We start from the raw sequence: 106,327 nt of genomic DNA on the forward strand, positions 1-106,327 counted from the left end.
CCGAAAGCGGCTGCCTACGAGAAACATTAAGAATCGCTTGCCCATCATCTCTGATGGGGCCCCGATTCTGACAGGGCCACTAGTCTGAGTGTGACAACCATGCTATGTAGGGGACTAACACAATAGCATTTTTCCTATGACCGCCGTGTGCGAAAGGCAGGGATCAGGTATGACACCCATCCTCATGAAGGCAGGGGCCCAGGCTTTGGTGACTAACGAGGGCTCAGGCTCTGGGTGAACCTCCCTTCCTAGCCCCCCGCAGCGAGGGGTTGAACCCTCAAATTTCCGCCGAAGCCGTCAGGCGGAGGGCGGAGCATCCGGGGGCGGGGCTGCGGGGGCGGAGCTAGACCGCCACCCGCGGGCAGGAGAAAGGGAAGGCGGCGTGCCGGGCGGGTCAGAGTGTCTGCCAGTCCTGCCTCAGCCTGTACGCGGCCGGTTCCCGCGGCGTGTGCGTGGTGAGTCCGCCCACCCCCCTGGGCTCGCCTTGACCCTGCGTTCCCCTCCGGGGGTCCGCGCCAAGCTCAGTGTGGTGTCGGTTAGATCCTTTGCGGTGGCGGGGCGCCTGCGCCTTGGTGGAGGCGGGATCGGGGCGCCGGCCGCCCGGTGCCTCCGCGGAGCTGCGGGCCAGGCACGGGAGGGCTTGGGGCGCGCGCTCGGTCCTGGTCCGCTGGCGGGCAGGCCTCCTGGTACATCCGGGACCCCGGGTCGTGCCGCACTCTGCAGGTGCGCCCTGCGCGCGGAAGACGGGCCCAAGGCCCCCGCTGCGCTCGGCTAGGCGTGAGCTCTGCCGTGGCCACCCTCAAAGATGAACAAGGGACGACTACAACCCACCAACGGGCCCCGCGATAGACACGGAAGAACCCCATCCCGGACACATCTTGGACTCCAGCGAAGGGCACCTTCCTTTACACCTGTGGGTGCCACAGAGCCCATAGCACATACTCGTGCCTAAACAGGGAAAGTGGCTGCCCCCTGCAGCATCTCCAGAACCCGAAATGGTTTTACAATATGGGCGGAGAATGGCTGCTGGTGTTTTTAAAAAGTTTGTTGAGTGGTTGGCCAAATAATCGTAGGAATTTAGAAGAAATAAGCTGCTGTCAGCCACCAAGTGGCGGGGCCCACAAGGATTCACTCATTCATTCATTTATATCCTCAACAAATGAGTGTGTACCAGGGGCGGGTCAGGATGGAGCTGGTGTACGTGAAGCGAGGTCGGCGATTCTAGAATGGGATTGGCCCTCATCCGATAAACCGTAGGTGAGCAATGAAGAACAGGCTGAGGACCCAGCACAGGCCTCCCCTTCCCAGGCTACTGCCTGATGCCAGGCCAGACTTGTGTGCCCTTCCTGGAAGACTGCCGTGAGATCAGATCCAGGGTGACCTAACTGTGGAAGAGAGTTGGGGGGAACGTCAAGAATGACGTGGATTTTCCACATTCCATCCCCACCCAGCCACGACACTTCCAAGCTTTGGGCAGCGCTCTCCTGGACAAACCATGGCCCTCAGCTTAGACTATTCCCTCAGGGGAGTCGGGTCTGGTGCTGGCGCAACATTCCAGAGGCGTCAACCCCTGAGTGGGCTGAGCTCTTGGGAAGTTTGTAGGAAGGGAGAATTGTGTGTATCCTCGCCTCTGCTGGCCCTTTTACCTGGAAAAAAAATGGCAGTGGGGTTGGCTTGTCACAGCTGGGGTTAGCAGGCATTTCCACCCACTGGGGGCGGGTTCCTGAGGAGCAAGGTGCTACCGCCAGGCTACTGTGGTGTGTCGTGTTGGGTACTGGTTTTTGTGATGGCCGATGCAGAGAGCCGCCTGGATGTGGCATTCACTCTGTTCTGAAGAGATTTGGGCAGGTCTGAGGTTCCTGGGATGAGTTGAGGGTGTGCTTGAAAAGGGGCTGATTATGCTGGGGGAGGGGAGGCGATAGTCACAGCTTGAGGTCACCTGGTTCCTCTTATTTGCAAGTAAGAATAGCCTACCCAAGGGCTCAACCACGCTGGGTGCCTGGACTCCGGAAGGAAGGGAGGCTTGATGACACAGCCTTTTAGACCTTCTGAAGGGCAGTGCATGCTTTCCAGCTGCCCCTTTCCTCTGCAGCGAGAGGTTGAGGATTGGGGAGCTACCTCTAGGCTGTGTTCCAGGCCACACAGCCATTCTCATGAGGGATGCCACGAATCTGGTGGTTCCCTGGATGTGAGCTTGAGACTGCTAGTCTGTAAGAAACTCCTGATGTGGGTCTGTGGTCACTGGACGTTTGTTCTGTGGCTGCACCTCTGGCCACCATTTGCCAGGCTGTGGCCGTAGAGGGCAGCTAATGTTTCTGGTTCTGGCCGCTCTGCCACAGTTGCAAGCCTGAAGAAGACAGTTGAATTGAAGCTGCAGGGTGGAGGGTGGCAGCGATCAAACACCATCCAGAGCTTTCGGTGCCTCCTAAGCTCATGGGGAGCGCTTTGGTTTTCTTCACTTTTTTGTTTGTTTGTTTTTCAGGACAGGGTTTCTCTGTGTAGCTTTGGCTGGTCCTCAAGCTTGAACTCACAGAGAGCTGCCTGCCTTTGCTTCCCATGTGTGCACCCGGCTACAAGTTTATTTTTTAAGGCAATAGGCTGCCAAGACTAATATCCAGCTCCTACTCAAGAATATTTCCTTGCTGGACAGTGGTGGCACACGCCTTTAATCCCAGCCCTTAGGAAGCAGAGGCAGGTGGATCTCTGAGCTCCAGCTAGGGCTATACAGAGAAATCCTGTTTGAACAACAAACAAGCAAACAAAAAAGACTTTTCCTGCCTCAGCCTCCTAAGTCCTGGGACTGTAGTGTGCACCTTTTATATCCATTAGCTCATTTCATATTCTGGTGGTTAGAGACTAGATTATTACTTCTTTCTTCAGATAGGTCAGCTGGGCAGAGAGAAGCTAATTAACTTGCCCAGGGTCTCAAAGTCAGATTCGGAACTCTCAGTTCTAACTGGATTCATGCTTTCCCAAGCCATGCTCCACTTCCCAAGGGAGGTGCATCCATGGGGCCTGATAGCCCTTAAGGGGTGGGAACAGAGAGAATGGCCGTAGACTGGTTTGTTTTTCAGGACTAGGGACAAACCCAGGCCGTGGTAAGTGTTAGTTGTGCCACTCTGCCACCGAGGCAGACACGTTCCTTTCCTGTGGACTCCTCTTCCCTCCTAGCAGCTGGAAGGAGGCAGGGCAGCTACCGATACAATGGAGAAACTGAAGCTTTAGTGCCAGGAACCTTTATGGCGGGTTTTCCCCCAAGAACCATCCTGGCAGATGTCCACAATTTCTCTACCCACAGTTCAGTGTTTCTTACTGTCTTACTCTTCTCTTTGTGATTTCGTTGGCCCAAACAGGAGGACTATGTCAGACTAAAGGGCAGTAGTAGCTGTCTGAATGAGCTGAAAAGAGGTGCTGCCATCTTGAAAATTGAGTTCTTAGCTGGCTTTATGGGTGCTTGTCCTCACGGACATTGCCAGCCACAAAAAAGAAAGAAAGCAAGAAAGAACCAAAAGAATAGCCAAAATCAAACAGAAAAAAGGAAATGTATTTGTTTTGTGTGTGTGTGTGTGTGTGATATGTATATATTCATTATGGGTCATATCAGGTAAGTGGACATATGTTCTTCGTGTGTGTGTGTGTGTGTGTGTGTGTGTGTGTGTGTGTGTGTAGAGATCGGTGTCAAGTGCCTTCCTCAGTTGTTCGCGGCCTTTTGTGTGTGTGTGTGTGTGTGTGTGTGTGTGTGTATGACACTTTACCTGGAACTCGGCAGTTCACTGATCACCGTCCAGTCAGTGAGCTGTCGGGATATTCAGGTCTCTGTCTCCCCGGCACTCAGATTACCGGGCACACCATTACACCTGGCTTTTGCATGGTACTAGTGATCCAGACTCAGACCCGTATGCTTATGTAGGCATGCAGTGTACTGACCGAGCCATTTCCCAGCCCCGGTTTGCTTTAAATTACCCTTCTACCTCAGTAATGAAAACAGAGGTTAGTCAGTGCCGAGGAGTGTTTCGCATCTGGCTCCTAGACCAGCCTTAGGAAGAGGCAGTGTGCTTTTTGGCATTATGCCTGGAAGGGTGTGGAGGGCTCTGGCGTCAGCCCTGTCCCAGTACTGGGCTTTGTAAAAGTGAAGCAGCCAAACGGAGGGAGGTTGACAGCTGTGTTTCTCGGTGCACACCCAGCTCACAGTATAGGTAGATACCCTTCTGCAAAACTTCCTGCTTGTTTTCTCTGACCTGGAGGGATCTGGCCCAGTGAGTCTATTCCCACCCAAGATGGCCACCACAATGACTTAGACTGGTGTGGACTGCCTTAGGCTAGGGTTATCTCCTTCAGAGGTGAACCTTCTTTGTTTTGTTTTTGTTTCCTGACACAAGGTCTCCTGTATCCCAGTTTGGTTTTTCCACTTACTGTGTGGCTGAGAATCACCTCAAACTCATGATTGATCTCCCCCAGTGCTGGGATTATGGGCATGCACTACCACACATGTTTTAAACCTTTCTTTAGAGGCAGTGAGATAGAGCTGAAGCCCAGGCGGGTGCAGGCTGATCCTGGGAGGATATTGAGAGAGTCCAGTTTGTCTGATCAAGAGCGTTGGCTGCCGGCCTTTACCTCAGTCAGCGGTAATGGTCCTGTGTCTTGACTATGTATGGTCTAGTTCATACATACATGCTTCTCCTGTAACAGGGCTATCCCCGGTAAGCCTATTATAGCGTGAAAAAGATTCCAAGTTAAAAAAGGCTTTTAGCAGGGCTGGAGAGATGGCTCAGCAGTTAAGAGCACTGACTGCTCTTCCAGAGAACCCAGGTTCAATTCCCAGCACCCACATGGCAGCTCACAACTGTCTTTAACTCCTGTTCCAGGGGATCTGTGACCTCACACCAATGCATATAAAATGAAGTTAAATCACAAAAAACAAAACAAAAAAAAGGCATTTAACACACCTAAGTACACTATGTTACCTTAGCCCACCTTATGTGTCCTAGCCTTCCAAGGGGTGTGCGTACCTCATGGAGACAAAGGGACCAACACGATGCTCCCACCAAAGCAGCCCTGCTCTAAGTGAGGACATAGGAAACCTTTACCTGGGCTTCTGTGGGGACTTTTCCTTACCCACCTTAGAAAGGTTGGTTGGGGCTAGCTGACAGCGTCCGGAAGAAGCCTCCAGAGCCCACCATGTCTCCTCAGTCTGGCATGTTGTCATGCTCTCTTATACCATAGACCTAGCTTTCCTTGTTCCAGACAGGGCTGGGCAAGTTTCTGGCCAAGACCGGCCTTGTTCTTCCTTGCCTATCTTCTAGATACCAGGGAGACTTCACTCCAAAGTCCTTACTGGGCTGACTGTAGGAGCAGGAGCCTATCTCAGTCGGCAAGGAGACTGTGCTGGCGCTGTCCCTGTTGTCCCTGTTGTCTATCCGTTCTCCCTGGTGTAGGTAGGCTGTTGTCCCCTTAACAAGAGACGAAAGGTGGCTTTCTTCTAGGGTGCGGGAAACAGGAAACTGCTATTGCCCCGTTGCAGGCCCGCTGACAGCTTGGGCCCTTGACTGTGGGGCAAGCGTCCAGTCATCTTTTCATTGTATTCTCTGCTGGGCTAGGTACCTCCACCCTTCCCTCCATGACTGAGCCCAACAACAACAACAACAACAACAACAAAGAGTAAAGCCTGGGAGTGGGGGGCAGACACTGCAGAGTAGCCTCTGGGACTTCCGCCTGCGCCCCCTCCCCCACTGACTCACCCTTAGGACAGCCTTTCTAGCCATCTGGCCCCACCCAGTGCTTAGAGCTTTCAGAAGCCCAGGTCCTGGGCAGGGAGGGAAAGCAAGGGACTTGTCTCAGAGGCTTCAAGCATCCAGGATGGCAACTTCTAAGGGCCTCGTGGAGCCACGAGTGATGGGACACAGGCCCCTCTCATGCCACCCTTCAGTTATATGTACTTTGTGTGTGTGTGTGTGTGACCATGCTAGTGGTTAAGTGCATCTTTTGCCTGCTAAACAGTGATTCTACCACTGAGCTACACCCCCTTTTTTTGTTTTAATATTTTTTAATGTACATTGGGCTTTGCCTGCATGTATGTCTGTATGAAGGTGTCGGATCCCCTGGAACTGGAGTTACAGACAGTTGTGCCTTGTGGATGCTGGGAACTGAACCCAGGTCCTTTGGAAGAGCATCCAAGTGTTCTTAGAACCTCTGAGCCATCTCTCCAGCCCTCTTCTTCCTCTTCCTCCTTCTCTTCTTCTTTTTTTTTTTCTTTTGAGACAGGGTTTTTCTATGTAGCTTTGGAACCTGTCCTGGAACTTGCCCTGTAGACCAGGCTGGCCTCGAACTCACAAGTTCCCAAGTGCTAGGGTTAAAGGCATGCACCAGTACCGCCTGGCCACTCTTGTTCTTCCTCTTTTTTTTTTTTTTTTTTTTTTTTTTTAGACAGGATTTCTCTGTAGCTTGTCCTGGAACTAGCTCTTGTAGACCAGGCTAACCTTGAACTCACAGAGATCCACCTGCCTCTGCCTTCCTAGTGCTGGGATTAAAGGCATGCACCACCACAGCCCGACCCACTCCTGTTCTTAAAACCATTGTTTTGCTGGTGTGATGGCTCATGTCTGTAATGCCAGTAAGTGGGAATCCAAGGTAGGAAGCTGAGAACAAGTTCCAAAGCAAGCCTAAACTTGTCTCAAAAAGCCCAAATAAGGGACTAAAGTTATCATACAACTGGCAGAGTATTTAGTTCAATCCCCAGCACAGCATAAACCAAGTGGTACACATCTGTAATCCCAGCACTTGGGCAGCGGAGGTGGGAGGATCAGAAGTTAAGATCATTCTTTGCCTGCCTGTCCATTCCAGGCCAACTGAGGTCCATGCTAGGCAAGACGAGCTGAGCTCTATGTCCCCAGTCTATGGCCATTGGTGTTCTGCCTCCATGCCTGATGCCCATGGAGGCCAGAAGAGGTTGTCAGATCCCCTGGAACTGGAGTTAACAGACCACTGTGAGCTGCCATATGGGCTCTGGGAATCAAACCCAGGTCGTCTGGAAGAACAGTTAGTGCTTTTAATAGTTGAGCCATCTCTCAGGCCCGTGCTTTTTTGTTAAACATATTTGTGTTGTTAGGGACACACCACAGCGTGCGTATGGCGATCAGATGAGAGCTCACTGAAGTCTTTCCACTGCGTGCGTCCTGAGGATTAGATTCAGCTCCACAGGCTTGGTACTCAGACCTTTAGCTGTCCAGTCGTCTCACCGGACACTTCCAGATTCTGCTACCTGTCTCTTGTCAAATGCTTTGTAAAAGTTTTCTCCCTAATTTCACTTTGAAACCACTGTGCAAATCTAGCTATCCTCAAACTTGAGGCAGTCCTCCTGTTTTAGCTTCCTGAGTGTTGAGGTTACACTTTATCGTCTCACAGATTTTATCTTCCTAGTAGTATCTTTGAATCATAAAAGGTTCCAATTTGGAGATTTATAAGAATTTGTCTTTTGTTTCTTGCCTCTGGGCTGTGTCTAAGATATTGTCTGGTACAAGGGAATTGAGATTTCTTCCCATGTTCTCTTCTTAGTTTTTAAATTTTATTTTAAAGATTATGTGTGTGGGCGTTTTGACTGCATGTTTGTCTGTATACCATCTGTGTGTCCTCTGACCTCAGAGTCCAGAAAGGGGCATCGGATCCCAGAGACTGGAGTTACAGCTGTGAGCCACCGTGAGGATACTGTGAATTAAACCCAGGTCCTCTGGAAGAGTAGCCAGCACTCCTAACTAGTGAGCCACCTCTCCAGTCCCCTGTGTTCTCTTTAAAGTGTTAGAGGTTAGTTAGCTCTTACACTTAGGCCTATCTTTTTTTTTTTCTTTTCCTTTAAGAATTTGTTACTTGAGGTCAGGTGTGGTAGTGCACAATCCCCACACTCAGGAGGCCGATCTCTATTGGAGGCCTGTTCTCCATAATAAGTTTGAGGACAGCCAGAGCTACATAGTGAGGCCGTCTTTAAAAAAAAACAAAAAACTGTTATTTGGGTTGGAGATATGACGGTCCAGTGGTTAAGAGCACTGGCTGCTCTTTCAGAAGGACTTGGGTATAATTCCTGGCGTCCACATGGTGACTCACCGTCTTCCATAACTCCGGTTCCAGGGAATCTGATGTGGTTTCTCTCTGACTTTCATGAACACTGGACGCTTGTGTACGTGTGCACAGAGATACATGCAAGCAAAACACCATATACGCAAAATAAAAAAAAAGATAGTCTGTTATCATTAGTGAAACTTTCTGTGTAGCTTCAAGTCATCTGGTGCCTCCAACCCCGAGCCATTTCAGTTCTTCTGAATGACAGACTGCTTAGGGAGTGTCTGGATATCAGAGGAGCCCGACCGTGCCATCTCATGATGGGAGAAGCAGCTGCAGCCTTGTTTGTGGCATCGCTTGCCCGCGTCTGCTCACTGACAGTTGGGCTCAGTTCCTCTTAGGTGACTCATACCAACTTTGTCAGAGTGACCTGGCTTTGTCTGCGGAAGTAGATCCTCCGGTGATGCCCTGATCCCATGTGTCCTGTGCTTGCTGATGCTGCCACAGCACCCTGACTTTTTCATTTTCCCCATACTAGACAGTGTATCTATGGCCAGTGTATGTCTGATGGGAAAGACCTCTATCATCTATGTTTTAAAATTTATTTTACATGTGTGTTTCTCCTACATGCATGCTTGTGTATCACATGGGTGCCTGGTGCCTGTGGAAACCAGAAGGTGTCAGATCCCCAGGAACTGGTATTGAAGACAGCTGTGAGCCACCATGTGGGTGCTGGGAATCAAACCCGGGTCCTCTGGAAGAGCTGCCAGTGCTCTTAACCACTGAGCCATCCCTCCAGCTCCCCCCTCCCCCCCCAGCATCCATTTGAGATCATTCATATGACATCAGGCAGAGGTACCAATTCATGCCTTTGCTAGTGGCTGTCCCGGGGTCGTTGATTAAAACACCACTCTTTTCCCTGGCGGTGGCTCCGCTATCATCGATGGATGGATGGTCTTGGGGTTGCTCACTGTTCTCTTTTTGTCCAGGCCCACACTGTCATGACTCTCTAGTGTTATAGTAACTTCTGAAATCAGGGAGTAAAAGTCTGTCTACTTTTCAAGATTAGCTATTTTTGAAAATATCCTCTGCCTTCCCTTATGAATTTAGGAATTGCTTGTCGCTGTCTATAGAAAAACCAGCCAGAGTTTCTAGAGAAGCTGCTCCGAATCTGCCAGTTGTGTTGGGGGCACCGTAGTCTTACAGCGTGGTGTCTTTGCACCCGTGACAGGGGCTAGCCTTTCTTTTTTTCTTCTCAACAATGTTTGTAGTTTTCATTTAGTGTTCAGGCCTGACACTTGTATTACATTTATTCCTAAGTATTTTAAATGTTTTGTGTATATGTATTAATTTTTTCCACAGTACTGGGATTGAGCTCAGGCTCTTGCTAACATGTGTTCTACTGAGGAGCTACAGGCCCAGGTCTTAGTATTTTCTATTTCTTGGTGTCATAACAGTCATTTTATTTTCTTTTGGATTATCAGTGGTGTTTAGAAAAACAGCCCTGTGGGTGCTTTCTTCTCTGATGCCTTGCTTTCCTAGAGAATTAGTTCTGGTAGCTTCGTTAGTGGATTCCTTGGGTAATGGTGTATGTGTCAGGTTATGTCAGACTGGTACATCCAAGGGCATCCTGGCAGATTCCAGGATGCAGCCAGGCTTGAAAATTACCTACCGAGCTGGGCACTGCACACCTGCCTGACATCCTGGTGCCTGGGAGGTAGAGGCAGGGATGGAACTTGCTGACCAGTGTGCTTGGGATTTGGGCAGTTGAAGTGGTCCCCTTGTTGGCACGGCAAAGATTCAATTTCATGGTCTTAGCATTTGTTCATCGTTCTGAGTTGGTGACACACCTGTTGAGAGAGAGCAGCTGCTGCGGGACAGCTTTCTCGTGTGTCCTCAGTCTCTTGAGCTCAGAGGAACTCAGTTTTGTGTCCAGTGGGAAGAACAGCATTTGTTATCTGGACCTGTGAGTTTGGGCCTCTCTCTCTCTCTCTCCCTCCTGCGCCCCCACCCTGCGTGTGTGTGTGTGTGTGTGTGTGTGTGTGTGTGTGTGTGTGTGTGTGTATGCGTGCGTTATTTATTTTTTGTAAACTTGACACAAGCTAGACGTGTAGAAAGAGAGAAACCCCAGCTGAGAAGATGCTTCCATCAGATTGGCCTGTAAGGAAGCCTAAGGGGCATTTTTTTTTTTGATTGATGATTGATGTGAGCATGCCCAGCTTACTGTAGGCAGTGCCACTCCTGAGGAGATGGTCCTGCGTGGTGTCAGAAAGCCGCCGAACATACCAGTAAGCAGCACTCCCCTGTGGTCTCTGCATCAGCTCCTGTCTCTAGGTGGGAACTTTGAGTTCCTGCCCTGACTCCCCTCAGTGATGGGTGTGGCCTGAGAGTCTAAGCTGAAATATGCACTTTCCCCAAGTTGTTTTTTGTCATGTGGTTTATTACAGTAGAAAGTAAACTAAAACACACCTTCCTCCCCACCCCTACGATGAACCGTGGTACTGGGATTAAACCCAGGGCCTTGTGCATTCTAGGCAGCCTTGGTTTATATTTATTGTAAGACAAGGTCTCATTAAGTAGCCCAGATCAGTCTTGAACTTGTGATCCTCCTGCCTCAGCCTTTGGAGTAGCTGCAGTCGTGGTTTGTGCCACTGTGTTTGTTCGTGACCTAAGCTGAAGCTGCTGCTGCACCTGTCTGCCGTGGAGAAGGCCATTAGGTAAAGTCTTTCAAATGAGCCCTGAGCTTCTCTCCCTTCTGAGGCTGGCGCTGGAGACAGACCGCCAAACCCACCAGCTTCAGGTGGATTCTGGGCATCCAGACTCAGACTCTTACTTGTATGGCAAGGGCATAGCCACTGAGACATCTTCCTAGTTCCTGAAACTTAATTTATTTCTTTTTTAAAACCGGGTCTCACTATGTGACTTTGTCCTGAAACAAACAACAGCAACAAAACCAAACCAAACCAAACCAAAAAACCACTTCTGCTCATTGTTGTTTGAGACGGGGCCTCTCTATGTTGCTTTGGCTGATCTGAACTCACTCTGTAGACCAGACTGCCTCAAACTTACATATATCCACCTGCCTTTAACACCCGAGTGCTGGGATTAAATGTATGAACCACCACACCTGGCTCCTGAAAAATATTTAAACAATTTATGTATTTTTATTTTATTTGTTTATGGCCAGGTATGGTGGTACACACATTTAATCCCAGAGTTCAGGAGGCAGAGACAGGTAGATCTCTGTGAGTGAGAGGCCAGATTGATCTAGCTAGCCAGATCCAGGCTAGCTAAGGCCTCAAGAAAATTTTTTTTGATAATTTCATACATACACACATATAAAATGTCTTGTAATTAGAGGCTGCTTATTTGTTCCTGGCCACACAGACCCAAATAATCACACAGAAACTGTATTAATTAAAACTCTATTTGGCCAATGGCTTAGGCATATTCTAGCTAACTCTTACATCTTAAATTAACCCATTTCTATTAATCTGTGTATTGCCATGAGGGTGTGGCTTACCGGTAGGTTCTGGTGTCCTCCTTTGGCAGCTACATGGCATCTCTCCTTGACTCCGCCTACTCTTTCTATATATCTCTGTTTGGGTTTCTCTCCTGACTTTACTCTGCTAAGCCATTGGCCAAAACAGTTTTATTCATTCACCAATAAAAGCAACACTTAACTTGAGGAATATCTCACATCAATGTCTTTTGATCATTTGCTGTGTTTTCTTACTTAATGGGAGGATTCTCAGGGTGTCTCTTATGTTTTGCCCCGCTGTGTTCCCCTTGCTGGTCTAACTCTGGAGCTCAAGTGATCCTCCTGCCTCAGTCTCCCCAGTCTCCACACCACTGTAGCAGGCTTATGGAGTCAGTTATGCCTCACTGATTCTTTGAAAAGGGTCTCTCTAGGATTTCCTGGACCTAAAAGTGACGTCTCAGTGGGTAAAAATGTTTGCCTGGCAAGCCTCGTGACCTGCAGTTTGATCCTTTGAGCTTATATAGAAATATAAAGAGATTACTGACTCCACAGAATTGGCCTCTGACCTCCACACATGCTGCGACACATGTCACCCCATCATGTTCACCTGTGAGCTCTTGCAGGAAGTGCGTGTGTGTGTGTGTGCGTGCGTGCGTGCACACACATGCACCAATAATACATTTTAAAGTGATTTTTTTTCTAGTTTGCATCAGAATTTGAAAAGAAAGTGGAGTCCAGAAGTTGGGAAATGAATTTTATTGTTGTGGTTTATAATGCCCATGTCTGAAGGGACTGTGAACTGGTTCAGTGCCAGCCTGGCCTGCTGCTGGCGTGACTGCCTCTCAAGGGCTCCTCTCTACTCCCATGTACCCTGCCTGATCACAGTGACTCTGGATAGCAGAGTGACTTTTGCTGCTGTGTTGATTGACTTTTAGTCAGTGAGAGAATAGGGGATGGGGGAGGGGGGTGGGAGGGACAGAACAAAGCTCACTGCTTATGAAACAACCAAGGTTTGTGTCATTAATGGATAACCAAGTCTGCTCTCGGGTGGATGCCTGAGGTCCTGTTTTAATCAGCTGTCCTGCAGCCTCATGCTTCTGACAACACTTGATGTTTATTGTCTTCTAAAATTAGACCCTAGATTTAGGGGGAAAAACAACGTTATTTACTTATTTATATTTTGCCTGTTGAGAATGGAATTCCCAGGGCCTTGTTCACGTAGGCAGATGTTCTACCATCGAGCATTGTTCCCAGCCCTTTTGGGGGTCTTTATGTCTAAAGCTATGTTGGGTGACCCTAGAAAATCTCAAATTTGGCTGTTTGTCTGCTAAAAAGAAAAAGAAGGGAGGGCTGGAGAGATGAATTCTGGGAACTGAACCCAGGTCTTCTGATGGGGCAGCCAGAGTATTTAACATTGAGCCATTTCTTAAGCCCCCTTTATTGTGTGTGTGTCTGTATATGTGTGTGTATTTGTCTGTGTATATCTGTGCCTGTGTCTGTATATACATATATGTGTATATGTCTGTGTTTGTGTGTGCATTGCCCATGGAGGCCAGAACAGGACATCAGATCCTTCTGGAGCTGGAGTTACAGGTGGTTCTGAACCACCTGACATGGGTCCTCTGGAAGAGCAAGAGGCACTCCTAACGGCCAAATCATCTCTCCAGTTTCCAGCCAGTCCCTTCAAACATAGTTTGTTTTCAGGTTGTAAGGGTCAATCCCAGGCCCACAGGCATGCTAGGCACTGTTGAATCTCTGACTACATACCCATAGTTGGGCATTTTAACCGTCATACCCTTTATGCTATTGCAACTCTGTAGACTGTAGATGTTAATGCAGGTATTTTCCACAGACCTGCATAGGAACTTCGTCCAGGGGAATGCAGCTGTTGCCTTTCAGCTACTGGCAGTCTTGCAGGTGGCTACAAGTTCTTCTATTTCCCACCATCTGTGCATGCTGTTCTTTGACTCTTGGATAATTTTTATTTGTTTGTTTGTTTGGAGACAAGGTATCATGTAGCCTAGCCTGGTCTAGCTGCGGTGTAGCAGAGGATGACCTTGAACTTCTTCTTTTTAAATATTTATTTTATGTGCATTGGCATTTTGCCTACATGTGTGCCTATGTGAGGGTGTCAGATCTTGGAGTTACAGACAGCTGTGAACTGCCATGTGAGTGCTGGAAATTGAATCTGGGTCCTCTGGGAGAGCAATCCAAGCTCCTAACTGCTGAGCCATCTCTCCAGCCCCAGCCCTGACCTTGAACGTCTGCCGTCTCCTGCTCTACTTCCTGAGTGCTGGGGTTGCAGGTGTGTGCCATCACACGGGGTAACCCAGGACCTCATGCACATGAGGGACCACTCTACCAACCGAGCTGCATCTCCCGCCTTGAGCAGTTTTAACATGGCACTGTGTTGTTGTTTCTATTAATGAGTTACATATTTAACATTTCTTCATTTAAAAAGATGGAAAACTCGGGGCTGGAGAGATGACTTAGTGGTTAAGAGCACTGACTGCTTTTCCAGGGGACCCAACACCTGTGACAAAATACCAATGCATATAAAAGAAAAGAATTTTTAAAAGGTGGGAGCGCATTATGTTCTTCTGGTTATTTCTTGGGCATTCATCAGCCCTAAGTCTGAGTGACTTTTTCTTCTCTAGCTCTTGTCTTGCTGGCATTCTGTATTCTGCTGTGTTGCCCATGGCACCTTGGACACTTGGTGAGCGAGTGGGTGATTACAGTAGGATGTGACTTTCTCCTTGGTGTTGGTTAGTGTCGGTTAGTTGTGTAGATAAACGTCAGCAGGGGGCACGTGGGACATAAGGACACCTTGCTCTGTGGTAACCGCACTGAAGTGCCTCGCCTTCTTCCCGCTTGGAGTGTGGAAGTAGGGGCTTTTGTGAAGTTCAGGGTGCTCAGCTACTTCAGGACATTTGGCTTCCATGGGACAAGAGAAACCCTTGGGGCCCCAGAAAAGTGAGGTGGTGGCTGAGCAGACCCGTGTGAGTGGTTGTCTTGTTCATCTCACTCGTAACACATCTGGCCCAGAAACACAGCTCTCCTGTCCACAGCTCTCCGGCTGGTGGCTTCTGAAGGAAGTGGCCTCCGCTATGACAGTGACGACAGCCATGACCACCATGAGGTCTTGCCGAATGCTTTCACACCTGTGTCTAATACTGCTGGATGTGACGGGAAATGTCAAACAAGGTGGTTTCTTAAAATAAATTGTTCGTTTATTGTTTTGTGTATGTGGTGGGGGGCGGGACACATGGGCGTGGAGGTCAGAGGAGCCTGGAATTGTCCTCCTCCCACCTTTCCCGTCATTCCAGGCTGCTGGCAAGCGCATTCTGGCCTGCTCCAGGTTCTAGCTTTTTGAGGACCCTCCACACTGCTTTCCATAGTAGCCAAACTCATGTGCATTTTTCAGAAACAGTGTATACCGTGAGCAGACAGACTTTTATTAACATTTTAAACAGAGGTTCAGCTATTACCGAAACTTTGTTTTTTTGTTTTTTGGGGTGTGTGTGTGTGTGTGTGTGTGTGTGTGTTTGAGACACGATTCCTCTGTGTAGCCCTGGTTGTCCAGGAACTAGCTTTGTAGACTAAATTGGCCTAAAACTTGGATCCACCTATCTCTGCCTCCCGAGTGCTGGGATTAAAGGCGTGCGCCATCATTGCCTGGCTGGACATACCAAGTGCCAGGATTAAAGGCGTGCGCCACCATTGCCCAGCTGGACATACTTCTTAAATTCGGTTCTTCAGTGACTTGGATTCGGTCAGTGTATAGTTGATCAGAAGGCTTGAGTGACAGGCACATCTTACCAGCCAAGCTGTCTAGCCAGCTCAAAATAATCCTCTAATCCTCCAAACTATATTTTTCTTCCCATTAAGTTGGAATGCACACTGCTCTGCCTCATTGTGTGGGTGTTGGGAGGCCCTGACCCAGTAATGTCGATGCCCTGCAATCTTACAGGTGTGTGTGACGGGTTGGGAAACTCACTATAGGAATTTGTGTGAGACGTGCTGGTTGGCCTGATCAGTCTTCCTGAGTGTGGGTAGCAAAGCTGAACTCTGGGGAACTGGCTGGGGTGCCCAGTAGAGCACCCGCTGAGGGTACAAGACTGCAGACCTGACTGACCGGATTGCTGCTCTGTTTCTGTGTGGAAGGCAAACAAAGGAGCCCAGGCTGAGAGCCAGTGATGATGGGTGGGTGTGACCTCAGCTGCAGGTGTGGTAGCATCCTGCCACCTGATGGGGCCCCACAGGGGCATTGCTTCAGGCAACAGCCACCTACACCATCTGTATGTCCTCTTTCAGGTGTTTCCCGGACTCTGAGTCAGCAGTGATTGGAGCTGTACAGCTTGTGCCATGGACTCTCAGGTTAGATTCTGACATCTTTTCTTTTTGTTCTTCCTGGACGTCCCTGTGAAGGATGCCGCCTGGTCCTCGTTTGACAGGTCTGCAGAGATGCGCCTCATATCCAGCAGAACTGGTCTCCATTGGCTCCCGCTAGCGGCTTGGTGGGGGAAGGGGATGGATGGAGTGGCTTGCCTGTCAGACTGGTAGACCTGGCAAGGACAGCCCAGACTAGTTGTGTGAGCAGAAGAGACCTGGGCTCCCACTTGCCCAGTCAGGGACTGAGCTGGCTGTGGGCAGAAGTGTCTGAGTCTCCCCTTCCAGTCAGCCACAGTCTGCAAGTCAGGGCTGTTGTCTCCTGCAGTCCTGCCCTGCTGTCCTGCAGGGCTCTAGAGAGTGGCTCCCTGCTGTGGCCCTCCTCCCCTGGGGCAAGGGTAGGTGTGGTCTTCCTGCTGTCATCACTTCCTGTTTACTTTTGGGTAGGAAGGCTGAGACACAGAAGTAAGTAGCTTGCCTGGTGCCCACAGGTTGAGGCCATAATGAAATGTTGACATTTTCTCTTTATCTTGATATTTGACCTCCCCAAAATACAATAAAAGAACTTGTATTTTATTGTAGATGTTTCTGACCTTTTTGGATTTCTGTATTCCAGCTTTTTATAGTAAAATAGCATTAAGTTAGCATTTAGTACATCTATTAAATGCACATTGAGGGATGTTAAGTGACCTAAGTTTCATTTCTAAGCTTTCTTGTATTACAGGGCCTCATGGTACAGGCATTGCTATCTCAGTGCTCCTCACCAGTGCTTCTCCCCAATGCTCCTCCCTAGTGCTCCTCCCTCTTCTCAGTGCTCCTCCCCAGTGCTCTTCCCAGTGCTCCTCTCCAGTGCTGCTTCCCAATGCTCTTTCCAGTGCTCCTCCCCAGTGCTGCTTTTGGACACTATAGGGCTGCAGTGAAGAGCAGAGAGGTCTGTGAGCAAGACCCTCTCTGCCCGTTCTGGGGTTCTCTGGTTATGCACGCATTCCCGTGAAGTGGAACAGGCTAGGGCAAAGGCAGGGTCTGACCTGGGTCAGCACTCCCTAGAGTTTATTGAGCATCCTCTGCCTGCCAGGACCATCCTGGGCTCATGAAGGGGATGATGGAGAAGTGCTTGCCACTGGGGACAGAGCCAGCGCAATCAGGCTCAGTTCTGTATGTAAACATGGTCAGAACTGCAATGATGACATTCGCCTGGCTTCCCTGAGAGAGTGTACAGGCCTTACCTTGGAAGCTGCTTCCTCAGCAGGGTTTTTTCAGGAGGACTTCTGCAGAAGGGGCTCAATCGCCCTTGGTGTCTACAGGTGACGCTAGTTGGAGAGGGTGCGGCAGAATATGCCTCTGCCCGTAGGCCTCCTGCTCGAGCTTTTGGATTCTCAGAGTTATTGGTTCCTAGAGGCAGTGAGCCTCAGGTCCACTTGTGTCCTGACCCCGGCTTCCATGAGCCTTCCTGATTCCCTTTTCATCTTAGGTTAGCAATGGCTCAGGCCTGAAGGCTGATCACATCACAGACCTGCTGGTGTTTGGCTTTCTCCAAAACTCTAAGTATAATTTTGGTCAAGAACTGGAGGCACTAAGTCAGGAACTGCCCGTGCAAGTTTACCTGGATGCAGACTTTGAGGATGAGCTGCAGACTGATGGCAGCCGAGCCAGCCGCTCCTTCTACCACGGAAGAATACAGCCAGGTAGGCCCCGGCCTTGCTCCCTTCTGCTAGGAATATGGTGCCCGTTAGGACCTTGGCGAGTGAAGCCACAGATGAGAGACAAATACGCCATGCAGGCAGAAGTTGAGTGTGGAGTTTATGAGAAAAGGGTACAGGGGAGGGAAGAGAGAGACAGAGAGGAAGAGGCCTGCTTGCCTCTTCAGAAGACCTGTGGGAAGAGTGAGAGTAAGTGGGGCTTGTCTCTTAAAGGGACCTTTGCATCTGCATGCAGTCAGGGAACTGCTTGCCTTGAGCAGAGGGGTGAGGTGTGGCACACTGTGCCAGGTTCCCAACGGGCAGGGCCAAGATGTGCCTCAATTCTAACATTACTCCCTTCTTTTTTATTAAAAGGTGAGGAGTTAGGCATGGCAGGTTAAGGGAATGAGGGCATCAAGTTGTTGAGACTGCTTCCTGCTAACCTGGGGGACGTCAACTATCTTTGGGGGAACCTGAGAAAGCTGGGGTGTTGCCACGTCATGGGGTAGCTGGTTGTTTCACTACTGTTCAGGCGCTATGGAACTCTCTGGTGCCTCTTAGACCTGGCAAGATGTTGGCAGAGCAGAGGACAAGATTAAGTTTAGGGAAAAAAATTTTTTTTTCCTTCGGCCTGATAGCTGAAGGAGGGGTGCATCTGACCTGCTCAAGGTGAATCCTCCAAGTCGACTCCCTGGAGCTTACAAGAATTCTCTGAGTTTGTGAAAACATAAGTTTTAGACACATTAGCATTTTCACTGTTTATAATCTGTACTGAAATTTACATTGTACAGATGGCATGTGTATATATATATATATATATATATGTCAGAAATGATGGTGACAGGTGTGTTTTTTGCATAATGAAAAGCACCTTTTAAGTCTATAGTTAGAAAATGTCCAAAGGGATTTTAAAATCTTAAGCTTGTGGCTATGATGATGGTGGTATAGTATGGTGTTTAGCACTCTGTCAGAGTTGTAGTAACAGCTCATTAGAACTTTATTGATTAATATTAAAACTATGAACAGTAGCATAATGAGAGAGAAATCTGATAACTTGCATTTGTCCACCTTAAAACACTCTTATGCTGGGCAGTGGTGGCACACACTTTTAATCCCAGCACTCAGGGGGCAGAGATAGGCAGACGCATTTCTGTAAGTTTAAGGCCAGCCTGGTCTACAAGAGATAGTTCCAGGACAGCTAGGACTGTTACACAGAGAAACCCTGCCTCGAAAACCAAAACAACCAAACCAAAACAAACCACTTTCTTATACCCTGAAGCACTCGCAGATCCTCATGTCTTATGTCTTTTTATAAATAAACCTTAAAGCCCCTGTCCTTTCCCCATCGTTATGACATCACCTAACACTCAAGAGAAACACTGTTTTGTGAGTTTGTCCCTTTTAAACTGGCAAACCAGCCATCGAACTGCATCAGAGTTCTTGAGAAGGATAACATTTTACCTTAGTTAATACTTTAAAAAAAAATTGTAATATGAGGGCCGGTTTGTTGGGGTTTTTGTCCCGCCCAGTACCCCACAGCCAGCAAGTCCCAAAGAAAATCACACACAGGATTCCATAAGATTATAAACTGATTGGCCCATTATCTTGTTAACTCTTATAGTTTATACTAACCCATTATTCTGATCTATGTTAGCCATATGGCTTGGTACCTTTTTCAGCTGTCAGCTCACATGTTGCTTCTTCGGTGATCTGGGCAGGAATGGTGGAGAGAGCTTCCTGCTTCCCAGAATTCTCCTGTTCTCATTGCATCACCTCTACTTCCTGTCTGGTTTTCCCACCTATACTTCCTGCTTGGCCAATCAGCATTTATTTAAAATATGATTGACAGATTACAGACAATTCTCCCACACCAAAAAATGACAGAGACTTGATTAGTACCTAGACAGCCATTCCCCAGGATCCTCCATAGTTGTTGAGGGCTGGGGCTTCAGGGCATCATCCATCTTAGAGCGGGCAGCACGGTCCTGCCAGGCTTCAGAAGATCCTGTGGGTTAAGAGTTTGTAGGAAGACCAGCTTACCTTGTCCTGGGCAATGAGGCAGTCAATTTCAGTGTCCCATCATCCACAGTCTGCAGAGGTCTTTTCACCAGTTGAGATGAAAGGCAGTTTTGTTCAGTGGCTAATGCTTTCAGTTGTGAAGCAAATTTCAGGTGGAGGGTCTTCTGTGCCCACCCATCTTCTTTGGAGGAAATGGGGGTGGGGGAGTGGAGGTAATGGGGGTTTGTACCAGGAACCAGCCTGTCTCTCTGTTTTTAATTAAACATTTAAATGCCATATTTCCAAGTTCTCTGAACATTGAGAGCTGTCTATTGGGTATTTCTGAGTTATGACTACAGTATAGGATCTGACTGGAGAGCTGGATCCAAGCTGAGAGGTTGTGAAGTGATGTTTTATCCAGAGTCCTCCAGCTTGACTGTAACTGGTTTTAACTTAACAGGTCAGATTTAGACTTGTGAAGGACAAAGAAAGAAAAAAATTTGCAATAGAAGCTTAACAGTAAAAACTGGCACTAGTGAAGAGCAGCTTACAGGAAAGGCTGGGAAGTGTACATCTCCAGCTTTTGTTAATCTGAAGTAGGTCTTTATAACCTTCAGTTTTTATCACCATGTAGAATATATTTTAAAGCAGGGTTGAATCCTATAGTTACAGATCAAATCATATACTTTTATCATCATTTAAAATTATATACCAATTTAAAATGTTTGAGACTTTTTTTTTTTGTCTAGAAGGAGATACAGTGAATAGAGCTCGTTGGGACTGTGTAAGAGACCATTGTGGCTGTTTAAAGCATCTCCTAACATGTAGCTGAATGTACACATATAGCAGTTGAATTTGAGTTGCATACACACATGTATACAAACATACAGAGTTAAAGATAGCTTATACTCACATATAGGGTTTTTTTGTTTTGTTTTGTTTTAGTTTTTTGGTTTTTCGAGACAGGGTTTCTCGATAGCTTTGGGGCCTGTCCTGGAACTTGCTCTGTAGACCAGGCTGGCCTTGAACTCACAGAGATCTGCCTGCCTGTGCCTCCTGAGTGCTGGGATTAAAGGCATGTACCACCACTGCCCGACTCACATAAAGTTAAATCAAAAGTCAAATGTATACTGAGCAAGAGAGCTAGCAGGCAGCAGATGTATAGCTGGGGTCCCTGTGTCAAATGAACACTTCAACAGGCCCTGTCAAGGTGTACCATCACACAAACACACCACATAGTCATTGTAACAGGAAATAGAGACAGAGATATACGTAAAAGGTAAGATGAGACAAAGCTTAAAGGCGGCTGGTGATAGGTCATGTAACTGCTCTCCTGGGGGTGGAGGGGATGTGGGACAGGCTGTTGCAGCCACTACTTAGTTGGGGCAGAGCCGCATAAGTCTGTGACTCCTCCCTGTCCCAGTTGCCACCAGCCCTGGGTGGCACAGGGATGTGGTCACATGGCTATCCTTAGTAAAGATGGCGGTTAAGATATCTGGCCTGCCCTTAGCCAAGAGCACCTGTCCATGAGTTGTAACCCCTCCCACTTCCCTGTCTGCTCTCAGAAGTTAGAAAGGTGGGAGTAGGAAGGACTTGTCTCTTAAAGGGACCTTTGTACCTGTGTACAGTCAGGGTACGGTCTGCCATGCGCAGAGGGGTGACTGCATTGTGCCAGGTTCCCAAGGGGCAGGGCCTAGGTGTGCCTGGATTCTAACCCCTTCACCCCACATCTAAGTTTATTGATCTCCACAAAGGTTACAGGGGGCTTTGGGGCTCAGCCTCTAACCCTGCATTGTCAGGTTCTTGTATGTGTGCATGTCATGTGACTCGTCCTGTGATCTGTGCTTGATTGCGCCCACTCATGTCCAACTCATTACCCCCTGTTTAGAGACTAATTAGAAAGTTTCTCCTTCTGATGAGTCCTGAGTTCTCTTCAGGAGTCTCCTCTCTGAATCAACAAATCAACAATGGGACCTGTTTTTTGTTTTTTTTGTTTTGTTTTGTTTTTTGTTTTTTTTTTTACTACAGGTACAGTGTAGCCAAAGACTGGAAGCTGGTGGAGATTTTGTAAGCCAAAGGTGCCACTAGTTTCAGTTTGTGGAATTTCAAAGTCATTCCTCCTGCCATTCAGATCTGGGACATCGCTAGTCTGGTCCCAGCCTCCAAACCATTCCAACACAGCCCCACAAGACCTTGTGTTGGCTAGCTGAACTCTCAGTCCAGCAAAAACTCCTGCCTTTATGGTCATTTTTGCATCCTTTATGAAACCTTAACATATGTGATAGATGACCTTAAAGACCGGAGCACTGAGGTATTCTGGCCCTCATTTCCAGATAAGGAAACCAAGGCACAGCAGACTAAGCAGCCTCAGATCAAACTGCCCAGGCTTCAGGAGCAGGACTCAGCCCAGCTGTCACCCCCTGCTGAACCCGTGTCACTCGGACCACATCTAGACTTTGTCTTTCCCTGACCTGAGCCCTGGGCTCTCTTCCCAGCCTCTGTTTTAACTCCTCTCCCTTCTGCTGCTGTGTTTTCAGCAGGGGAGGGGACTTTGCTAGGGCTGGGATGTGTCATGTGCTCAGAGCACTTGTGAGGCCTTATGTGAGTTCTTCAAAATGTGCAGGTCTGGGGCTCTGCTCGACCAGTGTGTTCCTGGGCTGGAGACTGCTGGGTGATTTGTTTTTTGGTTTTTTAATTCATGTCTGTCTGGGTATGGGGGTGTGCACATGCCCTAGCATACAGGTAGAGTCAGAGTTGGCTCATTCCTTCCACTGTGTGTGTCCCGGGGTTTGAACTCAGGTTGTCAGGTTTGGCAGCAAGTGCCTTTGAGCCAACTCACTGCCCCTCAGCTGATTTTTGATCCTTGTTGGACTCACTGCTCTGTAGGCCTCCCAGGACCTCCAAACCCTAGACTGGGGCTTTCCCACCCTGCAGGCCAGGGGCTGGAGATGTAGGTCAGAGGTAGAGAGTGCCTAACCTTTCGAAGGCTCTGGGTTTGTCACTGGCAAGCTAGCAGTCAAGCAAACGAAAGGTAGCCAACCTCTCATGCTACACTTGGTACCTGTTGCTAAGCCCAGCTTCCCCGATCTTAGGCACAGAGGCTTGTGCTGCCCTTGAGTGGTTGTGAGGAGACTAGCAGCTGGTTTAGCCTCTCCCTCCCCTGCCTTCATTAATTGTTTGAGACTGGGTCTCACTATGTTACCCTAGCTAGCCTGAAGTCTTTCCCCTGCTTCTTTCTAGCTCAGCCCTCACCTTCCAACGTCAAAGCCTGGCTAAGCCCAAAGGGTGTCAGCGAAAGTGACGCTGGGGCTAACAGTTGGTCTCACCAAGGCTTTGGAAGAGAGGCAGGGTAGGAGCTTCAGCAAGTGAGCAGGAGGAATAGTGACATTAAGTCACAGGGAACCGGATGCAAAGTAGTGACATGTGACTTAAGCCGAAGTGAGCACTGGAAAGGCCTTGGGAGAGCTGTGTGCTAGTCATTTGACAAGCATCGGCTGAGCAAGGGCCAGGCATGTGCTGAATGCTAGAGTGATTGCCTCGCGTATATGAGGCTGAGTCTCCCCCGCGAGAGCAGCCGCGAGAACACAGGACGAACACTGGACGAATGGGAGCCGTCTTTCCCTCACTCCCAATGTTGAGTACCTTGGGCCTCTGGCCAGTTCCTTAGAGTGAGTCCCCTTAGGACCCAGCTTACTGTAGCCAGTTCCTGGTTCTGAGATACAGGGTGAGTCTGCATTGTGAGCTTCAGTTGGGCAGCTGACTGAGAGGGAGCATGTCCCTGTCATAATAAATAAGCCAGGTGGGGTTCAAACAAAAATTACAGTAATTTAAGAGCTACATACAAGTTTGTCATTTATTTATCCATTCACGAAATTGCTTACTGGGCACCAACCATACACCACTCATGCATCGTTCTTAGTGTTGGGTGTCAGACAGTAAACCAAAAGATTTACCTTTTCAGGACTCAGAGAGGTGACTTGTAATTAAGAGCACTTGTTATGGGCTGGGGAGATGGCTCAGAGGTTAAGAGCACTGGTTACTCTTCCAAGGGTCCTAAGTTTAATTCCCAGAAACCACATGGTGGCTCACAACCATCTATAATGAGATCTGGTGCCCTCTTCCACCATGCTGGTACACATGCAGGCAGAACATTGTATGCATAATAAATAAATAAATCTAAAAAACAAATCAATAAATAAAGCACTTGTTACTCTTGCAGAGGACCCAGGTTCAGTTCCTTCCTGCACATGGTGCCTCACAACTCTAGTTCCAGGGGATCCAGTACCCTCGTCTGTAAACAGAGACCCTTGTTTGTTTCCTGGCCACTGAGACTCATACAGAAACTATATTAATTACAACACTGTTTGGTCTATTAGCTCAGGCTTCTTACTAACTAACTCTTATGTCTTAAATTAGCCTGTTTCTATTAATCAATGTATCACCACGAGGCTATGGCCTACTGGTAAGGTTCCAGGGTCTGTCTCCTTCAGCAGCGACTTGGCATCTCTCTGACTCCGCCTACTCTCTCTATACACCTCTGTTCAGATTTCCCGCCTGGTTTTACTCTGCTAAGCCCTTGCCTGAAACAGCTTCTTTATTAACCAATGGTAATAAAACATAGTCACAGCATCCAGAGGGGCATCCCACATCACTCATCTAACCTCCGTGGATACCAGGCATATAGGTGGTACACAGACATACACGCAGGCAAAACCCTCATACACAAATAAATTAATCTGAGCAGAATTGTAGTTTTTCAGAAGCTTATATATAAGCAGTTGTGTTCAACGATAAAACTATAAAGAAGTACATAGTGAAAAAGGGAGCAGCCTGGGCAGAGACCACACAATAGGACTGGGCAGGGGAGAGGCAGGGCAGCATGGGGAAGCTGCAGAAGGGGCAGCTTGAGAGGAGGCAGGGCAGGACAGACACAGTAGCCCTCGGCGTTTACAGTGGGAAATGACACTCCTGCTCTGTGGGGATGTCTGGAGGATGCTTGGTCTCTGGGCAGTGTGCAGCAGAGTCGAGGCTCAGAGCCCCTTCCCTAGTGCCAGGCTGGTGCTAGGCTCATTTCTGGTCCCCACCAGGGCACATGTGGAGGTAGGAAGTGACATGAAGCTGTTGACCAGGACCCTTACTGAGTCTTGTTTGTGTTTGCTGCCTGAATGTTCAGATTCTGAAAGTCAGGAGGCAGTCATCCAGAACATTGCCCGACGTCTTGCTCAAGTAGGAGATGAGATGGACCACAGAATCCAGCCCACACTGGTGAGACGGCTGGCAGCGCAGTTCAGGAACGCCAGCCTGTCAGAGGAGGTACGTATGTGACTCTGGCCTCCAGCTCGTCTAGGGCACTGGGGAGTGCAGGACGCTTCCTGTGCAGAGCCAGTCTCTCAGGAAGTGAGTCCTGTCCTTGACAGCCACCAGCATGGTCTCTAAGGATCAGTCAGTAGATTTAGAAGCCTGTCCATCAGAGTCCAGAACTTAGGGGGGAAGCCTCCAGAAAGAGGGTCAAAGTGCCCGGTCCCTACTCCGTCTTCGCTTTGGAGAGTCAGATGAAGACGCCAATGGAGATCTTGATGTCGTTTTCCCCAGGGTGACAGTGCAGCCTGCTCCTCTGCTTCACTCCTCTGCTGTTCTAATTAGCACACAGAAACTGACAAGATTTCGACTCTTGCTCAGTACTGTGAAGGACCCAAAGCTGGATCCTTGGCACTGTCCTTCCCAAAGAAAGAGAATACCAAACCCCAGGACTGAAATACCCGCCTCTGGAAGGAATAGAGGGGGGAGCTTCTGTTCTTCACCTTCACCAGCTGAAATCTTGGGTGCCCTCACCGTCTGTGTTCATTGTGCCTCTAAGCAGCCTGTCTTTGTGGTGGGCACTCCCTCTACTGCCCTCACTCTCCGGCGGCTGTCACCCAGCATAGACACATCTGTGAACAGCCTTGGAACTCCAAGGGTAGATTTTGAATGTGAGCCACAGAACTTGAAGATCTCTGCCCCACAGTGCTTTTTTGTTTTGTTTTGTTTTTTAAAGACAGGGTTTCTCTGTGGTAGCCCTGGCTCTCCTGGAACTCACTCTGTAGACCAGGCTGGCCTCTTTGAACTCAGAGATCCACCTGCCTCTGCCTCCCTAGTGCTGGAGTTAAAGATGTGTGCCACCACCTGGCCACCTTTTAAAAAAATTGGAAGTTGATTCTGTGTCTGCATGAGCCTTGTGTGTGAGTACATGCACATGCTTGCAGGTGCACGCAGAGGTATCAGGTCCTCGAGCTGGAGTTGCAGGCCAGCGTGAGCCACTGCATATGGGTGCTGGGAACTGAACTGGGCCCTCCAGAAGAGCAGTGCATGCTCCTTTACCTCTGAGCCGGCTCTTCAGGTCTCGTGGTCTATTGTCTGCCTTTCCCACTTGAAGGAAAGATAACACGTAGCCCCTAAAGCCGAGCACAGCAGTTAAGATGAGCCTCAGACAGCCTCCTGAACAGCAGGACTGACTTCTCTCTGCCATTGTGGGGACCATTCCCTCTGCCCTGTGCTCTTAGCTATTTAACCAGTGCTGCCCTCTGAAAGGCTTGTCTCCTGTTGCCTGGTCTGTTCCCTCTGAGGAAAGAACATCTGTCAACTGTCTTCTTTCACGTGCAGGACAGACGCAACTGCCTGGCCAAAGCCCTGGATGAGATGAAGACGGCTTTCCCTAGAGACATGGAGAATGAAAAGGCCATGCTGATAATGACCTTGCTATTGGCCAGAAATGTGGCCAATCATGCACCATCCTTACTCCATGATGTCTTCCGCACTACAGTGACCTTTATTAACCAGAATTTATTCACCTATGTGAGGAACTTGCTTAGAAATGTAAGGATCAGTGACACCAGCCCCTGGCTTCTCATGGAGTCCCGTGGTCCCTCCCTGCTTGCCCACCCTCTTCTCTCGACTGTTGGGAATCCAGCAGAGCCAGAGCCCCTGCTAAAGTCCCTCTCGCCCCCGCCATCCCCATACCCCAACTGCAGACTGTCTGTTGGGATGAGAGGCAAAGGCTGGTTCACACTACTGGTGGGACGCAAGCAGGGTGGGGAAATATGGAGTGAGAGGGAAGATGGCCAAGGGCTCCAGCTCCCTTGGACTGCTCTTTATTGTCACAAACCTAAGCTTAAGTATGTATGTGGTGTGCGCATGAGCGTGAACTTGGGGAGGGTGCCTGTTGAAACCAGAGGTCGTTATCTGGTGTCTCCTTTTGTCTTGCTCTACCTATCTTTTTGAGGCAGGGTCTCAGTGAAGCCGAAGGAGGAGGTTGTTTATTTATTGGGGGGGGGCAGAACCCACCTCTATCTGAAGATGATCCGGAATACAAGGTCCTCTTCCTACCTCAGCTTCCTGAATGCTGGGACTACAGTGCACCGCCACATGTGGTCAGTGGTGCCGGGGATGGAGCCCAGGTCTCTGCCTGCGAGGCCAGCGATTTGCTGAGCCACAGCCAGAGTCTGGTGCTCGTGTGACTGACTGCTGCTGCTCTCTCCTTAGGAGATGGACTGAAGGCTGCCTGCAGAAGCGCAGCTGGCTGACGCCCATAATGGCGGACCAGTGAAGCTGACTCCAGAGGAAACACACGCTGGAGTGAAGACAGGCCCCAGATAACTGCCTCCCTATTCTCAGGACAGTGTTTTAGGCTGGTGACTCAGTTTCTCCATTGAGCCAGTGTGCGCATATCTGAAGGGCTTGTGCCAGCTCCTGCATCCACTCCATGTTCCTTCATCTAATCAGCTGTACGGGTTCCCACTTGAAAATTAAATTTAAAAGCAGGTTGTAAGGCAGAAAAGACTTACTTATACTGTGGAGTTACTGTTCGTGAGAGGCTAGCCTGGGACACTGTTTTCTGTTTCAGGACAGTGCTAGCAGGGGTGCACTGGCCCCAGAGTGAGAACTCCATCCAGTGCAGGGGACATCTCAATGCACAGACGGCCACAGCCTTCCTTTGTAAAAGCTGAATGGCAATGAGGCTTGAGTCTATGTCTCTGTTCTCTAACCACCCCTCCCCGCCCCACCCATAAGCAAGGGTTTAGCTGTTTCAAGGGACAGTTTTTCTAAAGATTTCTATCCCAGTGGGAACAAACTGAGTTGTGCACACAAACTCAGTCACTACAATCAGGTTCGCTAGGAAACATTTACACAAGAAACAACTGAAATACCAGAGTCAACCGGAATGAACAGGAGAGATCTAAAACAGCAGTCAGTAATCCAATAGTAACATCGTCACCTCCCACTGTACCTGCGGTGTAGTGGCCACCATCTTAGTTAGATTCACAGAGGTAATTTCCAGTCACATCTGATGGACATTCTTGGTTGTAAAGCAAAACTGCCATTTGTTCTCACCGGGCCATCTTTAGAAAGATTCCATGTATCAAAGCCAAATGTTCCCTCCTTTGTATTTCAGAGATAAGGTCTTACTGTGTGTCCTCAGACACAGGTGATTCTCCTGCTAACTTTCCTAATGCTGGAATTGCAGGCATGAGCCACCACTACCTGCTAAGTGTTCCAATCTTCAATTCATTGCAGCCATGCCGGCCTGGTGTATCATGGAAATTGGTGGATATTTTTCTTTAGTAACATGATCCTTGTGTGGGTATAATTGTGAGATGATTTTAATTCAGAGAATATTTTTCATTCTGCTCTAAAATGATGTGAATTGATACGAGTGATGGAAATTTGTTTCTTCAAAATAAAAGGCTTTCTTCTCTAAAGGATGCTTAGCAACATCTCCTAGGTGATCTAGTGCATCAGAAGGTCACAGCATTCCCAGTGACCTTCAGGACCCAGCATAAGCACAGGTGTTTGGGGTCACAGCGACTTGACTGGCTGTGCCAACTGGGAACTCAGGTGTGGTTTTGAATGGCAGGATCATGCTTCAGGACAAAGGCAAATCAAGAATGCGTGCACTACAAAACACTGTCTGAAGTAATCCCCCTGCGCCAACAGTAGCGGACAAAACCATGAGTCACCAGTTATCAGAAAAGCTCGTTTTATTGTCACCTCCAGGGTATTTCCCCAAGAAGTTGCTACTACCTGGAAGCACAGTTTGTAGACCTGAATTTTGTCACTTCCTGATATAAAAGAAGCTTGGGCACAAAGTAGACAACAGCATGGGAAAGGAGCCAAAACAATTCGCAGTAATGAATTGCAAGTCAGAGCTGATAAGCACACTGGAAATGGTGCTGCCTGAATCAAATGCTTATGCTAATCTTTATTTATTTTTGGTTTTTTGTTGTTTTCTGAGACAGGGTTCCTCTGTATAACAGCCCTGGCTGTCCTGAACTAATTCTGTAGACCAGGCTGGCCTCGAACTCACAAAGATCCACCTGCCTCTGCCTCCCAAGTACTGGAATTTAAAGGCATGCATCACCACAACCCAATACTAATTTTTTTTTTAAAGATAGGATCCCATATATTAAAGGCTGAACTTTAACTCTTTGCCACGTATGGCCTTGAACACTGTCTGCCTTCCTTCCCCTGAGTGCTGGGATTACAGGTATGTATGTATTCCATGCCCAGTTCATGTGGTGCTGGAATGGAACCCAGGACTTCATCCACACTGGATAGACATAACAGCTATGTCTGCCTGATTCTGCTGTGTTAATAATTACCATTCCAGTACTTTGGGGAGGGGGGCAAGAACTAGAGCCAGTAACAAACTGAGCTTAATCAAGGGGTTAGGAGAAAGAGGCACTTTTAATATGAAGAAAGAAAAACAGATTACAAGAGCAGGGAAAATACAAGTTCAGGAAAAAAAAATGTTTCTTATCCTTTTGTGCTGGCAAACAAATGGTCCATGTACACAGGGTACCAGACAGACCTTTTTAGACCTCACTAACGGAAGGTGTAGTTCACCATCCTGGGAAAGGCCTCCACAAACCTGTCATCTCAAAATGACAAAACGTGGCCCTGGCAAGATAGCCATGGGTAAAGGTGCCTTCCACCAAGTGTGCGGACCCCCATGGGGAAAGGAGAGGACTGTGACATGCATCCACACACATACATAGACAAATTAATAGCTTTTCATGTCAAAGTGTTTGCTGGAGGAATATATCCAGAAGCAGGGTCTAACACCCTCTTAGAGGAGAAAACGGGAGGATCCCGAGCTGGCCTGGCCAAGTGTCCCTGAGACAGTTCTGCCCTGAGCGGCACGGAAGCAGCTGAGGGCTGGGGCTTCGTGTAAACATGAGCGTGGGGAGGGTGAACTGGGACATGGCGAGCCAGGCTGGGGCTCAGGGAGGGCTGTGTGAAGACGACAGTGTGTTCACCTTTTAACAGCTTCCAGCTCTCCAGCAGCGCTATTTAAAGGTTACATGGCTGTAAAACCAGAGTCAGTTCTCATGGACGCAGCAAGGTTCTGTGGCAGGATTTCACTGGGAAGCACTCTTGTCAGATGAGCAAGATGGAAGACTGTTTGGTCATTCCTGAGTCTGAGTGTCAAGAATCCAAAATCCTCTAGGTGTCCCCATATCCCTCAATATGCCCACCCTGGACTGATGGCCACCACAGGGGAAAAGGACCAGAGGGATCAAAAACTGCCAAAAATGGGGGAGAGAGGTGTCACGTGGCTGCCTTCATCTGTCACACTGCATGCCTGGTGATGACAGCTATGCCCAACAGTCCAGCTTTGTCTATGAAAACACATTAAAAATGGCTACTGAACATCAAAAACCGCCACAGGGTGATCCCAGGGCACTCACGCAGTGGCTAAAGGGACGCTGCACTAGGCCTGGAGTCAGGAATTTTCACTCGCTGCTTTGCCTCTGATAAGCTAGGCCACGAGATGAACCAGGAGTTCTGGGTGGGTTTCTACTCAACATGGGAAGTCTAGAGTGAGCGGCTCCCAGGACCTGAAGATGTGAAAGTCCCCTAGCCTCTGGTGTGTATTAAGTGCTCAATCAATATCAGCAAAAGGGACAGCCCACACAAAGCTCACTTAGAAGGTATACTACCATGGCAGGCCACAGCCATCTCACAAATAAAGGTTCTCAGTGCTGTCCTGCTGCTAAGATCGTGTGTGTGTGTGTGAGAGAGAGAGAGAGACAGACAGGCAGGCAGGCAGACAGAGACAGAGACTGACCATGGCTGATCATACTACTGAGCAGAGAGCTCATGGAGAACTCATGAAGACCTAAAATAAGAGTAAGGAAAGGACTTTTCCTTAGCTATAAAGCGTAGTTTCTATAAAGTAGCTCTTAAAAGGTCAATGCCCACATCTCCCCTTCAGAGCAAAAGGCAGTGCAGACACTGTGTTCTCTGACTGGGGAGCTTAGCACAGAGGCTAAGACAAGCAGTGGCAGCTGTGGTTCCAAGAACCAGGCTCAGAGAACTTCACTCTCCCTAGGACAAATGATACCTAAAGGGACTGGACACAGGCAGGAGGGGCCAGGGATGCTCTGGGTGAGGTATACGTGAACCAGACCAAACAGGCATATTTTTCTAGAGCAGTGGTTCTCAACCTTCCTAATGCTGTGACACTGTAATGCGAGTTGTGGTGAGGAGACTTCCAACCATAAAATTATTCCGCTGCTACTTCATAACTGATTTTACTACTGATAGAAATTGTAAATCCCTGGCAAGCAGGACAGCTGACACACAACACCCCCTCCCCAAGGGGTCTCGGCCCACTGGTTGAGAACCACTGATCTGGACCATCTTCTAGAGGCAGTGATGATCATGCAAGGCCCTCCTGCTAAGACACTCGACTCAGATTTGCCATGTCAGTACAGAAGATTAAGTTGGTATTCTTTAGTCCTGGTGTGTCTGTCAGGAAAATCTCACTGATTTTGGCTAAGTGAGCACCAATCGTTTCACAGAATGGAGCTGCTAAGAATTCTAGTAAGGGCTGAGGTGCAGGAGGGATCGAGCACTTGCCTGGTGTGAGATGCACACACAGGCGACAATCTCCAGAACTAGTAAAACTTCTCTGGTTCACAAGCAACAGTGGAGCTGAGGTATCTCGATTCTGATGCTGTGCACTCCCCAGTCAGGTTGAATGTATTCTGAATCTTCAGTCCAGGGGCAAGAACAGCCTCCTGTCAGTCCTCAGAAGGACTTGAGAACGAATTTTAATGTGACAGAAAGACCAGGTGTGGTGACACATGCTTATAATCTCAGTCCTGAGGCTGGACTACAAGTTCAAGACCAGCCTAAGCTACATAGGTAGACTGCCAATTTATTTTTATCCATTTAAAGCAACGGCAAACCTAGGAAGTGCAGCAAAAGAACCACCCTTGTGGTGGCTACTCTGTCCATTGCCAAGCAGAGGGCAATGAGATACAACATGCCTATCTCCCAGGAAAAAGATTCTGTGTGGAGAGAACCAATGGGAAGTCACCTACTTACCATCACCCAGAAAAAGAGTTGGGTAAACCAGGTTAGTGTTCATGGGGTAGTAAAATACAGCAACAAGCAGTTAGCACAGTATCAGGTCTTCCCTGTCCCTGCCTTGGTGAAGAGGCATCTATATAATAGATGATATAATAGTCATCCTATAATAAACTTCTTAGCCACTCCCACCTGAATGTGACAGTTAGCCCTTAAATGGGATACACCAGTGAGAACCCAAAGTTCCAAAGGGTTAACGCTGGAAGAAAACTCTTTAAAAAAAAAAAAAATCAAGGCAAGGCAACCCACCAGTCTCTGAGCTGTGAGAACCAGGACATACTCCCACCACCTCCAGTCACACTAGAGCCCTTACACCCACGGGACAGCAACGAGGCATCACAGTGCGACACAGCGACAGGACACAAACATGCTCAAATCTCTTCCTGATCAGCTCTTTCAAGTACTTTTTAAGGGACAGTTTCTTTACAAAATAATTTTTAAAAATCAAGCATATTTAAAACATCAGCTCTTGGTGATCAGAGTAGTTAAAATTATTTTTATTATAAATTTCAGGATCTAAGAAGTGTAATGTTACATGACTAAGTCAAATCTGAGAAGACTTCTTACCAAGCACGTGAGCCTTGCAGGTGGCACTGTGGCCCCCAGGCATGAGAGGGTCAGGTTCCACCCCTCCTTGAGGGATGGGGTCAGCCAAATGACAGAAGACCCTGCTGAGTCCCACTAGGTACAGGTGAATGAGTGCACAGAGGCCTCTTGGTCTGTCACCCTGGCATTGGGCTGACCAGAGTTCAGGCCAAGAGGTCTCCTCTTGAACTCTGAAGACCAAACCAGTACCTTGAGAGCAGCAGTCTTGGTCTTAAATTCAAGTTTCTGTCCCACTTTTCATTAAGTGATACCTAATAGTAAATGATAAAATTTTATCACTTATTTCAATGACTTACATTGAATAAGGGTTATGCTCCAACTTTCTGTAGCCAAACGATGACACTGCTTCCTACATGGCAGGAGACCCACAGGGAAGCCGATGATGTCCCAAAGACCAAGGTCAGGTACTGGGAAACACTAACCCAGGGTCCTAGATGATGCAAATGCCATCAGAGGTGTCATGGGCACGTGCAGTGGCTGGCCACACGTGTAAGAAGTCCAGCAGACCTGGACAGGCTGTGTAGACTGCCTTCCTGCCTCTAAGAACAATGACCGCAGGCAAATGCCGCCTGGAACCTGCAGTGGCAATCAGACTAGGAAACCTTAAGTCTCCTACACAGCTCTAACACATTATCTTGGGACAAGGTTTCAGCATGCAATCCTGGCTGGTCTCAAACTCAGTATGTACACCAGGCTGGCTTTGAATTTGTGATAAATATCCTTGCCTCTACTTCCTATATACTGGGATTACAGATGGTGCCACCAAACCTGGCCTGGGTATTTATCTTTTAAGCAGTTCCTAAAGGCAGCATCTTTGAAAGATAGAGCCATGGGAGGCTTCGGGGTTTGCTGGGTGGGAAGGATGCAGGGTGGGCCACACTGTGCTGCAGTTCCTGAGAGGTGGTGCAATGGAAGAGCACCTCACGCTACAGAATGGGAAACCAGCAAAAACGCAGCTGCAGAGCACAGCGAGTTCACCTGTTAGGGAAACTGCAACAGGATGAGCAGCTGGCTGTCCCCAGCTGCAGCTTCCTCCCCCAGATTCTCTTAATTGAACCCTATCCCTTAAAGCGGTGGCCCTCAACAGGGTGACTTTGTCCACAGTGGACATTTGGCAATGTAGGAGACATTTTTGGCTGTCCTTAAAGGAGGGGGGTGCCACTGGCGTCTAGATGGAAGCCAGGGCTGTTTCAGATCATTATGCGATGCACAGGGCAGCCTCCTACAGAGAATTACTGAACGGTCAAGGGTGCTCAGGCCTGTCCTAGACGGGAACTGCACTCTTACCCTGCCGAATCTGGTGTGCGCCAAGGCCCTCAGGATGACAACCAGGCCAGTGTGAACACTCTGTGTCAAGCCAGCTCCCCCAGTGTCCTGCCAATGTCCAGTCAGCTGCTGGCAGTCTATGTTCCAGTGAATACAACTAAAGCCTCAGGTCCTTTTGTCTGCTTTCTCTGAAAAGCTGTTACTTTTTCCTTAGAGCCAATGCAACTCCAACTGCCACCGCTAGGATGGCCACTGCAGCAGCCCCTCCAAATAGCAGTACAGCCTTGCCCTCAATGGGCATGGCACTCTTGGCTACCCCAGCAGCAGTGGTCTCCCCAGTGTGGCTCTCTTTCCTGCCCCCAGTCCCCTCTGCGCTCAGCTGGACAGCCGGCTCCGCCCCCTCCAAGGCAGCAGGTCTTGCTGCCGCTGCTGCTTCCAGCTCCTCCTCACCAAACTCCACAAACACAGATGGAGTGGGGCTGGCTTTCTCAACTCTCATTTCGGAGGCTTCCTTGGTGGTGGTCTGTGGGAGCAAGGGAGCGGCGGCTTCTGGGAACGCCTCCTCGGGCACCTCCTCCTTCTCCACGTGCACGATGTCGGAGTTAGAGGAGTTGTTCTCGCTCTTCTCCCCAGCCCCGCTGCTGTCCAAGCTCTTCACTTCTTCCGGGTCCATGGCAATCTGCTGCCAGGACTCGGGCCCGAGAGAGACCGGCAGGCTTTCTGTGTGCCAACTCTGGCTAGCAGACAGCGAGACAGGTAGGCTCTCAGACTGCCAAGATGTGGTCACCGTTGGGGACTCCGGGGGACTGACCTGTCCGGAGTTGTCACTAGGCAGGATATAAATGTCATTACTATCTTCTGCAATGATTCCCGGGTATTCTTCCTCCTCAGACTCGAGACTAAAGACAGTGCCCTAAAAAACAAAAGGGAGAATCCACACAAGCAGACTCATTAATATTAAAAACTGTCAACCTAGGGAAAATAACTGTCTACCATCAAGTTTCAGGAGTAAATACACCCCCACCTATACAGCTTCTGAACAGAATGTACTCATCCGAGCATAAATACAAAGGAGCTTTTCTCCCTCCCCCCGCCGCCCATTTTTGAAAAAGAAGCACTTCTACCCCAGCTTCTTCCCCCACCCAAAACACATTTTTGTTTTAATTTTTAATTGAAAAAAAAGTTCCCGTACACTGGACTATGATCACACCTTTCCCTTCTCCCATAGTCTAAAAGCTTTCTTAGTGGCTTCTTTCAGCCTCCTGGGTGTTGGCCTAACACACCTGCACCTGCATCCCATACCTTGCTAAAAGGGAGAGCTTTTGTTTTGTTTTTTCAAGACAGGGTTTCTCTGTGTAGCCATGGCTGTCATAAAACTCACTCTGTAGACCAGGCTGGCCTCGAACTCAGAGACTCGCCTGCCTCTACCTCTAAGTGCTAGGATTAAAGACGCATGTGCACTGTCTTGCTAACAGGAAGAATTTTGGCAGCTCCACTGTGCATCATATACAGTCAATTAACTCAAAACAGCAGAAAAAAATGAAAACAAGATTGTGAACTCTGGGAATCTGTCACTTAGTAAATACAGAAACACGGCCATGTACCAAGTGCTAGTGAGAGTTTAGAGGAGAATGTTTTTCTGGGTGTGAAAAGGCAGTGATGGCAGAAAAATCATGAAATTCTGGCAGCAAAGGCCATCAAGAAGATGCAGTGTAACTAAAGCACAGAACTATAAAAGGCAGGAAGAAACAAGCAAACAATTTACTCTGCATTGTGTGCATGAGGAATAAAAAGTTCAGCCATGACAGACTAGAACTAATTCTTGTGAGGTGTCCCTTACCACCATGCACATAAAATAATCAAAAATATATATTTTGAAATTGATGACATAATATATTATTGTCTGTAGCAGGCTGCAGAGGTCTATGTCTGCAGTCCCAGCTCTTCAAGAAACCAAGTTAAAGAATCACTAAGTCCAGTATTTCGGGCCAGCATGGAAAACACAAGACGCAGCCCAAACAAAACAATCAAACTTCTTTGGATACTATGTCATAATGAAACACTAGAGACTGGGGGACTCGTGCATCTTTCCTTCAGGGGATCATTAAAAACCAGCAGTGTGGTCTTCATCCATGTCCAGCAGAACTGCCGACCAGGCGCTATTTCAGGGACTGAGGTTATAAGAAGGCTTTCAGGTATGTGTCCACACAGACTGGGCAAAGCCAGGGCTTAAGATATGGTAAGAAAGGCAGGAAGAGAACCAATGGGTTGCAATGTTATAGAGATCCAGAGAAATTTCACAAAAAAAACTAGCCAACACTTAAATGCAGCAGAAAGTATGAATAGAATATATAAGTGAGCCAGGCAGTAGTGGCGCACGCCTGTAATCCCAGCACTCAGAGGGCAGAGCCAGGGGGATCTCTGTGAGTTCAAGACCAGCCTGGTCTGCAGAGCGAGTTCCAGGACAGCCAGGGCTACACAGAGAAACTCTGTCTTGAAGGGGGAAGCTACGAAAAGTTGAGGGAGGAGAAATGGTTGGGATATATTGTATGACAGAAGAATCTATTTTCAATTAAAACAAGAAGAAAATTACATATTAAAATTCTTGCACAGTTTTTCTATTTTTTCTTTTCTTTCTTTCTTCTTCGAATGTGTGTGTGTGTGTGTGTGTGTGTGTGTGTGTGTGTGTGTGTGTTAGGGATGGGGTCCAGAGAAACTTAAGTGTCAAGTAGACTGATGGGACCACTGAGTCCCATCTGAATGTTCTTTTATTTAAAAAAAATAATAAAAAAGAGGGGGCTGGAGAGATGGCTCCGTGGTTAAGAGCATTGCCTGCTCTTCCAAAAGTTCTGAGTTCAATTCCCAGCAACCACGTGGTGACTCACAACCATCTGTAATGAGGTCTGGTGCCCTCTTCTGGCCTGCAGGCATACATGCAGACAGAATATTGTATACATAATAAATAAATATTTTTAAAAAATGCTCAGTTCAAAAGAAAGAAAGAAAGAAAGAAAGAAAGAAAGAAAGAAAGAAAGAAAGAAAGAGGGAGGGCTGGATAGAACGGCTCAGAGATTAAAAGAACTGACTGCTGTTCTGGAGGTCCTAAGTTCAATTCCCAGCAACCACATGATGGCTCACACCCAACTATAATGAGATCTGATGCCCAGAATACTTACTTACTTACTTTCTCTCTTTCTTTCTTTCTTTCTTTCTTTCTTTCTTTCTTTCTTTTCTTTCTTTCTATCTATCTATCTATCTATCTATCTATCTATCTAATAAATTTTAAAAAATAAATAAAAATGTTAATTATTTCCCAATGAAGCTATTATTATGATATAGTTTCAAATATACAATCCCACCAGGCTTCTTCTTACAGAAATTGACAGCCTGACTCTGAAATTTATGCTATAAGATATCAAGACTCACTAGGGCCAGGTGCGGTGGTGCCCCTTTAATGCTAGCATACAGGAGGCAAAGCCAGGAGGGTCTTTGTAAGTTTGAGGCCAGCCTAGTCAACATAGCAAGTTCCAGGACAGCCGGAGCTATAGAGAGAGACGCTGTCTCAAAACACACAACAACCTCATAAGAAGCCCACCGACAGCATGAGCAGAGCTTCCCCAGCTCATGCCCACCCTTGGGCATACCTTCTCCCTCTCTGAGTGACCTGTACTTCTATTACTGAGCACAGGACTCTGGTCCAATAGGTTCTTCCAAGAAAAAGAAGCTGAAAATCTCAACGGGTCCTCCCCAGACTCTAATCTGTATCTGTAATACAACATGCAATACAGGCTAGAAAATGTGAATTATTTGAAAAAAAAAATAGTGGAATGTCTGAATTTGAACATGTCTCAAACAAAGGGTAAGGCATATGGAAATACTATCATAAACTGGTATTCTTTTAACATTTAAAAAGTCTTATCACAGTGTGCATGTGTGTGTGCCTGCACATGTGCACACAGAGGACAAGTCATGGGCGGTGATTTTTCTTTCCACCATGTAGTCCTAGGGATCAAACTCAAGTCATCAAGCTTGACTGCAAATGCTTTCCCCACTGAGCCATCTCACTAGCTCTTAATTCCTTTGTAAGAATTCAGATTCATAGTGGCTTATAAATCTATAACATAAAATTCATTAATTTTAAGTATATGGTTCAGTGGATTCTAATATATTCACAATGTTGTATAACCTCACCAGCATAATGTTAATTGTAAAGAGTTCCTTTTTTCTTCTTAATTTTTTTTACAAGACATTTAAAATATCAATTTATTCTTTTTAAAAAATATTTATTTATTTATTATGTATACAATATTCTGTCTACATGTATGTCCACAGGTCAGAAGAGAGCACCAGACCTCATCACAGATGATTGTGAGCCACCATGTGGTTGCTGGGAATTGAACTCAGGACCTTTGGAAGAGCAGGCAATGCTCTTAACCAATGAGCCATCTCTCCAGCCCCTCAATTTATTCTTTATTGCCAAGATTTATAACAAATTATTTAGAAGTAAAGGCCAATTTTTAGTCCCCATTTAGTTACTTGTTCCATTTTACTCTATGCATACTAAAGTCAAATATATGAAAATACCTGTTAATGCTCAGCATTAATGTATCTGATTTACGATGCAGAAATTAAACAAACAGTTGGTACATCAACTGTCACTCTTGTCAGAGCAGCTTACTTTTATAATTATTATTAGGACAGACAAAAGACAAAATTTAAATTCAGGGGCAGACCCTATTTACCTGATTGACCAAAATTTAAAAATCAAACAGCCTTCATTTCTATAATACTTCAAAGAAATTTAATGTATGGTTTTTGAGAAATACTTTCAAAGATACCTACATTGCCAGCATTACAATCTGACACTTTTAATAGGAGTTACCCTACACTGCTCATATACCATCTTCTGGCATTACATCTGATACTTTAATCATAATTATTATAATAGTCAAAGAAGTTTAGTTACTATCAATTCACTTATATATAAGCCAAGTATGCTCACCCTTTTCCAGTTTTTTGAAACTCTGATGTGTTGATTTTGGTTTATCCTCAATATAAAATTTCTATGACACTTAAATTGATGACCCTTTCAGAGCAAAGCAGAACTGGACAGTCCCCTTCAGTGACTGAACTGACTGCTCTGTCATGCTGCCTGGCTGAACACTGACATTCTTTAGTTACAAAAACACCTACCTACATGAGTTTAAAAATTGATCTGCACAAAAGAAATTTTAAAAATTATATACAACAAATTGGTTTTTAAAAATACAAAAAATAACATCTGTCACTTCTGTCATGCTGACAACTTGACACACACACACACACACATACATACATATATATATATATGCATATATACACGCATGCAAAAAAAGTTCCAACTCGGTCATCTGAACGGCTGTGCTCTAATATGACGAACAAACTGCCACTACGTTCACACTGACAGAAGCTGTATTCAAAATACTGCATATACTAAATACTGCAATAGTCTCTGCAGTTATAATGCTGGTTATAATAGTTTTTGCTTTGATTAAAAGTGCCTTAAGCTAACATTAAGTACACTAAAATCCACAACAGTTCAGAAATCCATGACCTTACAATAAAGAAATCCAAAATGTACAACTATAAAAGCAGGAAACAATTACTGCCATGCAAGACTTAAACTGAAAACTGCAAGGAACTGCAATTTAAAACAGCAAGCTCAAATATATTTAACACTCAAAAGGGTCAGCAGCGAGTTCTACCAACAACAGACTTTAAAAAGAAAACACACTCTCTTTGCTGGTATAAATCATATCTTCAAATCTGAGAGCAGCCGCCTGTCCTCTGGTTGAGGAGATTTGCTCTTTTACAGCTGTTTTAATGGAATCTTTCCTCTCAGTTAAGTCGTAAGCGGGATAGTTTTCATGTACCTCTTGGCAAATCTGCTTCATTGTGACTTCTTCCAAGTTAGCATCAGCCAGTAATTTCTTCACTGTTTCCTTTAATTCTTCATCTGTAGGTGGTTTTTTCAATTTTTTAATTAATGGTTCATCATCAGAACTGTCTTCAGATTCAGATTCTTTTTTAGAACTGGTTTGATTCTTCTTGGTGGTGCAGCTATCTGCCTTCTTAACATTAGCGCTTTCTACAGACTTGTTACTTTTAGCAGCAACTTTTTGTTTCGCTTTTTCTTTTTTGGCTGTCTTTTTTGGTGGTTGCTCCTCTTCACTTTCTTTCTCTTCATCTTCTGAAGACTCTTCCTTATTTTTCTCATCTTCGTCACTACTGGATTCATCTGACAGAATTTCAGGGCATTTGGTTTGCTTTGACTTCCTTGTTGTTCCAGAACTGTTCCGTTCCTTTTTACTACCTTTGCTTGAAGATTTTTTGGAATTTGGCAATGGTTTGCCAGAAGGCTTTGGATGCATTAAGAAATTCAAGATCCTCTTCACTAGTTTGCTGTTCACGCCTGATCTCTCTAAATCAAGAACCTCACAGATGCTCTTTAGCGTGGCATTTCTAAACTTTTTCAACATTGCTTCCTTCTTTTTATACTGGGTACTGCCTTTTTCAAATGGAAAGCCACTAAACTGACCCACATTCTTCTTTAATGAGGACACTGTGCCTGGACTGTTGTAAAGCAGTTTGTGTAGATTTCTAAGTTCATCTGTTTTTTTCTTACTCAGAAAGAAACGTATCCTTTCAATTTCACAAAGTTTCTGACCCTTCCCTTGTGCAATTGTAAATGGTTCTCTCAGTAAGGAAGACACTTGCATTGTCAATCTTTCTACTTTCTTCTTTTCTCTCTTGCCTTCCACAATGAGACTCTTTTCTTTCTCGTCCTCCTCGTCGTCCTCTTCTTCCTCCTCCTCACTCTCGTCCCTGGGGCCCGGCATTTCGGGCTCCTTCTCGGACGCGGGCTGCGACGGGCCATCCTCTGCCTCCGCAGCAGCGGGGACTGCTGCCGCTGCCGCCATGCTGCTGGGGACCTGCGGGCGGAGAGGAAGCCGGTTCCCTCGCTCGCTCTCAACGGCAGAACCGGCAGAACCGCGGCGACTGCTTGGCGGCGGCAGCTGCTTCCCAAGGCGCCCACTCCGCCCGCCTCTCCGGGGATGACCGAAATCTTCCGCCTTGGTCAGGCCAGTCCGGCCAATGCGAGCCTAGCCGCGTGCGCCTTTTTTCTTTTTAAATAAGACAGCTATGCAGGTATTCAAATAACCAGTTAGCTTACAATTAGATTGAGCCTAAAAAAACCAGGGATAACAGAGCTCCTGAAAACTTGCACTGTGGTAACTTTCTGCAGTGCTAAAATAGAGCTCTTTAGCGGTGCTGAGTGTGGAACTCAGGACTCAGAGAGGTACACATGCACTCGGCCAGAGCTGCAGGCACCCCAGGCCCAACAGAGTTACTATTTAGCTGCGAGACATGTCTCCCCTTAGTGCCATTCCTCATATGAATCCTTGTCCCTGGCATCCCCAGCTCCACTCCTGTGGGAACTCTTTCAAACTCAATATCCCTCCATTAGCATGATGGTAATGTAAAGCCAAGCAACAATTTCCAACCTTCATCAATAATGAATGTCACAAAAAGCCCTTTACAACCAAGAAAATGACCATCAGTGGCAGAACTCATGGAATTACAGGCAGTCAGAGGTTAACCGTTGTGAGAAAGCCCCAATTCTACCGCATTTCTCTTTCCTCTCTCATGTTATTATCATCTTGCTGCCCCTTAAGCACAACGCGGATCTAATGTATTCCTAAGTGCGCATCTCCTTTGTTTTGTTTTGTTGTTGTCTCAGGTAGCCCAGGCCAGCTGTGAACTAAGTGTGCAGCTGAGAGGGATGGAAAGATAGCTCAGTGGTTAGAGTGCTCGGGGGCTCTTCCAGAGGCAGGGGTCGATTCCCAGCACCCACATGGCAGCTCACATCTAACTATAGCTACAGAATCCTACATCCTCTTCTGGCCTCCTCAGATGATACACATGATACAGACATAAATGGAGGCAAACAGCCATACATAGAAACGGAAAGATCTGGATAAATACAGATCCCCCCCCCCCCCCGCCCACCCATGAGAAAAAATAAGAGCCAAAAATTTAAGCAGGGAAAGAAGAATCAAAAATCTAGATTAACCGGTTCAGTGACTCTGATTCAGGAACTAGCTGGAGATAAAGTTAGATTATAATCTTGAGAAACAGGGAGTTACCCTCTTGTGATTATCACTGGTATTTTCAATGATCACTGGTATTTTCGATATTTTCGAATGACACCCTCCCTGCCCGCTTTGGATTACTGGGTTGTGGTTTCTTCCCTTAAATACCCCTTCTCCCAGCTACTTGGGGTTGAACTCCCCTGCGTGGGATGAGTCTCGGCCCCAGCACTGATACCTGTCAATAAACCTCCTGTGATTGCAGCAAGGAGTTCCTGGTGGGTCATGTTATCCCGAGACTTGAGTGAGAGTCTCCCCGATCCAGAAGATCTTTCAAAACAAACAAAATATGTAGTAAAGAATGGCCTTTTATTTTTTATTTTTTAGGTGACAGTGTCTATGTGACCCTGGCTGGCCTCAAACTCACAGAGATCCACCACCTCTACCTCCCAAATCCTGGAATAAAAGGGGTGCACCACAAAACTAATGTTTTTACATTTTTTATTTACTGTGTATGTGGGGGGCATCTCTGTCATGGAGATGTGAAGTCAAAGGACAATTTGCATGAGTATAGGAGTCAGCCCCCCACCACCACCATGTGAACTCCAGGGTCACAGCAGCAAGCACCTTTACCTAAGGAGTCATCTCTCTGGCCCCATCTCCTGATCCTCCTCCTTCTGCCTCCTTCCTCAGTGCTGGAAATAGGACTTATGTCACAATGTTTGGCTCTGTTTTGGCTTTTGAATTTTCAAGACAAAATCGCTCTGTGTTACAGCCCTGGCTGTCCAGAAACTCACTTTGTAGACCAGGCTAGCCTTGAACCACACAGAGATAAACCTGCCTCTGCCTCCCAAATGCTGGGATTAAAGGCGTGCACCACCACCATCTGGCTTCTGTTTTGTTTCTTTAAGACAAAGATTTGCTACTTAGTCTGAAATGGCCTAGAACACATAGTCCAGGCTGACCCTGAACTTGGAATTCTCCTGCCTCAGACTTCTGAGTGTTGGGTTTATAGGAGCTGCACCATCTCCCACCTAAATGTATCTATTTTCCTTTTCTTTGAGACCATCTCACATAGCCATGGCTATGCAGACCAGGTTAGCCTTGAACTCACAGAGATCTGCTGCCTGTTCTGTCTCTATGTTGGGATTAAAGGTGTAAAACACCAGGAATAGCTTCCAAATGTATTGTAATATATCTAAATACAAGTTTTTCTTTCTCTGAACATTTTCTGTTATTTATTTATTTATTATGATCAAAGTAATCACTATTTTCTTAAGAATTTTTCCACTTATTCATTAATTGGGTATGCACACCCTGGCACGTGCATGGAGGGCAGAGGACAGTGTGCTGGAGTTATTTCTCTCCTCCCACTCTGCGGGTTCTAGGGACTTAAGTCGAGTCAATCAAGCTTTACGGAGTGTCCTAGGCAGTTGAGACATCTTGGTGGCCCCTAACCGCTTCTCTCTAACACAATGGCTCCCATCTGCCTATCAACTAGTCTGGAAATGGTGTGGTGGCAAAGCTCATCCCAGCCACAGGCGAAGGCAGGAGGACTAAGAGTTGATGAACAACTAGTTGTCTTTTGAGACCCTGTCTCCAATCTCCAAAAAGCAATGGAGAAGGTGCTGGGGATGTGGAACACAGAACAGTGATAGGAGCTTTTCTGCTCACAAAGGTCCTGAGTTTCATGCCTAGCACCAAAAAAAAAATAATAATAATAATAATAAAAATAAAAAGGGAAAGTGTCGATAAATGAAAAGTAGAATGTCGTGTCTGTCTGGAACCCTTTGTCAGCTCGTAACTAATACATTAGCCCTCACTGTTATCAGTCTAGCAAAGACCACGGCTCTCTTGGGAACTCAGTTCAACTCCCTGCTTCCATTACAGCCCCTCTCACAGTCAGTCCATCAATATCTCAGAGCAGAAAACCTGCCTCTAACGGATTAGCTATTCATCAGATAAAGGCTCAGTTCAAATAGAGCCCTGCTAATTATCTGATTCTTCCAGTTAAAAAGCCAAGAGGGCAAGGCAATACAATATTTAGAAGACACATCATCCTTCCTGAGCACAGCTGTGCTTTACTCTCAAACCAAATATAAATTATTTAAAGGAACAATACTATCAAATGAAGTAAACCAAGATTTCCTCCCTCTTCTTAGGGGCATTTTTTTTTCTTTCTCTCTTTCTTTTGCAGCACTAGGCATGGAACCCAGGGCCGTGTGCATGCCAACCAAACACTCTGTCCTTAAATTATATCCTGACCCTCTAGAACCATCTTATACCCCTATTTTTTCTTGCTTGTGTTCTAAGTACTCTGAGGAGCCTACGTAGCCCCTACAACTCCACACCCACAGCCTCCTGTGAGCATTGTGCTAAAACTCCCAAACCTTGCTGCCCAGGAGTTTCAGGATATAAACTCTCAAACCAGGCACACTTGGAAGGCAGAGACACAGGAGGACCTCTGGAGTCTGAAGGCAGAGACACAGGAGGACCTCTGGAGTCTGAAGGCAGAGACACAGGAGGACCTCTGGAGTCTGAAGGCAGAGACACAGGAGGACCTCTGGAGTCTGAAGGCAGAGACACAGGAGGACCTCTGGAGTCTGAAGGCAGAGACACAGGAGGACCTCTGGAGTCTGAAGGCCTGCTCTACATGATGGGTTTCAGGACGAACAGGGCTCCAGAGAGACCTTGCCTCAAAAATCAAAAATCAAATCAAATCAAAGATAGGACCTCTCAGCTGGACAGTAGTGGCACACCCCTTTAATCCCAGCACTTGGGAGGCAGAGGCAGGCAGATCTCAGTGAGATCGAGGCCAGTCTGGTCTACAAAGTGAGTTACAGGTCGGCCAGGACTGTTATACACAGAAATCCTATTTCAAAACCCTCCCCACACCAAAAAAAAAAAAAAAAAAAGATACAAACCCTCAATAAGCTGCTGATCTGCACGCTCTATAACAAGAACCGATTTAAGAAACAAAACCAGAACCAAAGTGTCTAAGTAAACAGGTGAGCACTGTGTGCTCAGACAGCCCTTTGGGTTCCAAGTTTACTGAAACGGATCTTTCATCAGGGGAAAGTTAACAAGCTGACACAGATTTCCTTACAGAGTCTCCCCTGTTACTACTCGATGCTTGTGTGGTGCTGAGGATGGATCCCTGGGCCTTATGTATGCAAGGTACTCTCCTAAGAGCTAGAGATAACAATCCAAGCAAAGCTAACAGAGGGCATAAGAGCCTCTGGTCCACAGTGAGAGGACGTCACAGCAGCACATCTGTCCACGCAGCTTGGGGAGCTTCCTCATGGGACTATCTTCCGCTGTCACGATCTCCTTACAACTTATTTTTGTACTTAGGCATGCCATTTTAGTAAAAAATTTACCATGTTTTATGCTCTTCTATAATTGTCTTTTTTATCTAAATTTTATACTTCTATTTATTTATTTGTGGTGGAGGGCAGGGAGAGGGGGGCACACAGCGATTGTATGGAGATCAGAGGGGTCTTTCCTACCATGTGGGTTCCAGGAGCAACTCAGGTCAAGCTTGGTGGTCAGCACTTTTACCTGCTGAACCATCTCACTGGCCCTTCTGTGAGAGCCCTGAAGGAAGAGCACAGCATAGCAGCTCACATCTGTGACCTCAGCACTTAGGCTGAGGCAAGAGGACTGCTCTAAGTTGGAGGCCAGCTTGGGCTACACAGTAAGTTCCAGGTCAACCTCAATAAACCTCTTTCAAAAACAAAAAGAATGACCACTGAAGTTCTTCCCACGGGGGACCTGTCTACACAGACAGCTGTTCTGGGCTACCTAAACTCCAGCAAAATACAGTAACACTCAAAGTGGTTCTAAAATTATTTGTGTCATCCTATCTCCTAAGCTTGTCTCTGACAAGGACCTTCTGCTGTAACTTAGCAGCTGAAGTCCAATTTCTACCCTCACACCTTCCATTATATCACAGTGCCTCAAGTTCATGTTTATGGCTAGAAGTAGAGAAAACAAGTTACCCTTCCTCAAGCAAGCAGAGACAATATATATATGTATATGAAACCAGATATGGAGATAAAGGAAATATGTTTAAACTCATGTAAAATAAAATATGACCCTGCTTAGAAGTTAGATAAAGAAAATTGACCTAGCAATTATTAAAAGAACCATTTTATGGGTTGGAAATGCAGCTCAGTTGAGTGATTGCCTACCATGAATGAAGCTCTGAATTTGATGCCCAGCGCTATATAAACTAAGTGTGGTGGTGCAGGCTTGTAATTCTAGCACTTGGAAGATGAGAAAGAAGAATCAGGAGTTCAAGGCAGTTTTAAGAGTTCAGCTACACAGTAAGTTCAAGGCAAGTCTGGCTACATGTGACAAAAATAAAATTAATTAAAACTGTATACTGCTTGCTTCCTGATGTCTGATACTGAGCTTATTTTGTTTCAAGTTTTTTGGATTTTTTTTCACATCAGTTACAAATTATTTGTAACTGCTGCATCTGGTATAAATTTTACCTTTTGTGTCATGACTGGTGACCTAAGTACTATGGGTTTCATTTTTCCATCTGAGGATGAGTGGGCAGAATTCCAAAGCCTATCCTTATTGGTAAGTCCATCTAGAAAAGCACCTCCTCTAAACTATACCGATAAACCTTTATCATTCACTCTCAGACATACACACATCACCGCTCAGGTATTCAGCTTATGAGATGCAAGCATTAGACTTCTTTCTAATGATCAAATAGGACCCTCGCAAATGCTGCTTTAGTCCCTACTAACTAACTGAGAAGACTGAGTGTGAAAAGCCCTTCTAGAGAAGTGGATTAATGTTCAAAAGGATGATGCCAAGACACACAAGAACACATCTCAGAAGTCAGCTCTGGATAGGACTGTAGCCTAGAGGTAAGAGCTCTTGCGCAGCATGTAGCGAGGCCCCGGCTTTCATCTCTAGCACCGAAGAGGACATGGGGATCAACCCAAAACCAGCATAATAAACACCCATACCTGAATGGACAGAGTTCCCAGACTTACACAACTATGCTGACTTAGTTGCAACCAACCTACTTGGCTTCAGATCAATGTTTACAGCATAAAACTGTTCTAAGAAACCCTTACCCTAAATGCTTCCAAGAAAATCCTTATCCTAGAGTAAAAATAAGTAATCCTTTTCATGACTGCTACTCTTTAAAATTGTAACAAGAATCTTCAAATCAGGGGAAAGAATAAGAGATTAATATCATTCAAAAAATCTAAGACAGACATTGATGAAAGTTTACAATAATTTTTCTGTGTAATCTGAAACGGAATCCTCTTTTTTTGTATTTTTTTTTTTTTGGTTTTTTTCAAGACAGAGTTCTTTGTGTAACTTTGGAGCCTATCCTGGAACTCGCTCTGTAGACCAGGCTGGCCCTGAATTCACAGAGATGCGCCTGCCTCTGCCTCCCAAGTGCTGGGATTAAAGGCTGTGTTTGACTGTAAATGTTTTCTTTGAAGAAACTCCAACTATGTTTTAAAACTTTTTCTTTTTTTCATGGAGTAAGAAACTTGGTTAAGGAACTGGAGAGATGGCTCAGAGGTTAAGAGCACTGGCTGCTCTTCCAGAGGACCTGAGTTCAATTTCCAGCAACCATATGGTGTCACAAAACCATCTGTAATGAGATCTGGTACCCTCTTCTGGCCTGCAGGCATACATGTTGTATACATAATAAATAAATCTTAAAAAAAAAAAAGAAACCTGGTTAAACAGAAGCACTATCAAAATAATAAATGAAAAAAAAAAGGCTAAGAAACAATGACTACAACACCAAGTGAAACAGGCAGGCTACAAAAAAATATATAGCTTATGATACTATACACAAAAGTCAGGCAAAATAATTACTGTCTAAGGATATACACGCATGTAAACTATGATTTAAAAATTCAGAAAATCTGGGCCGGAGAGATGGCCCAGGGGTTAAAAGCACGCACCGCTCTTCCAGAGGAACAGAGTTCAATTCCCAGCACATCAGATGGCTCAGAATTACCTATAACGCCAGCTCTAGAGGGACCCAACACCTCTAGCCTCTGTGGGCATCTGCACTCCCGAGCATGCCTACATACAAGCACACACACATACACACACACACAAAAATGAAGCTGGAGAGAAGACTCTGACTGGTCTTGAGTTCCAATTCCCAGCAACCACATAGCAGCTCACAACTGTCTATAAAGACATCATAACCATCTATCGTGAGATCTGATGCCCTCTTCTGGCATTTAGGCAAACATGCAGAGAGAATGCTATATACACAATAAATAAATAAATCTTTAATAACAAAAGATAAAAAGCTTTAAAAAAAGTTCAGGAAATCTGTTAGCCTTATGAGGCAGATAATAGAAATATATCAAAACCCAGGAGAAGAATACAAAGAAATTCAAAAATGGCAGCTGTGTGGGCTGGGGATACAGCTAAATGGTACAGAACCTGCTAACACATGTGGTCTGACTTCAGTCCCTAGCATGCTGTCCCCTAAAGCATTAACTGCATCCTTTCCACAGACACATGGAGGCCATCTTACTATTCCTCACCTCTTAGTTATTTTGATGTTTTTTGTTAGCATGAAATGTTTCATGACCAACAACTATTTAAAAGTACCACGTATCAGTTTATTTAAGTAAAATCCAGGTAACTTAAAATGGTACGAACAGCCTTTCCACTGCTTGTCCTCCAGAACTAACATAAACCTACACTGTTCAAGGCAAAACAAATCCATGAACGGCCTGGGCTCGGGATGTAACTCAGCAGTAGAGACTTGCCTACCGTGAACATCATCACCAGGCTGATTTCTCAGCAAATAAAAAAATATCCAAAACTTTTAAAAACTCTTAATTATTTTAAAGAAAAACCGTTTTTTAAGTAGTTCATACCCAGCCACCTTGCTGCACGATGAACTCCGTTGCATGATCCTCCAGATACGTCACACCAAACTGCAGCAGTGTGCTCAGGGGCTCTTGACCGCGTCGCGTCAATTCCAAAAGCATTTGTTGTAGCAAAACTAGAGGCACCAAAACCTTGAATGCAAAAATCAAAACATGAAAAACATAAAACTTGGAATTCTTATAACAGATTTTATTTATGTTCAACCACTGAAAATGTTAATGCAGACACATGATTGTGGTTATTTCCTTCTCTCGATGCTAAGACATCAACTCCTGATAGAAATTTTCAAGCTACTGTATGTAAATTTCATACAAGTGGGAGGAGAAAAAGTTGTTATGTGAAAATAACCATGTGGGAAACATATGTATTCAGAAATTCACACAATTAACTGATAACAAGAAATACTGTAGTTTAGGCTGGAGAGATGGCTCAGAGGTTAAGAGCACTGGCTGCTCTTCCAGAGGTCCTGAGTTCAATTCCCAGCAACCACATGGTGGCTCACAGCCATCTGTAATGAGATCTGGTGCCCTCTTCTGGCCTGCAGGCATACATGGAGGCAGAATGTTGTATACATTATAAATGCATCTTTAAAAAAAATACTGTAGTGATATTTCATTTGTGTTTTAATAATTACGGCTTGAAGAATAGAACACAGACAGCCACAATAGTCAGCCATAGAGGCCAGGCAGTGGTGGTGCATGCCCTTAATCGCAGTACTAGAGAGAAACATAAGGCAGGGTGAGACAGGAACTCACTCTCTTTCAGTGTGAAGATTTCAAAGAGGTAAGAGCTCTCTAGTGGCTGGCTGCTTTGCTTTTCTGATCTTCAGGTTGACTGTCAATACCCGTCTCTGGGTTTTTAATTATTTGTGGCTACAAAATACTAAAAATAATTCAACAAAGACTAATCTAAAAACTATAATCACCCGTGCTGTTAAAAAGAAATAGACTGTTAATGCACCAATTACCAAAACTGAAGTCAACAAGGTGCATATGCACACATACACCTGTGACTTACAGGGTCTCCGGGAAAAAAGACACACACTAGTAACAGTCACTTAAGGGAACTTAGTGATTAGGGCAGGTGAGAGAAAAGTTATTATCTTTGATTCTAGTATTTCTGCACTTTTTCCTTTCTCTTTTTTTTGTGGGGGAGGGTAGGAGGGTCATGACAGGGTTTCTCTGTGTAGCTCTGGTTGTCCTATAACTTGTTCTTTAGAACTCAGATCTGCCTGCCTCTGCCTCCCAAATGCTGGGATTAAAGGTGTGCACCACTGACATCAGGTTTATTTCTATACTTTTCACTTTTTGCACCAAACGCTTTATTGTGTATTTGAAAAAAAATTTCATTGTTGCTCTTTCTGAGCCAGGGTCTCATGCTGCCACATAGGCTGGTTTCCCACCCATGGTAATCCTCCTGCCTCAATCCCCCAAGTGCTGAAATTATGGGTGAGTGATCACACCTGGTAAAATGGTAACTTAAGTAAGCTACCTTATGAAAGTCATCAAACTCCAATACAAAAAAAGAGGCATTGTAAACGATACCCGTGGTAGTCTGAATGTATTTGGCCCCCATAATATTATGGGGGATTAGGAGTGGCACTATTAGGAGGTGTGGCCTTGGAGGAAGCTTGGTTTTCTTGGAGGAAGCAGGATGACAAGGGCCTTTAATCCAGACCTTTAATCTGGGCCACACCTTTTGTGGGATAGGCTTTGAGGTCTTTTCTCAGACTTCACTCAGTGTGACAGACAGTGGACTTCCTGTTGCCCCTGAGCCAAGATGTCGCACTTTGAGCTCTAGCAGCACGTCTGCTGCATGCTGCCATGCTCCCCACCATGACAGTAACTGACTGAACCTCTGAAGCTGTACGTGAGCCACCTCAATTAAATGTTTCCTTTGTGAGAGGTGCTGTGCTCATGGTGTCTCTCCACAGCAATAAAAACCTTAAGACAACACCTAACAATCCTGTAGCTCGATATTTAAAATAATCATAATTTACAACAGACACTAACTAGAGTCTACTGCCTTCCTTTTGAAAAAAAAAATGCATAGAGAAAAATAAAAACAAAAACTAAAGGACTGGGGATGCCGTGGTAGCAGAGCACCAAAGGAACTGGAACTTTCCCTAACGTCACAAATTAAGAAGCGAGAGATGGGGAGGAGAAGAGAGAAGAAGAAAAGAAAAAGAGGGAAAATTAACTAATGTTAATAACTGCATGCCATCTGCATGCAGGCTCTTTTGTCTAGAACATCAAAGTCTCTCCATGACCTAAGAAGGAATGCATGAGGAAATAAACCAATTTCAGTTCCTTGTTTCTGGATTACGGAGGAAAAAAACAGAAAGACAAAGTATTTCCTCAAAAGAAAACAAACTTTGAAAATGAGTTTATGTTTCATACTAATATTCCTTGGCTTTTACTTCAGTAAAAGCAGTCTTGAAGGAATCCACTTTGAAGTTTGAATGGAAGATACAACACACATCTTCATTTTTTGATATTCTCAAAGAGCTCCAGCTCAAAATACATTAAAACCTTTTCTTACCACTAATGGAAATGGAAATAGGGCTATTAGAATAAGATAGGTATTTTCCATAAGAAACAAACAAAATGATTCTTTTGTTTTTAAAACAAAATGATTGTTTATCTTGCCTCCACACTGCCTTGGGCAGGAGCAGGCAAAGGATGGTTTGAGAATCCTGCAAACTCAGATCAACTGCACAGGCCTGGGTGTCCTCTACAACAAAGCATTCTAATCTCCTATAACGATTCATAAGCGTGTGACATTTTGAGGTTAGGCATGCTCAATCTCCTATTATTTACTGGGGAAATGAACTGTATATATCTTACTTTATGAGCCATCATATAAAATAACATTTCCTTTCATCTGTTACAAATTACCTCTTCCACGTGTATCAAAAAGCAGATATCTCATTTTATATAAAATAAATGAGTAATAAACGTGAGAAGCTTTCTTTCTTGTCACTTTTAGCTTTGGGTACAGTCCCTCTACCCATTCTAGACAGCTGTCATTTAATCCATCTGTTCTAACCCAGTGCCTTCATAATCTGATTTTCCTTTCCCTGCTAATTAATCTTGAATGGCAGAGCTCAGACATTTCATTTTATGAACTGCAGCACTTTCTCTTTGTCTGCTACACTCTAACATATGACTTATTCCTCACACTGTTTTGATGTTTTAGAGAAGTAGGGCTAAGGATGTAAGCTCAGTAGAGTACCTGTTTAGCAGCCATGAAGCAACACAAAACTAAGTGGTGGTGGTGGTTCAAGCTTGTAAACAGAACATTACACGTTAATAACGGGAAGTTTAGAAGTTCAAGCTCATCCCTGGCCACATAGTTATCCTGAGGTTAGCTTGGAATACAACAAAATGCTGCTTCAAAAACCAAAAACAAGAAAAGTTAAGTCACTTCTACAGCTCATTTATACCAACTGTATTATTCACAAGTATTCTACATAATCTAAAACTAAATCATTATTTTTTAGTAGTCTGCATTTTTGTGGGGTTTTTTTTTTATATTAAAAGGATTCAGACAGATCCGGAAGAGGGGCAGACGCTCATGACGGGCCCAGTGAAGGACCGGGAGGCCTTCCAGCGACTCAGCTTTCTGTACCAGGCTGCACACTGCGTCCTCTCGCAGAACCCAGAGAACCAGGCACTGGCGAGGTTTTACTGCCATACGGAGAAGATGATCGCGAAGCGGCTGGTCCTGCGGCAGGACCCCTCGGTGAAGAGGACGCTCTGTCGAGGCTGCTCCTCTCTCCTCATCCCGGGCCTCACCTGCACCCAGCGCCAGAGACGTCTGAAGGGACAGCGCTGGACGGTACAGACCTGCCTGACGTGCCAGCGTAGCCAGCGGTTCCTCAATGACCCCAAGCATCTGCTCTGGGGTGACCGACCTGAAGCCCAGCTGGAAAATCAGGCAGATTTCAGACCGTCAGAGCCCCTGCCAAGCACAGCCCACCTCCCTAAGGAGAACATGCAGTCTCAGGCTTCAAACACCAATGACTAATTCACTCCATTTCCCAGATAAATAAAAATTTAGGTTTGTTTGAAAAAAAAAAAAAAAAGGATTCAGACAGGCGGTGGTGGCACACACCTTTACGCTCCAGCACTTAGGAGGCAGAAGCAGGCAGACCTCTGGAGTTCGAGGTCAGCCTGGTCTACAAAGCGATTTCCTGGACAGCCAGGACTGTTACACAGAGAAACACTGTCTCAAAAATCTAAAAAAGGAAAAGAAAAGAAAATTCAGAGCCTAGTCATTCCAAGAAGGTCTCATATTCACATTTCTAGTGATCAAGAAAGGACTAGGAATGTAGTTTAGTTGGCAGACTGCTCAGCATGAGTGAAGGCCTGGGTGTGACCCTGAGCACTACATAAACGGCCACTGTGGTACACACCTGTAATCCTAGACAGGCAAACCAGTAGTTCAAAATCATCCTCTGCTACACAGTGAGTTCCAGGGCAGCCTAAAGGACATGAAGTCCTGACTCAAAAAAATAAATAAAATTACAAGAAAGATGAAGCAAATAGTCTTCTCTTCTTATTCTTATTCTGAGTAATTCTCTCACAGGACAACAGTATTCCTCACAGGGAGTATCTTCCCCTGAGAAATTCTTGGAATGTCTAGGAGTCTTTCAGCATCAGAAAGGGTACCGTCTACTGGCAAACCTTTATTCACATTTTATTTAACTCCCTGACAGAGAATGGGCAGAAAGACAGTAAAAATGTGCAGTTTGGCAATGAGAAGAGTATAAGCAAATATAAAGTTGCACCAAGGCGTGTGTGGAAGAGAGGTTGTAATTCATAATGACAAACTTCCTGCTCTGCCATGGATGACAGCAGAGGTATCCTAAGCGCAAGACCCCTTCAATTCAAGGCAGTAGCATATGAAAAGGCTGATCTGTTTGAAAGGAGAGAGCTTGAACTAAGAATACAGTAAGGGGTTCCCTGCTCAAAAACAAAGACCTTGGCACACACAAACTACTGCAGCTGTGATCCAAGGGGCCAGGCTCCACCTGGAGTTGGCAGCAGAACTTGGTGGCATCATCCACGTGGTACTAGTACACTTTACACACAAGAAAGATGCAAGGTTGAGAGATTAATGGAATCTTGTCCATGGTTCCAGAATGCTGCTGAGGCCAGACAACTGTGGCAGGGTCAGAGTCCCTGCAAGAGAGGCTCTGAGAGGCTATTGTGTGAAGATGTTTGCAATGGAGCCCCTGGGACACTGGAGACCATTAAACAGCCACCAAGGAAAGATGCAGGCATGACTGAAGCTGGTCAAGAGAAAGACTATGTGTGCTGTGCTAGCCATGCAATACGTCTTCAGTCATCTCCTCCCAATCTGCCTTTGCAAGGCAACAGGCAGGCAGCACAGTATAAGACAATGGATAATCACAGAACACAGTGGAAAGGCTAGAACCAGCAAATGTGAACTGGTTGCTAGTCAAGAGATCCTACACAAGCTTAACCCTTTCCTGAACAGTCATCCACCTAAGTAAACAAATAACAGAACAAAAGCTCATTATACTGGGAATGCAGTTCACCAGTAGAGTGCAAAATCCAGTCAGCAGGATATCCCACCCCCTTCCACCCCCAAAATAGGGCAATAAAATCCACTGTGCATTCTTCAAAGGAGAGTTTGGAATGATCAAATGAGATACCACATGAGACACACTACTATGTAAACTATAAAATCAAAAATGGTGTTAATTTTTTTGTTCGTTTGTTTTGTTTTACAAGGCAGGGTTTTTCTGTGTAACAGCCCTAGCTGTCCTGGAACTCACTCTGTAGACCAGGCTGCCTCAAACTCACAGAGATCCATCTGTCTCTGCCTCCCGAGTGCTGGGATTAAAGGCGTGCGCCACCACCGCCTAGCATGGCATTAATTTTTTAAAAGAGCCAGAAGATGTATCTAAATGAATATCTCATTCTTCTCTAAGACATGTTAATTCACATGTTAACAAGTAACTATCTGGAGACAAATGTCATGTCTAACACAGAGAAATCAAGAAATGATAGAAAAGGAGAGCACACCACAGGGCACATTGTGGAACCTTGTGCATTAATTTTAGAAAATATTAAAGCAAAACTATTCACGTAACATAGTTTGGACTTATACATTAATTAGTGCTAACAGTAACAGTTCTCTCTATGCTTTATTATCAGCACCACACAGATAACTTGGTTATTATTACCTTGTTCCATCCGCTGGTATGAGCTGCAGTCTCCACTGTGCACTCACGGTAGACCTGATACGTCAGTGGCCTGTAGAAAGTTTAAAAGTCTGTGTCACAAAAAGGGCTTAATTTCAGATAAATAAATATACAGACACTACTGTGCTGCTAAACTTTCTGAACATGTTGATTTTTTTCAAGATATGGCTTTTAATATTTGGTATATATTTTTCCCCCCAAAACATTCCCTACGCTGTTGAGGAGGTTGTTATAGCAGTGTATCAAGATAAATATATAATCTAGTCATTATTTTTTTAATTACTTGGAATTTATCTGTTACAGATAATGCCTGAATTACAGATATCAAATCCCAAAATTAAAGAATCAAATAGTAACATGTAAAACTTACATCAAGATAAATATATATTCTAGTCATTTTTTTAATTACTTGGAATCTATCTCTGTTACAGATAAATGCCTGAATTACAGATATCAAATCCCAAAATTAATCAAATAGTAACATGTAAAACTTAACTCAGTTAAAGTGAAAACACAATCTAGCTTTTTATTTTAAAGGCAAAAGCCTAAACCAGACAGTGGAGGCAACACCTTTAATCCCAGCACTTGGAAGACACGGGCAGATGGATCTCTGGTTTAAGGCCAACCTATCTCAAGAAAACATAAATAAATAGGTAAGTAAAACAAAAAAATAGGACATAGGAGGGGCCATGCTTTTCTAGGTTTTAAAAACCCAATTCCAGAAGCATTTTCTGCTCTGACTACTCTAGTCTGCAACTTCTTAGCAGATGAATACAGACAAACAATAAAAACTACCACTTATTAGTGGTCTAATATATTAGGTTTTATATTTTTCACATTTATATTATATTACATCATATATTATTATCACTACACATTAGGAAGGCAAAGTTGGGAAATGCTAGGAGACTATATATCCCAAAAGCACGCCGGGCAAACACCCAATAGCATACTGCTTCCATTTCTAGTTAGGGTTTTTGCTTTGTTTTGTTGTAAAGACAGGGTTTCTCTGTTTAGACTTGCCCATCCTGGACCTCGATCTGTGGACCAGGCTGGCCTCAAATGCAGAGACCCGCCTGCCTCTGCCTCCTGAGTGCTGGGATTAAAGGCCACCACCTGGCTCAAGTTAGGATTTTGATGTATGCCACAAAAATGTCTAGATGTCACATGTAGCTATAAAAAATTTGAAATGTGGTTATTGTACCTAAAATATTAACACACTTTGTATTTCAAAGAGCCACAAAGGAAAAAAAAAAAGAATGAAATATCTCACTAATAATTTTTGAATATTTAAACTATTTTAACTATACTGATTTAAAATATGTTAAAAATTTCATTAATGTCATGTTTTATTTGTTTGCGGATGTTTTTGCCTTCGCTGTGTCTAATGACTAGAGACTCAGGAGACAGCTCTGACAGCACAGCTGCTGTCCTCTCTACCAATCAGCACCAACCACAGCGCTGCTTCGTAAGCACAGCACACCCAGGAGCACTGCCTGGCTGAAGCCACTTCTTATTAGTGCTCAGATTCTTTTAGAAGTATTGGGCTCCACACTAGGATCCTGTACAACTGGAATTACACCAGATGCTACCATCCACCTACCTCTAGCTCCCTGAGGCTTCACTTGGGGCTACCAGTCCCTTCACTTCCTGTTCTGAACTGATGCTGCTGTGGGCCACTGCAGTCCTTACAGGTAGTTTGGCTATCAGGCTAAGGACTTTATCATCCATTCATAAGGATGAAATATGATTTAAAACATTATATGTACACACATACATGCATACGAAACGTGTAGCCGGTTAAAACATTCATGTTTTAATACATAGGAAAGCGAGTAGCTGAATGATCAGGTATTTCGTATAAAGAGTTAAGATGAATTTCCCACTTTGGCAAAAGCATTTGGAGTAGGAGATATTTCCACCTGTACAACTGCACTGTTTCCAGGGTGTCAGTAACAGCTTCAAACTTTCAAAAGAAAAACTTTTGAATAAACTTATTTGCTACGTAACCAACTTAAAAAATAACTGTGTCACCATTTAAGGTTTAGAGAAAACTAAATATTCATCTAAACCAGAATTCTCTTAAATAAAAAAAACTCAGGGCATGGTAGCACAAACCTTTAGCCCCACCTATCACTTGGAAGGCAGCGGCAAGGTGAATCTCTGTGAGTTCCAAGCCAGCTAAGACTCCATAGTAAGAGACCCTGTTGCAAAAAGCAAAATTATACCATTCTGTTCATTAGAGAGTTGGTACTATCCCAGCCAAGTTACAATGAGTAAACGCAGAACTGACAAATGCAGAATGAAATGATTTTCATGAAGGAGAGATGACTCAGCAGTTAAGATTAAGAGCACTTCCTACCCCTGTTCAGTTCCAAGCACCCACGATGGGGCCTGTAATTCCTGGTCAGGGAGACTCAACCTTTTCTGGCCTTCTGGGCATCAACATACATATAAATAAAAATAAAAACAAATCTTAAAGGCCAGGCATCATGGTGGCACATTCCTTAATTCAGCACTTGAGAAGCAGAGATAGATGAAGTTCTGTGATTTAAGGCCAAACCTGGGCTACAGTGAGACCTTGTTTCAAAAAAGACAAAGAAAAGAAAGCACGATCTTTTAAGGTTGTAATCTCAGTATGTACAATATTTGAACATTTAAGGACAGAGAGTCTTAGTGAACCCTACTCAATTCACCCCCCGCCCCCAGGCCCTCAGAGCTAGGACAGCAGACCTGCTGGGCCTTAGCCATGCTGTGAACCCAAATTTCCTACTTAAGCTTTATTTCCTGGCCACTCATACCATCCTTTCCACATTCCTTTACTCTTGTGTCTGAGGTAGAAAATCTACCTATGGTTTCACTTCACTGAGTATAATTAAGGATTTTATATATGCTCCTTTCACCAGAATATATGGAAACCCTAACTGCTTCCTGATAAGAACACAGCACACTCTAAACCTGGACTACACAACAGTAAAGAGTTTCCTTACTACAATAGCAATTTGCCATATGAATTTTAACCTTTTGGTGAGGAACAAATTTCCTAAATGATCCATGATCATCAAATCACACTAATGCTGTAATTCATATTAATTCTTCAATGACTTATCATAAGTGAATTGGTTCTATTTTAGCATGCTTGTATTTTCACTAGCTTCTCAATTTTAGTTTTAGTACAGCGAGGGCCACAGCTGGAAAGGAGTTCCCTGCAGGAATATAGAAGTAGCTTCACAGGCAGATGTGCAACCCCAAAGGATAGCAATATCTGTGATACAGATACCATACTAAATACAGCCATCTAAAGTACAAAGATAATGCTAATCACACATTATATATAGTATACAAACCCCCAGCCATATTCATATATCTATGAATATAGATGGCCAGAGACAAGGAATGATTAGGACAAAGGCAATAGCTTGTGTTTATGACACAGTAAGTGCATCTGTTGAACCTGACAGCTCAACGAGTAAATCAGAACCCATCAGATCTCTGTTGGGATATTTAGGAGCGCAGAGGAGGAGGGGTGACTGCCTAAAGCAAAGTCTCAGCCAACCCAGCACCACATGCCACCCAGACTGCTCAGAGAAGCACCCTCCACTCGGCAGCTGCAACTCACTGGCTGAGAATCACTTGCAATGCTTTATGCAAAGGCTCTTTCAGCTCCTGGGACACTCTTTCTCCAAGATGGGCCAAGCAGTCTTCTATTGAGCTTTCAGGGTTAGCTGGGCTAAACACTGGTGAGGTGTGACAGTCAAAGCCTGTGCTGGTGAAGGCTGAAGACAAGATAAAAGAAAAATCAAAATTAACAAATGTGCCAGGGCTGGAGAGATTGCTAGTGATTAAGAGCACTTGCTGCTCGCTCTTCCAGGGGACCAGGGTTTGATTCCTAGCACAAAGGCCCATGGAATCCAAAACCCTCTTCTGGGACTCCGTTGGCACTGCATGCACATGGTACACAGACACACATACAGACAAAACATCCATACACATAAAATAAATAAAAGTTAAGAGAACAAGAAAATAAATAGGACCATAAGCTGTGCTGTAAGCCCGGTGTAATGGTGCACACCTATAATCTTGACACTCAGGGCTGTCTGAGGCAGGAAGATCTCAAGAAAGAAGCCTGCCTGGACTACACTGCGAGTCCCAGGTCAGCTGGGCCATACAGCACACATCTGTGTCTCCCCCGCCCCCCCCAAAAAAGAAAGGGGTATCTTCATGAGAGTTTGCAAAACTAAGGTACTATGTACTGTTAGGGACAGGAATTTTAAGGTACTTGGAAAGATCATTATACATATTAATCTTGTCTGGAACACAAAATTGATTGGTCCTAAATTTTGAGGTGTTATTGTTTTGTTTTTCAGCTGGAGGCCTCCCTATTTAGCCCAGGCTGTCTTTGAATTCATGATTCTCCTAGCTCAGTCTCTCAAGTACTGGGATTATAAACATAAACCACCATGAATTGTTTATTTGTAAATTTACTTCTTTATTTTTCCCTCCCTCCCTCCCTCCCTCCCTCTCTCTCTCCCTTTCTTCCTTTTCTCTTACCAGCATTTGTCTCATTATAGCCTAGGTTCACATGGTATTTACTATGCAGCCCAGGATGGCCTCAAACTAACAAGGACCTTTGTCCCTCACCCTACCAAGTGCTAGGACTATAAGCACAAATCAGCATGCCTAGTTTGTTCATAAATTTTTATTAATTTTCTTTCCCAACTAACAGTTGTTTTATTGAAAGTTATTACATTTTATATATTTAGGAACACACACATACATATACACACACAAGTAATAACAATTTTTAAAGAAGAGGACATGAATTTGAAGAAAGCATGGGAGAGGTATATGGGAGGGGCTGGGGAGAAAAGGAAAGAAAGGGGGAAATGATATAATTACAATGTTTTCAAGATAAAATACAATTTAAAATGTATATGTTGGCAAAAAAAAAAGGTCATAAAAATCATTTGTGAGGCCTGCTCCACAAGAGAGAATTCACATCTGATACTATGAACCTCTAAACACACACATAAATAAATCTCTGGAGGAGAAGGCAGCAGTGGCAGTGCACATCTTTAATCCTAACACTGGAAGCAGAGGCAGTTAGATTTCTGGGGTTCGAGGCCAGCCTTGTCTACACAGCAAGTGTCAGGCCAGCCAGTTACATGCTGAAACCCCACCTCAAAAATTAAAATGACAGCCAGGCGGTGGTGGCGCACTTGGGAGGCAGAGGCAGATGGATCTCTGTGAGTTTGAGGTCAGTCTGGTCTACAAGAGCTAGTTCCAGGACAGGTTCCAAAGCTACACTAAGAAACCCTATCTTGGAAAAAAAAAAAAAATAATTAAAATGATGACAACAACAAAAGAAAAAGAGAGAGAGAAACAACTAAATGGACAATAACCAGAACTGACAGATATACTCATTGCCCAGGAAGGGAAGAGGGACAGACCTTCAGAGACTTCTTTGTCCAAGGATTTCAGTTCTTCTTCAATCTCAGATTTAACTTTTAATAAAACTTCTGGGTCCAGAGACTGTGGGGTTACATCACCTGAAATAAACAAGAGAAAACAAGAGAGGTTACTATAGAAAAAGGGACAGATAAGCCATTAGATACATTTGTAGTAGCCACATGTGGAGGCCTTGGCAGGAGGGGTCACCTTAGATCAGGAGTATAAGAGCCAGCCCGGGCAACATAGTGGTACCCTACTTCCAAAAACCAGAACTATTTACACTTAGTATTACGTCAGAAAACAAGAAATCAAATTTCATTATCAAAGCTAGAAGATATTTTTTGCAACAATAAATAACAAGGCTGAGGTGTAGATCAGTGAAGAACACCTGTTCAAATACCCTGACTTTGATCCCAGAGCTAAAAAAAAGCAAGGAAGAAACAACAGTTAATAAATTAAGTACGTAGGCCTAAGTGCTGAGAGTAAAATCTCACACAGAAGAGGAGCCTCTGAACACTTGACTCCAGACACATGCATCAGGAGACAGGAAGACAAGAGTATCAACACACACAGGTCCCCTCTTCCTGCTTGCAACAGTCTTCAGAATAAAAATGTGTGAGCCAGGCATTATGGTCCCGAGATACTCTCAGCTCTAAGAGAGGCTGGGCATAGTGGTTTATGCTCATAATTTCAGCATTTTGGAAGCAAAGGCTGTCAAGTTTGACACCAGTCTGGTCTGATAGCAAACTCTAGGCCAGTCGAGACTACACATGTAGCCAGGCGGTGGCACACACTTTTAATCCCAGCATTTGGAGGCAGAGACAAGCAGATCTCTGTGAGTTCAAGGCCAGTCTGGTCTACAGAGTGAGTTCCAGAACAGCCAGGGTTATACAGGGAAACCCTGCCATGACAGGGGCCACACAAGACACTACAGATGTAGTGAGAGCCTGTCTCAGAAGTAAATGGACAGAGACCTAAGTAAACAAGAACCTTTGAAGAACTATGCTCAGCCCAGATGAAAGCATTAGAGTTCCGGAGACAAACAGTAAGTACCTCTCTGTTCTTGGCTGTTTTAAATTTTTTTTGAAGATTTATTTATTATATATACATTATCTGTCTGCATGTATGTTTACCGGCCAGAAGGCGGCACCAGATCTCATTATAGTAGTTGCTGGGAATTGAACTCAGGACCTCTGAAAGAACAGTCAGTGTTTTTAACCTCTGAGCCATCTCTCCAGCCCCAAGATAAATACATTGGTTTTTTGAGACAGGGTTTCTGTGTAGCGTTGGAGCCTGTCCTGGAACTAGCTCTTGTAGAGCAGCCTGGTCTTGAACTCACAGAGATGTGCCTGCCTCTGCCTCCCGAGTGCTGGGATTAAAGGCGGGTGCCATCACCGCCCGGCTGGCTGTTCTTGGCTTTGACTAAGAATCAATTCACTAACAATGCTAGTGTGACCATCTAGGAACTTATGGATAACACAGCTTTGATGTCATTCTCACCGTGGAAATCTACAGTGCTCCTACTTCCCATTTTATTCCTTAGATGTTTCCATAGTGTGTGTGTGTTGGGGGGGGTGTATACAAGCATGAATGCAATCACACATGTAAGTGGAAGACAGAGGCCAGCATGAGGTTCCTTTCTCGATGGTTTTCTATCTTGTTTTCTTTGCATGTGTGTGAGTGTTTTGCCTGAATGAATTTCTGTACACCACATGTGTCCTTGTGCTCATGGAGCCAGAAGACCATACTGTGTTCCCTAGAACTGGAGTTTCAGTTTTAAGCTGCCACATAGGTGCTGGGAATTGAACCCAGAACCTTTGGAAGGAAATCCAGTGCTCTTACCTACTGAGTCATCTCTCCAGCCCCTCCACCTTGTTCTTTGAAACAGGGTCTTTGCGGAACCTGGAGCACACTAGCTAGCCCACGAACTCTAGGGGTTCATCTGTCCTGCCTGCCCTATACCGGGGTTACAGACCAATGCTACTGCGTCCAGCTTTACCACGTGGGTGCTGGGGACCCAACCTCAAGTTCACATGTTTGCACAGTCGGTAGTTTATTAACTGAGTTAGCATCTCATTCGGATTACATACTTTTTAAGAGGGAAGGAGTTAAAACAGGATCTTACTAAACAGACCTGGCTGGCATCCAATTCATGACCCTTCTGTCCCACATTCCGGCTGCTGGGATTTCAAGCATGTGTCATAATGCCTGGCTCCAACAGGCATACTTTTAAGCCACACTGAATTATGTATAGTGAAGATTTTTTTTTAAAGCAATCCAGGCCGGGTGGTGGTGTTGCACACCTTTAATTCCAGCACTCTGGAGGGCAGAGGCAGGTGGATCTCTGTAAATTCTAAGCCAGCCTGGTCTAGAGCGAGTTCTAGGACAGCCATGACAACACAGAGAAATCCTATCTCAAAAAAACAAAAGAAAAAAAAAAGCAACCCAGTTTCTTCACAATTCAACAAATAGAACACATTACACTTCATTTCTACTGCACTGCCTTACTACCTTACTCTCTTTCCTGACTACCCTCGAAGGACTTTAAGTCTGCTTCCCCACCGTGTCTTCAGTCTTTAGTGATTTTTTTTTAAGAGAAAGTTTCCCAGGTTGGACTTAAGATCACTACTACAGTCAAGGGTGACTTTGAACTTCTGACTGTGTCACCATGCCCAGTTTTAGGCAGGCTGGGGATTGAACCTAGGGTTTTATGCTTCTAGGTAAGCTCCATTCACACTCTTCAGGGACACTTTCCTACGCCTGAGGTCAGTAAAAGTCTTTCAGTATCAGTTAACCTGTGCTGTCCATGTAGGTAAACACTTACATGTACTCCAGCCTATATTCAGTGATTTTACAATTTGTTCTGACCAGATTACAAATACTCTGACACTTTCTTTGTCTAAGACTTGTGTCAAACAGGACAAATACTTGACAGTGGTGGCTGTCACTATCTACTGTGGTATGGACCTAAATAAAGGGTTACAGTGGATAGAAGAATATACATAATGTATTGGTAAAAAAAAAAAAAAAAGAAGTAGTTAGAAATTGAGAAGTGATTTTTCTAAAAGAGAGCATGAAAACTGACTAACCACACATACAGGGCAATAGATAATACAGATTTATTAATGGCAGCGGTGAGAGAGAGAATACGAAGAAAGGTAACAAGGAAGCAGACCTCAACTCCTGCCTCCACACTTATAAGAACTGTGCTCAATAACCAAGGCACAAGAGCTTAGCTTTAAACTGGCAGTCTGTAAATCAACCAGTCCTCATCATTTGCCCATGCACCAATAGTCCATGAAGAAACAACACTGAAAAACAAATCTTCTGCCTGGAGTGGCTAATGCCTGTAATTCCAGCATTTGGGAGACTGAAGCAGAACTGTTCAAGGACAGTATGGAGAGAGAGAGAGAGCGCGCGCGAGAGAGAGAGAGCGAGGAGACAGAGAGAATCGCTCTGTTAAGTGGCTTATTACCCTAGAATGTATGAATAATTTTTGATGCAGTCTCAAATAAGAAATAAGCGATGCCATCTGTCATCAGCCTCTCTCTGGAAGACATGCACATCCTAAACAAACACAGACCCACACAGCCCCTGGCGCCACCACCAACCCACACAGTGAATGACAATGTCTTGGTTACCATATGCTCACACCCCACCAGATTAAGAAGCAGCTGATCAGAGGAGTGCTGTTCTCATGACAGTGACATGATGCTGATTACACATGACAAGCTGTCATACTTGATAACAAGCCGTGTGGAAAGCCTAAACTATAGAAAGGCTACTGCTGTTAGGATACAAAAGGCTATCTAGCTAGCGACCCAAGGACAGACAGATTCAGTGATCTTCATCTAATTAATCCTCTCCATCCAGACATTCTACAGCAGAGAACTACACAGTAGGGCCAATGTAGCATAAATCCTGTTCAATGAATCTAGGGGAAGTATTTCAAAGATAAATAGGCATGAGCACACTAAAGTCCACCCACTTCGATTCAAATGAGGAGTTAAGTGAGTTAGCAGCTGTTATATCCCAGCTCTGAAATTTGTCCAGAGCTTTCAAACTGAATACAACTAACACATTTTGGCCAACTTGAATGGGCTAAATCAAAGAAGTAAGTTCTGTATCTACAAATTTCCATATAAGGACATATTAAAATTATCTATAAGGGAGGGGGCTGGAGAAGTGGCCTTTTTTGCTACTCTTGCAGAGGACTTGGGTTTGATTCTCATCACCCCAGTGGTGGTTCACTACCATTCATGACTCTAGTTCTCGCTATCTGATACTCTTCTGATCTTTGCAGGCACCAGGTGTACACACAGCACACATACATACAGGCAGGTAAAACACTCAGATGCATAATATAAAATAAATGAACCTAAAAAATAATTTTTAGGCTGGAATGGTGGTACACATCTTTAACCAGCACTCAAGAGGTAGAGGGATATGGATCTCTATGAATTTGAGGCTAGTCCAGTCTATATAGTAAATTCCAGGATAGCAAAAGTTACATAGTGAGACTGCCTCAAATAAATTCATTAATTGTTAAATTAAGAGGCTGGGCGTGATAGTACACTCCTTTAATCTCATCATTTGGGAGACAGAGATGGGTGACTCTCCAGTGAGTTCTAGGCCATCAAAACACAGTGAGACCCGGGGCTGGTTAGTTTTTTTGTCAACTTGATACAAGACAGGGTCATGTGAGGACAGCAAGGACTACACAGTGAAACCCTGTCTTGAAAAACAAAAACAAAACAAACAAACAAAAAACCTACAGGCTGAGCAAGTCATGAGGAGCAAGCCAGTATGCAACATTCTTCTTTGGCCTCTGCTTGAGTTCCTATTTCTGGTTTTCTGCCCTGCTTGAGTTCCTACCTTGGTTTCCCTCAATGACGAACTGTGTATAAACCATTTCCTCCCCAAGCTGCTTTTGGTCTTGGTGATTATTTATCACAGCAAAACAAAATAAATTAAAACAAAAAACAAAACAAACAAACATAAACCTGATTATCAACTACCAAGTTTGTAGGTTTTAAACAGTGACAGCGGGAAGCCCCCTGCACTGGACTCACTGTCCAGAGGATGGGAGTACTACATGAGACAGTCTCAGACAAAAATATAGATTATAATAAAACATACAGAATTTAATTAAAAACTAGAACTATATACATTTACCACCAATAGATTTTGGCTATTTTGTGGAGTTTTTGAAATTTTTCTTTAAAGATTTATTTATTCTTTTTTATGTGCAATGGAATGTTTTGCTTGCATGTACATCTATATGAGCCCATCTCTCCAGCCCATAGTTGTTATTTTTTAAAACCAATCTCACTATGCTGAAGCCCGATTGGCTTCAAACTTACCATCTTCCTGTTCTGGATCCCTAAAATTCACATGCAATGACATCCCATCCTGTCAACTGATTTTTGGTTTTTTTTTTTTAAATAAATAAATAAGACTTTTAATGGGTGTACTTTCTGGTAGGTGGTGGTAAACAGAAGTATACTAGATTGTTATATGTAAACTTTGTGAAATTTTCTATCAATTCTACAAATTCTACTGGCTTTTCTATGCAATCTTATCTAGGAATAATGATGATTTCATTCCTTTTATTTCCTTCTCTTGTTTGGTCATACTGACGAGGGTATAGCATCTGGCATACTGCAAGTCAGAGCAACATTATAAATCAAGACCATGAAATTGGGCAGCAGGACTGTGGAGTCACACAGGAGGATTTGGAGGGAGGAAATGGGGGATACATATGATTAAATTTCATTGTATACGTGTATGAAATTCTCTGCCAACTGATTTTTGAAAAGGGTATCAAGGAAAGAATAATGTTTTCAATACATGGTCTAGAACAACTAGATATTCTAATGCAAAGAAATCAATCAACTGTTACTTAAAACACACACACACCACAAAAAAAACAACTAGAGACCTAAATATGAAATAATGCTATGAAACTCTAGGTAAGGCTTTCTGAAGCAGCATCATAAGAAATTAAAGAAAACAAACACTGAACCTCATCAAAATGAAAATCTAGTAGCAGGAAGTAAACCAGGAAAATGAAAAAAACAAAAAAAATCATGAAACAGAAGAAAGCACCTAGAAACAATATATCAGCTAAAAGTCTGGTATCCAGAACATATAAGGAATCCCTAAAGCTCAATGCTAAAAGATAAATAACCCACTCAGAATGGAAAAAGGACAGTGAGATGGGTGTTGTCAACTTGACTATATCTGGAATGAACTACACTCCAGAAATGGAGGCACACTTGTGATCTGGAACACGCCTTTACCCAGACCTTGAGGCTGGAAGGCACTAGACACTCTAAAAAGACAAATTAGAACCAACCACAAGGCTAAGGGCCTATGAGATGACTTAGCAGGTAAAGATGCTTGCTGCACAAACGTGGCGACCTGAGTTCAATCTTCAGAACCCACACAAAAATGGAAAGAACCAACCCCAGAAAGCCGTTTTCATATGCACAGCACACACACACAACAAGTAAGGTGATTAACACTTATAATATTTTTTTTTATTTTTTGAGACGGTTTCTCTGTAGCTTTGGGGCCTGTTCTGGAACCCACTCTTTTGACCAGGCTAGCCTCGAACTCACAGAAACCCACCTGCCTCTGTCACCTGAGCTCTGGGATTAAAGGGATTAAAGGTGTGCTCCATCACCACCCGGTTTACATTTATAACAATCTTAAAAGAACTTCTATGAGTTTGAGGCTAAATTAGGCTGCACAGTGAGTTCTAGACCTGAGCTATTGAGATCCCATTTCAAAATTCATAAATAAATAAATAAATAGGATTTAAATTTAGGATTACATATGACAAAGCAATCCTACATCTGGATATATGTCAGGCAGAATTCAAAGCAAGAGTAAAGGTGTGGCTCAGTAGGCTGAATACTTATCTGGCATGCAGAAAGCCCTGGGCTCCATTCCTAGTATCACATAAACCAGGCATGATGGATTACACCTGTAATTCCAGCTCAGGAACTAACAGCTGCAGGAGGACGGCAAGACAAGGTCTTCAGCTACACAGAGAGTTCAAGGTTAGCCTGAGTTACATGAGACCTATTCTCAAAACAAGAAAAAGGATTCAAAAAAGAAACTTAAATAGATATTTGTACATACATGTTCAAGGTGAATTACAATAGCCAAAATATAGGAAAAGCCAAATACATATTTATACATATAGCCATATGTATAAATACATATACTTAGATACATAAAGAAAGAGATTTACACACACCACAATATGAAACACTGATCACAAAATGACTAATACTTTACATGAAGTACCTAAGAATCTAGAAAAGTAGAAAACCAGTTGGGAGGCACTAGCAGCTTAAGAAGGAAGAATGAACCAGTTACTACATAGAAATGTATTTCACTGTCACATTACTGTTGACAATGTAACTATCCTTCCAAGAAAGAACTATATGAATCTGGGACTGCAGCTCAGAAGTAGGACACATAAACATCCATGAGGCCCTGGGTTCAACCTGCAGTACTATAAACACACACAGAAATAGAAATGCCTCTTTATTAAATCTGTATTAATGACCATAGAGACAAGGTGGTCTATGTTAATATATACCAAGTTGAATGTAACAAAAATTATCACTTGGCATAAATATGCAGGAGGATTTTAATTAGACAAAATATATAATTGAAACCAAATATGGCAACTTGCACTAGAAATCCCAGCCTTGATCAGAGGCAGCCAAGCTACATGAGACCCTGTGTCAAAGAGGGGGGAAAAAAGCACCGAAGAAGAGAAAGAAAGAAAAGAAAAAATGATTCAACACAAATAGCACAGTACAGACGACTTAACTATTTCAGAAAAAGTATGGGAGAGCCAAGTGGTGGTGGTGCATGCCTTTAATCCCAGCAACTCAGGAGGCAGAGGTAGGTGGTTCTCTGTGAGTTTGAGGCCAGCCTGGTCTACAAGAGCTAGTTCCAGGACAAGCACTAAAGCTAGAGAAACCCTGTCTCAAAAAGAAAAACAAAAAGAAAGGAAGGAAGGAAAAAAGAAAGGAAGGAAGGGAAAGGGAGGGGAGGGGGAAAGAAAGGAAGAAAGAAAGAAAGAAAGAAAGAAAGAAAGAAAGAAAGAAAGAAAGAAAGAAAGAGGAAGGGAGGGAGGGAAGGAGGAAGGAAGGAAGGAAGGAAGGAAGGAAGGAAGGAAGGAAGGAAGGAAGGAAGGAAGGAAAATTATGGGAGAATTAACCGCTCACGGAAAAGTCTACACCCAGAATATGACTCATTTAGGAAATAATGAAAAACACATAACGTGACAGAAAACTCTCAGTCATGAACGGACCCTTACTCGGTCACTTCTCACATTTATTCTTCCACAAACTTGAAACCGAACCCTAATTGATGCTCTTATAAATTCTATCCACAGAAGATAGACACAGGAGTGAGTTGTAGATCACATTTCAGGAAACAAACAGGGTAACAAGACAGCAATGAGAAACCAGTGCTTTCCCTTAGGAAGGCTATCCTAAACCCGACTTAATGATACAAGCCTGGAATCGTGGCACACAGAAGGCTGGGGCAGAGGGGTCATAAGCTGGAGGCCAATTGGGCTATACAGTAAGACTCTGCCTTCAACTCCGCTCCTTGCCCCCCAAAATATAGCCTCCTGAGGCTAGAGATGAAGCTCAGTGGTAGAGTACTTAGCATAGCAAAGCCCTGGATTTGATCCCTTCTACTGAGAGCCACTACCATTAAAAAACAAACAGAAAGTAGAGTTTGCTAGCACTGCCTATATTCATATGTACTTGAGCCTACAAGAAAACCAGTATTAAGGATAACTAACCCCTGCTGTGGAACAATCTTTGTACACTGTAAATATGTATCACTCTCATTAGTTAATAAAGAGCTGACTGGCTTATAGCTGGGTGGGAAGAGACTGGATGAGAGAAGCAGACCAGGAGGACACTGGGAAGAAGGGCAGAGTCTCAGGAGTTGCAAGACAGACACAGAGGAAACGGAACGTGTAGAAAATGAGGCAACAAGCCATGAGCCACACGAAATTTAGATAAGAAACACGGGTTGATTTAGGCTGTAAGAGCTAGGTAGTAACAAGACTAAGCTTTCAGTAGAACATTTATAATTAATATTAAGTCTCTGCGTGGTTACTTGGGAGCCAGCTGGTAGGACAGAGCTGACAGGCAGGCCCGATGAAAAACTTGCCTACAAACCACCACTAATTTTTCAATTTTATTGTTTATTATTATCAGTGTGTGCTTGTGTGTATGTACACATGTTATGGTGCATTAGTAGGCATGCCACAGTACACAAGGAGGCCAGAGGTGCTCCCTAGGGTAGAGCACAGGAACGCAGGTCCTCTGGAAGAGCAGTCCAGGCTCTTTACCACTCGGCCGTCTTTCTAGTCCCACTCTGTCCCTTCAGCCTCAACTACGTCAGCCTGGCCTAGTCTTAACTTCTGATCTTCAGGCCTCACTTCTTTTTTTTAACTTATTTATACCATGTGTATGCCTGTATCCGAGGAGACCAGAGAAGGTAACAGATCCTCTGAGACTAGAGTTGCAGACAGTTGTGAGCTGCCATGTGGGTGCTGGGAATGGAATCTGAGTCCCCTGTAAAAGCAGCCAGTGCTCTTAACCACTGAGTCATCTCTCCAGCCTTAGGCCTCATCTTCTTGAGTGTTGAGATTAATGATGTCTATCAACACATTAGACTTCATGTTTAGACTTTAGATTTGGCTTTAGGTTTTTTATTTATCTTTATGTGTGTGTGAATATATGCCATATGTTGCAGGTGCCAAGGAGGACAGAGAACTAGATCTTGTCTTAGGGTTTCTACTGCTATTACAAAACACCATGACCAAAAGCAAGTTGGGGAGGAAAGGGTTCATTTGGCTTACAGGTTACAATCAATGTATTTTGCATGCTACAGGCAGTTAAACTGGACTATCTACTAAAAAGAGTTTTCCTTAGTTCCTGCAATCTGAAACCATTATCGTGTGTCCTGGCCAGTACTATATTGTTTTCTTTTTTTCTCACCCCCTCAAATATATATGCATGCAAAAGACTTTTTTTCCCATTTTTTCTGGACAGGGTTTCTCAGTAGCTATGGAGCCTGTCCTAGAACTCATTCTGTAAACCAGGCTGGCCTCAAACTCACAAATATCTGCCTGCCTCTGCCTCCTGAGTGCTGGGATTAAAGGCATGCGCCGCCACCACCCAGTCAAAAGATTACACACACCCCAGCACTCAGGACGCAGAGGCAGGTGGATATTTGTGAGTTAAAGGTCAGCCAGGTCTACAGAGCGAGTTCCAGGACAGCAAAACCTACATAGAGGAACTCTGTCTTGAAAACAAAAAAAGCAAAAACAAAACCAAAAAAAGAGAGAGAGAGAGAGAGAGAGAGAGAGAGAGAGAGAGAGAGAGAGAAGGAAGGAAGGAAGGAAGGAAGGAAGGAAGGAAGGAAGGAAAGAAAGAAAGAAAGAAAGAAAGAAAGAAAGAAAGAAAGAAAATAGAAAAAGAAGCTAATAGAAGAACTTTAAACAATGATGAAGTCCTGGCCAAAACTCCTGACTTCTGTTTCTAACAGACAGGTGAAAAGGGGGCACAGCTGCCATTTTAATATTGGTTTGTCCCTATTATTATGGGTTCAGTCTCAGTATTACCAAAAAGAAAGGAAAGAAAGAACAAACAAATGAAAAGGAAATTCAGGGCCCAGAGTAAAATTGAACTGGCACACAGCCACACTCATACATGTGCAGGCCAAGGCTGTTTCAGGGCCAGCAAGGTGCCAGCTGCAATCCAGACTTCCTGTGTCTCCTGGCTCCACACTGCTCCCCATCACGAACTGCAGGGATGCTGCTGTAGCTGCACACCATCCAGCTAACAGAGTGCAGCTCTCCCTTTACCTCACCTGTGACACCTATGTGTCGAACAGGAAAAGAGGGAGAAGAGGAGTCTGAACATTCTGGCTTTAAGGCACGGTGGTGTAGATTATTCTGTTATCAGAAGAAGCAAAGTATAGTGCTTACTATCCTGAAATAATGGAAAAGTCAAACATCACCAGACTATAAAAACTCATCAAAATACTCCCAGTTTACACGGAATCAGTGATAAGAAAAATCAGAATATTTAAAATGGGACGTTCAATACCAGCAGTATTTCTTCCAAAAAAAAAAAAAAAAGTAGAGAAACCCTATCTCAAAAAAGAAGGAAGGAAGGAAGGAAGGAAGGAAGGAAGGAAGGAAGGAAGGAGAAAGAAAAATGAAACAAATGAAAACAAGACAAAGAAAGTGAGCTTCAAAGTGGTTCAGTCAGGAGCCAAGCAAGAAGAGTGACTTAGGATGTTAATTAAATCATGCTGCATTTAATCAGATCACAAGAGAATTAAACTAAGAATGAGTAATTAAAAGACTAATAAAAATAAAATCCCTGAATACCTGGAGATTAGTTAGTACACCTGTGACACAAAAGTCAAAGAGAAAAATCTGAAGAAAAATCAAGCACTATTTTGATACAAATGAAAACGAGAACACAGCCGTAGGTAGCAATAAATGCACGCGATCTGCACGCGATCTTACCAACGGAAAGACAAACGCAGCGGTAAGCAAAGCTAATCAACTGAGAATAGCTTGACAGCCTGAGCATTCCTGACCACCCATGCAGCATTCAGTAGGTGGAACCTGTTGACCCCAGTGTCCCACAACCACATCCCTCCAATAGGACTGAAGAAGTCTTAAAGCACCAAGACAGAGCTGGAAGTGCTGACCTACGCCTTTAACCCCAGGATTCAAGAGACAGAAGCAGGTGGATCTCTGTGAGATGGAGGCCAGCCTGGTTTATATAGTTCACACCAGTCAGGTCTACATAGAGAGACCTTGTCTCAAAAACAAAACAAACAACCAAAAACCAAAGAATTCTTTCTACTGCCAAGGGATCATGATGTAGTCGGGTGGTGGCACACAACTTTAATCCCAGCAGGTGGATCTCTGTGAGTTTGAGGCCAGCCTGGTCTAAGAGTGAGTTTCAGGACAACCAAGGCTACACAGAAGAACCCTCTCTCAAAGAAAGAAAAAAAAAAAAACCCTCTCAGTTTGTTCCACATCTGTCTGCCACACTGCCCTCTGCCTCCCTCTCTCTCTCTCTCTCTCTCTCTCTCTCTCTCTCTCTGACACACACACACACACACACACACACACACACACACACACACACACACATCAGGACTAAACTCTGAAACTGTAAGCCAGCCCCAATTAAATGTTTCTTTTATAAGAGTTGCTGTGGCCATGGTGTCTCCTCACAGCAACAGAAATCCTAAGACATTTTTTTGCCAAAAAGTCTGATGACCCGAGCTGGATTTCCAGGACCATAGAGTGAACAGAAGGGCCTCCCAAAGGTTGTCCTCTGACCAATACACACACATCGTGAAATGTACACACCCACACAGATACACATGTGTGAAGTAAACAAATAAGTTTTAAATGAAACAAACCAAAGTCAAAATAATATAAAATGAATACCATTAAGAGAAGCTGCAACTAGGAATGAGACAGGAGTGGGATGGGATAGGGCGATTATTCTCTATAATTAATACTGCTTGGGCTTACTCGTATAAATTACTTAGATGCAAATACTTCTATAAATCAAGTCCTTATCATGAGTCAATATGAACACCATAAACTAAAGACAATACCTTGGGGTGAGGGGCCTTCTTGTTTCTCCTGAGAGAGAAGTCCCAAGTAGCTGAGAACAACATACTTCGTTTCATAGTGAAATCCTAGAGGCACAGTAGCAGAGGACGCCATTGAACTCGCTGAAGGAGCTCCAAAGAGGCCTATTTAAGGATGTCGGAAATCTAAAAACAAAAAATTTCTTTCAGTTTAAAGATGAATACAAATCAATCAACTTCCCCATTGATCCCAATTACTCACTTAACTCCCAAAGTAAATGTCTTAACTGTTTTTTCCAATAATCTTTTTTAAATTAACTATTTAATTTTTATACAAACAGTAACTTAACGATTCAAATAAAAGGTAAATTTTTCTTTTCTCGTTTTTTTTTTTTGTCTTGTTTTTATTTGCTTTGTACTGTCTAATGGGGGGCCACACCTGCCATGGTGTGATGTAGGATTCTCCTCTGTATGCTGTGATTACCATTAATGAATAAAGAAATTGCTTTGGACCTGTAGCAGGGCAGAACTTAGCTAGGCAGGGAAAACTAAACTGAATGCTGGGAGGAAGAAGGCAGAGTCAGGAGAAGCAATGGAGCTGCCACCAGAGACAGACATGCTGAAACTTTGCTGGTGGGCCATGACCTCGTGGTGATGCAAAGATTAATGGAGATGGGTTAAATTAAGATGAGCAGCCGGAAACTAACAAGCGGCCTCCCCAACAATGGTGTACATGTGGATGCCAAAGGACAGCTTCGTGGAGTCAGTCTCTATGTCTACCTTCCATGGCTCCGGGAATCAAAACAAGCACATTTACCCACTGGGCCATCTCACTGGCTCTTCCTAAATATTTCCACACATGTAGCAAACACAATTCTGAACCCCACGCCTGTATATGTCTTCTCATTTCTTTTAATAATAAATCTCGGCTGGGAGGTGGTGATGCACGCCTTTAATCCCAGCACTCGGGAGGCAGAGGCAGGCAGATTTCTGTGAGTTCGAAGCCAGCCTGGTCTATAAGAGCTAGTTCCAGGACAAGCTCCAAAGCTACAGAGAAACCCTGTCTCGAAACAAGAACAACAACAACAATAATAATAATAATAAATCTCACAGCCAAGGCCTTTAATACCAGCACTCAGGAAGCATAGGAAGACAATTTCTATGAATTGGAGGCCAGCCTGGTCTACAAAATGAGTTCTAGGAAGCCCAGTCTCGAAAAACCAAAAACAACAACAACAAAGGCAATGCCTACAAATGTACTTTTCTCTACTATATAGAATAATACTGATAAAGATTATTTGGTCAAACTTTGGTCAGACTTCCAGATCATCTTCCAGGTCCATCTGTGCATCTCCCTTTAAAATCTAATATTAGGGGCTGGAGAGAAGGCTCAGTGGTTAAGAGCATTTATTGTTCTTGCAGAGGACTTGGATTCAGTTCCCAGTACCCACATGGCAGCACTGACATCATAACTGTAACTACAGTTCCAGGAGATCCAACACCTGGCACACGTACATATAGCAGGCAAACATTCACACATATAAAATCTGTAAAAACAAAATCTAATTTTAGCAAAATAACCTGCTGAGTTTACCCAAAATAATCAATTTGTAGGTGGGATTTTGGAGGAGGGGGCTAATACCCTGGCTGGCTTGGAACTCACTATGCAGATCAAGTTGGCCTTGAACTCAGAGATCCACCTGCTGCTGCCTCCCAAGTGATGGGATTAAAGTCAGGCACCATCAGCCTGGCCAGAATAATCTTTAATATCCCATCATCCTTGATGTCTGATCTCCTGGCTTAATTTTACTGAGCATGTATTAGATCAGTTTAGTCAGACTTTCTTATGTTTAATCTCATTCTCAGTAATTCCCTATCTACTGACTCCCATACTGTGCTTTGACTAGAAATTCCCATATGCCATGTTCAGAGTTAAACCCAATCCCTACTGATGTGAGAGTCCCCTCTGTGTGTTGTGATTACTATAAATGAATAAAGAAATTGCCTTGGCCTGTTGATAGGGCAGGATTTAGGTAGGCAGGGAAGACAGAACTGAATGCTGGGAGGAAGAAGGGCTGAGTCAGGAGACACCATCGATCCACTGCCAGAGTAAGACATGCTGCTGCTGAAACTTAGCTGGTAAGCCACTGCCATGTGGTGATACACAGATTAATAGAAACGGGTTAAACTAAAATGTAAAAGTTAGAGCTAATGGGCCTAGCAATGTTTTAATTAATACAGTCTCTGTGTGATTATTTTGCTTCTGGAAGGTCAGGAACCAACAAGCAGCCCTCTCCTTACCTCAGATTGGCACCCACGTGGCCAGCTAAATCCACCTAAAACCTGAAAGGACTTGAAAAGGAATTCTAGACACACACACACACACACACAAAAACAAAAACAAAAACAAAAACACCAGCTTTTTGCTGTTTGCTGGTGGCATGCTACAGCTCATTTAAGAGAGATTTTACTGATTCAACCATAGCAGGGAAAAAAAAACCACTGCAGGGGTTTTAAAACGCAGCTTCCTGGGCTGTGCCGCCAGTGCAAACTCTGGCTATGAAGCATTTCAATGGCATTTGTGGGCCCTGGTGTTTGTGTGCCCACTCGGGGTTGAGAGAAAAGTAGCTGAGACCATGCCTGTGGCTTGGCGCTCCCTGCCTGGGCAGGCACTGGGATCAGGTCTACTAGGCTTGCATAGGCAGAAGAGCATGGTGGTTTCCCACTGTCATACATAGAGATGTTTCCAGGCTGTGCAGTGCTCCATGTGGCAGATTTGGCTGTTACTCAAATAAAAAGGGTTTATGTGCTGCACGCTCAATCTCTGAGTTGGAATGCTGAGCACAGCTCCTGCCTGGTGGCCCCAGAGCTAACACTGGTGGTGCTTCCACCATTTTAAATGTGGAGAGAGAGGTGGAGCCAGCATCCAGAGCAGCTGCAACCCAGCTGCTTACCATTTTAAAAGCTCTTCAAGACAGTAGAGAATTATAGATTCAGACACAAAAGAACTCTAAATGGGTCATAGTGTTGGATAAATATATGTAGGCTTGGGAGAGAAAAGAAAAAGAGCATATAGTATAGAGAGTTGGAAAAGAAGTAAACCGTTTTTAAAAAATCTTTAAAGAGACAGAGTACAGACAGTTATATATTAAAAGGAGTAAAGAAAAATAAGCCACATAAAAATGAAAAATTCACAGAAAGTCTGGGTTATATATATTATTGTGTTATCTTTGAATTTTTTGGCTGTGAAGAAGCTAAAGACGAAGAGACATTTCATTGTATGGGCTGCTAAGCTAAACCAGCATGTATATCATAAAGGTAACTTGACTTCAGAATTTGGGTCTAAGAATAAGCTGCTTTGGAGAAGAGGTTCTTCTTTTGTTTTCACAGAAGATGAGAACCTGTGGATTGCTTCCAGACCAATAGGTTTGATAGACCACGTGCCCCTGAAAGGTTGCCATGAACACCCCCCCAAAATTACTTTGCTCAACTGCTGACTTAGATGAACCTAGCACACAGGATACACCATGAAAGACCTGATTAGTAGCACCCCCAAACAGCAGGAAGAAGTATAGACAAATCTATACCCATATTCCCAAATATTGACTATAAACGTTTGTTTACATTTAAAGGGGGTATGATATAGATATGAATAATTTGCACTGGTATGGGTCTTGGTTTACAGATGCAAATTTAAGGTCAGTATTATTATATGCATATTTCTGATCTTGACTAAGGTAATATGTTTGTGTAGCTCATTTAAAAATGTAAGTATAATTAAGAAATATAATAGTCAAGCTTGTGGTCATGTTAGTTAGATTTTCTAGATGTATAAAGATATATTTCAGTTAGATAGGTATTCTTCAAATCTTTCAGAGACCTTCAGAATATGGCATTTAAATGTTTTAAAAATTTAGGACTTTTCAAGACAGTGAGGCACATCTGCTCCTGGCAGCACCAATCTACTTCAAAAGGAAGATGGGCATGGAAAAGGCTCCTTATGGAGTTTGTTAGATGAACTAGACATGTAGGATCCACAGAGAAATGACTGCTGAACTTGCCTAAAAGTGAGACAGTCCTTTGGGGTTCTTGCTTCATGAAACAGTCTGCAAGACATTCTATAAGATACAGAAAAAAGTGACTGGCAAACTGCCAATATAGGCAGACCATTCTTTGAAATTTCCTGCTTCACGGAAAAGTCTGCCAGATACTATGGACCTGTAGGCTGAAGATGGATGCCCCAAAGGTACAGAAAAACTTTGGGTGACTGTACAGGCAGCGAGATGTCTCTGTCATTTCTAGAGTTTTGAAAGTTATTTATAACACACTTCCTGTTTACTTAGGTAATATTATATCCTTCTGGAGTCTTTGATGGAGTTGAAGAATAGATAATTACAGTTATAGCTTTCCTTAGTTATGATAAAAGATAAAGTAAACAGAAATATTCTAACTGTAATTCTTGCTTAATACCTGTTTTGTTATATCTAATTTTACTATATTAAAGTTAAAACCTTCCTTTTCATTTAAACAGAAAAGGGGAGGTGATGTGGGAGTCCCTTCTGTCTGCTGTGATTACCATAAATGAATAAAAAAATTGCCTTGGCCTATTGATAGGGCAGAACTTAGGTGGGAAGACAGAACTGAATGTTGGGAGGAAGAAGGGCGGAGTCAGGAGATGTCATTGCTGCCAGAGTAAGACATGCTGCCGAAACTTAGCCAGTAAGCCACTGCCACGTGGCAATACACAGATTAACAGAAATGGGTTAAACTAAGACATAAGAGTTAGCTAATAAGAAGTTAGAGCTAAGGGGCCTAGCAGTGTTTTAATTAATACAGTCTTTGTGTGATAATTTCAGTTCTGGGCAGCGGGGACAAACAAGCAGCCCTCTCCTTGCAACACCCTACCCCACTGCAGGGCTGTTTAAGAGGTTTCTATGCACACTGTAAGCTCCTAAATAAATCATATGCCATCCTTACTATGTTTTAATGATATCACTGAATAATCTTTATTAATGACTATTAATATCCATGCACTAAAGACTTGGTTTATTTAATTTAATATATAATTTTAAAGGCTTTCAGTGTTCATATAGTTAGGGTTTTCTTTGTTCATTTGCAATACTGAAGACTGAACCCAGGACCTTGCATGCAGGTTAAATGCTCTACCACAGAGCCACATTTCCAGCCTTTTTCATTTTGAGACAATGCCTCAGTGACCAGAATATGGCAGTTGGTAAAGGATTGAGTTCAGATCTCCAGCAGGCACATAAAAAGCCATATGATGTAACAGATACCTGTAAACCCAGCACAGGGGAGGGGGATGAGTCAGAAATAAGGTTCCTGGGAGGTACAAGCCTATAACCTCAGCATTAGAGAGGCAAAGATAGGATTGCTGGGGCTTGCTGGCCGGCAAGGCAAGCCAATCTGTGAGCTCTAGGTTCAGTGAGACCCTATCTCAATAAAGGGAGGGGGGCAGGAGAGATAAATAAGATTTCTCTATTTTATGTGAGTGTTTTATCTGCATGTATGTCTGTGTGGCACATGCATGCCTGTGTCTGCAGAGATCAGAAGGCACAGGATCTCCTGGGGGTGGAGATACAGATGGTAACTATATGGGGACTGGGAACAAACTCCATCTTCTGAATGAGCAGCAACCCCTCTTAATTGCTGAGCCATTTTATCAACCCCTTAAGTTTTTTGTGTTTGTTTGTTTTGGGGGTTTTTGTTTGTTTATTTGTTTGAAACAGGGTTTCACTGTGTAGCCTTGGTTGTCCTGGAACTCACTCTGTAGACCAGGCTAGCCTTGAACTTGGAGATCTGCCTGCCTCTGCCTCTTCTGAGATTAAAGGTGTGCGCCACCACCTGGCTAATTTTTCATTTGAAATGACAAAAGGGACAGAGTTATTTTCACTCTTTACATCTAGTACGACCATTTCCATTTCAAGCCATGTGGAAATTCTTTATATCAAGAAGTGGCCAAGGGCAAGTGGGATGGCTACTTGGGTAGTAGCACCTGATACCAAACGTGACAACCTGAGTTCAAACACATGTAGACCGTGAACCCACATGAAGACGCAGAGAACAAGCTGTTTGCTCATTTCTACACATGCACAACAATACTCAATCACCCCATTCATACACACAACAAATAAATAAATACATATGGAAAAACATAAATCCTTAATTTGAATGTTAACAAAAATGACTGAGCTATGTGTGGTGTAAAATTCTCCAGGACTCAAGTGGTAGAGGCAGGAAAATTAAAGAGTTCAAGATTACTCTCAACTATATATTGAGTATGAAGTCACTCTTGGCTTTATAACACCCTGTTTCAAAAAAACAAGTTTTTAAGGGTCAGGCTGGTAGCACACATTTTAATACCAGTACAAGAGAAGCAGAAGCTGACAGATCTCTGAGAGTTGAGGCCAGCTTGATCCACACAGCAACTTCCAGGCTGGCCAGAGCTACAAAGTGAGACCCTGTGTCCAAACAAATCTAAAAAAACATATGTTTAAATATGCAGATGGTTTTTTGAATGTGGTGGGAGGCTGTACTGGGGACAGACAGAGGGCCTCACATATGGTAGCTCTATCCCAAACTCACGTATGATCGTCTGTTTGGGGGTTTTACTTTTAGACACAGGGTCATGTAATGTCACAGACCTGGAACTCATCGTGTTGCCAAAGCTGGCCTTAAACTTGCTGTAACGCTCCTGCCTCTGTCTCACAAGACCTACGCTTACAGTCTTATGCTACCACATTCTAATTTTCCAAGTATGATCTTAAATTCAAACAAATGGCAAATTCCAGGGTCAGCAGAGGCAGGGGAAATAGGTAAAAGCATTGTCTTAACATGGCAAATACCTTGTTAAGGATTTGAATACCCAGAGCCCACATGAATGTACACATACAAACATACATACGCATAAACACACAAACAAAAACAATGCTCCTGAATACACCTGAGGTTGGGCTCTGGCCTCCATAAGAATGTGCACATACATGCATGAATACTCACATACACACATGCACCTACACATATACACTTAAAATAAATTTTCCGTTTTGTTTTGTTTTTTGAGATAGGATCTCTCTGTAGCTTTGGAGTCTATTCTAGAATTAGCCCTTGTAGACTAGGCTGGCCTTGAACTCAGAGATCCGCCTGCCTCTGCTCGCGAGTGCTGGGATTAAAGGCCTGTGCCGCCACTGCCCAGCTACAAAATTAAATTTCTAAAATTGCAAAAAGTATCCCACTCAGCCGCACTGCTACAAGTGAGGTGTCAATTTAAATATTCAGCAGACACCACTATTATTCTAGTGTTGATTGTCCCTTTCCAGTTAAAACATACGTAATGGAACACTCTGGCTCAATCCTGTGTTAACAGCCGCCCCAAAATATCTTCACTCAGCAGTTGGCATTCACAGATAATGCACTCACAGGGGAATTCCTAACATGAAACCCTCCCCCTTAGACAGATTCTGACTCTCACAGTTAGTATTTTAAGCTTCCCATATAACAGCAAAATAAAATTCAGATACAGATTGTTCAACTTCTAGGTACATGATAGAGAAATGTAAACATGTCTACCCAATATCTTTACACAAGTATACAAGTATAAAAGGTCACTTTATACCTAACAGCCAAAAAAGAAACAATTTTTTTTTCTTTTTTCCTAGACAGGTTTTCTCTGTGGAGCTCTGGTTGTCTTAGTACTTGCTTTGTAGACCAGACTGGCCTCAAACTCACTGAGATCCAACTTCTTCTGCCTCCCTTGCACTGTAATTAAAGGCATGAGCCACCACGGCCACCAGCAGGAAACAACTTTCAATTTATTTAAAAAAAATAAGGGGGTGGCTTAATGTTTAAGAGCATGTACTACTTTGCAGAGGATCCAAGTTCAATTCCCAGCACCCATGGCTGGCAGCTCATATTGCAACACTGCTCACAATGCAACCCCAGGAAATTCAACACCTCTGCCTCCACTGGGGGATACACACATCAGATACACAGAATTAAAAATAATCTTTAAAATAAGTCTGAGTCTCTATGTCTAGCTACTTGAGGAAGATGAAGTATGAGGGTCACCGGATATAAGTTTAAGACATTATCTAGCACACACCTTTAATCCCACTACTCAGAAGAGAAAGAAGCAGGTAGATCTCTTGAGTTCTAGGACAGCCTGGTCTACACAGTGAATTCCAGGACAGCCAGGGCTACATGAAGAAATCCTGTCTTGAAAAATCAAAACAAAACAAAACATAAAAAGACACTGTCTGAAAATAAAAAAATATTGGCTAGGGTTGGAGGACACGCCTAAATTAGCAGCACATCGGGGAGAAGGAAACAGGAAAATCTCAAGTTTGAGGTCACTATAATCCACACATCAAGGTTCCATCTCAAATTCCCTCCCTGCAAAAAACTACAATAGCAAATGGTGTGGTAGCGCACACCTTTTATATCCAGCACCCAGGAGGCAAAAGCAGGCTGTTTGTGTGAGTTACAAGCCAGTCAGGGCTACATTACAAAGTAAGGCCCTGTCTTAAAAGGGGTAGGAAACGAAGGCGTGAAAATGAAAGGGAAGTTAAAAAAAAAAAGGCAAGAAAAGTTCCCTAACATGTGATGTGTCCACACATTGTCACATTGTACACACTGAAATATCATTTAGCTTTAAAAAGGATTACAGTAGTGGCTCAGACTTGCAGTCTCAGTACTTGGGAGGCTGAGGCAAGAGGACTGTTGCTAAGGCTAGCCAAATGAGAGGCTGTTTTGAACAGAAGAGAAAATCAGAGGTAAAGAAGTGAAAGAAGAGGGCTGGAGAGATGGTTCAGCGGTTAAGAGCACTGGTTGCTTTTCCAGAGGTCCTGAGTTCAATTCCCAGCAACCATATGGAGGCTCATAACCATCTATAATGAGGTCTGGTGCCCTCTTCTGGCCTGCAGGTAGGCATACAGGCAGAATACTGTATACATAATAAATAACATCTCCTAAAAAAAAAAAAAAAAAAAAAAAAAAAGAAGTGAAAGAAGTAAGAATAAAAATGGCTACCAAGCATGGTAGCATACACCTATAATCCCTGCCATAAAACTGTGGCAAATTTATTAAAGATTCAAGCCTGGGCCACATAGAGTTTTTGTCTCAAAAAGTAACAAAAGAACCATGGCCAAGTGGTACGGGGTTTCTTTTAGAAGTAATGAAAACTCCAATAATGTTTGCACAACTCTGAGTGTGCTAAAAGTCATTATATTACACAACTGTGAATAGTACAGTAACTTAGTTATATCTCGGTGAAGCTGCCAATGAGCTGCTCTCAGCCAGTCGTAGTGGAACACAACCGCAATCCTAGCACTCAGAAGGCTGGAGCAATATTGCCACCAACCTGAGGCCAGAATGAGCTACACAGTGAATTCCAGACTAGCCTGAGCTATGTGAGATTCTGTCTCATAAAAACAACAATAAAAATATCAGTTACTACCGGGTTAGGACTATAGCTCAGTCGTAGAGCACATAAAAGCCTGAGACCTGTGTTCTATGCCCCGTTCATAAAAGCATGAAGCAATCAACAATCTCGGTGAAAGCTCAGCATGCAAAGGACAGTGGATTTGATCTGTAACATAAAAACCCAACTCCTGAAAATATTACTCTAGATCCAGATTTGGGTGGTGCACGTCAGTAATTCCAGTCACTTGGGAGGCTGAGACAGGAGGATCACAATTCAAGACCAGACAAGGGCTATATAGGAACACCCTGTCTAAAAAAATTCTTGGTGTTGGGGCTGGAGGGATGGCTCAAGGGTTAAGGGCGTCTGCTGCTCTTGTAGAGGACCTTGGTTTGGCTCCCAGCGTCAACAACCGCCCCCAACTCCAGTTCCAGAAGATGTTCCCTGTTGTGACCTCTGCAAGCCCATGCATGCAGAGTGCACAGACACACAGGCAAAACACTCACAGAATAAAATGAATACATCTAATAAAGTTTAAAAAAAAATCTTAGTGATTGGGCTGGAGAGATGGTTCAGAGGTTGAGAGCACTTCCAGAGGTCCTGAGTTCAATTCCCAGCAATCACATGGTAGGATATAATAGGATCTTCTGTCATGCAGGCATACATGCAAGCAGAATACTATGTACATAATAAATAAATCTTGAAAGAAAAAAATCTTGGGTGATAATTTCATTTATTTGGAATAAGATATGACACAAATTCAAGTCTGAAAACTGAAGAAAAAGTAATGAAAATACTAAATGTTTACAATTTTATACCTAAAACATTTCATAAGAAAAAATGCAAAAATAATTTTTTTTTTGGACAATGTGGCAATATGGTAAATAAAGTCACTTGCTGCAAAGCCTGGCCAATTCCCAGAAACCACATGATGGAAGCAGAGAACAGACTCCCACAAACTGTCTTCTGACCCCTATATCGGCTTGGGATACATAAAACCCTGTCTGAAAGAAAGGAAGGAAGGAAGGAAGGAAGGAAGGAAGGAAGGAAGGAAGGAAGGAAGGAAGGACTTCAAAATGTGTTAAAAGTTAAAGACATAGTTTTCTTTTATTAATTTTTATTATTTTTATTATGTGCACAGGTGGGGATATGAGCACACGAATACAAAAGGTCAGAAATGTGAGATCCACTGGAGCTAGAGTTACAGACAGTTGTAAGCTGCCCAATATGTTGCTGGGAATCGAACTCAGGTCCTCAGGAAGAACAATATGTGTTCTTAACCAGTGAGCCATCTCTCCAGCCCCGTTTATTTTCTTAAGACAGGGTCTAACTTTTAGCCCAAGATGGTCTCCCAGCAATCTTACCTAGCTTCCCCTATATTTACATTTACAGGAGTGCCCGGTGTCATAGTTTTTTTCTTTTATTGATTGAGGAAGGTGTTTGGTGATAGCAGCAAAAGAGGTTAATGGTGGTGGGGTGGAAATGACAAAAATATACTACATACCTGCACAAATTTGTCAAATAATAATACTTTTTAAAAGATGGCTGGATTTAGCCTTACACATTATTTGGCTGAATTCACTCTCCAGGGCACACTTCTGCACAAGATACAGGCCATTTTAAGATAGATGTGGCAGTTCCCTGGACTCCCAGCACTAGTGAAGCTGACTTAGGAGGACTACTAAAAGTTCAAGGCTAGCCTGGACCACAGGCTGAAACCGTTTCAAAATAAATACAAAAACAAGGGCTGACTGACCAAATGGTTCAGCAGTAAAAAGCAATTTGAGTTTAATCTCCAGAACCCACGTAAACATGGAAAGAGAAAATAGACTCCCAAGCTGTGGGTGGTGGCACAGGCCTTGGAAAGTGAGGTCATCCTGGTCCATATAGGAAGCTTCAGGACAGCCAGGACTATCTAGAAATCCTCCCCACACACACCCCCAAAAAACAAAGTTGTCCACTGCTCCACACACATGTGTACCCAAACACCACCTACACCCACAGTAATAATAAATTTAACTTAATTTTCTAAAGGGGCAGGTATGGTTGGGTTACTTCTAGATCTCTATTCAAGGGAAGCAGGAGTAGAATTTTGAGTTCAAGGCCAGCTGGGATATATAATATCAAAAACCAAAACAAAATGTTATTTTAAAGTTATTTAATGTTATTTAAGGTCTGTGAGCCATCTGAAAAAGAATATTTAGAATAGTTAGAATAGTACCTGATCATTCAGAGAAATGGGACTTGCAAGTCTTTATCTGCTTATTAGATACAGAACAATGATTTAAGCATTTTCAATTCATTGATATAAACATGTAGGATACGTTAATCCAATTGTGTATATGAAATATAAGTGATTCACTACCCACACACTTGCTTAACTTTATAGTCTGGTAACAAAAAAAAAAAAAAAGAGGTGGGGAGGGAGGAAAGGCATCTCAAGGGTGTGGCAATTCATGTAAGGTCACACAAGTTAGGGCAGAGAGCATCAACATTCTGGTTTATGCCAAGCCTCCAGGGGAAATATTAGTAATTTTGCAAAACTTTTTTTTTAACATCAGAAAGAAGAGGGGCCTGCCAGCATAGTTCAAAACTTTTAATCGCAGAGAGCAAAACAGATCTTTCCGATAAACACTAGTGCATGGGAATGGAGAATTGATTAACAACGCTATCAGCAAAGAGCATATGAATTTCTGGGCAGATCCGTCCAATTTCTACCCCTTAAAGTAAAAGCCCCGACTTAGAAAGTCTTGGCTTCCTCTTTCACAGTACTGTAATATGAAAGCAAGAAATGTGGGATCCCGTGGGAATGTGGGGAAGATTTTCGAAAAGGAAAATACGAGTTAGTGTGAATGGCATCTATCGCCTCCATAGGGAAAGAAGGCCCATTGGTTTTGTTTTGTCTTGGGGGCGGCGGTGGTGTGGGAACGGGTGTCAAAATTGCAGTGCTAACCCTGAGAAACAAGACTTCTACCACTGGGACAAGAAAGCTCTAGCAAAGCTAATCTATAATCCTTCTAAGTGAACGCCACACACGTCCCTCCTCCAAGAATGAATTGAGGTTTCCCAGTCCAGTCCCCTAAAACAGACCCCGATCGGTTCTCCAAGCAAAGATCGGTGTGAAGAACAGAACTAGAGCAAGGGTGAGCCCCTGGCGCCGCAGGCAGCCACACTGCCCGTTCAAAAGCAGCCCATCGCGGGGGCACGTCGGACAGGTCCGATTAGCCCCGAACAGTCCCGAGAAGTCCCGAGAAGCCTCGGCAGAGCAGCTCGGTTCCCCGCTCCCTCTCGCTTGGTGTCGTGGGCAGCACCGGGCGGTGGGCTCGGTGGGCTCTAGACCCGTTCCTCAGCGGATGAAAACCCGCTTCGCCACCCGGCAGGCCCTCCCCGGAATTCCACTCCCCTCACCTGGCCCCAGTCGTGTCCCAGAAGGGATGAAGGAGGCGGCGTCTGCAGCAGGTGCTTCCCACAGGGTCCGGGAGCGGCAGTGGCTGCTTCGACCCGCGGCCCTAATCTACCGCCGCCGCCATGATGGACGGTGAGGTCACCCCGACGCGCTTCCGTCACGGCCGGCGTGGGAGCGGGGCTGGGGGCGGGGCCGAGCCGGAAGCCGGAGACTCGGGCAGCTGGAGCGGAAGCCCTGTCATTGACGCCTGTTGGTTACTTCGCGCAGGCGTGACTGACATGTGTGCGGAGCTGTCCTTTGCCTCTCTTTTCAGGAGCCACTCAAAGCCTGGATTCCTGGACTTCAGAAGTGTTCTCACTAAGTCATTTCCGGTGCTGAGTAGCGCGAAGATGAGGTCGACATGGCCAGCCAGCTCACCCCTGTGTGAGACTAGAGGCTGATGGCATCGCAGATGCTCAGGTCTGCAGACCTGTGCATTCCAATACAGCAGATGCAGGGGCTGCCGGATTCGGGGTCGCAGCCACCTGCCAGGAGGTTGTCCTGAAAGATGGGCAAGCAACTTAAAGGCAGGGTGGGCTGACAGGCGGGCCTAGGCAGAGACAACTCAAAGCCCAGACACCATGGTGATAAAGGGTATTTTATATTAGCGATCCATTTTTTTACTCACAATGCCTGGCAAGCTGCCTGGAACTGAACTGTTGTTTGTGCTGATTAATGCTTGCTTTCTTGACTCCGTGAAAACATGTCCAACCTGTGGTCCGAGATAAGCTGTGAAGGCCTCCCCACCCCACCCCCCACAAAAAAATAGATTTACTTAAAAGATGAGGATATGGTATGTGTAACCTGATTATCTAGTTTCAGAGTATGAACTTTGTAGATGATGATTGTGTCTCAATGTAAAAAGATCAAGATATCTAGGGTAAAAGATGAACACCCTACTTTAGCTACCTCCTGTTTCGGGCTATGTTCTTGAAATGAAGTAACAAGGACAGTATGGAAGATTGGGAGTTAGAAGGCAGTTGTAACCAATCAAATCATAAGTGATAAATGTGCCCAACTGCTTGTACAGGCCTGTAATCCCAACACTAAGAATGTTGAGGCAGGAGGATTGCCATAAATTAGAGGCTGACCTTATCTTCAATGCTATTTCCAAGCAGTCAAAACTACATAGTGTAATCTATATAAATAATAAAATAAACCTGGCAGTGGAGATACACGTCTGTAATCCCAACATTCAGAAGGTTGAGGCAGGAGGATTGCCATAAATTAGAGGCTGACCTGGGGTCCAATGCTATTTCCAAGCAGTCAAAACTACATAGTGCAATCTTATCTTTAATAATAAAAAATAAACCTGGCAGTGGAGATACACGTCTGTAATCCCAACATTCAGAAGGTTGAGGCAGGAGGATTGCCATAAATTAGAGGCTGACCTGGGGTCCAATGCTATTTCCAAGCAGTCAAAACTACATAGTGCAATCTTATCTTTAATAATAAAAAATAAGCCTGGCAGTGGAGGTACATGCCTGTAATCCCAACATTGTGGAGGCAGAGGCAGGCAGATCTCTATGAGTTCAAGCCCAGCCTGGTCTACAAAGCAAGTTCAGGACACCCAAGACTACACAGAGAAATCCTATCAAGGAAAGAAGGAAGGAAGGAAGGAAGGAAGGAAAGAGGGAGGGAGGAAGGGAGGGAGGGAGGGAGGGAAGGAGAGAGGGAGGGAGGGAAGGAAGAAAGGAAGGAAGGAAGGAAGGAAGGAAGGAAGGAAGGAAGGAAGGAAGGAAGGAAGACAGAAAAGATTAATTACAAAACTGGTTGGGGGCCAGCAAGATGGCTCAACCAGTAAAAGTACTTGCTGGGTGCCTAATGCACTGAGTTGATCTCTAGAAATCACATGGTGGAAGAAGAGAGCCAATGCTAGCAAGTTGATTTCTCTGACCGCACTGCCCAACCACCATCACCCTCCGGCACACACACACACACACACACACACACAAAGTGTTTCAAAGCAAAACTGGTAGGAAGTGACCACCAGTGGCTAAGTTTGAGGGCTGATGAAATGTTTAAAATTCACAGTGATCATGGGAGCACAATTACAAATATATTGAATTCTATTTAATTGTATGCTTTTGATGTTTGTTTTTTGGGATTGTGTCCTTTGCTGACCTCAAACTTATTCTGTTGTCTAGAAAGACTTTGAATCTCATCCTGCCTCTGTCTCCTGAGTGCTGGAATCTCAGGTATGAGCTAGCATGCCTGTGTGTTGCTGGGGATGGAACTCAGGGCACATGCTCTACAAACTATGATCCCAACCCTTTTGAATGTGTCTATTTTTTTAACTTTTTCTATATATGGGTGTTTTGCTTACATGTATGTCTGCAACATGTGGGTGCCTAGTGGCAGAAGAGGTCAGAAGAGGGTGTTAGATCACATGGAACTGGATTTGTCAATGTTTGCGAACTGCCATGTCGGTCCTTTGAAAGAACAGCACTAAAAGGAGGCAGGAGGGTCAAAAGTTCAAGATCATCTGCAGCTACATACTGAGTTCTAGGCCAGCCTAGACTACCTGAGACCTTGTCTTGCTGTGGGATTCCCCTCTGTATGCTGTGAATACCGTTGGTTAATAAAGTAACTGCCTTAGCCTTAACTGATAGGGTAGAACAGAGGTAGGTGGGGAAAACTAAACTGAATTCTGGGAGAAGGAAGACGGAGTAAAAGAGAAGCCATGTAGCCCCGCCTGCCGGAGACAGATGCCAGAACTTTAGCCGGTAAGCCACAGCCGTGTGGCGTTACACAGAATAATAGAAATGGGTTAAATTAATATCTAAGAGTTAGCCAATAAGAAGCTAGAGCTAATGGACCAAGCAGTGATTTAATTAGTACAATTTCTGTGTGATTATTTCAGGGCTGAGCAACCGGGAACCAACAAGCAGCCTCCTGCAACACTGTCTTTAATGGAAATGGGCTTGACTGTTTTGCTAACTTGCTTCTAGTTCACCAGCTTGGGAATGGAAATAGGTATGAACAATGATCGTGCAGATTTATCGTTTGTGACTAATCTGACAGGAATTTGGGCCAGCAGTTTTGAAAGGCACAAGCAAATAAGGTTACACATGAGTAGACTTGTTTCTTAAACTTCATTTGAAAATTTATTTTAAATAGTTTCTCTACGAGACCGAAGATAATGTCAAAGGATCCTGCATTTAGGAAACTATGAATTGTTAATACTTGCAGGTTTAGTATGCTCTTAGATTTAAACAAAACAAAATACTTTTTGGGCCAGCCTTATTATTTAAACCAGGCTGGCATGGGACTTTCCAAATCACTGCCTCTACTTCCCCAAGTGTTAGGATTATAAGAGTATACAGCTGTTCTGTACTGTCTCAAGAATGATCTGTGGTAGCTGTGCTTTCAGTTTCGACTAAGTGAGTTTATTAAGTATATAGCAAACGAATAAATAACAAACAGCAGGTAGAAATAGCATATAGATATTCAAACATTGAATCAGTAGTTTTCAACATCCAGCACAGGACAACTGAGGTAGCACAGTTGAGAAAGTAAAAGGTATCTTACAAACATCCAACAGGAATGGACAGGGAAGTTGAGGCAGTCAGCTGGAATTCCCAAGTGAGATTTGTCTCCAAAGATGAGTTGCCCATGGAACCCACGACTGAACTTCTGGCCTTCAGTTCATACTGCAGGTATTTTTATATGATGAGAAAAATAGCAGTAATATCTGTTGGAAATGATTTACCTTCCAGCTGTTCTTAAAGGGCATGATGCTTTAACTCAGCTTTTGTTTTGTTTTGTTTTTTGGTGTGGTTTGGTTTGGTCTTGGTGTTTCAAGACAGGGTTTATCTGTAGCTATGGAGCCTGTCCTGGAACTAGTTCTTGTAGACCAGGCTGGCCTCAAACGCACAAAGATCCACCTGCCTCTGCCTCCTGAGTGCTGGGATTAAAGGCCTGCGCCACCACCCAGCTCTTAACTCCGTGGTTTTATGCTAACTTCCCTCCCTGTCAGAGTTAGGGGACCAGCCTACTGAAGAAGATATTTTGGAGAACACTTGACGTAAATGAGTTGCATGCTGAGAGGAGGGCCCTCTTTCTTTCCAGAGCCCCCGTTCAGTAAGCTTGAGTAGTACATAACTTACCAATATAAAGTAAATTTCAGTCACCACACCGGAATTATGTAGACCTGTTCATGTCTTGTTCTTCAAACAATATAACCCAAAACTACTTGCTTAGCACTTCCATTGTAATTGGCATTAGAAGTGATGTAGAGGTCCCTGAGGACATGCAGGAGGGAAAGAAGGATGGTGGTCATGGGTAAATACTTTGTTATTACATGTAAAAGACTACAGCATTTGTGTATTTTGGTGTTTGAGAGGGGCCCTGGAACCAGTCTTCATGGATACCAAGGAAGGGCTATACTAAAACACACACACATACACACACATTTACTAACCCCAGAGATTATCTCTGCAAAGTACTACATCCTTATCACACAAGACTTGGTCTGCTCCTTATGAATCAGCAAATAACTGCCCATACAGTTGTTGCCAAGCCTTAATACTGGGGAGGAGGAAGCTGCACAAAAGAGAGAGATACCACATTTGCAATATAATTAACTTTACGTAGCTGGGATACCTGGAACTCAACATCTTACTTCAATCGTCCATGTGCCACTATTCCATTCTGTTATTTTATTTGGTTTGTTATGATCCTCGTGTTTCAGCCTTCTCAATGTTGAGATTACAGGTGAACAGCACCACGTCTGGCTATTTATTTATCTATTTATTATTATTTAGAGTAGGTCCCCTGAAGCCCTGGGTGGCCTTGAACTTGCTATATATCTGAGAATGACTTTGAACTCTTGACTCTCCTGCCTCTATTTCTCAAGTGCTGGTATTACAAGTGTGGGATGCCATCCTAACTTAATTTATTTTCTTTTTGGTTTTTCAAGACAGGGTTCCTTTGTATCCTGGAACTAGCTTTGTAGATCAGGCTAGCCTTGAACTCAGAGTTCCGCCTGCCTCTGCCTCCTGAGTGCAGGGAATAAAACGCATGTGCCACCAACGCCTGGCTGACTTAACTTACTTTTAAAATAAAGTGGTGAATGTTAGATCTCAGGAAGTACATGTGTCCATAGATGACAGTCTTGGCTCAGCCCACGCTAGACTATAGGGTTTCTGGTAGAATAAAAAGGCAGAATTCCTTAGGAACTTGTAAAACAAGTTCTCATTAGCAAAAAGGGTCTTTCCGCTAACCTCTGGCAGAAGGGACTTATGACCTTCCATTGCCATATTCCTGTGGCCACTCTCGGTGGTTTCTTTACTGTCTCCTCACTTAAAGTGAGCACAGTGGTATGTGCACAAAGGACACTTCAGCCCAGTTCAGAGGCAGAAAGACCCCTTCCTACTGATTATGTATAATGTTCTGCCTGCCTGCATGCATGCATGCCTGCAGGCCAGAAGAGGGCACCAGATTGAAGGCGTAAGTCACAGACAATCCCACACCAGTTTGGAATTATGATTAATAGATGGTTATTTATTCAAAGGGGAAAAAACTTACAGATTACCGTCCCAGACAACAGCCCCTCCGCGCGAACAGGAAAGGAGTCCAGGGGCCGGAAACGGAGCCGGAAGACAAAGACAGAGTGGAGGACAGCCGTTGCTTTTTTTAAAGGGAGAGAGACCACGCCCCAATGGGCTGGTAACTCAGCGGCGATTGGCTGAAGGAGCTGAAGGAACTCCCACAGCATCTCCCCCTTTTGTTTAAGTAAGAGAGTTCTAAGCCTACTACGCAATTATATACAATAAGTACAAACCTACAAAATTATATACAATAAATACAAATATCCTATTCTAACTAGCTTAAGTCTTGTATAACAAATAACTTGGCCAAGTCATGAAAGGAAAGTAACTACATTTATATAATCTTCAATCCCATCGAAGATCTGAGAAGGGAAATAATGTTATCTGAGTAATTAGGAAGTGCAATCAAACAACGTCCAGAACATGTAACAAATCGCAGAGACAACTGGCTACCTGGACAAACACCCAAAGTCACATTTGCAGCGTTGAAGCAACCAACTTTGGCTAAGGCCTGATGTAACTGACATACCATTTTCAAAGGCAAGAAACTTCAAAACTATCTTACCCTGTCTTGGCAGGATATGACAGTCTTGTTTTATCCATTTACGGATATTCTGTAACTCTGTCAGTAGTTGAGGTATGAGCATTTCTTTACCCAAAGGCCAGTTCTGCCAAGAAGAAAGGCTCCAGGTGGAGTGTCTTTGGTACTCAACATTCTCTCGGGCATAGATCAGTGTTGCCAGGAGTGATTGTGTCTCCCTACCATAGAACTCTGAATTAGATTAAAGGCCATTTTCTACAGCTCTTTGAAGAGGTTGAAGATTATCTATCTATACTGAATATAATCTCTATATATCTAAAGAACCTGATTAGTCTAATTATAAATGACAAACTTAGATGACTGTTGATCTATATAATTCTCAATATCTATCTAACTTAAAAACTGAGATAATAAACAACTGTGCAATAAATGAGGACAATGTGACCTCCAAATATAAACAATGTGCAAGTATACATTGCAATATGGTAAATATATATATCAATACATAAACAATATATAAGTATCTTAATCAGAGGTAGAAGTGTACAATGCAATATGGTAAATATACATATATCAATACAATATATATATATATATACAAATACATAAAAATGTTTTAAACAGAGGTAGAAGCATGAAGCATGCATGCATAAAATAGTCAACATAATTTAACTTTGTATCAATGTATAAGAATCGATACCAATTCTTTTGGTATCGTTTAGACAATCGTTTAGACAAACGATACCAATTGTTTGTCTAAAAGCAATAACTCACAAGTACAAATCTATTTATCCCATAATCCAATTATCCCTCTTTTTTTTTTTTAAGACTCCTGTGCTTATAAAATTCCTCCCCCAACCCTCAACCGTATACTAATTATAACCAACCCCTAAATGATGTCCCTAAACCCAAGGACAAACTTTATTGGGAGAGGGGACGTCGTTCTCTAGAATTACTTCCAGATGTCATGGGGGCGACGTTCTTTCTGGGGGATCCTGTGAAAGTAAAATGATGGTTAAATTTCAAGATCAATGTCTTTTAAAATTGCAAATAGTCTCTGAGTATTTTGTGGAGGTCTGGCCAGAATGTTGTACAAGATGTGCACCATTTCAGCACGTTGGAACCGTCTTGTGCAGCTGGTACCCAAAACAGGTCTTGTAGTAGCGCTATCAGTATCATGACGTCATATCAACCAGGTGGAGTTGTTGTTATGGGGCCCCATCTTCTTCCTGGAAACTTCAAATGTCACTGTAGGAAAAACTCATTGTTCATTGTGGAAAACTTAAACATCAATTATATAGACATATACATGAATACCTATATTCAATGAGAGACATGATAGATATATTTAATGAAGGTATGATAGATATGAAGAAAAGTAAAGATGTTTTCTAAACTCATATTTCTTTCTGTCCCATATCATGGCTCTTGACATGAGACAGAAACTCCAGAAACTCTGGGTTTTTCTTTAAACAACAGGCTTGGAATTAGAGAGGGACTGAGCCAGAGTCCAACTCTAAAACCAGCTCTATAAATTTAGAAATATGATTTAGTATATGGTACTTACAGAACCTATTCAGTTTTCTTGATAGTCCCTATTGGGCCGTTATTTTCCATCTGTCAGTATTCAAATATCCAGGGTCCCTTGAACTTTTCAAAGATCAGTGTTTTCCTGTGGAGATAAGAACAGAACCCTGCCCCCATTCTATATGCTTTTCTTACCACCTGTATGGTTATCATCATTGTAGATGCTGTCATTTCTCCTTTCCAAGAGGTTTCTCCTCTTCAAATCGAACCTTTATTAATTTTGATGGTATCCACAATTTTTCTTCTCCTGTGGAAACAAGAGCAAAACCCCTTCCCCAACGTAGCACATCTCCTGGCTTCCATTGAGAGGTCAGCACGTCTTTGAAATAAACAGGTTGGTTTAGTTCAGAAGTTTTTTCCATTATCCAATGCCTCTCTGCTGCTGTTGTTCCTTTCTCATTAGCATTAAGAAAATTCAAGGTTAATAAAGCATTATGCAATCTATTTCTGGGGGTATCTTTCGTCCCTTTCTGTTTGTTTAGCATATCCTTTATAGTACGATTTGATCTTTCTATAACTGCCTGACCTGTAGGATTATTTGGTATACCTGTAACGTGTTTTATATTATAATAAGCAAAGAAGCGTTTCATTTTCTTAGATACATATGCTGGACCATTGTCTGTCTTTATTTGTGCAGGTATACCCATGATGGCCATAACTTCCAATAAATGTGTGATTACCGAATCAGCCTTTTCTGAGCTCAGGGCAGTTGCCCATTGAAAACCTGAATACGTGTCTATGGTGTGGTGTACATATTTTAATTTACCAAATTCCATAAAGTGGAACACATCCATCTGCCAGATTTCATTCCTTTGAGTACCCTTTGGGTTACTCCCTGCAGGCAACGGTGTTTGATTATAGAAAGAACAAGTAGGACATCTCTTTATAATGTCCTTAGCTTGTTGCCATGTAATGGAAAACTCTTTCTTTAAGCCTTTACTATTGACATGATGTTTTTTATGAAATTCTGAGGCCTGCAGAACGCTTCCAATCAATAATTGGTCAATTTCAGCGTTACCTTGTGCTAGAGGCCCAGGCAGACCGGTATGGGACCGGATGTGTGTTATGTACATTGGACAAAGCCTATTCCTAATTATGTCCTGTACCTCGATAAACAATGAAGTCAACTCTGTGTCATCTGGTATGAATTCAGCGGTTTCAATATGCAAGATAACTCTTTCTGCATATTGTGAATCTGTAACTATATTAAGAGGTTCTTTAAAATCCCTTAGCACCATAAGAATGGCATATAATTCTGCCTTCTGGACAGAATTATAAGGGCTTTGTTCCACCTTACTCAATTCTTCCGATTTATAACCTGCTTTCCCTGATTTATTTGCATCGGTATAAAATGTCCGAGCTCCAGTTATTGGAGCATCACGTACAATTCTAGGAAGAATCCAAGAAGTTCTCTTTATGAGGTTAAGTCTATCACTTTTGGGATAGTTGCTGCTAATTTCTCCCAAAAAATTAGCACAAGCTCTTTGCCATGGTTCATTATCTTCCCATAACTTTCTTATTTCCTCAGTAGTAAAAGGCACTATAATTTCTGCTGGGTCTATACCTGCTAGTTGACGAAGTCTCAGTTTACCTTTTATAATTAATTCTGAAACCTTTTCTACATAAGTTTTTAATTTTTTACTTGGTTTATGAGGTATAAATATCCACTCTAAAATAATATCTTCCCTCTGCATTAAAATCCCTGTAGGAGAAATTCTGGAAGGCAGTATGACTAGGATGGAACTAAGATTCGGGTTGACCCTATCCACATGTGCCTCCTGTAATTTTTCCTCAATCATTGTCAGTTCCTTTTCTGCTTCAACTGTCAATTTTCTGGGACTATTCAAATCCTTATCACCATCTAAGGTTTTGTTTAAATGAACTATTAGATCAGGTGTTATCCCAACAGCTGGTCGTAGACTGGAAATATCTCCTAACAATCTTTGGAAGTCATTAAGAGTCCGTAACCGGTCTCTCCTAATTTGTGCCTTTTGTGTTCGAATTTTCTCTAACCCTATTCTGTAGCCTAGGTAATTAATAGAATCTCCTCTTTGAATCTTTTCAGGGGCAATTTGTAATCCCCACCTAGGCAAGACTTTCTTTACTTCTTCAAACATACTTTCCAAAATATCTTTATTTGAATCAGATAATAAAATGTCATCCATGTAATGATAAATTATGGACTTGGGAAATTGCTTACGAATTATTTCCAGTGGCTTATTAACAAAATATTGACACAATGTGGGACTATTGAGCATCCCCTGTGGGAGGACAGTCCATTGATATCTCCTAGTAGGCTGAGAATTATTATAAGTAGGCACTGTGAAGGCAAATTTTTCTCTATCCATTTTTTGCAAAGGTATAGTGAAAAAACAATCTTTCAAATCAATAACTATAAGAGGCCATCCTCTTGGTAATAGAGAAGGCAAAGGAATTCCAGATTGTAGCGGACCCATAGGCTGAATTACCTTATTGACAGCTCTTAGATCTGTCACCATTCTCCATTTACCAGATTTCTTTTTTACAACAAACACAGGAGAATTCCAAGGGCTGGTTGATTCTTCAATATGGTTAGCATCTAGTTGCTCTTGTACCAGCTGTTCCAAAGCCTGTAACTTATCTTCAGCTAGAGGCCACTGCTTGATCCATATTGGCTTCTCAGTTAGCCATTTTAAAGGTAGGGCTGTTGGTACCTCTAAAGGTTTGCTATTGGCTGTGTGTTCTTGTACAGCCTGAATGGCTGGTGACCTTTTTCCATAATACCTCATTATATCCTTCCCAGAATTGTGAGTTCCTGGAACTACAGGAATGTTAATCTGGGTATTCCATTGCTGTAGCAGGTCACGGCCCCATAAATTTATTGCAATATTTGCTATATATGGCCTTAATCTTCCTATTTGCCCTTCAGGCCCTATGCATTCCACCCATTTTGTGCTTTGTTTTACACGAGATAGGGTTCCAATTCCCAGGAACTGAACATCTACCTCATGAAGAGGCCAATTCGGATGCCAGGATTCTGGAGTAATTATACTTACATCCGCACCTGTGTCTAATAAGCCTTCAATAAAAATGCCATTTATACAGACTCTTAGCTTTGGTCTTTGATCGTTAATATACGTTTGCCAAAATATACGTTTACTCTGTCCTCCTGAATTTTTTGACTCATTCTCCACATGTAATTCATCATTTAGACCAGTATTACTTTTTACGGCAGACATTGGAGTTTTTAATTTTCTTGGTGAGACACATTTTCGACTGTAACTGGGAATGACTGGGCCACTTTTGGCTTGGGGGCCTGCGAGAGGCCCCTCAAGGAGTTTCCCGATGGTATTGGGTTGCCTTGTCTGTCTGCTGTTGACCTGCATTCGTTGGACCAATGTCGGCCTTTACCGCATCTCCTGCATATACCTGAAGGCTGAGATCTCCTACTTTTGTCATTCCCAGAGGAGATATTATTCCTAGGATTTCTTTGCCTGCAATCCCTTTTCAGATGTCCTAATTTACCACAATTAAAACACCTGGTAGTTTGATGTCTCCTCATAGCTTTGGAAATCGCTTCTCCTACCCAGGATTCATCATTATAGCTAAACATCTCAACATTCATTGTATGCTGTATCCATTCTTCCATTGGTGCTGATCTAGATCTTAAAGGCCCAATTATCTTTTTACATTCAGTATTTGCATTTTCAAAAGCTAGAGATTCAAGAAGTATTCGTCTAGCTTCTGGGTCTGTTACCCCTATGTCCAGAGCCTTAATTAATCTTTGCACAAAGTCAGTAAAGGGTTCTCTCTGTCCCTGCCTAACCCTGGTATATGATTCGACCCTTTTTGCTGGATCTTGTATTCTATTCAAAGCATTCAAGGCTGCTTTGTGACATAAGGACAGCACTTCTTCATCATAAAGAGCTTGGACCTGTGGATCAGCATATGCTCCTACACCAAGAATTTGATCTTGGGAAACCTCCATACCTTTTGCTCTTCCTTGCTGTTCCATATGTTTGGATTCTTCTCTGAAATAAATTCCAAACATCAAGGAAGGCCCATCATCTAAAACTGCAGACACTAGCTGAGAGAAATCATGGGGGGTAGCTCTGACATTAGAAGCCCAAGTCCTTATCATTTCCTTAACAAATGCAGAGTGCAAGCCAAAGTTAACGACAGCTTGCTTAATTTCTTTTAAATCATTCATTGCTATTGGTGTCCATCTAGCTTCTTTAACTCCCTTTGAGCCTTTGGAAGTTAACCCTTTGTCAGAATAAATAACAGGGTATGTTGTTAGGACCCTGGGTAAGCCAGTTCTAACAGCTGGTGGTGGCATTGTATCCTGTCCTTGTGCCTTCTTACTCTGTTCACCAGCTCCAATAGTTTCTTCAATCATTTCTAATCTTTTTATCATTGTATCCCTTAAATCCTGAATCTCCTGACCTACCCGTGTTTCTAGTAATTTCACTAAGGTATCAGTTTTTTGGTTCCCATTCTGAAGGTTCATTCTATCTGTTACCTTATCAAAACTTTGTGGTAACGTCTGAACGTCAAATTCAACAGCCTGTACCCTTTCAGGTAACTTCCTAGTACCCTTGGACATGGAGTCAATTTTGTCTATCATAGTATCCACTTGTTCAGATAACCCCTGATTTTCAATAATTTTAATCCTTTCAACTAGTTGTTCAATATTAGTCCGTAAAAATCGTATCTTTCTTAATGATAAAATATTGAAAAGAAAACTGAAACCTAGTAACAAGTAAATTAATATATTCCCATACTCATATAAACCTTGCATGACATAATCCATTGTATTAATAAAGAAAACAGTAAAATTGGCGTTGGAAACAAAAACTGCCATATTACCTCTTGTCTAGTTGGCGGCGCTGTTGCCAAGTTGCGACTAGAACCACTGCAAAGGTGACTTAAACAGGTCCTGTTTCAGTGTCTGCCTTAGTATTTGTTAAAAACTAGGAAATATAAGTTGCTCAAGAAAGAAAGTTTAATTAAATCAATTCCATACACGGAACCAGAAACCCAGAATCCAGGGGTAGAAAAGAGCAACCCGGAAGCCGCGTATGCCTCCACGTGACCGAGTCGTTCTGATTCACGCCACTAAAGCACCACACTTACAAGGGAAATTTAAAAACAACTCAGAAAAGAGCAAACCAGGCTTGCAGAGATTGTCCCGAGCCTGTGGAGCTTGGGAGGCGTGGGGTTTAATTGAACTGCTGGCTCCACATACAGGGCACAGGCTGCAGCTGAGGGAGGTCTCGTGACTAGCCGAGCTGGTAGCAAGCAGTTGAGTGGGGGGGAAAGGGGGGGTTCTACAACCAAACGTGGGGCGCCAGATGAAGGCGTAAGTCACAGACAATCCCACACCAGTTTGGAATTATGATTAATAGATGGTTATTTATTCAAAGGGGAAAAAACTTACAGATTACCGTCCCAGACAACAGCCCCTCCGCGCGAACAGGAAAGGAGTCCAGGGGCCGGAAACGGAGCCGGAAGACAAAGACAGAGTGGAGGACAGCCGTTGCTTTTTTTAAAGGGAGAGAGACCACGCCCCAATGGGCTGGTAACTCAGCGGCGATTGGCTGAAGGAGCTGAAGGAACTCCCACAGCACCAGATCTCATTACAAATAGTTATGAGTCAACTTATGGTTGCTGGGAATTGAACTCAGGACTTCTGGAAGGGCAGCCAATGCTCTTAACCTCTGAGCCATCTCTCCAGCCCAAGACCTCCTCTCTTAACACAGGAATAAACAAGAAGTAGGCTGACAAGATAGCTCAGATGGAGAAGATGCATTGCAACCAAACTTGACAACCTGAGTAGTCTCTTGTTGAGACTCTCTGAGCATGGCAGGCATGAATCATGAGGGGGTCAAGTTTCTGGCAGCTTAAGCCTGTTCATTAAAAACAGGAACTTTTCAAAAGGTCCTAGGTTGCATGCAGCCAGGGTTTTTTAAACAATTTGTGGTCCTGCTCAAAGGCAGCAGGGGCCTGCTCTGAGACTAAGCAGGCTTGATCTGAGGTTAAAATAGATGAGCAAAGTCATCCATCTCAGAATAGCATCTACGATCTCGAGTTCAAGGCCAACCTGAGCTACACAGAAAGATCTTGTCACAAACAAGCAGAATAATTTAGAATCCGAAGTTTAGATAGTTGTGCCCCATGTTTTGCATTCTAAACTGAGCATTATCATTTGTTATATTTACCTAAAACTTCTTTCCTTCCTTCCTTCCTTCCTTCCTTCCTTCCTTCCTTCCTTCCTTCCTTCCTTCCTTCCTTCCTTCCTTCCTTCATTTATGTGTGTGTAGTGACATTGCCTGTCTACCATGGCTTTCATGTAGAGGTCAGAGGTAAACTTTCAGGACGTGGTGGCTCTCTGCTTCCACTACGTGGGTAGCAGGAAAACAAACTATTCCTCATCAAAATGAGGTATCAGCCTAACCATATGGATACGCACCCACAAAGGCATTTGACCTGATGAAACATAAGAACTCCTCCTTTTGCTGGTTGTGGTGGTACATGCTTTTATTCCTGGCATTCAAGAGGCAGAGGCAGGTTGAGCTCTTTGACTTCCAGGCCTGCCTGATCTACAGAGTAAGTTTCAGGCCAGCTGGAGTTATGCACAGAGAAAGCCTGTCTCCAAAACAAAACAAAACCAACAATAAAACAACAATAAAAGAAATTTCCCTTTAACTATTATTTAGTTAGGGTTTCTGTTGTTGAAGCAAAACGCCAAAAGACAAGTTGAGAAAAGGGTTTATTCAGTTTATACTTCCATGTTTTTGCTGTTCACCACTAAAGGAAGTCAGGACAGGAACTCAAACAGGGCAGGATTCTGGAGGCAGAGGTGTGCTACTTCCTGGCTTGCTTCCTCTAGTTTTCTCAGCCTGCTTTCTTATAGAACCCAGGACCACCAGCCCAGAGATGGCATCACTGACCATAGGCTGAGCCCGCCTCCATTGATCACTAATTGAAAGAAATGCCTTACAGCTGGATCTCATGGAGGTTTCTTCCTCTCTGATGACTCCAGCTTGTGCCAAGTTGACACAAACCAGCCAGTACAACTACCATTAAAAAGCACTTTCCTGGGGGCTGGAGAGATGATTCAATGGTTAAGAGTACTGCCTGCCCTTCCACAGGTCCTGAGTTAAGTTCCCAGCAACCACAGGTGGCCATAATCATTTGTAATGAGATCTGGTGCCCTCTTCTGGCCTGCAGACATACATGCGGACAGAATACCGAGAATACTGTATACATAATAAATAAATCTTTTTTTTTTTTTTTTTTAAAAAAAAAAAGGTGCTTTCCCTTCCTCCAGGCAGAGTGATCCCTTCTCTGGGAACTTGCCTGTTTTTGCAGTATCTCTTTAAATCCTTTTTTTTTTCTTTCTGTCTGGTCTTAATTCAGTCTCAGCCAGGAAGATAAGGTCAGGGTTATCCTTGGCAACTTAGCTTAGTTCCAAGGCCAGCCTGAGATACATTAGACTCTGTCTTAAACAAACCAAAAAACCTTTCTGGACTGAGGGTATAGTGTAGTACTATAAAATTTTTTAAGGAAAATTTCTTAGTCCAATTATAATTTGTAATCTTAACAAAGCAAGACAACTGGGAAATCTGTAATCTCCCAGATGCAGAGCAGGTTCTGAGACTCCAACCAACAGAGTCATCAACAGCACATGGAAAGGGGAAGTGAAACTGGGCATGGCGGTAAAGGCATATAATCCTAGCATTTTTAACACTTTATTGTTCTTTTGAGATAGGCTCTCATGCAGCCCAGGCTGGTTTCAAGCTCACTGTGTAGTTGAGGATGATCTTGAACTTCTGATGGGACTGGACAAGTTCAGTGTGATATGGCTGTAGACAGATCTTGAATTTCTGATTCTCCTGCCTCTACCTCCTGGGTGCTGGCCTCACAGGCATGTGCCATCATATCCAGCTTATTCGGTACTAGGGATTGAGCCCATGGTTTGTGCATGTTGTAAGTACTCTCCCAACAGATCTACACCCAGATCCCCAGTATTTTCAAGTGGGATGTAGGAAGATCAGGAGTTCAAGGGCACCTTCAACTATATAGTGTATTTGAGGACAGTGTGGACTACATGAGACTCTGTCTCAAAAAAGAAGGGCTGGTGAAATGGTTCCGTGGGTAAAGACGCTTGCCAGCAAGCCTGACGACTTGAGCTCAATCCCCAGAACCCACATGGTGGAAGGAGAAAACCAACACCTCCAAGTTGTCTTCTGACAGCCTCACTAAAGCTGCAGCACACCAGTGCTGACACACACACAAACACACACACACACACACACACACACCAGAAATACACATAAATAATAGATGTTCAAAAGCAACAGCAGTTGGGCAGTGGTGGCACACCTTTTAATCCCAGCACTCCGGAGGCAGAAGCAGGAGGATCTCTGAATTCGAAGCCAGTCTGGTCTACAGAGTGCATTCCAGGACAGCCAGGTTTACATAGAGAAACACTGTCTCGAAAAACCAAAACAAAAAACAAAAACCCACCACAACAAAATGTATTGAAAGCTTATGGATTACAGCTTAGTTCATTGGTTTTTTGTTGTTTGTTTGTTTGTTTTTTGTCTTTGTGTGTGTGTTTTGTTTGTGAGAGAAAGGGAGAGGGAGGGAGGAAGTGAGGGAGGGAGAGAGAGGTGGGCTCGTGAATGTTGCAGTGCATGTCTGGAGATCAGAAGACAACCTTGTGGAGTCAATATTCTCCTTTTACCTTCATGTGGATTCCAGGAATTGGACTCAGGTCATCGGGTTCACGCCTCAAGTACCTTTTACTAAGCCATCGCACCAGCCTCCACAGTTTCTTTTTCTTTCTTTTTGTCTAAAGATTGTTTTATTCACTTTTGTTTATATGAGTTTATGTGCAGCATGTATGTGGGGGTCTACAGAGACCAGAGGGTTGTGGGAGCCCCTGGAGCTGAGTCACAGACAGTTGTGAGCCACCTGATGTGGGTGCTGGGAACTGTACCTGGGTCCTCTGGAAGAGCAGCAAGGGCTCTTAACCACTGAGTCGGTTCACATGCACACCTGTGCACATGCGCACCCACACACACATGCACGCGCATACATACACACACGCACATGCACCCACACCAATTTTCTTAAAATGCCCATTGTGACTCCATATAGGGTCTCATAACTAAAAGTGTGTATCACAAAAATTTTGGAAATAGTAAAAGTTTTTTGAACATAAAATGATCAAAACTTGATTCAAGTCCAACAGGAATGAATTCGAAGTTTTCCTGGTAGAACTTTCCTGTCTGTTTTGCTTTGCACATGACCTCACTACAGCCTCGGTTCTGAACACATAACAAGGGGCATTTTGCCTTGAGATATCTTTATACTATGCTATTCCATGGAACTCTGCCTGAGACACCTCAGCTCATATTCAAGACTTGTATATTATGATTTACAATTTCCTTATTATATATAGTTTTCTTTTACAGAATTGTAATGATTTATTTATTGAAGACAAAAACTTTTAAAACTTTTCTACTGGGTTTGGAGAAATGGCTCAGTGGTTATGAACACCAGCTGCTCTTCCAGAGGTTCTAAGTTCAATTCCCAGCAACCACATGGTGGCTCACAGCCATCTGTAATGAGATCTGGTGCTTTCTTCTGGCCTGCAGGCAGAAGACTATATACATAATAAATAAATCTTTAAAACAAAACAGAACAAAATCAGAAAACCTTTTCTACTGTCCTTCCTCACTCAGGATTAGATTATTAAAGTGGTCTGTCTGAATGTGATTAACAGCACTTGCTGCAGCCCCAGAGGACCTGGGTCAGTTTCCCAGCACCCGTTTGGTAGCTCATAACCATCAGGAACACCAGTCCCAGGACATCAGACACCTCTTCTAGCCTTGTAAACACCAGCATGCACAGTGGTGCACACATGCATGCAGATGAAACATATATAGACATAAAATAATTTTTAAAAAAGGTACTGCATTTAGCCAGTCGTAGTGGTGCACAGCTTTAATCCCCACAGGGGGCTATATTTAGAATATCTTGAAAATTGTATTAGAATCTTTAAAAAATGCCATTTGAGTTGCTGATTTGAATTTTATAAAATACTAAATGAATTTGTTCTTGGGATTAGGATAGAATTTTGAGACTTCTGAAGTGATCGCAGCACTTCTGCCACTTTCTACCACCTGTTTATTGAAGTAGCCGTCTCAGCATTGGCACTATAAAACACAGACATAGATTAACTCTGAGAAGTGTTTTAGATGCGCTATATCTTTAGCTATGAACTATTCAGTCATGATTTAAGGTTTTACATAAAATTAAACAAGCACACACATTCCATTAGTATGCAAATTTGCTTCTGACTTTAATAAAATATAAAATTACATAAAACAAAATGTAATTTATGTTTTATTATCAATATTTGATTTGTATACTTATCTTATATCCCTATAGTACCAAGAGTAATGTAAAACTTACTGACTTAGGAATGGAAAAGTTTAAACCCTGGCATTGTACATTGACTCCAAGTCCTCCTGAAACCAACAAGATCAGAACCATACTGAAACTACATATTGATGTGATCTGGTTTTCACACAATTCTTATTTGATAATAAATATTAAAGGGCCTATTTTATTTTATTTACTTGTGTTTTTATTTTATTTATTTATTTATTTAGAGCTAGGCTTTCTCTGTGTAACAACGCTGGCTGTCCTGGAACTTGCTTTGTTTTTAAATCTGGTTTTGGGTTTTATTTTGTCTTTTTAAATGCGTTGTTTTGCCTGCATTCCCGGTGCCCATGGAAGCCGTTGTATCTCTTGAACTGGAGTTACAGTTGTGAGTCGCCATTGGGCTGCTGAGAATTAAACCTGAGTCCTTTGGAAAATGAGTCAGTGGGTTTAATCCCTCAGCCATGTCTCTAGTCCCATGGTTTGGGTTTAAATAAAAACACTTATTCAATCTCTAGCCCAGGTAGCCTTCAAATTTCCGATGTAAAAAAATGATGTGGAATTTAAGAGTTAGATCGATTTTCCAACCTCCCCCTGAGTGTTGGGATTGTGAGTGTGCTTCAGGACGCCCAGCTCGTAGATGCTAGGACAGAAACCTAAGACTTTGTGTGTGTTGTGCAAGTAGTCTGCCAACTGAGCTACAGCTTTTGTTTGTTTGTTTTGGTGTTTTTTTGCTTTTGGTTTTTTTTTGATTTTTCAAGGCAGAGTTTCTCTGTAGCTTTGGAGCATGTCCTGGAACTACTGGAACTAGCTCTTGTAGACCAGGCTGTCCTTGAACTCATGGAGATCTACCTGCCTTTGCTTCCCAAATGCTGGGATTAAAAGCAAGCACCACCACCGCCCGGTTTCCTGAGCTACGTCTCTAGCTCTGGGTAAAGTTTTGTTTATTTATTGGTTTGTTTGTGACAATGTTTTTCTGTGTAGCCCAGGCTGTCCTGGAACTCAGTCGGCAGTCCTGGCTGACCTCTAACAGCTGAGATCCGCCTGCCTCTGTCTCCTGAGGGCTGCGATTAAATTAAAAGCATAAATCCTTCACACCCGCTTTTTTTTTTTTTTTGGTTCTGAGCTCTGAGTAAATTATCTAAACTGGGATAGTCAGTGGCTGAGCCAGGTGTGGTTCGTATCCACAATCCAAACATTTGGCAGGTGGAGCAGGAAGATGAGGCCAGCCTGAAAAAAAAAAAAGAAACAAAAATTGTTTTACAAAGGAAACAGCTGAACAAGTATAAATAATTCTGATTAATGTCTGACACAAGACTCTTAAAGTCCTCTTCCTCCGTGAAGTATTTTGTCCTTGACAAGCAGTCACGAGTCACCTGGGGGGCGGGAGAAAAAAAACTCCCAAAGAACAGTCCACGCCTGCGCTTGAAAGGAAGGGCGGGGCTAGAACGGAATTTGTTCTCGTTTTATTGGTTGGGAAGACTCTGACCTGGTCACATGACAGGAACCGGAAGTCTGGGTTATAAAGTAAAGGAAGCCGAACCCTCAGCTGGGTTTTCGTCTCGGGTTTGCTCCGCAACAGCTTAAAGCCCCGTCTCGAAGCGGTCTTCTGGCCGAGCTTCGCCTTCGCCATGGCCCTCAGCGATGCAGACGTACAGAAGCAGGTGAGGGCCGGCGTGGGTGCCGCGCGGCCGCAGTACCGGGCTGTGCTGGCGTTCGGCTCCTGCAGAGCCGGGTCTTAGGGCGGCCAGAGCTCTCGGTGCGGGTCTTGTGCGCCCGGAATATTTGCAGTCCCGGAGGGGGGGGGGGTTGCAGTGCATCTCACGTGACCGCTGGTCTCCTTGCTGTCACGGAGCCGTCAACTGGCTCAGCCTCCCATCTCAGCAGCCGCCTTTTTCCTGGAGTTCTCACTGCTTAATCCGGCAGAGTTTTGTGCAAAGGTTGAAAGCTGGGTTTTTTCTTTTCCCTGATTTTTTTTTTTTTTCCAAACGAAAGGAATGGCCCAGAGTATATGATAGGAAAGGGACTGTTGGGAAAGAGCAGCTTGCCTT

The 106,327-nt window shown here is 43.8% G+C and overlaps 3 protein-coding genes and 1 pseudogene across 5 annotated transcripts in view; 3 read left to right on the forward strand and 1 right to left on the reverse strand.

Annotated features, from left to right (window-relative positions):
- Positions 1-357: 357 nt before the first annotated feature.
- Bid (BH3 interacting domain death agonist) lies at positions 358-28,331 on the forward strand. Of its 2 annotated transcripts, none has more exons than XM_085687057.2 (6): positions 358-458; positions 15,853-15,907; positions 17,391-17,604; positions 24,770-24,909; positions 26,236-26,448; positions 27,115-28,331. In XM_085687057.2, the coding sequence occupies exons 2-6, from the start codon at positions 15,896-15,898 to the stop codon at positions 27,124-27,126; spliced, it is 591 nt and encodes a 196-aa protein (XP_085543183.1). In that variant the 5' UTR covers positions 358-458; positions 15,853-15,895; the 3' UTR covers positions 27,127-28,331. The 2 variants fall into 2 exon arrangements, with proteins under 2 accessions (XP_085543183.1, XP_048300304.2); XM_048444347.3 differs by having other exon boundaries at positions 370-455; positions 15,845-15,907.
- Positions 28,332-28,592: 261 nt separating this feature from the next.
- On the reverse strand, positions 28,593-86,281 carry Bcl2l13 (BCL2 like 13). 2 transcript variants are annotated; one of them, XM_048444344.3, is made up of 7 exons: positions 86,123-86,281; positions 73,303-73,464; positions 60,597-60,695; positions 58,766-58,922; positions 55,129-55,198; positions 48,899-49,042; positions 32,484-34,792 (listed from the first exon to the last, which is right to left on the reverse strand). In XM_048444344.3, exons 2-7 carry the CDS (start codon positions 73,412-73,414, stop codon positions 34,079-34,081), a joined length of 1,296 nt encoding a protein of 431 aa, XP_048300301.1. In that variant the 5' UTR covers positions 73,415-73,464; positions 86,123-86,281; the 3' UTR covers positions 32,484-34,078. The 2 variants fall into 2 exon arrangements, with proteins under 2 accessions (XP_085543182.2, XP_048300301.1); XM_085687056.2 differs by lacking the exons at positions 48,899-49,042; positions 55,129-55,198; positions 58,766-58,922; ... (1 more) ...; positions 73,303-73,464; positions 86,123-86,281 and adding an exon at positions 39,792-40,853 and having other exon boundaries at positions 28,593-34,792.
- Positions 52,471-52,992, forward strand: LOC146895275 (ribonuclease P protein subunit p21 pseudogene; annotated as a pseudogene).
- A 19,496-nt stretch (positions 86,282-105,777) lies between the features above and the next one.
- The window catches only part of Atp6v1e1 (ATPase H+ transporting V1 subunit E1), a 20,109-nt gene continuing 19,559 nt past the window's right edge, over positions 105,778-106,327 (forward strand). The window contains exon 1 of the mRNA XM_087904304.1: positions 105,778-105,940. Coding sequence (XP_087760430.1) covers positions 105,908-105,940 — 33 coding nt within the window. The 5' untranslated portion in view covers positions 105,778-105,907. The remainder of the gene's footprint in view (positions 105,941-106,327) is intronic.

This window comes from Myodes glareolus, chromosome 3 (genome assembly GCF_982192425.1).
Source record: "Myodes glareolus chromosome 3, mMyoGla1.1, whole genome shotgun sequence".
Lineage (NCBI taxonomy): Eukaryota > Metazoa > Chordata > Mammalia > Rodentia > Cricetidae > Myodes > Myodes glareolus.

Excerpts from the sequence above, each read along its gene's own strand:
- Bcl2l13 (XM_085687056.2), bottom strand. The coding sequence starts at position 40,838 with ATGGCGGCAGCGGCAGCAGTCCCCGCTGCTGCGGAGGCAGAGGATGGC. Across the intron at positions 34,793-39,791 it reads TGAAGCAGATTTGCCAAGAG|GGCACTGTCTTTAGTCTCGA; the intron begins GTACATGAAAAC and ends TTTGTTTTTTAG.
- Bid (XM_085687057.2), top strand. Across the intron at positions 17,605-24,769 it reads CCACGGAAGAATACAGCCAG|ATTCTGAAAGTCAGGAGGCA; the intron begins GTAGGCCCCGGC and ends CTGAATGTTCAG. Across the intron at positions 24,910-26,235 it reads ACGCCAGCCTGTCAGAGGAG|GACAGACGCAACTGCCTGGC; the intron begins GTACGTATGTGA and ends TTTCACGTGCAG.